At 45.9% G+C, this 144,179-nt stretch overlaps 1 protein-coding gene across 1 annotated transcript; it reads left to right on the forward strand.

Annotated features, from left to right (window-relative positions):
* Positions 1 to 18,819: 18,819 nt before the first annotated feature.
* LOC120846484 (matrix metalloproteinase-21-like) lies at positions 18,820 to 93,527 on the forward strand. The gene is made up of 5 exons (XM_040218242.2): positions 18,820 to 18,850; positions 19,043 to 19,206; positions 56,392 to 56,671; positions 83,059 to 83,366; positions 93,279 to 93,527. The coding sequence occupies exons 1-5, from the start codon at positions 18,820 to 18,822 to the stop codon at positions 93,525 to 93,527; spliced, it is 1,032 nt and encodes a 343-aa protein (XP_040074176.2).
* Positions 93,528 to 144,179: the final 50,652 nt, after the last annotated feature.

Below are 144,179 nucleotides of genomic sequence, written 5' to 3' on the forward strand. Positions count from 1 at the left end.
TATCGCTCAAGATATAAATAATTATGTCGTGTGTATGTTTAGACAGCCGGAAGTTAGTCATCCACTCTGGGTGCAGTACAACAGCTAGCCTGGGGTCGTTAACGGTACGATGCTCATTCAGATGGAGACGGGTGCGTGTGGGGATTGAACCTCTAGGATCCCTGGGTTCTGAAGCGCCAGCTCTCGCTTCGTGTCCTCCGAGCTGCGCTGCGTTGTCACACTCGGCCACCGATCCCCACTCAAGATGTATGCGGTCACATAAACATAGTAAGAAAATTTAGATAGGATCAGAATTACACGCACTGTACATATATACCTAGGGTTCGAATGAAATGCGAAGACTGGAGCGCATGGCCGTCCACACAGGCTGCGCCTCCTAGAGGCCTCTGGAAACTGATCAGACTGCAGGGTGGAGAGTAGGGCGCTGCGAGGGTGTGCGCCCTACGCCGATGTCTTTGTCTGAACCTCGCCCAGCAAAACCCAAGCTTCGACGCTGGACCAGTGCTGCGCTGGAAGTTCCGTCACTGTTCGCATTGAATTCGAACCCGATAGTAGATCAAGTCATTTACACGACGCAAGCATTCTGCAAGACACCAAATTAAAGAAGCAAATTACTGATTTCATAACACGCACGGTGCTTGCGCAATATCGATGCATAAAATGCGTTCTGCAGATCACTTTATACGATTTCTAGTTCTAGACATAACAATTTTCCTTAAACTCACACAACGATATACCGGGTGTTTCTGCGAAGACTTTCAAAAATCCTAAAAATTAAAGCGTCGAAAAAAAAAAACTTTCTTCGGGAACAAACTATCAGCCACGGCGGACGTCAGGAATTGTCAAAAAACATAATTAGCCAACTAATTAATTAAAACTTGTTAATTAATTTTTTAATTAGTGGAAATAGACATATCCCAAGCAGCACATTGTGAATGGGCCATCGCTGGCAAGTGTACTATGGCCAACCAGATTTTCGATGGCCCAAGCTTGGCCAAAGTGCTCGGCAATAGCAGTGTTTTCGTCCTCGTCTGGTGACTTGCCATTCACTTTATGCCAGTCGCTGGCCATTCACTTTAGGCCTGTGACTGGCCATTCACTTTAGGCCAGTGACTGGCCATTCACCTTTGTCCAGTGGCTGGCCATTCTCTTTAGGCCAGAGACTGGCCATTCACCTTTGGCCATGACTGGCCATTCATATTTGGCCAGTGACTGGCCATTCACTTTAGGCCAGTGACTTGCCATTCACCTTTGGCCAGTGACTTTCGGCGAGCCACTGGCCATTCAGTTTGGCCAGCCACTAACCATTGACTTCCGGCCAGTCCCTGGCCGAAAGTGGCTGTAGTTATACACTTATTACATAATTTATCACAGACTGCCAGAAGATTTGGGTGTTCCTCAGAAGACTGTCAAGAGTTTCGGGAGGTCAAGTTTGAGAACTCAACCCCAGAAACTTTTACATAGTAATGACACGCGAAGCTGCTGCAAGGCTGCTCAATATTTATTGGACTTTTTGAGTACTAAGTCTTACGACGCTGGTTGCGACCACCATTCCAGTCGTCGTGGGTTCAGGGATGGTATGTTGTCCCACCATTAAGATCCCCCGGTAGTGCAGCAGTAAAAAAATATAAAAAGAACTTTAGCTGAAGGGACAGTGAAACATAGAGTTTTAGTAGATCGTTCCGATGCCTCCGATAGCCCCGATAACGATACAATGCATGCGCAAGGGAGGCGGTGGCGGAGTATCGGGTATCGTTATCGGAGTCATGGGCGCGATCTACTAAAACTCTCTACTGTTCAGTTACAATATTTTTCACTTTACACAAGCTTACTGGCACGAATGGGAAAGAGAAGCCTTGAGTACACAGTAAAACTTTTTACACACTTAAGGGTGTAAATCAGTTTGTCCCTGGGCTAACACCCTTATGGCGTTCAGGCAAGCACCCTTCACAAAGGGTGCTTGCTGACACCCTTGGTGAAGGGTGCTTGGCATGAAATGGGCACCTGCTGGGGTGGCCCAGTGGATGCTGGGCCACCCCAGCCAATCTGGCGCCGGGAGGGTATCATGCGACGTTTTGGTTATGTGGAGTACAAGGTCACATGACGCTCTCTCGACGCTGGATTGGCTGGTAGCGTCCGCCGCGATCGGACGAAGGGTGAAATGAAGTATAGACCCCAGTGAACATTTCATTGCAATGTGTCCAATACACATACCAGAACTTGTAAATTGTACAAAAATCATATATGGTATTGCATATTCTTATATTATTATTACATGATTTACAGCTTATCATGTTTACTGAACACATTTACACTTTTTTTCACTTAGAGGGATCGCCACATCACCACATACGAGGCATGTGATAAAGAAATAATGAGTCACACTAAACACAACTCACTTCATGAAGTAATACAAAAGAGCTCCTTGCAAGCCACATTATAACCCCGTGGGCAATCGGGAAGTGCTACGGCACCCCCTTTCTCGAACTCTAAGTGAGCAAGCAGTGGCCACAAGCATCGCACTGCACGGCTGAACCATTGTGAACATCATGGTCTGCCACAAACGAAGCATGTAAAGCTTTCCTGTTTGGAGATCAAGTGACATGATTTGTTTGTCTCAGAGGATTGCAGGCAACCCAGGCTTCGCTTATCACTTGTCTCCTACGCGCATCTGGCTCAACTCACAAATCGCGCATTGTACCAAACGGTCCAAGAAGATGGAAAGGAAGGACTCCCCTCATTCTCGGACCCTCGTTCGTGCAACCGGAAACAGCCATTCTCCCCCTAGAAGATTCGCCCGTCGCTCAAAACTCGAACCAAAGTTGCTTTCCCCACCCTGTTCAGCCCTAAGCTGACAGTGTTGTGGAAGCTACGTGCTCCTTGGGCCAGCCCACGTGGGCCAGCCACACGCTCGTGACGCCACGGGTACTTCGAACGGCTCGGTTGTAACGCGCTGACGCTATTGACACCACCACAACGCTGCCAGCGCCACCAAGGGCAAAGCTGATAACCACGCCTGCCTTGCTACTCCACGAACGCGGGGAATCTTTTCTGCTTTTGTTTGCGCCGGATATCCCATGACGCATGGCGCTCTCCGTTCGCTTCTCTTGGATCGCTTGCTCGAGTGCACCGTTTGGAACGCAAAATATAGCCAGTCGTTCAAGATACAAACGTGCGATTATCATTTACGGTTATTATCCCTCATACTTCATTCACTTCCGAACGAAATTTGAATATTTCAATTTTTGTTTCCGTACCCCTTTAAGGAACACAACTGTGATGATTTAATGAATGATGATGAAATAATTTTGACTAAAGAGAGTGACCACAAGGGTATACTGAAAGAATCACTAACAATGATGAAACCTAGAAATCTATTAGTGCCTTCCCTGTGTTTTGCCATTGAGTGGAAGAAGTTTCTTGGCCTATGTTTTTGTTAGAAACAGGTGTGATGCGTCCGTCTGTTTTTTTTTTTTTTTTTAATCTTGATGTTCTGCATATTTTTTATTTCCTAGGTTGAAAGCTCAAGGCATTCCCTGTTGTTTGTTCAATCACATTTACACCAATGTTAGTAGGTTGCTTTTTTATGTTTACTGTCCTTGGGTATATCAGGGGTTGTGAACAGTAAAACGCTGTAAGGCCCAGGAAGGAATTCCCTTTGTAAAGTGGTGGCAAGCAGAAGAGAAATTGTAAAGACTGACTTCATGTCTTCTCCTGCGTTTTCTTTTTTGGGTCGCCTATTCATTTTTGTCCATTAATACTCAGCCGTGTTTGATACTTCTCTGCGTTTGTGTCATCCTTCAGAGAACCCGTCTTTAATAAATTATGTGTTTAGCCTATTTAGCTAGCTTGCACCCTCCTTTTTGTTTTTGTCCATTAATAAATGACTGTAGGATTCAACTGCAAGAACGGGGTTAATGCATACTAATAAATAGCAGCATACTTTTACTGACTAGTGCTGATGATTGTACTAGTTAGTAGCCAATTATTGAAAAGAAAGCATGAAGAATATGGGAACAGAGGATATGAACACAACACAGCGCTGTGTTGATCTCCTCCTTCTTGTCCGTGCCATTCACATTCCATGTTTTTAATAACACATTTATTAATAATTTTCTGCTTGGTATCATCTGTATAGGGGTTCACTGGAACGACCCATCTGCTATTGCATTCACTTGAGGGCATCTCCCCCCTCCTCATGGTGCAATCGTTCAGGAAGTGCAAGGCGGGTGTTACTCTCACTCTTGTGGTTCAGTTCCCCAGGTTCCCATAGGTTTCAAGCTGCTAGCCAAACTGAGTCAGGCCTTCCAGCCCTGCAGGAAATGTCAATTCCACTCTTTTAGACGTAGACACCCACATTTTGCGTGTACGTGAAAGAAGCTCCAACAGAGAGGAAACAAAATGATTGGCCTTTTTTAATGCATCTTTTTCTTTTGCTGAGAACATACATAAACGTTACACGATAGTGTACATTCAGTGGTGCGGCTTAATTTAGGAAGAGCACTTTTTTATATATAACTTTTATATAAAGAAAAAACTCAATATAATGGGTCGGGCATAAATGGTTGCTATGAACTGCCCTATACATTTTCACATTACCTGATATCACCAAAAGAGTAGAGTAGCGTAGGGCTGCAATGCACCAATTACGACTTTGTAACCAATTAATAGTTGGCATTTATTTGTTTATTACTATTGGCTATTATTCTTTGACAGAAAGAATAACCGGGCGAGTTGGTACGGTGGTAGTCTTTGAACTCCACCAAATATTCAGGTTTGTCATTAGTTAATTTTTTCCGCCTTTTTTCATGTTTTTGCCTTTTCTAGCTGCTCTGATTTTTGTAAGGGCTTTCGCCACTACTAAAAAACGTGACATCTAAACTCCTTTTATTTTTTTGCATCACACAATCGAAAACTTATAAAGTGTGCCGGTTCGGTAAACGCGAAGAGACACAATTTCCGAGGGTGAAACCTCTAAAAACAGCGGACAAGTAAAAGAAACAAACACAGGGCGTTGTTTGTCCGTTGTTTTTAGCGCTTTTACCCTCGGAAATATGACGAAGAGACCGCGCGTCTCTACGCACAGGCATTAGCTTATGCAAAAAATCATGCTGCATGCTCGCTCTTCTAACGTTTTTCTCGCTCCCGCTTTATGAAACAAATCGGTGGCGAGCGGCTGTTAGGACGAGACGTCAGAACTGGCATGCCCTGTGATTAACACTTTGGGACGGCGACTGAATGCTTGAACTGCCGTCGGACGGCACCTGAACGCTCCGCACAAGCGTCGTCGGACGAGCGCCGCACGACGGCGCAAAGAACATGCCCACGGTTCCGCCGCGCGGGAATCTTTCTCACACTGCGGAGCGAGCCACAGGTTTTGAAGAAGATACGCTCTTTTCAAATAACGAAATAACACAGGGCAGAAGCATAGTTAGAATCAAGCATAGCTTAGCAAGCGCACGGTGCACGACAATGTTTGAAACAGCAGCCCACTTCGCAGAAACAAAAGAAAGTTGCTAACCGGCGTTTGCACGAGTCGTGCATGGGCGGTTCTGAACTTACGGGCGGTGGCAAGACGCAGCGTCTCCCAGCTCTCAGTCATCGATTGTTATCCCTGAACACGGTATTCCTAAGGAAGATATTTAAAATATCCCCTAAAGCGGCTAAAACGTAAAAAAAGGAGATTTCCGAAGCCTCTGGAACTTCAGCAACCATTCAACCGAGCCCAACGGAAGCTGATTGCGATTGAGGAGTTTCAGCGACGGTGTCACCGCCCTGGCGGCCGGTCGCCGAAAGAGAACGAGGGGGATAGGTTCGCTGGGCGGTGGCTTTGTGTATAGGCGTTGGCCGCGAACGTAGGCTTATAAACTTCGGCAGCAAGAATATTACGCGGCTCTAGTGTTTCGGTACGAACAACAGAGGTGACACGATCTGCTACGACCAGCTACGACCACCCGCCGCAGCGATGCAGGCGTCGAAGGAGCGCAACCTGTGTACTACGCAGTCAGCCGGTCAGCCGCCGTCGCCCGACGCAGATCGTTCGGCATTCAGGGCTTTCCGCCCCGGGTTCTTCGCTTGTACTTGGAACCGAGTATTATTTCCTGTGCTCAGTAGCTGGATATGGACCTCATAGAGCAGTTCTTCAGACTCAACAGCGATTCAAAGTTGACGGCGGAAGGGCTTGCGGCAACGCTTTCGGTTGGTGCACGGCTGCGACGACTACACGGATACATTTTAAGATTGCTGCTAGCAAGGTGGGCCATAGCCGCTTTATGTTGACACGATTTTGAGTGTAAGTACTCCGTGCAAAGGTGAATCTATCGCGTTTCTAATCCACCTTTGTTTTTGTTGTTTTTAGCACGCACGACAGACTGCTAAGCAAATGCTTCTGTACCGATCACGTGAATGTCTTCGGCCTTACATTGCGGAACGCCCAATAAAAAGTCATATTCGTTCAGCAAGAAAACTCCCCTTTCGAGTGACCTTCTGATTGATAATTTCTCCCGTACTTGAGTGCTTTAATCAACACGATCGATTAAGTTTGCTTCCCTAGTTAGGACATGTTTGTGCTACATGCGGCACTAATGCTTGGCACGATGTTTGCCACTGGTGGTATTGTGAATTGGCTTACTTCCAAAGCTAACAGTGTGACAGGTGGGACCATTCAATTTGCTAAAAATGGGATGATATGGGAATTACGTTGCATAACTAGCGTTTTACGTTTAAGATTGATAAGAAACATGCTCATGTGATGATGCATGTCTACAGCATAAGCTTTGCAGATCCAGAAGGGGTGTGCTCGTGGCTACACCCTTAAGGTTTTTAATGGACCAAATTGGTGATTACACGGCAATAAATGTTGTGGTGAAAACCTGCCCATTGACTCGGTGAGTTTTGATTGTGACCATTGGTGTGCTGTTGGCAAATTAGATAATGGCACACCTTTTCCCTGACCATCTGGCTTCAAGGGGCATTGCATCTAGATGTGCTCAAATATCTTTATTTCAAAGTTCAGTGGACCCCTCTGCATCATTACAGGAAGGCAGTCTCAAGCCACAACAAACAGCAGTGAATATACAATGCATAATAACAGGCACCAGTGTCCAGGCGTATAGTCCACAGTAATCAGTTTGAGCCTAAAAATGTTTCTGTTTTGTTTAGATAGTTTTCATTTGGTGTATAATCCGCAGGGCCCGATTTCCGCACCCAGTACATAGTCCGCCAAGCTGGTGCGTTGTGTCTTCGTGCTTTTTTTCCTGGGTGGCATTTTTTTCAGAAGTTCTTCGGTGAACGCTATTGAGCCTGAAGAACTGCTTTTGAGGCCCATATCTAGCCACGGAGCACACACAAGCACAGAAAATAACACTCGGTGCCAAGTACAAACGAAGCACCTGGGCGGAAAGCTGTGAATGCCAAACGAGCTGCGTCGGGTGACGGCGACTGACAGCGTTGCGCCCCTTCGACGCCTGCATCGCTGCGGTGGGTGGTCGTAGCTAGTCGTAGCGAGATGATCTTCACTTCAAGCAAGAAATCTTGTTATACCATAGTCAAGATATGTGTGCAAGTGTTCGACGACGTGGGCTCTCTCACGTTGGTGCAGTTATCATCAAGAAAGGTGCATATCAACAATGTTGCGCGTTTGAGGCTGAAACTGTGACGCATACTTATCTAAACCTAAATTTATCGGTCTGCGGCTACAAACATTTTCGTTGACGTTGCTGAGAAGATGTAACCATTCAGGCCTCGCATTAAATGGTGTTGCGACTCTTCGGTTGTGTATGAAAACCTATTTCTGCCCTAATAAAAGACATTTTCAAAAGAACATGTGTCTTCTGCTGATACATATCTTCCAATTTACAATGCAGAGGCAAACAGAAAATCAACTGCATACATCTACAACTTAGCATAAGCACCTTTGGCATTCATTCTTGAGCACACTCAAATATCAGCTTAGTTTGGTCTTGTTTTAGAAGCTTTGCCCTGTTCTGTAAAAATAAAACAGTTAAAAAAGCTTTACCTTCGTTCTCCTTCTCGCATTTTATACAGACTTGTTTGTCAGCAGATATCACCGTGGCACATACAACTCGAATGACCGATGAGACTATTGCTATTACAATAAAGCTTCCCACAAGAGCCAAAACGAGGCTTGTAGGGGTGCAAAAGCACATAGAAATGAGATTGGCGCTTCCGGGGATTGATTACATTACGCGTAAAAACAGGACGACCGGCGACCAGCTGATCGCAAGATAACACCAAGGATACCGATGTTTCGATACACAGAACGCAGGATAAAGACCTCAATCGTCCCTTGTATGCTGCAGTTGTCATACTTTCTATCCAACCGCTTTTTAGCACAATTAACTAGAACAACCGAAAAGTTCGCGACACCTTTTAATGCGAGGCCTGAATGGTTACATCATCTAAGCAACGTCAACGAAAATGTTTGTAGCCGCAGACCGATAAGTTTAGTTTTAGATAAAGTACGCGTCATAGTTTCAACGCGCGAACATTGTTGATATGTACCTTTCTTTGGACCCGCGTACATTCGGTTCAACTTGATGACAGCTGCACCAGAAGTGAGAGCTCACGTCGAACACTTGCACACATATCTTGACTCTGGCAAGATTTCTTGCCTTCAACTGGCTTGAAGACTTCATCTGTAGCATCACGGTAGGTCTTGGTTGAAACGATGATCGTCTCGCACACGGCAACAAACAGAGAACTACACGCTTTGTTTTATTTATACGCTACCGGTCTACGGGCGTCGCAAATCTATCCCCCTCTTGTCCGCCATGTTGGATCGATCGGAGCGCCCCCTATATTCGCTGAAACTCCTCAATAGCGATGGTCTTCCGCAGTCTTCAAGAGTCTCTTTTCCTTTTTAATTATTGTTATTTTTTTTTTAGAACAATACTAAGCAAAATATATTATATTAGTAACAATAAGAATTTCACTAAAATAATAATGTAAAACATTACAAAACGTGAGTAAATCTTAGGTTTTATTTAAACTTTAGGTTGTTTCTTTTTAGTGTAAACCGAAACCGAAACTAACTTAAGCAACGTTTCCTTCGTCGTAATTGTTTGTGTGTGTGTGTGTGTGCATGCGCGTGCGTGTGTTTGTGCGCGCGCGTGTGGATGCGTCCGCGTGCATGCGCGTGTGCGTTTCTGGTTGTGCATCCGTGTGCGTCTGCGCGCGGGCGTGGGTTTGCGCGTGCGCATGCGTGTGTACGTGCGCGCGCGCTTGGATATGTGCGACTGCAAGCGCAAGCGTCTGTTTGTGCGTTCTATTCAGAGCTGGCAGTAATGTAATTACTGTAATGAAATTACTGTAATTTAATTACTTGTTCCAGTAATTAGTAATGCAATTCATTACTTTTTGTAGCAGGTAATTTAGTAATGTAATGAATTACTCCAGCGACGGTAATTGTAATTAAATTACCTAATTACTTTTTCGCACCATGCATATTTTTTGTCCACAATACACAAGAGCGCTTTTCTTTTTATTTTACATTTTATTTTTCCTCTACACCTTTCCAAAAAACGCTCTTCGGCCGCCGCTATGTTGCTGATGCTAATGCGGCTGGTGCGACTCTCCCGCCCGCTATCAGCTAGACATTTTCTGCCACTCTCTTGAACTGTGAAAACCCGCTCAGCGCGATTCTCTACCTATGTTTTGCGGTTTTTGCATTTGACGTTTTCTGGCCCCTCTTGAAAGTTTCCGCTTACTTTTTCTGATGCATGCTGCGTACCCTCTCTGTGTTACCTTCCACTGTGAGAAATAGGGCTGGTAAGTGCCTGCCATTTGAGCTGTTCTGCTCGACATTCTCGGGAAACGAAGGAGGGGAAGTAGGTCGAACTAAGGCCCCTGGTGGAACGGCCTCGACGCGATTTTGCAAAAAATGACAATTGCTCTCCCCCCACCCATAGATAATCCGCGTAGGGTCCTCAGTCATCTCCAAAAATAGTGGGCCGGGTTGGGGTGGGAAACGGATCAGTCGCGTGCGTTCCTCTGTCCATCGGTAAACATGCAACAGAGAGTTCTAGCTGTGTGCCATGAACTGTGTAAATAATGTAAATAAAGTTATCTGTAAAAGGAAGTTATCAATACCTCCTTTATATTTAAAAGTATACAAAAGTAATGCGAAAGTAATGTCATTACTTTTAAAAGTAATTTGTAATGGTAATTAATTACTTTCTGGCAGTGGTAATTTGTAATGTATTTTAATTACATTTCAGCAATTTTCAGCAAAGTAATTAGTAATGTAATTTAATTACAAAATAGGAGTAATTTGGCCAGCTCTGGTTCTATTGCACTGCGCCCGCAAGAAGAACAATTGGATGTCCAGGGACACTGTTAAAACACTAACTTATTTATTTATTATTATTATTAATAATTATTATATTAATTATATATTATTTATTGTATCACAGTGTATTTATTGATACTATGTGCATGGCATTTTTCATAATATTTTGTGCATTACTGTGCAGATGCTGCATGGTGAGCTTGACACTGTTTGTGTTTGGGGGATATTGTGATTATGACCAGTAGGGTGCTGTCCCACAAGCCTTTACTGGCTTTGACAGACCCGTGCCTCAACTTGAGAAATTATCCGCACAAATAAATATATTATTATTATTATTATTATTATTGTTTTTGAAACATAGCCCTGAGACTTTAGACACAGGGCCCTAAACTTTTCTATAGCTGGCTGTAGCTGTATCTATAAATTCTTGAGGCCGACCATGCAAAGCTACAGGGGGTGATAGCCTCCCATTGAATTTCCCATAGACGACCATAGGCCATTTTTTATGGGATGTCTCGGGCTGGTTTATTACGGGATTTGCCTCTTTATGTGTGTGAGTTTTTGTGCATGTCAACATATTCTCAAATGAATATTTTACTCGGGTTGACATGGTCATGGGGCAGGTTCGAGCAGCATGTCATGAATATTTGTCCAACATTTTCACAATATTTTAATTTCATGTTGCCAGATATAAACTCGAGACTAATTGATTTTCTTACTGTACACTTCCATCAATAAATATTTGTAAAAAATGCTAGTATAGAGCATTTCACCCTACTTTCCGATTTCTGAGCATGGAGTGATTGGTAGGAAAATTAAATATGAACTCATATATAAAATTTTGTTTGCAAACATAAAAATTGTATGCAAAAGAGGCACTTGATTATTAGCTATTTGCATGAATTACAACTGACATAAGAAACTAGACTGCTAACAACTGTTGCTTTTCAAGCAGAAATCTCACCTGTACATTATGTACAGAGCCATATATAAGCTTTCCAAAACCATTTCACATTATTTATTCAGCACCCTCTTCTACACCCTTCTCACATTCTTCACTAAATGTAGGGTGTAACACGAAACAGCACCTTTTTCGGTAAAATTATGAGGTTGTATTCCTAGTTTTTAGGGTGTTAAAAGGGTGTAGCCGAGGGTGTAAGTTGCTACAACACCCCTTTTACACCCTTAAAGGTGTAAAACTTTTACTGTGTAGTACGGCCGAGCATCACTGGCGTCAATCACCACGATAGCGTTATTAGCGTCACGGCGTTGCCCACCACCCTCCAACAACCACGTTGTTAGCAACAAAACCAGCGTTCTGCACATCTAGGTCGAGATGTTCATTTTCTTTTTCTTTTACGCGTGGTTCGATTTTGAACCTTTTCGTTGCGGTTTTAACCGAAGCTGGTAGCTTTCCTTGGCTCAGGAAATCAGTATCCTAGCACCTATATGAAACATTACTGAGACTAGCTTACGTTTAATCAATATATGAGAGACGTCTTGTTTAGGCTCTTCCAAAACACAAAGCCCGAAATATCCAATCTTATCCGATTCAAGCACAAGCTGATCGGGATGCGTGGCCAGCGTGGCGGTTTACTAAGCTGAGTGCATTGATACACCTATAGGTTTTTAAGGTAGAGAAGGGGGCTTATGATCGGTATACAGGTACACTGGCTGGGTAACGGAGGGTGCGTCTTCCAGGACGTCGAGATGCACCCGACTACAACAAAAAGTTGTAGTCGGGTGCATCGGGCGCATGTGCGCCCGATGCACCCGACTACAACTTTTTTTTTCTTCGAGTGCAGTTGGGAAGTAAATATGTGGAGCACTAACCGAAAAATCGCGGATGGGGTATTCGCGCTAAGAGGGCCGCGCAGCGACAGAGCGATATTGCTAGCGCGAAGATGACGTTGGCGCTGCTTTCTTATTTTATTTTCATAGAACAACGACGGGCACAATATTTTCTTACTTCTAGTAATGTTCCAAATGAACATATCGCACGACAGTGCTAGTTAAGAAGCCTTTCAAGTCTAACGAAAAAAAACTGAATAAAACGGTGATCGTTTGCTTGCGCTAACAGTGTTCGCGCGATGCACGCACTAATATCCTGCCAACCACTCGCTCATGATGCTTCTCTCGCTGCCCGTCGTTATGCCAAAGTTTCGTCAACGCGATGAAAGTTTAGATTATGGGTGTCCCTGCGGCGAAACTGAAAATCAGCACTTTTGGCCGAACACTTGTCGACCATGTTTATGTCCACAGCGGCCAAGCTGAGAATCAGCTCTTCTGGCCAAACACACGCCGGCCGTGTTTATGTTTCCGGCGGCCAAACTGAAAATCAGCACTTCTGGCCAAACACTTGCCAGCCGTGTTTATGTTCCCGGCGGCCGCGCTGAAAATCAGCACTGCTGGCCAAACACTTGCCGGCCGTGTTTATGTCTCCGGCGGCCAGGCTGAAAATCAGCACTTCTGGCCAGGCGCTTGCCGGCAGTGTTTATGTCTCCGGCGGACAAGCTAAAAACAACTAGTTTGTGGCCGGACTCTTGCCGGCCTTGTTTATGTCTCCGGTGGCCAAGCACTTAAAGTGGCCAAGCTGTCCAGACACTGGCCAACCGTCGGCCGATCGAAATTCACTTTCTGGTGCTGCTTGGGATGGTTCTAATTAGAAAGTTGCTGAGCGTTATCGAAAACCACTAAATCAGTCATTTTCAAAAAGACTTTCGGCGCGTGAGAAGAGTAGTATTGTACTAAAGTTACCACTCGTGGAGCAGGTACAAGGCTGGGGCTAGATAAGAGACGGAAAAATCGCGCGGGCGCCTTATCGCAACCGCTACCTTTGTTTCTGCTCAAAGAGCGGTAACTTTAGTGCACTACTACGCTTCTCGCGCACTCAAAGTCTTTCTGAAAACGACTGATTTATTGGTTTTCAATAACGCTCAGCAACTTTCTCATTGGAACCATATGTCTATTTCCCCTAATTAAAAAGTTAATTAACAAATTTTAATTAATTAGCTGGCTAATTAGTATGTTTTTGGCAATCCCTGACGTCTGCCGTGGCTGGTAGTTTGTTCCCAAAGACAGTTTCTTCTTTTTTTGACGCTTTAATTTTTAGGATTTTTGAAAGTCTTCGCAGAAACACCCGGTATATATATATATATATATATATATATATATATATATATATATATATATATATATATATATTTTTTTTTTTTTTTTTCTTTATGAACGCGTAGAATTTGGAAACCAAGAAGAGAAGTTTGTGGGCTTACGACGTGCATATGTCATTATGGTGAGAGCCAGCAAAAGCCTTTCCAGGCTTCATAAAACACGAAGAATTGGCGTGATTACGCGCCGATACCGGGAGAGATTATCGGGCCAGCGTCGAGTGCCAGTCTCGGCCCAGTTCTGGTTTTGCTACACGGCGCAGAACCCGGCCAGAGTCCGGCCGCCGATTCCAGTTTGACAGCGGCTCCCAATTTCGGCCCGATAACGGTTAGACCAAATTATCCGGCAACGGGCCGGCACCCGTTGCTGATTCCGGGCCGACAGTAGCTCCCATTTCCGTTCCAACAATGGTTGAAACAAATTATCCGACAACGGGCCGGCACCGGGTTCCAATTTCGGGCCGACAATGGCTCCTAGCTTCGGTCAGGTTTTGGGTATTGGTTCCGAGCCGAGAGTGGCTTCCAGCGATGGCCTGATGATGGCCCCGTAGTATTCGCCGGTACCGGATAGGCATCCCCCTATAAAAATGATTCTTGACTTTCTATTGAAACCGTGTAGACTTATTGTTGACTGTGATTACTCTCTTTTGACTTGGACTTCCTGTTGACATGGTCAACCGAAAGTCTGTTGACTTTATGTGGAAAATTTTCTGATGATTTTCTGCAATCCGAGTCAAAAGAAAAGCTGTTGACTTTCTATTAACTTCGCGTCGATTTTTTTCTTCTAACTCCCTGTTGACAGTGTCATCAGAAAGAGTACAGAAGTTCTGTTCACTTCGTGTTGAAAACGTTCAGTGAACTTTCTGTAGCAGTCTCAATTGAAGAGCTATATACTTTCTGTTGACTTTTTTTTTTTTTTATCGTACTATATATTTGATTACATGTCAAAAATTTTACACGAAGGTTGACTTTTTTAACGTACTATATATTTGAGTACATGTCAAAGGTTTACACGAAGTTCCTCCGTACTCCGTGACAAGGTGAGAACGGCAGGGAGAAGCTTCAATTGACCGCCCCCCATTGCGAGCCTCCTATCCTTGACAATACTTCGGCGTGTCGCGCACGTCGAGCACGCGCGCCCTGTCAAAGCACGGCAGAAGGCATGAAGCGCGTGCTGTAGGCCAGGCGTTCGAAATACACGACCTGCCGTTCTCACTCTGTTAGTGACTACAGTGACTTTATTGACCCTAATAAACTATCCAATCAGTAAATAAAATCAAAAGAACTATTTTAATGTGGAGAAACTAACTGCCTTGACTGCCTCATCCTTAGTGGTGCCATGCAGAGAAGCAACATACCTTATAGGCGCCGCCTTTTGTGAAGCTTGTTTTAGCGACTGTGCCGAATAATTATTGTTTGTAGCAATGCTTTTTCTTAAAGTCCACGAACTTCGGAACACTGTTTTTTTTTCTTTTGGCAAACTTCCGAGACGGAGATAGGATACTCGGTACCTTTAAATATCCTGCGATGGACACCGGCCGAATGATTACCTTTCAAATGCAGGGTATATAAGGCTGTGGAGCAGTCAGCAAGACCGTGATGCAGGAATTGCGAGTGCTTCATGGTGTTTGTGTACGCTACATTTTCTGGCGCACCGTCAAGATGGCGGCGGTCAGTGCATGGTTTATGCACAAACGAATAGCTCAGCAACGAGGCCAGGGCTCTATGCTGTTGAGAGAGTTTCTCGCCGAACTAGCAATCAGCTTGGCCCTGTATCTGAAGCGTCCAGCTGGAAGGCCGTCCGAAGAGAAGCTCCCGCCAGCCAAAAAGCAGACGTGCATGGCAATTCCTCGGGACGTAAGAACCGATGGGATCGAGCACTGGCCCATAGGGAAGGACCGGCGCAACCGCTGCAAGGCCTGTTGCATTAACAAGAATCGCAACTTTTTTGTACAGTTTCACAACTAACAAGACAGCTTCTTGTGTTGCTGCATTGTATTTGGCGAGTCATGCCTTATTTCTTTGTGATAATAAAGTTGTCGAATAACTTTATTTCTGTCGCTCACTGTACAAGCGACTGCCCACCGTTGCAGATATGCAACATCGTAGAACTCTTACGGCGTGTAATATTTCTACATCGTCACTTACTAGAATTTTTCCTGCGTGTCCTATGAGCCCCACAAGAAAAGCAAGTTGGATTCTGACTGCATGTTCTTACAGTGGAAAATCTTAGGTTAAGCGAAAAACATTATATTAACAAAATAAACAAGCACTCGTTCTTTCAACAAAAAATATCTGACTGAACTCACCTCTCCTGCTTGCCACCATGCCCTCTTCTGCGACCAAATTTGCTCTCCTTGTTACAATATCTTTATAGTATGCATTAAATATTTGGCCGACCTATATTTATGCTTCAGGCTAAAACTTTATATATGCATCTCAGCGATTTCGGCCGGGAACTTGACACAAGGTCACTCCGCCTTTTAAAACAGCTGTGTATTGTATAACGTGTTAGACCCTTATACGTTGCGTTTTTTTTTTTTTTTTCTTGAAATATTATGAAATTTTCACAAACTCACAAAAATTATGGAATCCTCACTAACGTACATTTTTCAGTGAATATAATTAAGTTACAGCACTTAAAAAAAAGACACGAATGCGACGTGCTGCAAATGGGAACTCACCTAGTAAGCTGTGCTTCACGCGGATGCCCGCAAAGAAAGCACCATCGCGCAAGGCATTCCTCGTATCCAAATGCGTCGCGTTAGAAAGGCCCCACGCGAACAGTTAGTGAGAAGGCACGAACCCCAACCTGAACCGGCAGATAAGATACCAGTTTGTTAAGCCGGGCTGCATCTTTTGTTGTACGACTGTTAAAAAGAAAGGGGGGAGGGGGATTTTTAATTAGGACACACGCATCAATGCAAACATCAATAAATGGATCATTTCCGTGTACTCCCAAATTATGGGAACTTATTTGCATGGTCTTGTTCATTGCCGGTCGTCACTTTACCGAATTCAACAGGCCTCAGAACGCGAACAGATTGGTGCCGTGGTAGCAGTGCACCCAGTGTTCTAAGACTTCGTGAAGCTATGTGTAACATGGCTTCACGAAGAGACGCGGAACAAAATTTTATTTCGCATAACTTTTTAAGACCTTGGCTGTTTTACATACACAAAGCATCGTTATCGACAGCACGGATCTCAACTTGTTGCTCCACATAAGCCTATAATCCCTCGGCGTGCTTCATTCATTGCCTCTTGCTCGTCATCTTATGACCTTCGCGACTGTTATTTTAATACTATATAAACAACCGGCGCTGTAAGTATAACAATAAGTATAGCCTTTTTATAGATTGAATAAGCGTAGAAATGTGTAAAAATGCCCGAGTGCACATTTTAAAAAAAAGCGGACAGTTGTCGTGCTTTGTGGAATCTATTCAGCGAATGACAAGGCCCAGATACCTTTCCGATCGAAAATATATTTATGTGGTGCGGCAGTGAGCCAACTCTTTATTTATTCTTTGTTCCGGTGCAGAACACCATTCTTGAGGACCTCGTCCGTTCATTTTGACTATGGACTTTCCGCCTGCAGCATGATCGAAGAGCTGAGAAGGGACGAAGGCGTTTGCTAAGGATTCTTGCATCATCCTATCATTCCTATGTAACGAGCATCAATCGTGGGTAGCTATTCACCTATTTTCCCACCAGCCACTGCCGGCTGACTCCTACAGTGCACCGCACTGCGTATTAGGTGGGCCTGCGGAATTATACTTTCCCAAGGAGAAAGCACAGAGAAAAATCAAGACTTACGAAGTCTACAGAACACTGTTCCTTCCCGTCACCAGTCGCTCGGCACTTTTTAGGTCGCTATTACTGGCTCTGCTGCATACGATACTGGGAAAGCTACCGCGCAGCCGTTGGTCATGACTGATATGCAACGCCATAGTCTCCGCGAGTTGCAGGACTTTCCGGGCGTCATTCGCGCGTGGTAACAAATGCAACGAGTATAGACCAACCCCACTCACTGACGTCACGCCACTGCGGTGGCGCTGCTGTCGGTACTGGGCATGCGCAGACGCTTCCCTCCTCCCGAACTTGGTTTCAGCGCACGCGCAGTGCCGGGCTTGTTTAGAAACACATGTGTTGGTGTATATCCTGACATGCGCTGTGTGAAGCCCGTAAGCCCCGGCAAATCGTAATGGTATCTCGACATCATTCGTGTGTACGTCGCAGAATGCGGATAGAAACCGGGAGAGAGGAGGAGGCTCAAGGGGGACGCCAGAGCGCCGAGTTCTGGTAGGAATAATTAGTGGGGAGACGGAAAGCCAAAGCTGCCTTTGTCTCTATTCGATGTTCGAATGCGTTTGAACGCGAACGCCAGACGCCGGCATTCGGCGTTCCAATGCGTTCGAAGAGTAACTAGAGGCAAAGGCAGCTCGCTTTGGGTCTATATACACACTAATCATTCCAACCAGAACCCGGGTGTTCTGATGTCTGAGTGCTCTTGTGTTCTCCTCTCAAGTTTTTACCAGTATGCCGTTGTGAAATGCCGGTCGGTGACATAACAACTGGTGTTGTCGACTTTAAATAGCTGTTCTATTGTTTCTCGCGGAGCCCTCGGGGTCCAGTCAGTGCAAACAACGAGATCGGCAAATGCCGAGGCAAAAGCGTCTTGGAGGCGACGGAGGTGTCACATGAAACGGAGCATAATGCTTCCAATGCTCACGTGACGGTGCTCGGTTGCCCCATCACAGACCTTATTTTTAGGCCGAAACCCGTCATTCGTTTGATCCGTAGTGATCTCAAGTTGCTCGAAAAAAAGAGGTGCACTTGGAACATTCTTTGGAGCGCCGACTGCGCGACGGTGCAGGTTTTATGGAAGCGCGAGGCGGCACACAGCGGCATAATCGACTGAGAGACACCCTTTTGTTGTCTCAGAATGTGACTTGTCATGCGCGTTGGTTGCCATTACATGTAAAAAAGGTATCACGACTTGATAGCGATCGACTCTCCGAGCGCCCTGAAGCGAATTCTAACGCACGGGCATTTGTTTGAGCGCAGAATCCGAAGGTCGGTCTCCTTTAGTCGGTCTTACAAATACCTACTGTCCCGTAGCTAAAAATGGAATCTGCTATGTGAGGTTCAGTGAGAGCTTAGAAAATGCCGGCTTCTTATATTTCTCGGATTCGGCCATCAAATCGGCTAATGACGCAGTTTCCCTGGGATAGTGCTTCCAGTGAGATTTCTTAAGCTGTCAATCAGGCCGTATGTGACATGTTAACGTCATGCTCAGATCTTCAGTTCTACGTGACCTAGCCATTCAGCGAGTTCTCTTTAAGAATGGTTTTGTTCGCACTTCGAGTGTGGGAAGGCACTGAAAAGGTCGACATTTCGAGCGGCGGGCCTTTAGCAGGCGCTCCCGGCCGTTCGCTTTGGCCGCGCATGAGCTGACGAGACGCCGATGCGTTCTCGAAGGATTGGTGGAGGTGGCATCCCTGCCGTTCTCACTCTAGACAAGCGGGGAAGTGTGTTGGAGCCGCTGCTCAGTGTCCTCTGCCCGCAGGTGGGCGTGGGATGCAGCAGCTCCTGCTGCTGCTCCTCGTGGCGGCCTCGACGCGAGCCGGAGCCGCGGAGTTCTTGGAGCAGCGGGCACGCCCGGACGCGCTGCGCGCCCGGGGCTCGCGCGCCGACAACCCGAACATCATCACTTCCCAGGAGAAGGCTGAGGTGCGTGCCACGCGTTAGGACTGCTCTGAAGGCGCCCTTCTACTCATCAGGAAAAAAAATAGTGCGTAGTCTGTCTAACCCTACTGAACCGTGTATACGAAAAACGTCGGCTTAAATCACCTGACGCCAATGTAGAGAGAGCCAAGACTCAATCTAAGACAGTCCCTGGCGGATTTAGGAAAGAAGGACGAGGGGAAAAGGACGGGCAGAGGGTTCTAACACCGCACTGACTTTATGCATTCGTCTGCCAAAAGCACGAGAGGAAAACAATATTGGCAGCTGTACTTCGATGTTTCGATAAAATCGAACGGTGGGTTTACATGACATTTTTTTAACTGACAAACTCCGATTAATCTCGTGACGCTACGTGTCGTCGCGGTGTGTAGTTGTGGTGTATAATGACGTCACGTCACGCGGCACTATTGAGTGGCATTGCGGCACCACATGACTTGAGGTCACGCTACGTGGTCGCGTGACGTCACGGCGCCAAGTCGAGATGTCACGAGGCATGTCACGTGAAGTCACGTAACCTTACGTTACGCGACGTGAACACGTGACGTCACGACTTGGAGCCGTGAATCACGTGACGTGTCGTGCACGCCACGGACGGACGCGAAATCCGAGTTCCGTTAGAATGCAATTTTGCATTCATACGTACCTGTATTTTCTCTGATAATACGAGGGTATGAGATTCTGATAAACAAGTTCCGTCCGTTGACTTTGGCGCAGATGATGCGGAAGCCGGACCACTATAGGTCCGTAGCTCTCAAGTTTTGAGCAGTGCTCCAGGCGAACAAACTGAAATATTTGTAGGTCGCGTTTCGAACATGCGTCATTACGCTCCCCCACAATACAGCGTTCAATACTCCGTTTCGTTATGATCGAGTTCCACTAAAGCGACAGACAGAAAAAAAAAGCGGCAACGTCGAGCTTCACGCACGTGCAGCATGCATGCTAAGGTACCTTTGACAGGCTTGCAGTCTCTCGGTCTTCGTGAAGTAAGCACGAGCGATTGCAAACCTGCCAAAGATACCTTCGCCTGCTTTCTGCCTGTGTTTGCTGCTTGACGGTGTCGGTTGTTTCTGTTTGTCGCTCTAGTGGGACTCGGTCATTATAAGTGCAAGCGTAGCAGAGGCTACAAAAGCGAGTTGCGAGCTTTCTGTGCCCCTGTCGAGCACGCGCGTTCGTGCAGTGCAGATCAGGACAACAGGCGTTCTTTGCTTGTAGCTTTGGCTTCGAAAGAAAAACATACTTTCTCACGCGTGCTAATATGTTATAAGAAAAAATACAAAGAATAAAGCTGAAAGGAATGTAGCTCTGGTTGGAATGATTAGTAGGTAGACCTACAGCCTAGCAGCTTTTGTCTTTCTCCACTGTGTACTTGTCCGACGCGTTCGAACGCCAAAGCCAATCGCCGGACGCAGGTGTTCTCCGTTCTAACGCGTTCGACGAGTGCAGTGGGGACAAAGGCAGCTTCAGGTCCACCCAGTAATCATTCCAACCGAAGCTCGCTGTTCTGACGTCCACTCGCGTCTTCTCTCTCTCGGTTTCTCGGCGTCTATGACAAAATGAGAACGGCAGGAAGGAGTTTTAGTTGCCCCAGCGCGAACTTCCTGCCTTCTCTTCGGCGTCGGGAGCATCGAGGGTGCACGCGCAGCCAAAGCACGGCCATAGCCTCCTGTATACTCGAAAAGCCTGGCAGTTCGACGACGGAGCCATACCGCTCATTCACACTGAAAGCGGATCCGCGTTTGCAAGGCGGTTGCGAACGCGGCTGTATAAAGATCCAATAAAATTGCACGCGCACTTGATGTCATCGAGTGCGCGTGCAATTGTACTGGATCTTTATACAACCGCGTTCGCAACCGCTTTGCGAACGCGGATCCGCTTTCAGCGTGAATGAGCGGATAGAGTGCCCGGTCGCAGATTTGGAGCGCGAGGATCTGGCACCACAGAGCATCAAAGAGCCATTTCTTGGGGAACCTGGACGTCAGCGCACAGCTTTTGCAGCGGCGAGGACCCGAAACGTACTTGTTCGCTCGGGAGAAGTCTGTTTCGGCGTCTCGCCGCAGCGGGGAGCCAGTCACGTGGCTGTCCTCTCATCCGTTGTTTGCCGCTCCACCTTTTCCATTTCGGCGGGCGCTTCTCGTGGCGATCTGCCAGGCTTTGTTAGTATATAGGATAAGAGGCTAACCCACGGCGGCCGGCAGCGAGCGCGTACTGGAATCGGGGTGTTAGAAAGAGTATCCTGGATCCCTAATTCTTTGAATTAGGGATTCAGGATTCCCAGACTCTATTATTTCATCAGCATGCGATAGTTTAATAAAAATCGTAAAGATTAGTTTCAATTTCATGTTGGAAGAACCAGTTAGAACATAAAAAAAGAAAGTTCCAATTATTTCTTATCTTCATCGTATTTCACACAGACTTAAAGGGACCATGAAATGATTTTAAAATCGAGTTTCATCCACCGCACGTCGTAAAAGGTGTGAAAAGAAACACAAAAACACAAAAATAGGGAGCCAAAAAAAATTATTTGCTATAGAACCTTTAAAAGAAAACTGGACTCTTTTGCGCCTTCCTTCCTTCGCCTGTTCACTACGATGCATCCGCGGAAATGGAGCACGTCAGCCAAATCCAGGTCGCCTATTGGGTAAGAGCCTACCTCACCAGCACCGCGATCGTAAACAATAAATAGCCGGCGAATGTTTCCTAAAAGTTTTGTTAAATAATATTCAGATCCACATTTTGTAGCATAATTAGAGATGTGTGGCGAAAATTGCCAAATTTGATAATGCTGAGAGCCAGGCGCCATCTATCGTGTGGTAAACGAAGCAACTACTGCGCGTGCGCAGTAGGGCAGGGCCGACAGTTACTTGGGTGGCGGCCAGCGACGAACGTTTATTTTCTTTGTTTTCCTTCGTCTCAAAACTCTGACTGACTGAACGTTTATTTTTCTACGTGTTCTTCCCGCGCGTGCCGACTTCAAGCAGCAAGAAAACAGTACTTAAAACAGACCACGACGAACAAGAACGCTGGATCCACCGACTCCGACGAAGCGTATAGGCCTAGCAGGCATTCCGACTCGGCGCTGCGTTGCTTCGTCACAAGACCGTCTGCCTACGATCGGCTGGCGTGCTAAATGGAATATGCCCGCGCGACCCTTGTGGACCCTTCCCGTATTATAGTTTGATCACTGACCTCAATTCTAGATTAAGAGGTGAGGTCAATCTCTTCCCCTTGTTTTCCGAGGCAGTGTTGACGAACACTCGTCGAAAAGGGACTCTCGTCGATTCTATCTTCTTGTTTTGTGTGATATAGAGCTGAAATAAACGCCGTATGGATTACCTTCGTAACACGGTATGTACACTTTGTTATTGGTATGCCATTTTTATTCTGACAGACTGCACGTCACTGTCGAGCTATAACAGTTCGTGGGAGGTATACGTACAACCCCGGTCCAACCTTTCTTTGCCGAGTGTCGCGTCAGTATCGAGTTGCAATCGTAAAAGAACGGTCCCGAAGCGCTTCCAAACAGCGCGAATACAAGACTTCCATCAAGCGCGCGCGTCCGCTCCGAGTGTAAACAGGTATTTACGTGGCTCTTGCTGACACTCGTAGTTCAAACGTATCTTTTTTAACGTCGGCTCGCTCCTGCATCTCCGAGGCCGCGAAAAACGCCATCTACGTCGCTTTGCAAACGACTGACACGGGCCGGCCCTTCTGCCAACAATGACGGGGTGGTTGACTTCTGGAGTCTTCACCGGAAGACTCGCTGCACTTCCCAACAGGCATACCGGCGTATGGGACTAGTCCCATGCTGTCGCTGTAGCGCAACATATCTCATTGAATTTCGCTCAGCTGCGATGCGGCGATGAGAGGCGCCGATTCAGGAAATACGTCGGTGACATCAGCGCAGTAAAACCTACCGGCGCACACCAACTCGTTGCCGCTAACACTCCCATTCTCCTACTGCCGAGAGAACTTCCGGTTCCGGAAACGGCCTACGTCACGGCTTCTTTTGCGGTCAGTTGGAGAGAATGAAAAAGTCGATATTTCAATAATTTTTTGTGTAGAAGTTAATAAACCGAGACGAAAACGGATGCCTGTTCGGCATTCAGTGAACATTGACGGTTTAATGTAAAAGTTATCTGGAAAAAGTAAAAAGGTCATTTCATGGTCCCTTTAAAAAAGTCGCGTCCAGATATGAGGTAAATGTTGTTTTCTCAGCCAAAAAACAAACCAAGCAGATTATGCTCCGCTGTACGTGTACGCAGGGACGGAAAAACAAAATCAGAGTATATCATGTATAAGGTAATGCACGGGGAAAATATGGTCTCGTGCGTAAAAGGCGTAGTTTGTTGCATATTATTGTCTTGTAGGCGTTCTTATGTCAGGCAGACTGGCTGGTGCTTAAACATCCGCCTCAGAGAGCACCTCAGCTCCTTCAAAGGCACCGCGTTTTCACGTCTATCGGTATTTGCCGACTCTGCGGGTGCGAACCACACTTAGAAGACACCATTATATTATATCGAAACCACGACCAAACATGTCGAGAGATGATTGAAACGTACAACATCACGAAGAACAACAGTTCGTGTGTGAGCCAACCTTCGGTGACTCTGACCCCCAGCGAGGTGAACTTTCTGAATTTAAGGTAACAAGAGCTCCTTAGGAAAGAAAGAAGAAAGCTAGTACTACAATCAGATGAAAAAAAGAAGGTGACATATTCCACGAGGCGTCCAGCAAGCGCGAAAACATATGACTGCATGTTTTTCATTTCATTGCCTTTCTTCCTTATGCTCTATTAACAAACCAGCTGATAGTCAGCGCTTGTCTTGTGTCTCTTCGTCTTTTCTCCTTCTCCCAGTCGCGCTGTTTTTCAACATGAGCTCTTACCAACTTGCCCAGTTATCTATCCTTAGCGAGTCTTCAAACCTTTCAGCCCGAGGTAACATCTTTTCCATTTCCTGTAGAAAGGAAACGAGCTGATGTGAGTTCTGAATTTTGGAGGGGTCCTTGAACTGTAGTTGCGATAAATGCTCGGCTAAAGAGGTCGAAATGTGCGCCTGCCAGGTTCCCCTTTCTGAAATTATGTGTAACCCTGAAGTGAATGAAGAAGAGGATGGGCGCAAAGCAGAGGCGTAGCGAGGGGGAGGGCTTTTGGGGCTTCAGCCCCCCCCCCCCCCCCCCCCACCCACTCTCCCGAAATCCAGCCGACCCTATAATGTACACATGCATTTCACCCCCCTCCCCCTCTCCGCACCCCAGGTCATAGACATCCCAGTCACACCTCCCCTAAAAAAGAAAAAAAAAATCCTGACTACGCTACTGGTGCAAAGGAGATGCTATGCGATGCTTCCATGAATGTTAACCCGAATTGGATTTCACTTATGAATTACCCGTTGCAAAATCCATCAGGTTCCTTGACCTGGTGCTTCAGTTCAAAGACGGCCACGTGTACCGGAGATATGAGCTGCGCTCGTGCCAAGGGTTTCTTCCATACCACTCGGGAAATTCGAAAATCATAAAAAGCAGTACTGCCAAAACTGCTCTTATTTCCACTCTACAGAAGTCATGGTAATATCAACTTGAACCAAGTTTGGAGAAACAGATTAGGCGTCTACGTGGTTCTGGTTATCCAGATGCTCTCCTGGCGGCCGTTTCGAAAACCATTGCCAGAAATTAAAACGCCAAGATGCAGAGAATGAGGCTTTATCGAAAGCTACAAACCGATGGAACGTTGCGGTTATGCCTTACATATATGTACTCACACACAACCAAATGGCAAATTCGGGTGGTCACTCGCCGGCGAGCCCACGCCGGCGGCACAGGCAAGCAAAACCGCGCTAGCGGCGCACCACGTGACCCTCTCCACCCCAACACAACGCGCTTGCAACTGGCGTTTTCGTTTGCCTGGGTCGCGCGTGAACTTTGTTAACTTCTTCCTCGATTATTTTATAATACAATAGGCACGCTCTAGGCATCAGCAACATATACTCGGACTCTGAAATGTGGGTAAACAAGTTTTAATATAGTTTGTTTGGATTCCCGAAGAACTGTTGTCATCTTACAATTATCCCTGAAGGCTCACCAGCGTCGCTGTTTATATTCCATTTTCTTGTTATTACCTTTTTTCCCGGAATCCTCAGCATTTTCATTTGGTCCAGCCCTTTGAAAAAGTAGTGCGCGTCCAAGTGTCGACCTGCAGCACTATCAATGCATTTTTTTTTACAGCGGTGTAATAACACGCTGTGTCCCATGCATAGCAAACTGATCTTGCGAAAGCTTGCTTTAAAATATTTTATCTTTATCTCCGTTGTTGTTGTTGTCTTTTCTCGGACCACAGAGGGGTGTCTGTATCAAAATGGCTTCGTTTTCTACTCGAACCCGCTATCGGCGAGCATTGTTTCGTTAGGTTCCCTTTCCCGATTCGGATATGACGACACCGGATCCAGTCTGGCAGACAAGCTGTCCGACCTCTTGAAGCTCGGGCCCGAACGGCGCTCAATCGCAAGCCTTTGACCACACGAACGCCCTTGCCGGAGATATGGCTAAATATTTTGCCGGGAAATGACTACCCGAATTCGCCATAAAAAAGATCGCCGGGAGGCATGTTATCGGGGTTGTGTGCTCGGCACCGAACAACGCGTACTTCATGTGCCGCAGAACAAATCGAGGAAAGAAACAATGCACAATTGCTCACAGGACGCAGTATACTCCGTGCCAAACGGGCGTTGTGTACTACATACCACTTTCCTGTGGCAAGTGCTTCACAGGGCAAACTAGGCGGTAGTCAACGATCGAGCTAGGGAGCACGCGGCTTCTGTTAAAGGGGCATCGGCCGGACATCTATCTGCACCCTGCCGGTCCTGTAATTGCACTCCTAATATTAACAACATTAGCATTATATGGCGACACAGGAACGCATACGCCCACGAATTAATTGAAGCCCTGGCCATTGAAAAAAGCGGTCGAATGTGCGTGAACGCACCGTCGATGACGAACCACGCGACAGACAATACTTGGGGTGTGGCTCAAGGCGTCAAATACTAACACCCTAATGGATGTGGCGCGCGAATATAGGGGATCGTTTTTTATCACTAGCTGTAAGGAAAAAATGAAAAAAAGAAAAAAGGAAAAAGGTCTACATTAGAGGAAGACGAAGTATTAAAGCAAGCAAGTTGGTAGTCAGCGGTGTGTATGTTTTTTCCTCTCTCGGTTTTTCTACGTTGTAACTGTTCAGCTGACCCTATTCAAGATGTTGAACCGTATAAACAAGACGTTTTGTATCTTAATATAAATTTTTGTCCACTGTAGTGTAAAAATTAAAGAATGAAATTTTTGTATGTTTGGTACCTGGAATTAAAAATGGATTGCATAAACAATAGAAAAAACTATATAGTTAATCATCTCACGGTGCAAATAGAGCATATTGCCAGAACAACGAGCAAAATATATTCTCAATTTAGCGGTTCGAACCGGATTGAACCGTTATTTTTCCTCCCTGGAACTGAACCGGAACTGAACCGAAAACCGTGAACCCGAACCATACCGATAAAAATTTCGGTTCGACACTCTGCCCAAGATGCCTTGCACGGAACTACGCCGCCAGGATCGCTTCGATTTTGCAAGTGGTCTATTGAATTGATGCCAAACTGGGTTTGTTTGTAGCGCCCCCCTCCGCCCCAAGGTTGCTCCGCCCCTGCGCGCCGCGGAACTGACGTCCCCACGTCCCATCACAAATGCATGATGTTTTCGTCACGTGATGCGCGCTCCGTACGATTAAAGGGGTGATGCAACTACTTTTTCTGCTTTGCTCAAAAATACATTATAGAACGAATCCCTGATGTTAATGACCTGTGAAACACGCGTTCGTTTTTCACCACACGCAATAGAAGTCACAGAACAAAAAATAAAGAAAAACAAGCAGTGTTCACCCCCTCAACTTGCAGCCAGAACAAGCGGCCACGTGATATGGATTATATGCCGCCAATGTTAATCATAGCCAGGCGCTGGGGTTGGCAAGCCACATGACACGCGCTGAGCTCCAGATACTGTTATTGTTCGGCTATTGTCACCGTTGCAGCATTGGACACGGGCTACTACCCGAATGCTTGTCGAGCTATCCATTATCACGAGCCAAAATCGAGTGCTCACGCAATGCTCAGGTCCAATCTATGAGCCGCATTAAAATATCGTCACTGGGGGATACTGCGATCCCCCAGCTACGTGATTAAGTTTTGCGAAGGAGAGGTTGAAGGAAAACGCTCGCCTTTGTCCTTGAAATGACAGCGCAACAAAGGAGTTCCTTGTTCAGTGCCGTTGCGTGCCAGTGTACCTGGCACGCAACGGCACTGACCAACGGCACTGACCGCAACGGCACTGAAAAAAACTATTGTTTTTTTTTTTTTTTCACTTTACACAAGTTTACTGGCACGAGTGGGACACTCGTGCCAGTAAACTTGTGTAAAGTGAAAAAAAAAAAAAAAAACATTCTAAGTGAATATTGTTTGCACGGCCACACTGCATGACAGCACCGTTTTCAGCCATGTAGGGTGGTGACCGACTCACCGCCCACCGCCCCACGGCGCCACAAGTATCATGAAAGCAAGGGGCCTTACAAGAAAGCAATAGGCCAAACCGTTGCATTTGGCCTAATGAAAGCATTAGACCAAACCTCCAAGCACTGACGTCGCGTGTGATGGCGGTACGAGGATGTACGTCATCACGCGCGGCGTCGGTGCTTGGGGGCATTGAAAAATAAGTTTACTGTCTTGAAACACGTAAGAAGACCAACATAATTGTAAGAGATCTGGGGAAATAAGCATGAGTGATAAGTTCATTGCATGCACACTGCCAAAGACGCTCATATTGGCCGAGGAACGCTTTCAGTATGATGATGCTCCATAGCGATCTTGGTGCGACTGGTTTTAACGTCCCTTTCGAAGCTTCGAAGTTTTACAAGGGTCCAAAATGGTGATCACCATGGCAACGACATATATTTATGGCATACAATCATACATTCGATTATTTGCAGATGAATGTGTTATGTATAGATCAATTAATGATTCAACGATATTAATATTTTACAGAGTGATCTAGAAAAAATGTCTGTATCGTGTAAAGATTGGAGAATGAAACTAAATGGAAAGGGATACTTCAATGAAATTTGAAATATACCCGTCGTGTTCAAAAATAGACTGAGTATGATCCACAATATCCGTAAAGACAAACGCACGTTTGCATTTTGAGCCTGGTGGCTGTATTTTTCGTTTAAACGGCCCACTCTGGCAAGCGCTCGGAGAGCAGCCAGTGGAGAGCGCGTCACATCCAACGCAATCGTGACGTAGTTCGTCTCGGGACGAGCAAAGCTGCGGCGAGGCCACGGGCGATGCTCACGTCGAGAGGATAGTTTGGTCGTTCCAGCCGCCTAAGCGGCTGCTTTTGTACGAATTTTGAGTGACGGGTTAATCTTCTATATTCTTGTAGAGGGACAATAGCGACTTCTGGGACACACAAAAGGGATCCTCGGGGAGAGGGAAGTTTCTCCTTCCACCTCTTCTCTCGTGGTGGCCGGAGGCGAGACAAACGTCGCCACTATCTGCCAAGGTTCCTAGACGGTCATTACAAACGGGACGTTAGCGACATCCACCAGGTGCTCTTTGCTAATAGTTTAATTCGTTTTAAAATTCCTTGTCGTGTCTTTGTTAACAGGATATTGGTGTGTCCGAGGAATCCCTTCAAAAAGTGCGTGCCTATTAAATTTACTAAAAAAAAACCACTACTTCCGTTCAGATGATAAGTAATGAAATAATTAAACCTAGCTCAAATGTGAAATACCTATAGTCTGTGACAGGTCAAGAACGAAGTGGAAGCTCCTCCCACCTCTTTCCACTTTAGTAGTGCGAACGCACGAGAGGAGATGACCTCCTCTCCACCGTTCGCTCAGCTCAAGTGGAAAAGGGTGGGAGGAACTTCCACTTCGTTCTTGACCTGTCACTGATTATAGGTGGTATGTTATTTAGCAATTTAACGTGGACAGGACACGCTGAAATGATAACCCTAAAGGCTATAATCCTGCTTAATTTTGTACGGAGAAATTTTCGGCAGGCCTCGAGGCAAATTAGAGAAACTTTATACTTTACGTATATTCGTCCATGTATGGAATAAGCCTCGGTTTTCTGGGATCCACACCAAAATTATTTAATAGACAAACTTGAAAATGTACAAAATCAATGAGCTAGATTTGATATTAAATTAGTACGAACTTTGGAGCGGGCGTCACTAATATAAAAGGCCCCTAGATTGGGCGCAACTCAGTGAGTTTAGAAAGTTGTTTAGGTTGAAATTTTTAGGTATTTAAAACAATAGACTATTAACTAACATATATACTTTTTTACATGAACCGTTTTATGTGTCAGAAAGAGCAGATCACCCTAAGATAATCAGACCGTACTCTTGCCGCACCGACACCGCTGCTTTTTCTTTCTTTTCGAAAACCATCGAAGAACGGAATGGATTGCCGAAGGATGTGCTTGCGGAAAATTTGGATTTTTAATTCTTCAATTGTGTTTTATATACAGTGTTTTATTTCATTTCATTTCATTTTATAATTTCTCCATAGAAAAGTGCTTTATGTGTGTGTGTGTGTGTGTGTGTGTGTACTATTTGTGTTCTAAAACAATGTTCGTATGTAACTCACCCCCTGCAATAATGCCTCACAACGATGCAAATGTTTCTATGAAAGAAAAAAAAAAATCCAACAGCGATGAGCCATTTACCTTGAGAGGTTTTGTCGTCTGTATGTTGGTATTTGTTTGGGTCCGGCTAGCAGCTGCGAAGGCAATAACGCTACTTTCCCAGATTCAGTGACTTTAGGGCCGCCAAGAACATGGCTATCACGTGGTACGAGATTGCACGTGATCCTCAACGCAACGACGGGCGGGTCTGGGCAACACCTCCTAGAAGAGAAGGCGGTAGCGCTCTTCTCGTGACGTCGCTAAGAAAGGCCATCGGGGGCGCGCGTCGAAGCGAAAGCAACGCGCGTGAATCGACCGACGTAACGCGCTTTTAGTCACATACGCGTGTCTTATTAGCTATAATGAAAGCTGCACATATCAACTGGGTTAGAAAACATTTCATTACACTGGGAAAATATTACGCCGCTAAATTATCGGTATGAAATGGCACGAGGTATGCGTAGAAGACGTCTATAGAAAAAGGTGATTGTTTTAAGTCTAAAATATTGAGCCACGCAATTATTGCTGTATAAATGTCTATTTTATACAGAATTGCTTCCACAAAATGGATAGACACGCAGTGTGATTGGCCACAGCAAAACGGATCACAGCAAAATTCAGGTAGATGTAGTCAACGCGGACACGGCTAGACAAGTGTCACTTACAATCATGTAAGCGATGTTAACACATGTAGTCATTGAATTCTTGGTTTATACCCCGGCCACATGACAAAATTAATGTAATTTCGATCGAATGACATTATGGGGTCGGCATATTAGCTCCCGACGTTCGTATAGTCACTCAGGATCGCGAGCTGATTGCGTCCCATATCATTTAAAGAAAATATAACAACTTTTCCGTGTGCTAGGGGTACTAAGCTTACTATTTAAAGTCAACTAATTTACTTCTCTATATGCGCTCGAGCTGCCTTAGAACAAAATGTAACTTATTATTTATGCAATAATAATATTACCTTAATACAGTTACGATTCTAGTATAAACGTGGTGAAGGCAATAAAGTAACATTAGTATAAATAAACAGATAAGCAGAAACAACGTTCTTTCAATAATCACACATAAACTTGTAATTCACCTTCCAGCGAAAACTTCAATGTTACCAGGCATATTTACAAATGTGGACGCAATTGCACACGGATAACGACGAAGATCGAGAATCCATTCTATTAAAAGATTAACGTAGCCGACTGAAGCACTCTACTTGTATCTTACATGACAAAGCTAGTAAATAAGTTGTTGCTTACCTCTCGATCGTATCCATACGTCCCGCAATATCCGTCACAAAAACCTTTGAACACGAACACCAAGATGTCTCACTCTTTGACGAGGGAAAGGTCTATCGACAACCGACCAGTGTCGTTGGCTAGTTGCTACGCATGTCACTCACACCGTAGCAGGACTTGTTCTGCGAATCCACGTAAATGCCGTAGCATTAAGAGAACACAAAAGAACCACACACGAGAGCACCGGCAGCAGTGTGGGACGAAAGGATTAAAGGGATTCTCCGGTCGAAACCGGAAGGTCTTAAGTTTTTGCGCTCGTTACGTAGCCTTCATATAGGCAAACATCATTTTTATTTTGATATATGATTTCCCCTTATTATTTATACCTTTCATGAGCGTATGTACGAAACTGCACCCCGAATTTCACCAGTGTCAATGGTTCACATGCGTGACCATGGTGCGTGACGTCACAAAACACAAAGGATTGTCGGATGGTCAGCATAACAAGGGTTGATCGATGGATGTCTTGTATTTTGTTTTGAATTATATAGTCTCCTAGGCTGTACCCTACTGAAATACGTTCCTTTAGTTGCAGTTCCTAAGCGTGTGCAAAAGAAGTCAAGCCTTTTAGCAGGATATTACTCAAAAACAGCCATGAGCTTCGAGCACACCTATGCCGTTTCGCGACCGATCGAACTAGGAGCGCTTGCAAAGCAAAGGATCAAGATGTCGCCTATTAAGCGGCACCTAGATACACGAAGCGGCATCGGGGCAGTGGGTACACATATGGGCGGATCCACTGGGTCGGTGATGAGGCTGCGGGTTGTTCCTTCGGAGGCGATGTCCGCCGGTCGAAGGCGAACGGCGAATCGTTCAAATGCATGCCGTCACTTGACTTGGACGAACTTAGTGAATCGTAGCCACGCTCCATTTTCACACGCGGGTCAAACGGAATCGGGCTGCACGCGTTCTAAATACAACTTTTGGCATCGTTTCAAGATTCCCTAGCTATTGGTTTCGGTTTCGCAAATGCGTGCGGTAATGCATTAGACGTATTTTTTAGCAATATGGACGAACATTCAATTGCGTCAGTCACCGAACCGCTAGTTCCGATAGATATTTGGCACGTCCTGTTTAGTGCCAATCTAAATATTTCTAAAGTTGCTGTGCGGCATAGTTCAGTTGACAGATTAGATTACTGCAAAGGTGATTAGCTTGGTCTTTATCAGTTTCTTCAGGCTGGCTGTTGGGAGGGCGTTTATAGCGCTGCCTCTGTTGACATAGCAGTTTCTGAATTAACCGATATTGTGACCGAAGGCATGACACGCTACATACTGAGGAGAGTTTGTCGCTCTCGTAAATATCCTGTATGGTTTTCCTTTGAACTTAAACGAGTCCTACGTAGGAAAGTGCATCTACATAGGTTGTCTAGGGGGTCTCAGGCCGACAATGCACGCGAAAAATACCGAGAATGCAGGGCGCTGGCCAAACGTCTTATAAATCGTGACAATACCCTTCATTTGTCCAGCAGAACGTGACTCGGCGCCTTGAGGAGTTCTGGCACTTTGCGCACAGTCGCACTAAGCATAAACATGGCGGACATAACATCACCTTGCCCTCGACGATACAGAACATATTTCTGATCCTGATGATGTTTGCAATCTCTTTGCCAATCATTTTTCGTCCGTCTATTTGTTGCCTAAGAACCAACACCTAAGTGACTCCCCTCCATCATTCTGCAATAATTTCGCACTACCTCTCATAACGCTTGACGACGTTTTTGTCGCCATTATGAAGCTTCCTCCCAAAACGTCTTATGGTCACGACGGTATCCCCTCGTTCATTGTAAAAGGCTGTGCAGATATTTGTTCTCCTTTGCTCGTTCACATATTTGCATTGTCTTTTAAACATTCTGTGTTTCCGAGCGCTTGGAGAAAAGACGTTTTGATTCCGTTACTGAAATCAGGAAACCCTACCTCTGTGACTAACTACATACCAATCTCTTTGTTACCGGCATTCTCTAAAGTTTTTGAAGAAGTTGTTCACATGCATCTGTTTAGCATCTTCAAACGAATCATAGTTGAGAATCAGCATGGCTTTATGAGCGGCCGTTCCGTTGCAACTAGCCTTGTCACTTTCCTGAGTGACGTGGCACCAAGCATTTCCTGTCTAGAACAAACTGATACTGTTTATTTCGATTGCAGTAAGGCCTTTGATCGTGTTAGTCATGGAATATTACTTCGTAAATTCTCTTTTCATAGTTTAAGTGTCTGTTATTTTTCGCGGTTTTCTAGCTATCTTCAAGATAGACTAAACTGCGTTTCCCACGGGGGAGCCAGTGTCGCATTCGTTTTCGGTTCCCTCCGGAGTGCCTCAAGGTTCAAACTTAGGTCCTTTGTTTCTTGATGTGTTTATTGATGACATTCATGAAGTGATACAGCACTCCACCCTGTCCCAGTTCGCTGACGATATGAAGCTACATCGCAAAACTCAATGCCTTCATGACTGCGTCTTGCTGCAGATCGACATCGATGCTTTATGTACATGGTGTGTAGATAATCAGCTTGACCTAAATCTTCGCAAAACGCAGGTCATTTCGTTCACACGCAGAACCCTTCCTGTTCCTTTTGATTACTGTGTAGACAACGCTCGTATTAAATGTGTGTCGGCTGAGCGGGATCTTGGCGATGTGCTAGATGAAAAGCTGAACTTCAACAGTCATGTTCGAATGATCCTGTCAGCCTCTTTTAAAGTGTTGAGCTTTGTTACTCGCCATAGTTCTGCGTTTCGCGAACCTTTAAGTTTTTTTTTTTTTTGTTTTTTTTTCTTTTTTGTATTGTACAGAAGCTTTATTTTGCCCAAATTAGACTTTGCTTAAGTTGTCTAGAACAACTTTAGTGCCATTGCTGCTGCAGCGATGTTAGAGCGTGTTCAAAAACGATTTGCATGTACGTTTCACGCAAGACAAGACCTATTCGAGACCTACTCATATGTGAATGTGCTCAATCGCTTAGGATTGGTGGAGTTAAAAACAAGGCGCGGCAGATGTGATCTCATATTTTTGTGCAAGTGTCTGCATGGGTATTATGACTGTCCTTTTATTGCGTCTTACATGAATCTAAATGTGCCTGTTAGACATTTTCGCAGCAGCCGCACGCTTATGCCGTTAATCCCATACATTGTTTCTCTCCTGTGGTTCACATACAGAACTACTTTAATCATCTAGATACGCGCCTTGACTTTTTAATGATGACATCACAACATTCAAGAAAAGCGTTGACAATCTTATTTAGTGCGCTGTTGTCGGGTCGTTTTCTGGATTTATTTGTTTTGTCGTTTTCACCTTTGCAATATGACTAGCTGCTCTACCGTCCTAGGCTTCTGGCCATTGGTATAGGCACTGAAAATAAATAAATAAATAATCAAACCGATTGTTCCGATTTGGGCGAGGAGTGGGTGGACGTAGTTAAATACCGTTGGCACATCATCACACCTCAGCTTACGAGCCTTCTGTCCGCTTAGAGCTCAGCTCGTAGCTCTCTTCTGTGAGGTGATTGCTGCATAAGCGGGATCTCGATCTTGACGGGAACACAGTCCTACGCACGGCGACGATCCATTTTGCTCGTCACTGCACTTCTCGCGGAAAAGTGGGGAACGTCATGTCTTGGCTCGTATATGCTGCCCGGTGGTATTGGCACCCAACCGCGCAACAAAAATCTCACCCATCCACGAATCAAGTAGAGCGCCATAACAAAATCAAAGCACGCTGCGGCGTTCACTCGCAGGCAAACGACGAGGCGGAAATGCTCGCTTTGTGTTGTGTGACGTCATAGCTTCAACGTTGCCAACGAAAGCAGCGTTTACGCTAGGATGCGATTGGAGCAGTATAAATTTAATTACTCATGCAGAGGGGCATATCAAATTCATATAATGCACCTACGATGTGCCTCGAGGCAATAGCAATGATATTGAATTGTTTTCTCCAATACAAAATTTGATCGGACAGTCTCTTTAATGTCGTCGACCAATCTCTTGCTCGTGTGCGCTCCCTGCGGCGATGACTGGATTGTTTTCGATTCCCTTCTCTTCTGAAATGTCTCAGCGTTACTTTTCAAAGAGTCTGCAGCTCACACAAAGCGTAAATTTCCCGGAATCGGAAACCCAAATATGGGGAGACAATGTTGCACCTGAGCCGGTTCATTCGAAAAGTGTGGGGAGCTGCGGGACTGCACGTAGTTCCGCGGTTACGGAAATAATCATAAATTTAAATTTGGTACTTTCAACCACGGTAACGTGTTGTATATTACGTTTATATTATATATATATAATAAATTATACGAGACTACGCATTTAAAACGTATATGAGTGCCGGAATAATGCGCACGAATAAACCATGTGACCTGAGTGAGCAGACGACGCGGCCGGGGTAAAAGAGAATCAGAGAGGGCGCCTTTCCTCGACGTGGCCTTCTTTCTCCGGCAATTGTGACGTCATGAATCGGACCGCTACGGCCTTAGCTTCTAGGAGGTGTTGGACTGGGGCGGGCGTGTAGCAGGCGCAAGTGCCGTCTGCACCGCACTTTTCACCACATTTCGGTGTCTACGACATTCGACGACTTCTGCACAACATGCGGCATAAGTCTGTGCACGTAGTGTCCGTGGTGTGGAGCAAACTCCCAGAGAAAATAATCACAAACGGCGAGGCGATCACGGCGGCTGTGACGCGGGAGACAGCGGTAACGGCGGGAACCACGGCGGGGCAGCCGGACGGCACCCAAGAAGCGCGCTGCGCAGGCGCCTTACACCAATCAGGTGGACACCGCTAAACGCCCAAAGGAAATCTTGTTGACGTCATCCATTACGCTTGCCCGGAGAAGTAAAAACAAGCGAAGGGGGGCAATGGTGATGACGTTTAGCTCAATGTTGCCTTCGCCCACGCCGTAGCCTTGAGTGCGGTGTTGGTTGCGCCTCAATTCGCCCGCTCGAGTCAGCCGATTTCGGTAACTTGGCGAGTTGCAAAGTTTGCCGGGCCGTTTAAGAAACATTTAGACAGAACTACGTCGTAATATTTGACGTGTTATCTTCATAGGTGATACTAAAGAGGACTGCGCATTGTTTTTTTTTTTTTTTTTTTTTTTTCAAAAACAAAAATAAAGCGGAGCTGCCCTTCAAGGCTTTGAAGGTATATAGCGGCCTCTGCGTGCGATCCATTTCAGGTTGAAACGGAAGGGAACCGGAGCGTTCGCCGGCATAAACATCCTTTGGTTCGGCGTTCCAAGCGGAGGGTTTCAGGGATCAGGTCTCGCGTGGCACACTGCCTCGATCCCTCTCCCCGACAAAACAGCTCACGACGAGCTAGCGAGACGGTCAAGGTCATGACTGCAATCTCTATAATAAAAAGGGTTGACTTTCGTCCGAGGGACAGCGGAAACGTGCGTGTGCGCGCGTGAGCCCACCTGCGTAAGAAAGAGAGAGGAATGTAAATTTAGCGTGCTTGAGTAGAACTTTTGCGCTGTACCCAATTTCTGAAATTCATAACGGTACTTTCATCTCGACCGAGAGACGTTTTTAGGGTTGACTTTTGTCGTTTCGATAACAAAATAATAATTTTAATAACTGCTATATTACAAAAAAAAAAATTCTCATCCTGTATAGGACATGACACTTATGCAAGAAAATTAGTTTTTCCCTTAAAAAAAAATGATAATTTTAGCGCACCATTTACGTCGCGAGTCTCATTTTGAGTTAGGAGGAATCCCTAAACATGCTTCAATTTGGAGACGTTAAACCCGAAACTGAAGCATGTTATAGAATCGTTCAAATCAGTATCCCAACGCAAACATAACACTCAAAAACTATATATATATATATATATATATATATATATATATATAGATATATAGATATATATATATATATATATATATATACTGTCGGAGTTAACAGGCACTTATTTTTTATTTTATTTTTTTCTGAACACAGTAGGGTGTTATTAGGTTGGCACCTAGCTGTTTCGGGTTTCGCACTCCCGAAACGAAAGAAGAAAACACGAGTGCCCGAAGAACGCTGACGCGGCGCTCGTGTCCTCCAGGATTGGACGCGAGTGCTAGCCGAACGTCTTTCTCGAGTCGGTCCGAGCTACTCCCGCGGGCCACATCAAGTACTCAAACGTAGAGCGACGCCAGCGAGACGCGTTCTGACCTTCGTAGAACGCGCTAAACGAGGCAGTTCATAGCCTCCTCTAAACTCACAAAGCCTGGCAGTTCGACGACGGAGCCATAGAGTGCCCGGTCGCAGATTTGGAGAGCAAGAATCTGGTAGCACAGAGCATTTCTCGGGCAATCTGGTCGTCATCTCACAGCTTTTGCAGCGGCGAGGACCCTGAACATGGTTTTCAAATCCGACGAGAAAAGAAGCGGTAACCCGAGGAACGCGAGGAGCACGAGCGGACATTTCATCGCTCGGGACAAGTGTATTTCGGCGTCTCGCCGCTGCGGGGCGCCCGTCACTTGGCTCTCCTCTCATCCGTTGTCTGCCGCTCTACCTTTCAATTTTGGCGGCTGCTTCTCGGGCCGATCTGCCAGGCTTTGTCAATAGGAGGCTATGGCCAGTTCCGGGCTTCCAGCGTTCCTGCTTTTAGCCAGCTGTCACAAATCAACAAAAATAGTTTGAAAGGATCGTTAGTTCTTAAGTGATATCAGTTGAGCCGGTTAATTATGAAACGTGAAACTTTTCGGGTCGCCTCGGTGAAGGGCGTGGTAGTTAGTAACAGAAAAATTTAAGAGTATTTGTAGCACAAAATAGTTTAAACAATACAGCCGTCAAAGTATACCCGTTGCATAATAACACACATTAAAAAAAAAGTATTTACGTCAGCACTTATGAAAAACCATACGTATGTAAGAGTCCCGCATGTTCTGCCCAGGATCTGCAATTTTCAATCAGTCAAAATAAGTGAAATCATGCTCAGGTGACACTAAACTAATGCACACTCCATTATTTCTGGGCTGCTGTCCTGAGTCAGGCAGGCACTTAAGATTATGTTATTTTTGTGTTTACACTGGATGAAAATATAAAGTTAATTTTGAATATGTCCTGCAAAAAAAAACTATTAATTAATAATTATAAACGCATTATCACTGGAGCTAAAATTACCACAAAATAAAAGGCTATAATGTGTCATACTCAAAACGTGAATGCCCGTTGACATTCAATATATCCCCCTCCACTAAAAAAAAACAAAAAAAAAAACGATTCAGTCATATATAAATAGAAAAACATGCCACGAAAAAACTGATCCTCGGGCACATCTGGTTTGCAGCGATGAGTTAGCTCGCTTCTCTTGGGATATAGATGGGACGTTGCCGAATAGAGCAATTAGATTTTTTGTCATCCACCCACGCCCGAATGCTCGCACTTGCCCGGCTCAAGCTTGGGCCAGGCTTGGCTAAAGCTCGAGCCAAACCGGCGCTTGTTTGAGACAGCTTGGCCCAAGCCAAAGCCAGGCAGCTGCCCTACTAGGGCTGCCACCCCTTTGAGCAGACATTGCACGAGGGTTCGAGCAAACGCACTCAGATAAATGTTATATTTTTAAATAGTATACTAGAATGCACAGTAGAAGTGCCGTCTCTATTGTGCATGTGGGCTTGAGCTTGAAAACTTCCTTCGCGTCCAGACTGCAGAATGACTTTGTTTGTTGGTCTCAAATATATGTTGGGACCTGGCAAGCTGGTTGGCGTTAGGCCCTGTCTCTCTGAAAAGAAGTTGCAACGGTACTGATCAGAATGGCAGTGATATATTTGCTTTAAAACGCTTAAGCTAAAATAGCTCTAAGAGTATAAGGATTAATTTTGTGCACATTCATTCGAACGTGATCACTATGATAAGCCTCTGTAAAGGTAAAATAATGTTTTAGTTTGACGTACATAGTACAGCACTGTTTAATTTCCACGGAAACTCAACTGGCCGTTTAAATGGAATTAAAATGACCCGACAAAAAGACTCTTGTGACAAACGCGATTTTCTTAGATACGAAGACTCATTTCAGTAGCCGCTTATGATTAGAGCACGTACTATGAACGTTGGTGAATGGTTATATTAGGTAGTCAAAATGATTGCAAGTTGTAGTACTCCAGTGAAATACTTTTATACTAGAAAGCTCTTAAGAATTAATTCACAAAACAAAGCAAAAAAACACTGTGTCGGTCATAATTGCCTTGATAGAAAATCCAGAAATGTTTATTAAGCGTATTCCCAAACTTCAATTACACTGCAAACGTTAGTTTAGTTCTAATTGAAATTTTATTTCCTACCATCGAAAACCTGAACGCCTCTATAAAAGCGTTCAGAATTTCAATAGGAAATCACCTAAATTGGTGATTTCTCATTGAAGCGACTACGGCGGAAACTGACAGTTTTTATGCTAATCATAGGTAGCATGGCTGACTCCTTCTCCTTTTCCTGTGCCTTAAAAACAACAGTGACACCGCCCCTCCCCCCCCCCCCCCCCCCCAAAAAAAAAATATATATATATATATTACTTTTTACCAGGCTATCCATTATGGGGTCAGAGGTACCCAATCAATATTTTGCTACATTGCCACGTATATTTTAATAAAGACAAAAAATGCAACTGCTCGTAACCAAAACCGAAACTGGACTGGGCAGGAAGAAGAAATATAGAGTAGGAGAACGTTACCGGAAGTCACGTGGCAGTGCACTTTTTTTTGTTTTTCAATCAACGTATTTGCAGTATTTTAGAAGCCACAAAAAAATGGGTATAATATTTTCTGTCTATTTTTAGTATTGAGTGTGTGCCTTCGATGACCCAGGACTCTGATTATCTTTGGTGGTTGTGTCTAAACCATAGAAAACTGGACGTGACCACGGAGAAGAGAGTGAGCGCGACTAAAACTGCTCGGTTCTCGACCGGTAGTTTTAGGGAGGAACGAAAACGAATTTCGAGCCGCAAATTGTGTTCTGGGTAGTTGGGTTCTCATGTGTCATGTGCAAATAAAAACCTTGGAGAGCGTAAATATCCTGTCAGTGTCCCTTTAAATGGCAACTCAGGTCAAAATGACTGATATCGATTTATGGAGACTAAATATGAGCACTGCCAAAATATTACATCAATGGGAAACCACGATCCACTCTAAAGCAGATTCAGTTTACGACTGCAATCCTTCTCTTCTGTTGGGGCCTGCTTGACATCGGTCGTAAGTCTTGCAAAACAAATGTTGTTACCTCACCCTGCAAGTGTGCTTTCTTTGTGCTTGAGGTGTTGTGTGCCTACCTCTGGCAGGATAGAAGACACATGCTAAAAAGCCCGTGCGTCTACTTTCCCGCACAAAACTCGGAGAACCAATCACCGCAACTTACGGAGGCAGCTCAACAAATGACGATGCCGAAACATGTGTTTAGAACAAAAAACGCAATCTGAGTTGTGACATTAAGCAATGCAAAACGCCACGCTTGCATTGCCTAATGTCATAACTCAGACTGCGTTTTTTGTTCTAAACACATGTTTCGGCATCGTCATTGGCTGAGCTGCCTCTGCAGGTTGCGGTGATTGGCTCTCCGAGTGTTGTGCGGGAAAGCAGACGCACGGGCTTTTTTTAGAGTGTAAGCTACAAAGTTAATTTCGTACACGCCATATGTGACCCTCTACGTCGACCCATGTAAAAAATGCCGGCCAATTCGTAGAACTGGCCTCGCAAAAACAACTCAGCGACGGTGACACCATGGTGTGTTTCGACGTGGTGTCCCTCTTTACGAGTGTCCTCGTTCCCCTCGCAGTTGCTGCAACCAGCGAAGCCCTCGAAAAAGACAGAAAATCGGGCACAAGAACCAACCTCAGTGTAGATGAGCTGTGCCATCTGTTAGAGTTCTGTCTCGGCAGCACATACTTCGCCTTCAAAAGAGAGCTCTTCAAGCAGGTCAGAGGCGCTGCAATGGGTACGGCTGTCGTGGTCACGTCGGCAAACCTCACGACAGAAACAATTGAACAGAGAGCGAAACTTTTCCAAAACAGACCCAAAGTGTTCATGCACTATGCGTATGATTTTTTCTGCATTCTCAAGAAATTATACGTCGCTAATTTTTTTTGCACACCTCTGTCAGCTCCATCGAGGAGGCCATTCAGTTTACCGTGGAATGCGAGACGGGTGATGACACCTCGCGTTCCTCGATGTGCTGGTAAACCGACGAGGGCAAGATTTGAAGTTTACAGTGTACAGAAAACCAACACACACCGGACTCTACCTTGATTTTGACTCCAGCCACCCAACGAGTCATAAGGTGTCAGTGGTTTCGACACTCCTGTGTAGGTCGACAATTATTTGCTCGTCGGAAAACCGACAAAAGGAAGAAGGAGACCATAATTGCAGACCTTAAGAAAGATGGCTACTCTAGCAGCTTCATTGAACGCATCGCCCGACGCCAAGTTCTCGCTAGACAAAACCAGAATCCACTAGAAGGAACGCAGCCCCATCGAGTCGCGCGCATCAGCGTCCTTTACGTAAAGTGGACTAGCGAAGCTCTGGCGCTGGTACTAGGAAACGAAAGAATTTTGGTGGCCCACAAGTCCGCGTCCGAACTGCTAAGGGTCATGCCAATGCCCAAAGATCGTCTACCAAAAGAAAAAGCACAGGGCGTGGTCGACACCGTTCCATGCGCAGAGTGACCCGCAACCGGTGGCAATCAGTTCATCGGACAAAGTTTCATCGACAGATCGTTTCATCGACAGCTCAAATTAGCTTTTTTTTTGTAATAAGCTACATGAGACTGTTGCCGTGAAGTGGTGTGTATGGGTCGGTCAGGTGGTTTAACACTTTTATAATGAGCCGCCACATACTGTCGCCGCGAAGCGGCTCTGACGCAGGCCGGGGGGGGGGGGGGGGGGGGGGGGGTTTACGCGCTGTAATGATACACGCCTAACAAAATGTCCATCCATACAGCTTGCGATTCGCGTAACGAGTGTCGATGAAACAATCGTGTCGACGAAACGTGTGTTCATGAAAAATTGTCCACGAAACGTAATTCTACGGAACGAGTTTCAACAAAGTGATACGGACCCGTCCCTGGGCGCCTTGCCCTCTGTGTACGCAAATGGCCCCTGTAACCTGATGAGGAAGCTGAAGAGATGACCGTCTCCACAAGTAAAAAGATTATTTATCAATTTTTAATTTTTTTTTTTTTTTTTTTTGAAGACAAAGATGTTAGGAGCTTTTTCTGTTGCTCCGCTTGCTTTTAGTCAGTCATCCTTGAAGAAGAAACGTCGGGTTTCCTTTCGAGATTTGGTTGTAGCTTCCCTTTTCGGACTTTAGTTCCTGAAGCGTCCTGTTTGGACATCACTCGACTGAACTGGCCATTCTTCGAACCACATTGTTTTCTGTCTTGGCGTTTTCTTTTTGCAATATTAAAAGCAATTCCCCCCATCCCCTTCCCCCCTCCCCCCTCTTAGAGGATGCTATGTGGCCGTTTCATATTATAAATTCTAGTACCCCTCGCACCAGTCAATTTTTTACAACAAATGTATCGAGATACCCAAGCCTGGCAAAGTATCGCGTTACAATCGGTACATCGTGAAAGTATTTCACTACAGAAATACAAATACATTTCTCAAGCTTATCTCGGTCCAGAGATGCAGATATTTGAAAGTATCTGTGAGATACTACGATACTCCTGATTCGCGCCAACCGAAGAAGTTGGACAACTCAGGGAACGCACCGAAACAAAATCAGCATCCGGTTCATGGTCGGCAAAGATAACAGAAAGAACCAAAACGAAATGGCGTTGGTTGCACACGAGGTGTCGGCTGGGGACGCGACCAAAGCACGCCGCCCAGGCAACAGCGCGACCCACATCGGAGCAGAAAGCGCTCGTCTACGAAGAAGTCTCGGTCAATTCAAAGTTCACCCGGAGGGATCTGTTGACAGGGTAGCCCGAAACCGGATCAGTTAACCCGCTGGCAGGTGGGCAGCTGCGTCGAGTGCGGCGTCTGCCGACCTGTCGTATCGCGTCACAGGAAGGTGATCGGTGCCGAGCGGCTTCGGGTGGCGGCGTCGTGCGACCGCGACCGCAGCGAAAGCTCAAACGCCCCGCAGGGCGTCGCGTAACGCGACTCCTACAAAAAGACGGGAGGAAAAAAAGAAGGCCACATGCTCTATATATGCCCTCTCTTTTTGATAGACATGTACGGCAGGTGTACTACGAACAGAATCAAATTACTTAGTTTCTATACTCCGCATTTTTACACGTAATAATCGGTGAAGCATTTTCGTCACGTTTCCAATGGACTCAAATGCCAGTAATCGCTGCAGTCGTCGACGTCTGCAGCTATCCAAGTTCTCAAAAACACGGCATTCGTGGCCTCGATAGAGCGTCCTTTGTTCTTAAATGTTCGGTAATGCTGAGTCGCAATGCGTTGTTCGCAGCGACGCGCCGTAATTTCTGGCATTTGCAGTTGAATATTGTGTAGGTTTGGGGAAAACAAAGTGCGGAACAATCGGAGGAGAGGATGGTTCTTGACAAGACAGATCATTATAAATGAGTTAGTGAACACTAATTATAAAACCAACAACCGATACCCCAACTTCACCACAATTATTCTATATCTATAAAACCGACCAAGTGGTAATTTAAGAATAATATTCACCAAGTTGTCATAAAAAGAATGCATAATCCGTTTAAAAACTTGGAGAACGCTTAAGCTTCGCCTTTAAGAGTGGAACGCGATAGTATTATCGGACCCCCCATTCGCATCGCCCTCTCCTTAGAAGTTTTCATAGACCGCGTTTCCCCCTCCGCTGAGCCAACACCACCTAGACAGACCGCGTCATCATAGTCAGATCGATCGAGGCGAGAGATTGGGCACGAGTGCTGCGTCAGTGTTCGGCTGCGGCTTGTGGCCAATCAGCGCGTCCAAGGTCGGGCTCGGGTCCAATAGCCGACCGAACGCGATCCGACTGTGATGACGTTTCATAGAAGAAGAGGAAACCTTGCGGAGGCCTTCTGTCTAGGTGGTGTTGGCTGAGCCCACCGCGACGAAGAAGCGGTGGGCTCGGCGGAGCCACCGCTTCTTCGTCGTTGTCTTGACTGTAGAATTCTGGGTATCGTAGTGGGTTGCGGAGAGCGTTGCGGGGCGGCGGAAACGATCTACGGAAACTCCCTATTCACCGTGCAAGCGCGCCTTGAGTGGCCCTATGATGTGGCTGTGTTTTGTGAAAACGCAGAAAGTGTCAGCAAAGTAATAGCCATAACCAAGGAATTTGTGCGGCCACCAACAGCTCGGTGAACTGGCTCAAGTGCTCTGGGTTTTGGCACGGAGAGTGGGCATCAGCGGCGGTTTTGTTTGAGACCATAAAGTGGTCAACCTCGCCAGTTCGGTACCTAGGTTTGCCTCTGGAATCTTATCGTAATAGTAACGAATACTGGCGCGAAGAAACTTCTACGTTAAGGAAAAAACAACCAAGTGAGGTGGACGTGAATTATCGGTGTTCGCTAGAGCAACAGTCTGCAATTTATTTTTTTTGGCAAAAATTTGGTACGCCATGCAGGTACTTCATTGTTCCCGGTTGCATGTACAAAAAATGCACCGCATTTTTGCAGTGTTTGTGTGGAACTCAGGGATGGGAGCGAACAAGCCGAAGCTGTCTGTTCCGCGCTGTTCGTTCTGGAGGTGTTCGTTTGTGCCATATATTTCTGCGGCAAATCGTAAACCGTTTTCTATTTCTAAGAGACACAACAGATGATTGCTTACGGGCCTTTTTTTTTTTTTTCAAGTGGTGTTGCCTTATGAGCTGCCTGAGTTTGTGGTTTCCTCAGTTGATGACGGGTGTTACACTGTCACCGGCTATCTTAAAGGAGTTGTAAGTTCGGTAAGGTTTTTGGGTACGCGATTTTCATTTGAATATCTCTCGACAGTTTCAAGAAAGTGATTGACAAAACATTTAAGAGAAATGCTGCTTGCGATGCCAATATACCGATCCCTGTATCGGGAGGGCCCAGGGCAAGATGTTCTTTCTCGAGTTAAGAGGATGGTCATCCCAGCGACTGGTGAAGACGTTTTTCTTCAAACTACACACAGGGACGCTCCCGTTTGAGTTCTCGCTGCTCACTGATGGCTCTCGAGAGAGAGCTTCACCGGAACCCCGCGCGTCCCTCATTAACGTCACAGCGCACGTGACTCGGAAGATGGTGAAGGAGTTGAGAGGTGCCGAAAACAGCAATCTTGGTACATTTTTAAAATAAAACTAGGGCATGCAGGCAAAAGTGTTTTTTTTTTTTTTTTTTGTTCTTTATTTCAGAAAAATCAAGACACCAGCTCCCAAATGAATTAACCAAAGCATTAAAATTGTTGCACAGCTCCTTTAAAGGGGTAGTGAAACGAAATTTTAGCGCCGATCTTGTTGCATAAATATGGGCTAGGGACAGGCACCACCTCGGAAATATAAATATTGCGCTGTAAAACACAGGAGAACTAATTTTAAACATAATTAAACGATTTCAAATTCTCATCTGGTGGATGGGGGGAAGTTCTCGTGACATCACTTGTGTCAAAATAGCAGCGCCGTTCTGCGGCAATACGGCGTGCCGGCAGAATTCGCCTAGGCCTGAACGCGTTCGCAAAGCCTTGGCGGAGAAAGCCAAAGCGTAGTTGGCCACAGTGAGCTCGTTCTCGTTGCGGCTCTTTGCACGACACGGCCCGTGCATGCTTCTGGCACGGCCGGTATTAGTTGCTGCGAGTCGCGAGCTGCAAGCCGACGTTAAAAAGGATATGTTTGAACTACGAGGGTGTCAGCAAGAGCCGCGCAAATGCCAAATACCTGTTCACACTGGGAGCGGACACGCGCGTTTGATCGAAGTGCTGGATTCGCTCTGTTAGACCGCGTTTCGGTAAGCGCTTCTGGACCGATCTTTTACGATTGCAACTCGATACTGACATGACACTCGGCAAAGAAAGGTTAGACCGACATCGCGTAGCTCCCACGAACTGCTATAGCTCGACACTGACGTAGCGTCGAGTCAGAATAAAAATGGCATACTAATAACAGAGTGTACATACCGAGTTGCCAAGGTAATCCGTATGGCGTTTATTTGAGCTCTATATCACACAAAACAAGGAGATAGAGTCAATGAGAGTCCCTTTTCGACGACAGCGTTCGTCACCGCTGTCTCGGAAAACAAGGAGATCGAGATGACAAGGGGAAAATATTGACCTCTGAAATTTAGTTCAGGGATCAAACTACTCATCCGGTAAGGGTCCACAAGGGTCGCGCGGGCATATTCCATTCAGCAGGCCAGCCGGTCATGGACTGACGGTCTTGGCCAAGGACCTCCGGAGCAACGGTGCGCCGAGTCGATGTTGCTGCTAGGCCTACTATATTCTGCCGAGCTCGCTCGGTCGGCAGAATCGTGGCTGTTGTAGCTCTTCTCGTGTGTTTGTGGATCCTGCGTTCTTGATCGTCGTGGTCTGTTTTAAGTACTCCTTCCTTTTTTCTTGCTGGTTGAAGTCGGGACGCACGAGAAGAGCACGAAGAAAAATAAATGTCCGTTGGTGGCCGATACCAAGTAACTGAGCGACGCTGTCGGCCTTGTTGATTTGATCGTAAAAAGTGCGTAAGACAGCTTCGGAGCTGTCGTAGGATTCTGTCGTAACCTGCGCAAAGGTTACGACAATTTCGTTTCGAGAGCACGGGTTTTCTCTCAAATTTGTCGTACGCACTTTTTTCGTCGTGAATTCGCTTTGAGAATCCGGCCTCAGAGCTGGTTTTGTCAGTGCTGCCGTGGTTGCCGACTTGCCGTGGTCCCGTGGTGCAGCGTGCGTGCAGCCCTTGCACATCTCAAACGGCCACGTTGTCACAGGTCGTAAATCGTCGACGCGCCACCAAGTGGCAACGCTCGTAACCACAACATTCACGCCGTAGCCTTTCCCGACCGGCACAAGTGACGTCACGAATGCGCCCAATATCCCAAGACGCATCGCGCTCTCCGATGGCCGATTTTTGAGCGCGCGCCCAATCGGGCCCATCAGGGTGAAAAATATAGCCATCCGTTCAAAATACAAACGCGCGATTATGATTTATGAATATCATTGATCATATTGAACCTATTTCTGACCATAATAGGTGTATTTCAAGTTTCGCTTCAGTATCCCTTTAAACTGGAACAAAGTATAGGGTGGTCTAAGTCACCAAACTCGATCCAAAATGAACCGTAAAAATCGACGCCTGCACGTAGCAACCTAAACTTTTCGTCAAAGGTGTATTCACAGGTCGGTTTTTTCTTGTAAAATTACAATGCGTAGTTCTCTTTCTGTAAAAAATAAGGCCACGACAGGGGTTCAGTAGCGGGGTGTGTTTGGCGTTCGTATTCACCGATGGCGTCGGGAGCAGCGTGCGAAGGTGCAGCCGCCCAGCGAAAAAAAAACAGACGACACGCAGACGAAATCTGTTGGCAGCAAAAGTGCCACCGCCATGCAGACACGTTTTTTTTACTTGAAGTTTTTCTTTTATTGTCCGCATTTATTTTTTAACCGAAGGTGCAATTCAAAAATATTATGCTAATTTTAATAAATCACGGTGGTCGCGAGCCGTCGCGATAAGGAGGTAGCGCCATCTATCATTACGAACGCCAAACATAACCCGCTACTGAACCCCTGTCGTCTGCGTCGCTGCCCGTCGTAGACCCTGGCAAGTTTCTTGGCCTTATTTTTTACAGAAAGAGAACTACGCTTTGTAATTTTACAAGAAAAATCCGACCTGTGAAATACACCCTTGACAAAAAGTTTAGATTGCTGCGTGCAGGCGTCGATTTTTACGGTCCATTTTAGAGCGAGCCTGGCGACTTGGACGACCCTATATAGCTCGATAAGCGTTCAAGATGCTCGAGCTCTCCCCTACGTCGCCGCACATAAAGACATTGTGGTGACCACCGTGAAAGTTAGCCAAGGCCCTAAAACTACAGCGTACTAGAATACTGGAAAATCTCAAGGAGTGAAAGTGTGCAGGCGAGCTGGTTTGGAAACATCATAGTCGGGGTTCCATGTTTTCGGACAAATCGTTGTAGTATCCCTTCCCTTTAAAGGGATACTACAACAAAATTTCGGCGCTTATTTCTTGGCCTATTCTTGTTCAATGGAGTATTATCACATCAGACACATCAATCTCATTTTGAAAAAGACACAGAAAGAAATTTTAAAACGAATTAACCGATTAGCATAGAGCACCTGGTGGATGTCACTAACGCCTCATTTTTAATGCCCATCTAAGAACGTTGACAGGTAGCTACGATAACTGTCTCGCCTCCCACAACGAGGGAAGAGCTGAAGGAGGAACTCTCCCCTCCCGGAGACTCTCTTTTGTGTATCCGAGGAATCGCTACTGTCCCTCTACAAGATTACAGAAGATTAACCCGTCGCTCCAAATTCGTGCAAAGGCAGCTTTGGGGTTACTTGCGGTGGCGCGACCGCTGATGTGCTTCGGCTGCTTTCAGCGGATTCTACGAGCCATCAGGGCCTATCCAAAACCGTGTGAATGTCACGTGACGTTGGAGAGAGGGCACAGCGACGCGCGGAAAGTGATTCTAGGCTACGTCCATAGAGCGGAATTGGCTGGGATAGCTTGCAGGCGTCCGCTGCGTCCGGACGTAAGGTCTCAAGACAAACTACGTCACGATTTCTGCGGATGTGACGTGCTCTCCGCTGGCTACTCTCCGAGCGTTTGCAAGAGTGGGCCGTTTATAACAAAACATACAGTCATGGGCGTACCAACCCGGGGGGCAAGGCATGTGTTTTGCCCCCCTCCGAAACGGCCGCCACTGGGCAGGGCAAACACTGGCCGGCGGCGCCCAAAATATACCAAGGGCACCGCCCCCCGACCCGCGCGGGCATATTTTTAACGTGCAGGCGATACATACCCTAGCAACGGCGCTCGTGGAGATAGGTGCTGCCGCCGTCAACATAGGCAGCGGATACAGTGCGAGTTTCCGAAGCGGTAGCATAACTTAGTGGTAAGATGTCTGCCTCATACGTATCAGACCCGGGTTCTATCCATGGTGTGGGCTTACTTCTTTTATTTTTTTCCCCGAACATTTTTTTTTTTTGTCGAGGCATTTGGCGATAGTTACAACATTTATTTTTTTACGATTAACACTGAAAAAAACAAACGAATGTTGTTGACGAAACATCGCTGAACATATGGGACTCTATATACAGAAGTGCATGGGGGACAGCGGGGCTTGGGTTGCCGACTGGACGCCGCAAAGGTACGGGGAGGGGGAGGAAGGAAGCTAAGTGGGTTAATAGTTTTGTAATTAGCAGCCGCACACTGTCGCCGGCGAAGCGGCGTGAACGCACGCGCGTGCGTGGGTTATCGCGCTTCGAGTGATACACGCGCCCGTCCGAATCCGAAATTTAAGTTCCCGCGCGTTGCCGAGCAGCCAATCCGGCGAGAGCGTCGTTGCTAGGGGGTCTATCGCCTGCGCCGTAAAAGGAGCCAGTGACCAAAGCGCCCGGTGCGCATACACCCCTCCCCCCCCCTCCCCCCCCCCCCACCCCCCTGTTTTTCAACACCTACACACACACACGCCGTAAAAGTTAGTGATGGACTGAATCTGCCGAACTTCAGATTCGGCAAAGTTCCGTACATGCCGAAATTTTGAAAGAAAGTTCGGCAAAGATTCGGCAAAAATTTGGCAAATGTCTGCGTACGCGCACGGACGCGACGGGGCCATGGATCGCAAATGGCACCGCGCCGTAGCGCGGTTTCCATCGCACAGTTTAGTACAACCAGCGGTTACGGCGAGGTGTGGGGCAGGCGACACGGTAACTGTGCGTTTGTGAGCTTTTGCGAGTGTGGTTCTCTTGAATATTTTCTGCCTGAAGAACAGAAGATCGACCAGAAATTTACGCTGTCCACTGTGCAAGTGACAAAGGATGCGGTGCATTCTGGATAACGTGATTTTCATTTGACCTTTCCATTGATGCAACGAGGTAGTTGAAACATTGACTGACAACTGCACAATTACGCTCAGTGCGCGCAGCTTACTGCCGTCAAACGGGGCAGAGTCATGAGAGCTTGCTAGAATGTATGGGATGCAGCTGGCATCCTCGTCATAATGTGATACATGTTTTCTCCCTTCTTTTCTTTCCTCTTTACGTACTTTCTGTAGTGTGTATATTCTGCACATTTATTTGTCTCTTTTGTTTTTCATATGTAATGGCGGGCTGGCAGCAGACATGTACAAGCTACTCAAAAAAGTAATTACCTCAAGTTACTGAGTATTAGCCTCAAAAGTAATTTGAGTAGAGTAGAAATTACTGAAATGGAAAGTAATTCAATAAATTACTGATTACCGTAAGACAGGTACAAATTACTTTTGAAGTTGCTTTTATTTTTTTCTATGCTAACAAGGAAGTACTTACATAGGTTTTGATGCGTTAGCGAAATTCTGCTAGCCGAATATAAGGCGGCTTGTGTTTTTACAGAAACGCTTTAATAGCTGGTTCTGCTTCTGCATGCCTAATTGTTGTGTACTTCTTTTTGGTCAAGGATGTACTGCGGATGCATCATTTCACCTTTGAGGTTTAGCACTGCCTGAGCTTGATTTTGCAGACGGTGATTGATTGCTTACAGTGTTGCATAAAGTACGTCTAAAAACTACGTGGAAGTACAAAGTAAATGATACGTTATGCACTTCAAGTAAAGTAGTAAGTACACCGGGTGCAATGTACTTGAAGTGAAGTACTATAAATACAATGTACTTCCAAAGTAAAGTAGAAGTACTTTTTAACACACTTCTTCAGAATGCCCTTGCATTTCCTATACAGCGTTTTTATTATTATTTTTTTAACAGGCCGGTATGCATAGCTTCAGGCGAAATCGGAGGTGCATCAGTGTTTTACGGAAAGAGCGGTAAAATCAGAGGTGCATCAGTTTTTTTTTTGCTTTTTTTTTTTGAAATGGCGGCAATTAGTACGCCATAGAAAAGTTGCTTTATTTTCGCTGACGAACCATTTAACACAATCAACGTATAAGGCACTTATTTGTATCGGTCTTATAGCCGACATTTCTTCACTCAGAGAAATGACCAGATGACGTCTCGAAAGACAGCACAAGCTATACAGGAGCACCAGATGAACTTCAGAGCGGGTGCTGCACTTTGTTACCTCCTTTGAGTGAGGATGTGGTGTGTATACCTCCTGTAGCGGAAAAGAATTCCTACATTGGGGAGAATTGGGGCAAGCCCTTTCTTCAAATGCGTCAAGTCTCCTTGAGCTTCGGGACACAAAGAAACGCCAGTCTTCGACAGTTACTCGGCCTCTCTTGCGTCGTGTCTGTTCGCTCCCTGCGCCTCATAGCAGTATTGTTGCTGTGGGGGGCTCGTTAAAAGTTTTTGGGGATTTTAGACTATCCATATTGCTTTCCTTCCTCTCCCCCCCCCCTTTTTTTATTCTACGCCACATGCTTCCCCCTTTGCAAATATCAGCTGATCTTCTAACTTCTTATCTCTGTCGATAGGCAAAACAACCACTAAAATTCGAAAGTAATTTGTAATTTGAGTAGAAGTACTCGGAAAAGTAGTTAAAGTAAACGACTAATTACCAAAATAGAAACGTAATTGAAAGTTACTAGACTACCCAGAAAAGTAGTTAAACTATAGTAACTTGAGTAAAGTAGTTGAACTACGTACAAGTCTGACTGGCAGGCACTCTGCGTAAGGGTTTTCACCTATCTACCTTGTTTTGAACACCACCACATGGGCCCCTTCCAGTATGTGCAAATAAAATTATTATTATTATTATTACTATTATTATTATTATAAAAATTCTGTTTTCGACTCACAAGTAGTTTGTGCCAAAACAGAATAATATTGCTTTTTAGTTCGCGTTATTTCGCGAACTAAAAAGCATGTATCTGCATGTATCTGCATAAAACTAAACACAAAACTATCATGCTCGACGTTGCACATCCGACATTCCTCACTCTCCCCACCTTCCGAAACGTCCGTGTGTGTCCTAACACCAGAAACCGGAATTTTAAACGTTAAAAACGACACGTTGCGAATATGGAACGCACACTTTCATGCAAAGCTGACGTCAAGTGACTCAAATCGAAAAACATGCATATTTACAATATTGTTCTCTCTTCTGGTGGAGGCTCAGTAACCGTTGCATTCGTTTTCGCGCACGAAACAGTGACTCCTAGAAAAAGTAAGAATGCAGTGATTGCCTTTATTTTAACAATGTAAACACACTTGCAGCCGTGCGCTGATGAAGCCTCAAAATCAAAACTCTCATAGCGTGATTCGTGACTGCGCCGGCTACTACCCAACCTCGTTGTCACGCCACTTTCTGCAAGCAAACACTAAAATTGCCAGTAAGCATACAAAAGCGACATCGATACAATTATCTTGTAGAATATCACCTTCTTTAGTTATAACTGTGTCAATAGGCACTACATGTTCTATTTATGTTAAGAAAAAAAAAAAAGGATTGCGAACAGCTTTATTCCGCAGAGACCGGCAGCGCTCTGGCTGCGCATATGACGGTGCTCTTTTTATAAAGCGCCCGGTGACGTCATTACTACGCGTGCTGCTGATAGCAACGGCGGCGGCCTCTAGCACCTTTTTTCGTCAGAAAAAATAAATATCAGTGTTAAGTCTGGTAGCAGTGTATTTTTGCCGAATCGTTGCCAAATCTTTTAAAAAAGTTCGGCAAAAGTTGCGTCGAATTTTCGATTCCGCAAAAGTTCGGCCCATCACTAGTAAAAATATGCGACCCGGTGGGGGGGGGGGGGGGGGGGGGGGAGGTCTTGTTTGCCCCCCCCCCCCCCCCCCCCCTACTCAAAGACAAGTTGGTACGCCACTGCATACAGCCATCAGGCTCAAAATAGAAACGTGCGATTGTCATTTACAGATATGGTGGCTGATATTCAACCTATTTCTGAAAGCGACGGGTATATTTCAAATTTCGTTGAAGTATCCCTTTATAACAAAACATACAGCCATGAGGCTCAAAATTGAAACGTGCGATTGTCATTTACAGATATTGTGGATGATATTCAACCTACTACTGAACGCGACGGGTACATTTCAAATTTCGTTGAAGTATCCCTTTAAGTTGTCAGCGACTAGAGGGCAAATCTAAAGTCGTGCAGTTGGCAGCGACTTCTAGTCGAACGCTCTTTCTTGCTATTGTTTTGTAGTAGCCAACAGAGAAAAAGGGATCGCAGAGAGGGGTCACCGCTGGTAAATCCGGCTGCACACCGAAATGTTCACACCCTTTAAAGGTGAGCTCCGGCCTCCGTTTGAACGCTTTCAACCAAACATATTTTTCTGAAAGAGCACGAGAAACGGATCTAAAGCTGCGAATAAAAGTTCCCCGAAAAATGGTAAATAACTTTTGATCGGAGAAGAACCGAAACCGAAACTAAGCTGCAACTTTACTGGTCCGTCATCTTGTTGAGGTGTTATATTAACATGGCACGTGGGCAGCTTCAGCCTCTTTCGCCCAGCGTCAGAAGCAGTCAGATATGGCCGTACCGATCGTCCGTGGGAAATAATTGACCACGATTCATCACGCTCATCGAGCATACAACAAAAATATTGCACCCAAGACTTCTATCCAGTATTTCTATAGCTTATCGGCTGTCAAGTAAAAAAAAGTTTGAATAAAATGATAAAAAATGACCTTTTTGCGAAAATCGACTTCAAATATCTCGAAATTTGTGGTTTTTAAAACGTTTGGAGCTATATATAGTCTTTTTTTTTGTCGTCAAGAGTACCAACAGAAACCTTCTACCACCAGATAGCTTACGATATATGCACTGATACTTGTTTCATGTCATTATCTCGATTGTTTATTTACTGGAGCAATTCAGATTTGAGGTAAAATTGGTCCACGTAGCAAGTTTGCTATTTGATACTAAAATAACTTTCAAACATAAAATTCATCATTTTATTGATAAAAATGATACATAAGATCCTGAGAATACATCATTTCTGACTGGGTATCTTTCAGTTGTGGTGTATATAAGGCGGTGGAGCAGCCAACAAGGGCCGTTACTCCGGTCTCGTGCATGCTTCATTGCGCCTGTATGTATGGATCCTATGCATGTGACTTTACGTGGTGCATGCTGTCTAGAAACTGGGGTGCTACCAAGACCGCCAACGCCCTATTTTAGGGTGTTCGCCAGCAAACTGAAGCTGTCAGCTGATTTGAACTGGGAAAACCCCGAATCAGCGTTTCAGAAAGATTGAGCGGAAATTAAGGAGTGCCGAAAGAAAAGGCAGCTTTTGGCGATTATCTAGCGGCAGCATGTGCTTCCAACTTGGAAGCAGGGATGGACAAAATACTTCCACAAATGTACTTAAAGGGAAGATGGGGGACTTCTACATTTGAGAAAAAACACTTGAATTGCGTTCATTTGGCCTTTAGATTAACAGATATCAAAATTGTATTTCAATGCGACGCGCCGGAGAGCCATACGAGCAATTTCAAAATAGGGCTGAAGCCCCGCCTCCCTAGCCTTGGGCAGCCAAAAGAGCCGTCGATGACGTCACGGACAGCGACCGTCTTTCGCGTTTTTCTCGCGTTTAAGAATACTTACGCAGCAAATGGTTTGGGTATTCGGGTTCACGGGGTAAAAATACACTATAATTCACTTCTAACTCATTTTTTCCAAGAAGCTCCGTAGCTTCCCTTTAAATACAAATACAAAATACTTCGACGAAAATGTATTTGATTCCGAATTCAATTAAACTGAGAAATGTATTTAAATGCAAGATACAAATACAACGAGCGTATTTGATCATCTTCAAATACATTTTTTTTCTCAAAGACTGACATCTTAGACTTTAATTTAACTTAGGTAAAAAATGTCATGCCCACATAAAAAGGGAAGTTTATATACACTAAGAAACAAGTGCTTAGAAATAATGGGGCAGCTCTAAAAATAACATATTTTGTTAGTATAACTTCATAGGCAGATAAAACATGAGCAAAAAACAATGTATTCGGTGTAAGATTAATTTAAAAGGCTGGATTGGTGCATCAAAACCTTTTCAAGCAAGATGTCGTCAATTCGACGCGTTAGAAAATAAATTAAATCACCCAGCCAAAAAGGCAATAGTTCCCCGTTCTAATGTTGTTGTTTTTTTGTGTTTTTTTTCCTTTAATGTTTATTCTGCGCAAAACGCAGAAAGTTTCATGCTCTTTGCATATGATTAAGTTCGCCAAGAGTGCCTATAACTATCACATTTGATTGCGAAGAACAGTGCCCAAAATTGCACTCTAAAAAATGCCTGTGCGTCTACTTGCATGCAAAACACACAAAGAGCCAACCTCTGCGATCTACGAAATCAGTTTAGTGAACGATGAGGCGGAATATCCGTTTAGAGCTAAAAATGAGGTCTGCGCAGTGGCATTGCGCAACGTGAAGCGTCATGCTTGCATTGCGTAATGCCACAGCGCAGACTTACTTTGAGGTCTAAACAGATGTTCCGCCTCATCATTCGCTGAGCTGATTTCGTAGATCACAGAGATTGGCTCTTTGGGTGTTTTGTGGGTAAGTAGACGCGCAGGCATTTCTTAGAGTGTGTATTTAGGGCTGTATTTGAAATGCATTTATTTGAGTTGCTCAATTTTAAGTATTTAAATACAGTTGACGAATACATTCCCCAATATGTAATTAAAAACGAAATACAAACTATTTGAAGTACTGCCCATCCCTGCTCCCCAGCATGTAGTCATAAAGTATTTTAGTGAGCTTTGGTATTGCGTATACGAAGGAACGGAAGCAATGGGCGTGAGCCTTGCGTGTTGTGCACTGAGCGTGCGCGGAGCCCAAACTGCGCTCTTGGATCGGCGACGACGCGCATGCGCAGCGTGAAACACGCAACACTAGGGAATTGCAGTAGACCGTTTTTCTCCTCCGCTACGTTATCCCCGAAGAAAACGCCGCAGCTGCGCATGCGCGCCGCCAGCCTTCTCTGCATAGTTCAAGGTCTTGTGGCGGATTACGGAGCGCTATCCGGGTGCTTAGCGGGCTGCGGGAACGGTCTACTACAATTCCCCAATAACGCACAGCGCTTGTCCCTATACGCAACGCTATAGCGTTTTCGGCATGTCTTGGAAGCTAGACGCAGGTCATTGTCTCGGGGTGAGAGGGAGGAACATTGTGTGTCGCTGTCCCGCGTGAGCAGGAAGTCCTCAAGCGGTACGGCTACCTCCAATGCGGTTCTCGGAGGCGGCGCAACCGTCACCGGGGCGGCGGCCGAGACCACGACGAGTCCTGGGCGGGCCCGCGGTCCTGCAGCGCCCACGAGCTGCGCAAGGCGGTCCGCCTGTACCAGCGCAACTACAGCATGCCGGAGACCGGGCTGCTCGACCCGGCCACGCTACGGGTGATGAGCGAGTCCCGCTGCGGGAACCCGGACATCGAGGCCGGAGCGCTGCCCCAGCGCTCGGCTCGGCGGCGCAAGCGTGCGTATCTCAGCGCGATTCCCGGCGCTGCACCGCGCGTGGCCGCAGAGCGCGCACGGACGGCTTCTCCTGTTCCTGAAATTGGCCGAGTTTCTGACTTCTTTTAGCTCGGAACAAACACTCGTGATGCCAGACGACGCCATACAGTCGTGTCTCGTTATTACGTACACCGTTAATAGGGAGTTTTCGTAGACCGCTTTCCCCCTCCGCTAAGCCCTCCGCAACGAAGAAGCCGCTACTGCGCCTGCGCGCCGATAACCTTGACTGCAGAGTTCCGGGTATCGTAGCGGGTTGCGGAGAGCCATTGCGGGACGGCGAAAACGATCTACGAGAACTTCCTATTATGAATACTACCCCACTATATAGACCACATTTCTGGGTACGAACAGGGTAAAAAGCAGGCACTTTTGTCATGGTAATATGGACAACCCACATCATGAACGCTTCTTGGGGGGAACTGCGGTGTCTGCATTAACGAGAGATCACTGTAGCAGCCTTTTCATAAAACTTCGCCTCCCGATGGGACAAGAATAGTGCGCGTGGGCGATCAATTAGTTGTCTACCTCGAACGAAATTCCCTGGAGGCGTGCTGAAGCGGTGCTTTTCTCTTGACTTCCGGGGGCCTTTCCTGCTAAAATTAATGAGGGTGAATAATTTCAGATAGGCTTCCAACTCTATATAGAAAATGCCAACTTAAGGAAGGCAGGGCATAGAGACCTCTGCTTATCACTCCGTCACTGGGATTCGCTGATAAGAACGCCGAAGAAATCGCTAAGCAAGAAGCGTGAGCCTGATAAGCCCTGTGTTACTTCAACTGTCCGTGGAGCTCGCATCAGTGAGTGACTAAGAAACGCTCGGTTATTCTGTTCATGCGTTTTGAACTGAGGACTTGGAATGAGTCTATGCTCTCACTGGCTGCGATAAGAACATGCCCGCGACTCGCCACGCCCTCTTCAGGCGGTCAGGGAGATCATTCATTGAGCGGTACCCTTAGCAAAAAGTGGCCGTACTTGAAACGAACTTGAAATATATTGAATACGAATATTCGCTTTGTATTCATTCTGCATTATTTTGTCCCCATTCGAAATACGTGGGAAAGGTAATCAAAATATATCATAAATATTAATCAGAAAAAAAATTTTATATACCAAAAATATAATTCTCTGCCCCTCAAGATGCCATTTGTGTACTAAAAAGTGCACAAATGGCATCTTGAGGGGTAAAGAATTATACTTTTGGTATGTCTAAAAATATTTCTCATTAATATTTATGATATATTTTTAGTACCTTTCGCACATGTTTCGAATGGGGACAAAATAATACAGAATGAATGCAAAATGAATATTCGCATAGATACACAGCTACAGCAGCTACACATTTTGGGGGGGATTTTGTTAGTAATTGTGTCCTTGCGGTATTTGAAGGCACTACTAATACATCCCACAAATAACCATTAGAAACGAACACAAACGCAACCACCATGACGCACTGAACACCTGAAGGACAGCCCTGTTGACTGCTCTAGAGCCTTATATAGCCTACACATTGAAGGTGATCATTTGGCCGGTGACCAGCCCTGCACTTAATAAGGTTCCAGGTATTCGATATTCTCCTCGGGAGTCTGTCAAAGGGGAAACAGTGTTTTGATGTTCGTGAACGATATCTCTTACTACAAGCATTAATACAACTAATAATAATTCGGCGCAGTCGTTAAAACAATATCCATAAAAACGGCTCATAGAAAAAGTTTAATTGCTTCTCTGCGTAGCACCACCCAGGATAAAGAGAGTGAAGCTAGTTTCTTCCCTTTGATATAGTTATTTTGCTTTTCTTTACTAGTTGACTATTTAATATGGTCATTAGCGTCACTATATTAAAGTCACTGCTCACATCACGTACAATGGTGAGCCTACGCATTCAGTGAACTAACATTGTGCTAACACAATTACACGCGAAATATATCTGCTCACAGCACTTGCTGAAGCTTTCCAGTATAAGCAAGTGTTGTGGTTGTAGTTCCCGAACCCCGTTTGTGATTGGTGTGCAAGAAACTCATCAGGTCTGTTCTTGATAGAAAAAAGGAAACATTAACATAAACTGCGCTGATTTATCTGTGCGATGCTGCACAACTCAGTTGACAAACTAATCAAATGTTGTTTTTAGGCGCTTCAGTGTACTCCAAATCTGCTTGAAGTGAACTTCTGATAGGCGAGCTTTTCAATACTTTGGTAGTTTAAGTCAGACTACCAAAGTATTGCACTCAAAAGATACTTAGAGCATAACACAACAGTATTTACGATTTCCAGGTATTTTAAAAGAATTCTGCACATATTTTTCATCGCTGCATTTTTATTAGGGTAAGAGTGTATTTTGCATGAAATAAATACATATTTTAAAAAATTTATGTGAAACGTATTTTTGGCCTACTAATTTAGTATTTACATATTTCAGAACGCATGAAGGGAACATCAAATGTAGTTTAAATAAAGGCATTTTAAATGATTTTCAGAAATATATTTTAGTACAAAGCAGAAAAAAAAAGAAGTGTACATTTTCGGTCTATTTATTGCGTACTTACAATTATGAACTGTACTTCAAATACACTCAAATTAGAATGTGGTATATTTCGAACGTCTTAGTTTTCGCTAAGGGTACTCTCCTTAGCGCACCGTGACGTGGGAGGATGCCGCGACCCTGTCCATGTGCCTGAGCTTCTTTACGTACGGCACATCGCAATCATTCACCCTCCGCGTACGTAGCAAGGAAAGCCTATTTCTGCAGAGCACACTAAGTAGAATAAGAAAAAAATACAAGTAAAACTTGGGTGGTTTACGTGCCAACCCGAGTTAAAGGGGTCCGGAAACGAAATTTTAGGGCTAATTTTATTGCTTAGGTATATGCCACGTCGCATCAGCACCTGAGATACACCAATCTTTCGTTTGTAAATGCAAGGGAAGTAGTTTTAAAAGTCCAGACTTGGGAAGTAATCCGTTACAAGTAACGGTTTACTTGTAATCCGTTACGTTTTCAAGTAATTTTGTAATTGCCACGTTACTTTTTTTTCGGAAGTAATTTGTGATGTAATTTCATTACAAAATATTGGTAACGGATTACTTTAATTACTCGTTACTTCTTAAAAATATGAGCATAATGCAGTGACTGGAGTAATATGAACAGAACATTCAGCAGCATAAAGAGAGCAAACAAAATAGAAAACACCAGGAAGGGGAGAACAGCCAAACAGGAAACAGTTGTTATTTCTCTTTGTGCTGCCGTTTTTTCTTCGAGATTCAATAAATTTCTGAAATCTTCGGTATTGGAATATTTCTGAATCAAAGCACTCTGTTTTGGCCCTAGAAGATTGGACTACTTTCTAAGAACAAAACAAAGCTAGAGAAGCTACGGTTCTGTAGAATGCAAAGAACGTACAAAGCGATAGACAAGTCTTTTTTTCTTCGTAGACTCTTTTCTGAGGCATCCAGAACGGGTTAAGGTTGTGTTCTATCAACAACAGAAGGTGACCGTCACCGTACTCGACGCGTCAACGAATTAAGATTTTGGGAAAAAAGTTCTCAATTATATTTTGCAGATTTGCAGGGGAGGTTTTCCAGTGTCCGTCAAAAGGCTGGAAAGCTCTGCATCCGGTAAACTTGCGTTGAGCTTTCCTTCGATGAGTTTTTTACTGAGATTTGTTTGGCGGTGAGCTTTCCTCATAACGGTTATGGACGTCACAATACTATTTAAAATTATGTGAGGGACGTTTAAATAGCCACCATTAAGATCGGAGCCCAAATGCTTGTCAAGAATAGACCAAATATAGCAAAACGTAAACCCAACTGCAGATAGTCCCGGTACCTATATGCCCAACCCTACTTTCCTGCCCCCTTTTCTTTCCGGTGTCAGTAAACAATTGGATAGAAAGAGTCGTATCCGTTTTATTTTTATTTTTTATAAAGGCATATTCATTCAATCAAAAATCAGCAACGCTTCGATAAGGAGAGTCGCACAATTTTGTTGTGTTTGTGGAGCCGCAGGTGCATCCTACATTTTGCGGTGTTCGCTCAACTGGTCGTGTGCTCTCGTGTCGCGCGCTCAACTGGTCATGCGCTCTCTTGAAGTGCGCTCTAGTATCAGGCGCGCTACTGTCGCAGCGCCCTCGTGTCGTGCGCTCTAACGTCGGCGCTGTAGTGTCGCGCGCTTTAAAGGCGCTCTCCCGGACACAATTGATAGTTTTAAACAACTTGTTGAAAGTTTTGACTGGTCTAGCGTCTATTTGGATGAGTGTGGAGATGAAGCCTATAGAAAATTTGTATGACTATTTAAGAATTTGTATCATTGTGCGTTACAATGAAGACGAAACGTTAATTTTGAAAGCTATGGCTGAATGACGACCTTTACAAGTGAATACAGAGAAGAAAATAATACGTTCAACAATTTTGTCAAATCCCGTGGCAAAACTTCGTTATCCAATTTCAACAAATGAGAAATAAGCTAAGTTCTCACATTAAAAAGGCCAAATCCGAATACTTTCTACGTAAATTTGAAGGCAACTTTAATAACCCGAAGAAAATGTGGGATATGGTAAATAACTTGACAAACATAGGCGGTGGCACGTATAGTATATAGGATATAATAGTGAACGGGAAAAATATGAGCGGCATAGAACTCGCAAATATTATGAATGATTATTTTATAAACGTTGGTGCAACACGACCACGGGAAGATGGCAGTGACATTGATGTTATGACTAACTTGCAAAATGTGCCAAATTCCATAGTGCTGCAGCCTACGTCCCCAGCTGACGCAAATAACTTAATTGCGACTATTACGACAAATGTAGCAGCTGGAGTTGACGACATAAAACCGTTACCAGCTAAAACGATTTCAACCATAATCAGCATAAAACTTTACCAATAATATGCTACAAACGGGTATTCCCAGATGAACTCCGAACTGCGAAGGCTACCTCGATATATAAAGGGGGAAATTAAAATTATTTAATAAAGCTACCGGCCAATATCGGTTTTGCCAATATTTTTAAAAATATGGGAAGGCGTGATAAACATGAGATCGCAAAAGATTTTTTACTAAATACAACGTAATCACTGAGTCCCAATATGGCTTCCAGAAAGATAAATCAACAGAGTTAGCTCTAACCGATATAAAGGACACACATTTAACAAACATAGAAAACATACTCTACACGCTTGGACTATTCCTTGATCTTTGTAGGGCATTTGATTGAATACAGCATAATATTTTACTTCTAGAACTATGTTCGTACGGTGTGCGTGGAGTTGCAGCTAACCTAATTAAATCATATTTATTGAGCAGGCAACAATTATTCTGTATCAACAAAATCAGCTCCAAAAAATTAGAAGCAAAACATGGTGTGCCTCAAGGTTCCATATTAGGCTCACTCTTATTTCTCATATATATAAATAATATAACAAATATATCCAAATTCTCCACGTGTACTACTGGACACTGACGACATGAACTTTTTTTTTCAGTGAAAGCGTAAAAACAGTTCTAGAAGCACAGGCAAATGATTATCTAGTGCAACTTTCAAAATGGCTCAAACTGAGGAATCAACTTCAACTTAATGTGGACAAAACAAAGTATATTATATTTAGCCCCATCGATTAGCACGATACTACAACATTAATTTAATTATATCCCCATAGCTCAGGATCAAGAGCAAAAGTTTCTTGGCGTCTGGTTTAATGAACAATTCACCTGGAACATCTATTTTACTAAACTAAGAAGTGATTTATCGAAATCAATCGGTTTAATGCACAGAATATCAAATTTAGTTCCCAGCTGGCGCAAGCAAAAACCTATATACCTCGTTGTTTTACTCAAAACTTTGTTACGGAATTCTGGTACGGAGAACAACCACTAAGACACATTATAATAGATTAATTAAACGCGAAAAAAGGGTACTACGAAAACCAATCAAGGAAACACTCGTGTTTTTCACAGTGGTCCCCTATTTAAAAAAACACAACATACTTCAAACAAACCAGATTTGTTTCTTCAAACGTATGCAAACAATCTACAAACACATTTTTCCACGGAATAAAAGCCCTACCCATCCCTATGAATTGAAAGATGCTAAAAGAAAAACGCCCAAAGGACGAATTATGGAAAACAAAAATGAGATTATCAGGTCCATGCGCTGCTAAACACTTTGAGTGACCGCGCCGACTTTTTATTATATTCCATAAATACATGAAAGAAATAAAACACGTGCTTAAAGAAAACAAAATATGTTTTGGGTAAAGAAGAAAAGGATAAAACAAACTTTAGTTTGATTTACAGTGAGCAATTGAATAATGCTTTGGTGCCAGTATTAAGATAATTTTATTTTAGTACTTTATTGTAATTTTTTCTTTCTTTTTTTTTTTTTGTGCCAATGCCTTTTTGTATTGACATGGTTTTCTGCGTGCCAACAGTAAGAGAAATGTTTTGGTGCCTCAATTATGGGCTATATTACATTCCTTGTGTATTAGCAGTATTTTTTTTTGTTCCAACAATGAGTGGAACGTTTTTTTTCCTCAATTATGAGGGTTTCTTTTTTTAAATGCCTTGTCATCATTTTGTTGTTACAAATAATTGTGCAATTTGATTAGTTATGTACTGTGTTGCATCCCTAAATATGAAACACAGCTGCAATGACCTTTTGTTATGTATGTCTTATGATTTCGAATTATTTTTCGCCGAGATGTATTCATGTAAAACGTGCGTGTAAGTGTCAGAGGTTGCCTTTGCTCCTTTGTTATTTTTTTTTTCTCTTCTTTACTTTATATACATTGTGTGTGCTGCTGTAAACTGCGGGGGGGTGGAGACCTCTGTCAGGCAGAAGTGCCTTTTGTCTGCGCCTCCCTACCGGGCTTGGCCCATGAAAATTCGAATAAACTTCAAACTTCAAACATGATCGATATGCCTCCTAGGTGAAAAGCATATTTCAAATTTTTGCGTGCTAAGTACTAGCCCTAGGCTTGTTTTTTTTTTTTTTTTTTTCTTTTTTTTTTAAAGTGGTGTTGAATTATTTGTTCACTCCAATCTAAACCATGACTCGTGGAAATAAAATCACGGACAACACAAAAGTTTCAAAATTCGTGCGATTTTCGCAAGTTTCTTTGCGCAGGTTTTGTCGCCTTTGTAGCCCGATACACATGGTGCGAGTTCACTAGCGATCTCGCAGTTTCGACGTCGCTCGTGCGCCAGAAAACCGTGGTGAAAGCTATATTGTGCTCAAAGCCATAGCTGGGAAATCGCACGTAAAGGCGCACCATCTGAATCAGGCATAAGAAAATTCCCAGCCTGTCCGTATCTGTCTGCCGGAAAAAGTCTGTACGAAATATCTTCCTTTAACCATTATGTTTAATCCCTGAGGCTGTGAAGAGAACATGAAGACAAAGTAGAAGAGACAAAAGAAAATGGGCTTCCTGCTGCCCCTATGTTGTCTTAAGTTTCCTTCCCAGTCTCAGGGTTTCCATGAATGATACAGACCATCTCGCCTGTGCTTTGACCATGGATGGATTAATTTGATTTAAATCATATTTATTTGATATTTTCAGATTTATTTCATTTCAATCAAATTTGTTTTATTTATATCAGATTGATCTGATCTAAATTCCTGTAGCTAGAAAGTAGTTATTCTTCACCGCTATTGATATTTCAACATGGCAGATCGATTTATCAATTACTCCGATTACTGATAGCAATGCTGAAGGAAGAATTGCTATAAATGTAAAGTACAGTTCAATAAACAGCTTTTTATTGCTGTAATCCCCGCCATTCTAAAACAAGAGCAGCTTGATTTTTAGTTAGCTAAAAAAACTTTATTTGATTTTTCTCTCGAGTTCTGACTTGTTTGGAATATGATCATTACTTGTTTCCGTTTCTTGCACTAGCGTTCTGATTTTGTTGCAATACTAGGGCGTTACGTAACTGACACGCCAAGTGGAAGATGGAAATCAAGCTTAACGCTCCGATTCGCTCAGAAGAGCACTTTTTGTTCATCGTGTTCAGCGTGATATAAATCTTCCTTGCTTTTTTTTTTTTTTTCTTTTTTCTTTTTTTAGTCCACAACAAATATATATCCAGAAACCATTAGATGATAGACAAACTGTACATAGAGAAATTATTTCGGGAATATTTTTTTACGGAAAGGTGTGATTTAAATTAACATAGTAAAACTGCAACAAGGCGTGGAGTTGGGCTAATCGGGACCATTACTGTAGTGGCAAAACAGCGCAAAAGATGGAAGACAAGTTATAGAGACACAGCGCTGACTTACAACTGAAAATTTGACTTCTGCGAAACACAGCAAGTAGTAAACATGATACTTAAAAGGACAGACACAAAAAGAAACAACCCGATAACATACAACCCCCCCCCCCCCCCTCCCCCGCCATGTCGAAACACGCCTACACAAACTTTCCGGACTGCCTAATAAATTCCACCTCGTCACCCGCCAGGGCTACCGACGAACAACTTACAAACATGCCCGCGTCATAGCTGGCAGTAAAACAAAAGCCTCGTAAATTTCTCTGGCAGTTTTCCAGTTTCTGGCAGGTTTCCAGTTTCAGCCATGCGATTTGTGATTTAGAGAAAGGAGAAGGTATGTTTTTGTAACAGTGAAAGCTATCGACCATAGAGGTTGTATTAAATAGAGAAAAGGGACAGTTGAAACTCTCTATTACATCCTTTACCACTCCACCTCGCGCGGCCGCGGCCTAGATTGAAAGAATAGGATGGGATGACTACGAGCTTCGTAGCGACTGCCCCCGGGAGTTTACTGATTTTGAGGTATCGGCGTTTATCGAAGCAACACTTGTGTGCGACTTTTGTCGTGGGACAAATTAATATTGCCAATGGCAATAACACGAACGTCAAATTCAACTGAAAAAATTTTAATCTATACAAGCGCGTTTTATTTTTTATCTGGCATACGTTTACATCCGGTTATTATTTGCATATTTATTTTCAATAGGAAACACTGTGAAATTAAACTCCAAATTTTGGAGAATTGGGAATCAAACAAATATAAAATCCGATATACTCCGAATCTTCGGCAAAAAATTAAAGGGGCAGTGAAACGATTTTCAGACTTTGGCCAATTAACTGCGGAAATTAATCTGCGTCACCTATGGAAAAAAACCGAAAGCCGCATTTTCTTGCGACCGCTAGTTCTTATTAAAAAAAAAAATTAAACAAATCGAAGGTCGAAGTGCCTCTCAACTCTCCACGCCGACTTTCGAGTGACGTCTCTGAGAGTTCACGTGGTTTCCCCTTGGGCCCTCTCTTCAGAGACCCCAGCCGCTTCCTCCGCGAGTGTCGACTTTCAAAGGATTAGCCTCGTCGAAGGTCGCGGCGAGCGATGGACACAAAGGACGGCTCGCCACGGGGCTGACGGCGAGTTTAGCAGCGGAGGGGGACAGGGTTTGTTGACTTCCGCGTATCCCCCAGAGACGCCGTCATTTTAGTTCCCGTAGCCGCCACTGGCGGCTGCGGATCGGCAAATAATTCGTTTTTTGCCTTGCGATTAAGCAGCAGAATAGCCGTTTTTCTGGGAAAGGTGACGCGTTTTTGGTCACTTGGGCTTGTATAAACAATATAAAAAATGCAAACTGGCCATTCTTTCAACATTAAAACCGTTGCCCCCTTAACTCCGAAAAACACCCTCCGAATTTGACGAAAAATAAACTTCGAAAACCAGAGGTCGGCATTTTAGGTCGCCCTCACTCACCCTCACCCCCACAGTCACACTCACCTAAGCCCCTCACTCACCCTCACCCTCACAACTACACTCACCTTCAGCCCCTCACTCACCCTCATCCTCACAGTCACACTCACCTTCAGCCCTTCACTCACCCTCACTGCACCTCACGGCCCTCACGCCCCTCACTCACTCATGGCCCTCACGCCCTCACCGCCCTCACGGCCCTCACGCACTCATGGCCCTCACGCACTCATACCCCTCACACCCCTCACGCACTCATGGCCCTCACGCCACTCACCGCCCTCACGCCCCTCACTCACTCATGGCCCTCACGCCCCTCACGCACTCACCGCTCTCGCGGCCCTCACGCACTCATAGCCCTCACGTCCCTCACCGCTCTCGCGGCCCTCACGCACTCATAGCCCTCACGTCCCTCACGCACTCACCACCCTCACGGCCCTCACGCACTCATACCCCTCACGCCCCTCACGCACTCATGGCCCTCACGCCACTCAGGCCCACTTCAGATCGGGCAATTTTGCCCAGAAACTTGACACCGCAACACCAGTAACACGGGCCACCCGCATTCACACGCAGCAACCAATTGCTGCAATTTGTCGTCATCATCACGAATTTTTTTTCTTGCACTATTTAGACACACAATTACGCGCTATAAACGTGGTTTTATGCATTTAAATCTCGTTGAGAATACTAATGCATCTTTCTAAAACACTTTATTTCCAAAAACGATAAATTTCAAACCAGAACCAAGTCCTTTGTTGTCATCATCACCGGCACGAGGTATCACGTGAAAATATCGCGTCCTTGATTGGATGCAGCCGTGTCAAACGTCTTTGAATTGCTCGGAGTTGCTCGCTTGTTTCGAGCCGGACCCGATCTCAGCAATTCGTGTCGATCTAGGGCACGGTGATCTAGGGAAGCTGGGGAACAACTCACCAGAAACACCAAAATTGCTCAGAAAGTTGCTCCGTGTGAAGGGGGCATCACGCACTCACCGGCCTCACGCCCCTCACGCACTCATGGCCCCCACGCCACTCACACACTCACTGCCCTCACGGCCCTCACACCCCTCACGCCCCTCGCGCACTCATGACCCTCACACCCTCACGCACCCACCGCCTTTACGGCCCTCATACCCCTCACGCACTCATGGCCCTCACGCCACTCACCTCCCTCACGCCACTCACCGCCCTCACGCCCCTCACGCACTCATGGCCCTCACACCCCTCACGCCCCTCACGCACTCACCGCCCTCACGGCCCTCACGCACTCACGGTCCTCACAGCCCTCACAGCCCTGACAGCCCTCACGGCCCTCACTCACCCTCACACTCATGAATTTTCCTGATTCAGAAACTAACTCACCCTCACCTCACCTGTGAAGATGAGGGTGAGTGAGGGTGAGTGAGGGCCCTCATGAGTGAGGTTTGCCGAGGTATGCCGAAAACACGGAGCCCTAATTATATCCTATGCCGGTCAGCTTTTATGTTGCACTTGCATTTTGGCTCCTTGCTATTTTCAAAGATTTCCAGCGTGCGGCTAATGCCTTGAACTCAGAACAAGCATCTTCCCACACGTGCAAGAGCAGAGATAATAAATCAATACTTATTTATTGCAAATCGCACTATGATTTCTTGGCCTTGCCTTTATTTTGATCGTCTACTACATGAACAGGGAGTCACTGATCCAATGTTACTGCGTAGTTATTGCCATCTCTCGTGGTTTTCCAGATGTCCTTCGCTCGTTCGGCACGTAGATCTCCCATGCAGAAAAGCGCCGACGCCATGCTTTCTTTAGCAGTGTCCAACAGTGCACATAAATACACGCGTGAAGCTCTTTTATCACTATGATTAATGCCATGATTAAAAAAAAAAAAAAGACTAACTGGAAAATATTTCCATTTACGTGAGTGAGAAATGTTCCAAGCTTTTTTACTACGTCATAGATATTAGGAATGTTTTACCGGAAATCAATTTTCGACTGGTTGCTGTCTGCGTCAATTTACAATAGCACACTAGCGCTAAGTGAACCTCTAGCGTACATTACAATAACTATACAGTCATAAAAGGGGTACTCCGGCGATTTTTTTTAGCTACCCTAACTAATTATACTTTTCATAATCGCCGGTTTTTACACTTTCCGTTATGCTATTTAGTATCACGAAATTCAGAAGGGTTATTGAGGAATCAGGAAGTGAAAATGATGCCAAAACCAACATTTATTTAAGCTCGATTTACCTTCCCGCTCCTGAGCTTGTTGTTAAGGTTCTAATGTGCCAAATATAATATTAATTCTCTTGTGGTAACTACCTAACTGTTTTTTTCGTTTCTTTTAATCTTCCTCATTTATTTCTATGCCTCCTAGTGTGTTCCGCACTTTGTGGGACATTAGACAGTAGTCAATTGCTGAGTGAAAATTGTTTCATTCCCACGTCATCTTTTTATCGTATTTTTATCGTATTGTTCCGCGCTTTTCAGTGCCGTGACGTCAGAAGTCAGGCATGCAGGTCGAGCGAGCAGTCTAAAAATGGACTACGCCGAGCATTTGCTTTGTGCTGCTGCGCGGGTACTGAAGCGAGATTCCAATGCATTCATTTGACACCATGAAAGCCCTTGGAATCAGTTGGGAACAAAGTCTACATTCCAAAGGGTGGACCTTTGCCTTCCGATGGCGTCAGTTTTTCATTGTTGCCAGTAAAGAATTTCAGTTTGAAAACAGGGTGAGCCCGGTGAGGACAAAAATTATAAATTTAATAAATTTGCGGAAAAAATATTATTTTAGCCTAATATTTGGGTTACAACTTCAGTGATGCTTGTTGGTGTGTTTAGCCAATTTTCAGTCAAATCGGGTACCATGAAGAAAACGCCGCAGTACCCCTTTACGTTGCGGCACCCTCTGTCTTTCTCCCCTGCGTTTTAATGTGCATCCAAAAACTTGTTGCCGCATTCCTATCGTAGTCTATTTATCTCCATCATCCAATGTACTCCAGCACTCCTGATTTTGACTTGTATTAAAGCTGATGTCTCCACTTTCCTCTTCATTACGTTCTTCCATTTTGACGCTACTTCTGCTGAAATGTTTCTCCTTTTGTCTTCCCACCTGCACTCTCTAGCCATAGCGTCGGGCTATGACTGATTTGACCTTCTTATACCACCAGCTTTTTGGTTTGTGCTTTCGTTTTCGCTTTTCTCCTTGTTTAATTCGATTTCTCTCTAATTCCTTCCTAGAAATGCCTTCTAGATCCTAGTAAGTCCATTCCCTTTCTGGTTGCTCAGATACTATATTTTCAGTCCTTTTGAATACTTCCAGTAGCTGAATTTAGCCGCCTCGGTGGCTCCTAGGCAAGGCACCGTCCTACGGATCCTCAGATGGCGTGTTCAGCTCCCGACCGAGGTGCCCGCAATCTGGAGGAGGCTTATGCGGAGAAGGTGCCGTCTAACCGGGCTTTCGGTTGCACGTCAAAAGATGCCCGGGTGGTCTAAAATAAACCTCAGTCTTCTACTTGGGTGTGCCAGATTCCCTTCGCTTGTTTGGCACGTAAAACGTCCAAACTTGACTGGAGCTGAGTTTTATTTAGGCTCGATTTACCCTCCCGTTCTTGAGCTTGTTGTTAAGGTTCTAATGTGCCAAATATAATATTAATGCTCTTGTGGTAACTTTCTAACTGTTTTTTTTTATCTTCCTCATTTATTTCTATGCCTCCTAGTGTGTTGTGCACTTTGTGGGACATCAGACAGTAATCAATTGTTGAGTGAAAATTGTTCCATTGCCACGTTATCTTTTTATCGTTATTTCTGCATTAACTAAAACTGTATCCAGGTCATCGCAGATCTCTTCAGGCAGTGAGTCTTTATGTCTCCTATGATAATTATTTCCTGATTAAAGCCAATTTCTCTGATGTTCTTCGATATACTTGCTATGTTTTGTGTACCTTCATTCCTCGAGTCCTTTCATTTCTCCAGATACACAGACCCCAGAACAGTGTTAAAACCCCTGCCTTTCAACCATAAGTGTTCACTGATGCAGCTTTCCTTGCGCTTTCTCCCAGTTTTGTCTCTTGGCCGACATCCCTCGCCTTTTCATTTTCCTCCCCTCCTGTTAGAACTCATCCAAATGTAGATTGGTATGCATGGCAGTTCATCCTCATATCTAAGGTGCGTTTGTGCTAACTCATACGCTATAAAATTTTACGCCTCTAGTTGCTCTCCAAACTCCTCATACTTTAGCATGTTTAGACCTCCCTGCATGTTTATAAAGCCTATATTGGGTTGTTTCCGTTTCCTTTTCCTAATTTTTGCGAGGCTTCCTCTTGCCCTCCCTGGCCTCCCCTACCGACCCACCTACGTATCGGTCCTTATCTAACCGAGGGCTTTTCGGGCTCCCCAAAAAACCTGTGCCCTGCTTCCAGTGGCGTAGCCAGAAATTTTTGCGGGGAGAGGGGGGAGAGGGTGTCAAAATGCACGTGTATATTATAGGGTCGGCTGTATTTCAGGGCGGGGGGGGGGGGGGGGGGGGGGGGGGGGAAGGAGAGCCGAAGCCCCCTAACCCCCCCCCCCCCCCTGGCTACGCCACGGCCTGCCTTCCATTCTTGTGTCTATCCGCCACCCCCTGCTTGTCGCATATTATTGAATCCCCGGTTGAATGCAGGCGATGCCCCCCCCCCCCCCCCCCCCCCCTCTGGTACATGTCTTTGTTAACCTTCATTACGTCGAAGCTCAGTCAACGCGCATGCCACCTGAACATCCTATTCGCCTCCAAGATACTCCCCACCATCGCCACAGACTTCCTCTCGACCTCCGGGATGGTGCACCTCAGAATGTGCACCTTCTCGGAGGCCGTCCTGAGCATGCTTAACCCTGCCTCTATTTGTTCTCCCAGATTGTGTACCCTCCCCTTGGGGATGCTGTTCAGCCCAGCATGCACGAAAATCAAATTGTGCCGCTGCATGTTCCCCCACACCATGTCCTTCGCACTCACCATTACCTCATTCATGCGCATTCCTGGGTGGGCCACGGCCTTCACCCGACCGTCCTCTCTCACCCTGTTGGTTACACACACCCCGCGCACCTGGAGACGTTTGAACTACCGTCTACTATTACCCTCCATGCCTTACCAGGTTGCTCGCTCACTACTTTGTCCCCGACCGATTTTTTTTTTCTGCTTTACCATTTTTCGGTTCGTGTTCGTGATTTCCCTTGGACGGTGTCACAGCGTCCCGCACCCCCGATCGGGGAACGGGCAATGAGAGGCTCTGTGTCGCTGTCGCATGCTCCTGGTGATTCCTCTCCCCGCGTCCCACCTTCTAAAAAAAGCCTGTGCGTCTGCTTTCCCGCACAACACTCGGAGAGCCAATCACCGCAACTTACGGAGGCAGCTTAGCGAATGACGATGCCGAAACATATGTTTAGACCAAAAAACGCAGTCTAAGTTGTGAGATTAAGCAATGCAAGCGTGACGTTTTGCATTGCTTAATGTCACAACTCAGACTGCGTTTTTTGGTCTAAACATATGTTTCGGCATCGTCATTCGCTGAGCTGCCTCCGTAAGTTACGGTGATTGGCTCTCCGAGTGTTGTGCGGGAAAGTAGACGCACGGGAGTTTTGTAGAGTGTTAGCTCTGTCCTCTTCAATTCACAGTTTTCTGACTGTACCGCCCCTCTCGTTGCCACGACTACTTTCAGCTCCCCCTCCAGTTCCTCCAGTCTCGCCCTCCAAACCACCACCTCTTTCACCCCTGATTCTAGTGTCTCTGGCTTCTCCCGTTCCCATTTGCCTCACTCATCCCGACCCCTTACCCTGTCTGCCGCGCCTCTGGCCTTTTCATCTCTTTCGTTATGCGCGCTTCACATGCAGCGGTTCAGCGGCCGAAATCGCTGTCGCTAGCAGCACCGCGGCACAAATCTCAAGGTTTCATTTTACATACGTTGTCCGCGTTGTCCGTGAGCGTTTTCTGTCGCTGCGACGCCCAACGTTGCTTGCAGCAAGCGGACGTGCGCAATGCATTTTAGCGGTCTCCAATAACAATTTGAATGCCTTATATTTTCACTTTCTTTTAATTTTTGTTTTAATAATACGAAACAATTCAAAACGCAAAACAAAGTCGGTTTTACTTGTTTATTTTTAAGAGTTCGTTGTCGCGGAGGGTGAAACCTTGGTTGGAAAGGCTACAACAAATATAGCGGCCTCCGAAATGGAGATATGCATGAAGACATGTGTTCATGAGGAGGAAGGCAAAACACGACGTCGGCGAAACACGACAACAAAAGAAACTCTCAAACACTAAAAAATGGAAGACGAAAGGGGAACTTCACTTTGCAAGCACACAGTTCCAACGCCAGCAGTGTCCGAACAGTTGGAGCAGGGGCTGCAATCGGCCCCAAACTAGGTAATGCCCGAATATTTCAGACATTCCTTGCAAAATATTCTGAGGAAGGGGAGAATAATTTCTTCCCCAATTCCCCGAACAGTTCCAACGCAACCTCTGAAGTAAAAAAAAAGAAAAAAAGCTGGACCCTATAATGGAAATGAAAAAAAGGAACAGTTCGCTTGCGTACTTTCTCTGCATGTCATCTGCTTGAAAAACGTGAAAACGCCATCCTATGCACAATCTTTCGCACTATGCTTCTTCTCTGGTCACGTGGTTCTCCTCTGCGCTGTGAATGGCCAGCGGAGATGCAGTCGCTCTTCCACCTCGAAAAATTTCCAACCTTCTGGAACCGCGCCGCGCTGCCCCAGCTGCTGACCAGAGCGCCGCGGCGGCAAGAATCGCACCGCTCTAGGAGCTAAAACGGAAGCTTGGGCGAGTTGGTCATCCACCTTGAGGTTACAGCGCAGCAGACGAGGACAAACGAGAGATACACAAAGAGACAAGCGCAAACGCTTGTGTTTGTCTCTTTGTGTGCCTCTCGTTTTGTCCTTGTCTAGTGCGCCGTAACCTCGAGCTCTAGGAGCAAGATCGCTGCCTGTGAAACGTGCATTACAGTCTTCCTGAATTCCTTGAGGTGAGCTTCCAGTGACACTCGCTTCTCCATCTCGTCTTCTACTTTGCCTTTCATACAATTTACCCTGCTCTCCTGCTCTCCCATTCTGCCTCCAGCGCCTCCCGAACTTGGAAAATCGGCACACACCGCTGGCTCTAAAAGGGCTCTCCCTCCGCTTCCGACAAACTTTCGAACCTTGTCCCAGCCAAGTAGCACCACCGTTCACGCTTGTCGCACCGCACCAGCGCTTCCTCGTCCGCTCCACCCTGCCTCTTCTTTCGTTACAATCCACTAGGGCAGTGGTTCTTAACCATTGATGTATCGCGGACCTCTCGTGGATCGGCCGAGATGATGGAGGACCCCGTTCGAGGTGAGAGGGGAGGAAAGGTATAGGTTAAATATAATAATGATCTAATAAATGGATATAACTAAGGGCTAGTGTGAAGTAGACCTCTCTTATTGACATATACACGAGAAAAAGCACCCGAAAATTGGAACGTTTCTTCCGAAGGAGAAAAGACAACTTTTATTTCCTGGCTCGACTGATGAGGTTGGGCTTCGCGGACCCATAGATTGCCTTCGGGGACCCCAAAGGGTCCGCGGACCCCATTTGAGAACCACTGCTCTAGGGTCTTCAGGGACCACTGACCGCCCCACAACAACTACAACCCGGCCTTTAGGCTTTACGGGCGTATAGCTACGTATATCTACTCTATATTTAGGGTTCCGCGTTTTCGGTTTTTATGTTCTCGAAATTCGGCATACTTTCTTCGGTGCTTATTTTAAAATTCGATTTTCAGTTTTTTTCGGTGGTTATTTTAAAATTCGATTTTCGTTCTTTTTTTTTTTCGGTGTATATTTATTTCCAAAAAAGTTTACCGGTTGCTTTTTTTTTTTTTGGTGAATATGAAAGAAACACTATCAGACACCGGATCATATGATCCTTGTAGCTGTGATATTTGTGATCACTCAAAGATTAGCGACAGATATACATATATGTGGTCTTCGCTACAACTTCCGTCAGGACACACCTGAAAATTGCGGAATTCGCGGACATAATCTTCAGCGCGCTTCTTTTTCCTTCCCATTCTGACGACGTGATCGTCTGGGTGATGACAGTGCAAAAACCAGCGGAATGGCAAAAAAAAAAAAAAAAAAGCTCTATCGTATTTATGTTTTTAATTACAGGGAAGTTCTAGAGAGGGTGTTAAGAAAGCTATTAGTGGCTTTCCTCGGTGTCCTCTGAAGTGCATGAAGTGAAAAACCTCATATTGCCCACATTCGAACTTTTTTTTTTTTAGGACCGGGAACTTGACACATCAAGCCCGATCACAGAAAAGAAACAGATGTCCCGTGAAGGCCAACCCAAGACCTCTTTTGTTGCATGTTGGACCTTGGAAGAGGGCAATCACGAAAACGTCACACAGTGTCTAACCTTGCAAAGCCCTCTCTCTCTCTCTCCACCCCCCCTCGCCCACCCTCCTCGACGCTGCCCTAAAAAACTGACCTTTTTTGGTTAAAACCGGATGTTAGAAAACAGATTAGACATACTTTTATTGGTTTTTATTGGTTTAAACTGAAAACACCGAACCGGCAAACTGACCTTTTTCGGTTAAAACCGAATTTCTAAAAATGAATTCGGCGTATTTTTATCGGTTTTTATCGGTTTAAACCGAAAACTCTGAACCCTATAGACTATATTCAAGATGACCAAGGAAAGGAGGCCATCAGCCACAATATCTAGTGTTCCAAGCCTGTGGGCTAACCAGAAATCAGCAGGCCTAATGGTTTCGCCGCGCCACCGCTCTGCGGGCACCACACAGGAAAGAAACGATTACCTTGTTTTCCTTACGCTGATCTCTGAAGACAAAGGCACCTACATTAAGAGGGCGCGGTACCTCTATTTATTCGTCCGTTTCAGCCACCAGATGGCGCGCGGCTCGAAACGTGGTTGAACGCGCAACTTCTAGATGGCGCCAGTATCGAGGTGTGAAAAGGCCCGCGTTATCCGCTGCGTGAAATAGATCCCGAAATGTGCCGTGTTCTCCCGGCGGAGGAAGTTTCTCCTTCCCACGCGCGCGCTTGGTATGTACGCGCGTCGCGCGGTGGCCGAGTCCGGCCTCTGCGCTGTGTGATGCAGTGGGTGGCGCTCGTTTCTGTTCGGAGGTAGGAATAAAAATGCCGGTCCCTTTTTTTACGACGCTCGTTTCTATTGCTTGTTTTTCTTTTTTTTATCTCAAGTGACCTACAGTACCGCCTGTTCGAAATCTTCCTTTGCGGTGAGCGATTTAGAGTCAGGTTAGCATTTTATTTGGGTCAGCACTACACGTTCAATGGAGACCTCGGGCGGCGATGTAAATATGCATTGCTCCCCAAAGTGTGTCCAAGGTGCGCAATGACAATTGGAAAGAGTATTGAAGGCGCGCGACCGTCGGTTATTAAAATACGTGCGTTAGATTCACTTATTCAGTCTAATCATTTTTGCCAACGTCTTTTATCCGTTTCGACAAATGACATGGTCGTGTCTATTGATAACCTTAGCTAGATTGGACGTACGAAGTGTCCGGGCTTTAAATAAATTTGCTTCGTTTATGTGAATGAATAACTGTTTTCTCTTTTCCGTGCTCGATGCTATGCAAAAATCGCTGACATGTTATGGTAGCTCAGTGTGGTGGCGTTTTGCACGCTGACTCGCTATTGCATTCGCTGTGCACAATATGTGTTCAGATGGAATGTGCTAAATCGTATTTCCGATCGATATGATAGATTTACTTTGCTACAGTGTTAATTATATTTTCCCGATTTAAACTGGTTCGTCCCTGATCTGAGCCTAAGTTCAAATTCGAAGGGCAGACAGACTTAGCGTCGTAACAGCCGTAATGCCGCCCACAAAGAAATTAGTAGCATGAAAGAAAAACAAAAGGATACGAGGTGGCTCAGTGTTATAGAAGTAATCAGTGTGCAAAGGATGCCATCGTACGTGTTTTTTCTTTTTTTTTTTTTAACTCTCCGCATTGCTGGTAAACGCTCAAGGTACCAGCAAAGACAGCGAGCTGGCGTGAAATTTCCATCGAGCGGAAAACGAGTGTCATTTTTATTTTATCATGCGCTTTCATTTTGATATGGCTCAAAATGGGCGCGAAATAGTAACAGGTAAGGCAACAAAATTTAGATGTTAGGTCTGGAGAACCGCCACACTCAGCCGTGTTGGGGGCATCTCTCGCGAGTCAATACGGCAAAGGTATTGCGCGTCGAACTGTACGTGAGAGTTATCCATTTCAGCGAAACCTTGATTTCGCAGAACTATTGTGGCTCGAGTCGTGGCTTCCAGTACTTGGAAGCCACGAGCGAGAAATAAATGACAGTTGATTTTGAAGGACAATCGCGACGTGGAAACCCATAAAAGAGAGTTCCAATAAGACGAGAGCTTCGCCTTCTCTTCAAGTGCGTGGGTTACGCTCTCAATCCTGCACCTGTGGTAACACTGCAGGCTCCTAAAATCGCTTTGAAAACGTTCCTGATCGCAACAACTTTTTTTTTTTTTTTTTTTTGTCGAGGCGCTATTTCATTTTTTTTTTTTTTTCTTTTTGTCTACCTTGATACCCCATGAACGCAAAAACTACCATAAACTAAAAAAAAAAAAAATATAGTGGGCATACAACGACAACGCACCCACTGGGACCCGAGTCAAGGCAAGAACAACTGACTACTAAAAGGGGAAAAAAATCATGTTCGCATACACAGACAGAACGCCTCCATCGAAAGAAATGAATCATGCGCTTGTTCTGCCAGTCTCGTTGTGCGTCTGTCAAAAGCCACAAAGGAGGAAGACAATCAGCGCCTACACCACTCCCCTCCCCTCCCTCCCCCCCCCCCCCCCCCCCCCGCCCCACCACCACCCCTAAAAAGAAAAAAAGAAAGGTTTCTTGGGCGCGCGCGCGGTCGCCCAAGCGATGACCTTGGAAGGGTATGCGATTGTAGCCCGGTTGTCCCCCGGTTGTGCCCCTGTCTCAAATGCCACGGTCCGTTTCTCCCAAGTGCCCGTCTTATCTTCCCGAGTATCAACTCCGCAGTGATTCTGAATCATTCCGATGCTTTCCAACGTTGCAAAACTGTTAGACGAATATTTGCACAGAAGTATACACTGTTCGCAGAACTATCTAAGGCGCTAAAATTCAAAAAGCGCCGTGTTGGATTCGGGAACTCGTGTAGGTTTAGCTCATTGTTGGAACATTCTTATTCGCTCGATGAACTCCACAAAACGTGTAAATATTGGAATGAACTTTCCAGAGGACGATAGTTGTTGTCGGGGTTCCAGGCGACCGGACAGGTCGCAATTATTGGATGATTAAAAATTTTATTTCATAATCACAATCGTATCATCAAGGGCACGCCATTTCCTCATCACTTCTACGAAAAGAGTTGCTGTATTCGTAGCACACACAGACGGAAACGGTTGAGACTGTGCCCAAATAATATCTTCTTTTGGCAGGTACTGCGCAGCGATTACACACAATGCCTCTAACATAAACATGCTGCTCCACATGTCTATTCACAAGATGCAATACATCGTTCTACCAACTTTGTCGAAATGGGCATGAAAGCGCGTAACCGTCACTTTTTTGAAGTTCTACTTAGAGGTGAAGTGTTTACCGTAAAAAGTCGTTAATTATTTATTTTTTTCCGTTCCACTACAAAGCTCGATTCACTTAAATTTTTGTTTTTATATCGTCTCTACAGCGCTTTTACGTCGGTACTTTCGTGTTAGAGGACATCACATAATGTGCGAAAAAAAAAAACAACAAAAAAAAAACGGTAGGATCGATGCTGCATAGCCTTTTTTTTTTTTTGTGGACATCAAGAAAAAAAAAAAAAAGATAGTAGTTGTCTTCACTTCGCACTGCATGTTTTAGCACGGAAGTTCCTATTTGGTTATGATGTCTTTACTTTCTTAAAAATTGTATACAGCAATTTAAATTACCGAATTACAAAAACATCGAAATTGTAGAATTGCTTTTCGTTGGGACGCCATGACGACAGCGACACTCGTGTTCCCTCGTGGTTTTCGTCAGCATTTCTACGATGAATTGCCAGGATCGCGAGATGCAACAGCGTGACACTCCGTCTTCTGTGACTTCATTTGTTGCACTTCGGGACCACTTTTGATGTATGGCCAGCATAAGACGCTAAACACACCAGTCGGAGACGCGCTGCAGCGGCCATAGTACAGCTCCTAAAAGTAGCTGTCACGTGCTTTGCTCCGCGACTGTGATTCCCTCACAGCAGCTCTGACTGAGGGTTGCCAAATTACGGTCAAACGGAGTATAGACAAAACGGACCGGAAACGAGCTGCCAGCATACGATAGTCAAACTCCAACAAAAAGGATTAGTTTCTTCCCAAGCTGGACGACATTTACCGGGCATCTTTAGAGCTGCGAAGCTCAAAATCACGCGTACTCATAATATTTTTTTTTCTCGCGTGTTTGTGATTTTTATGATGTCCTGCAAGCAAGAAAAAAATATATATGGTGAAGTCACTCCGAGGGGGTACCGATAACTGCGAGCCACGAACATGAAGGATTCGCTAACATCCGTCAGGAGTGTGAACGGTAAATCGTCACGCAAACATATTCTCACAAGCTGCAAATATTTATTTGACTTAGCAAGTAGAATACTAGTATACTAACGACATGTGATTATTGTACACAAGATACCATTTCTCGGTTCTTCAAAACCATTTCCCTAGTCTGAACGGTCGCGCTACGGGCCGCGGCTAGCCGTGCCCTCGATAGACTACGGAGCTGCGTTGTGTCGTCTGCTACTGTACCGCCAACAGGAGAGCGATAGCTCTGTGTGCTCCACAGATGCGTGTTGCGGTATAACTCTGTACGTCTGTCCTAGAGGAAGACAAAAAGATAGGCTCTGTGACCCCCTCCTAAGCTAACAAAAACAAACAGAAGTATACTCGTTTGGACTGAAGGGTTTACAAAATAGTGACCAGGCATTGGAAAAGCATATGTCACAGAACTTGGTTTATGAAATGGCATCATTGTTTCGAGCAAGAAATCACCTGCTCACCACTGGGACGATGAAATCGTCACTATTTATTGCGTCAGGTATATTTGCGCTCATGAAGAAAAATCTGAACACGTCCTTCTCCCAAAGTCCTGTGTCGAATAATAAACACTTTTTTAAACATCTATGCACAAATAACTCATTTTTTTCTACACTTGTATATACACGTTAATTAAACAACGTCAAACCGCATTTTTGATTAGATCTTGATGTCTACACCAACTACATTCATATTTTTTAGGGCTTTATTGAACGATAACTTCAACTATAGTTAATGGAACACGATGGCTCGATCTCAACAAAAACCTCAACGTGCGAAGCTTCCACAGACGGTCGCTTGCGAGTATTCTCAATGTGAGACTTCAGAAGCTTTCGCTTGCCATAGGGAGCTTGCTTTCGACTACAGCACTGCACGGGCCCGGAAAGCGCGGAGCGCGCTGCTGTGGGGAGAGATTGACTTACAAGATGACGTGTTACGTGGTCACGTAAGATGGCGTCATTTCGTGCAGCGTGGTCACGTAAGATCACGTCATTTCGTGTAACGAGATCATGTAAGATGACGTGTTTGTGTCACGTGATCACGTAAGATGACGTCAGTTCGTATGAACTGACGTCACCTTACGACAACGCCAACAACATTAGTGCCGTCCGGAACCATTGACCTTAGAAACGCGCCTCTTCGCTTGAAGAGCTGATATGCGTTGATTGTTATTTGTTTCTTTTGCCTACTACAGACCATTCAAAAACTCGCCTTCTGGGTGCCACCAACTTCGTCTACTGGGCTGTAAAGCGCGTTCGAGCGTGCGCAATACCTCTCTAGGCCGAAAGATTGTACACTGAGTATGCGTTCACAGCTCAATGACTTAGGCATTTTTCTTCAGGATAAATGCTCCCACGAGAAGAGCGTAATGGATATGTGAATAGAATTGGAAATTTAAAATGTTCTTGTCCAATCGCATTTTTCTTTGGTTATCAACGCTTTTTAGCGTCATCACAAGACGCTCAACCCATAATACACTGGTGATTAAAAAATAAGCACCGAAAAACATGCACCGATTTTCGCTTAAAAATAAATACCGGAAAAAACATACCGTAATCATTACCCATGTCACCTTTTTGGGTGATATGTGAATTTCCAGAAGAACAGCGAGTTATCACCCTCCCTTAGGAATACCCTGACTACAGAGCAGGCGACCCGTTTTTCCCCGCGTTAGATTGCGGTGACCACGAACCGTACGGAGGTCGCAGGACGTCCGTGAAAAATAAAAAGGAGGAAAACAACGATCTACTCTGTGCACGCTTCATCCCCGATTTCCACGACCCCAAGGCCGAAGGACGTTTGTGTGAAGGATAACGATAAAATAAAACTTTGCGTAAAAAAAAGCCCGCTTTTAAAAGAAAAAAAAAGTAGAAACAAGCACAACGCGTTGACGGACCGCGAGGTTGTGGAACACCTCGCGATCCGCTTGCCACAGGACGGTTGTCTTCGACCCATAGCTCCAAGGTGAATTTGCCACTTGCGAAAACACGGAGACCTACCCAGCGAGAACCAGGAAGGCAAGACACGCACACTGACGCCTCGGCGTGCAGAATGAAACAGGATACGGGCGCGGAATACGGCCGCGGAAGAACACCTCGCACAGTGCCGATCCGGCCGATCTCCGAACGGACGATTTCGCATTTCGTGGACAGCGAGCGCCACCGCACGGGAGAGAGAGGTACCTTAAAAACGACGAAAACAAGCACCGACACCTTGGTTCTTTATATTTGCTGTAGTTAAGGAACAAATCGACTTACATGAATAATTTGAATATTATTCGATTCCGTAATAAATTTAGAAGACACTAAGCGCAATACCTCTTATGTTTGAATTTATTTAATTTTGTAAATTCGCTCCGAACGCAAGAGTGCCGAATTAGCCAATTTTGACCATTTTCATGATTTTTTAAAGAATATAATTAAATTTATGATGAAACATTTGTTGCGCTTAGTGTCTCGATAATGACTCAATGTCTTTAAAGCCGAAATTTTCAAGAAGATCCGCGCAGCCTTTATTATGTGAAAATTTTTTTTAGTTTGGTGAAAAACCTCATGTATTCTCTATGGGGCTCTCAGGTGCGCCCCCTCTTAACACCAAAAACAGGCAGGACGTAATCCAAGGAGAAGAAAAAATAACTGCACCTCGGGGGAGGGGCTACAAAGTCGCGAAATATTCTTCAGGGCCGAAGGGCTAACACTCCGCAGAGCACCCTTGCTCCGCCCTGAAAAACACTGAAGAACTGTGGCCAAAATCTCGAACCAATTTTTAACACATCAATTTAAAACGGACATAAAAATCTATCCCGAGACACCAGGATACAGGCGGCTAAAAACGAGGGCAGTTACGAACAAAAGTGGCCAAATTAGCCCACCAAAATGTTTAACCAAACAATTAAGGCTCCAATACATGCTGTGAAGGTGGTTAGACACCGAAGCTGTGGTATCACCTGCAACGATTGCCCGCTGCACTATAGACCCTCTTTATGGCAAACGCCACCAGATGGTACTGCAGGCCTTGATGTGCTACAGAACTTCCGGTTTATAAAAAGAATTAACAAAAAACACCTTAACAGCGCTGCTTGAAATGTAGATGAAACGTTAAACTACCAACTTTTCAGGTGAACGCCAAAAAAACGAAGTGCGAGATCTGTTAAAATTTTTTGAGTATTCTTGTAAACCAACTAGCCTCCTCCAATACGTTAAATTGTACAGCCGAGGGCCCTCGTTAAATCTTCAACTTTGACGTACGTGTAGCATTTATGCTTTCTAGCACTGGTGACATAAGCAAGCTCAACAGGCTTGCAAAGACTGTGCGACCGGAAGTCGCTTGGAAAGCAAGCGGCAATCCATGTTTGAAACAGCAAAAGGGTCTATACCAATTGATTGACGAAAGAAAAGTAAATGCAGTGTACCAAAACTTTTTTTATATAAGAAATACTTCATACTCTGCCGTTGCCGCGGCAGCTTATGTAACCCCAATCTTTACCGAGAAACGCAAGCGGGGAGCGCAACATGCTTTGCATCGTTAGCGAGGCTAGTGACGTCACTCCACACTTCGTACTCTGCCGTTTCCGCGGCAGCTTATGCAACCGCAATCTTTACCGAGAAACGCATGCGGGCAGCGCTACGTGCTTTTCATCGTTCGCGCGTGCCTTATAACCTATCACGTGGTTTTGACACTTCTTTTGTGTTTTTTTATTGAAACAGGTTTCAAAACCACATAATAAATGATAAGGCGCGCGCGTGGGTTTTCTGTCGACGGACACGAAAAAAAAACCACCTACGAGTCATATACAGCTTCACTGTAAAAGCCCTGACACGCGACCCCACACACTCAACTTCCTGACGCTAAGCTAAATACCCTAACCTAACTTAACCTAACATTGCTATCGTTTTTCGATACAGTAAACAACTACAACATGCACACTATAAATCAGAAGAAAATAAGAAATATACTTAACTTCGCAGCAGCTCCGGAAAACACGTCCGCATCATCCGCATAGCTAACGTTCTCCCCCGTTCTTTCTTTTTCTTCACGCAGACGAACGGCGAAAAGCGCGTGGCCGCGGCAAGCGTCAAGCAAAGCCTCGGAGGGTCAACCCTCCGAGTGCGGGAAGCCCCCGTTCTGAGCCCACGGATCTGCCGGCGGGCAGAGGAGCTACGACTGCCGTGGCTCGCTCGTCGCACGCCACGCAGACGCGACGCCGCCGCTGGTTGCGGGACTACGTCCACAGGATCGAAACTGGCCAGGCGGACAGGAGGGCTTGTCTGGTGCACAGTCTCGTGCAGTCCCGGAGACGGAACAAGCGGTCCGTCGCACCAGGCTTCCGAATCCACATATTCGCAAAGGTAAAAAACGCGCAACACTCAAGAAAAACAAAAAAACATGTCTTTAAAGGTTAACGATAGTGCTTCCGATGTTCAAGTTTTCACCTTCGGAGATTCGACACGCTCGCATTGCAAACAGCATGCTGTGCCTCACTTGCTGCTTACCCACTAGAGAAAATGTCCTGATGCAATGGGTTCAGTAAACTTAGGCTCGGAACAGCAGTGGCGGCATGGCCTTGAGAGCCACCTCCCTAGAGATGGCGCCCATGATTACGTCAATGAAAGCCACCCTTAGGGAGGAGACACCCAGCGGGTCGGGACGGGCAGCCTAGTCGGCAGACTGCCCTCATATGTCACACGGATGCACCACAAGCAGTACAGCCTCTTCCTTGACATATTTACAAAACTACGGGGGGCGCCATGTCCAGCTTGTTTCCCCAGAGTTCTGTGTTTACCAACACAAGGCACGCGCACTGGATTCTTTACTTCGTCTCGCTTGATTGCGCGCGGGACATAGATTGGGTATGACCATAGCTTCTCTACTGACAAAGCCTGGCAGATCGCCACAAGAGGCGGCCGCCGAAATTGAAAAGATAGAGCGCCAGACAACGGAGGACGGGAGAGCCACGTGACGGGGCCCCGCTGCGGCGAGACGCCGAAACACACTTCTCCTAAGCCATGGAATGTCCGCCCGTGCTCCTCGCATTCCTCGCGCTACTGCCTCTTTTCTCGTCAGGCTTGAAAACCATGTTTCGGGTCCTCGCCGCTGCAAAAGCTGTGCGCTGACGTCCAGGTTCCCCGAGAAATGCTCTGTGCCACCAAATCCTCGCGCTCCAAATCTGCGACCGGGCACTCTATGGCTCCGTCGTCCAACTTCCAGTCTCTGTGAGTATAGAGGAGGCTAGGGTACAACTCGTCTCCAGTTACTCCCTTTCCCTTCCCCCGCTCAGTCGAGAATTATGAAGTAAAAAAAAATTCCCGAGTGCTGCGTGCGTGTTCGAATTCACTCACTAAACACGAGCCGAAAACTGACGCAACGCTCGGCTACGTGCGCCTAGCGCTGCGTCAAAACACAAGCAAATCATCTATGTTGTTGTTGTCCCATCGTAGTAGTTCTCAGTTTAGCCACTAGGGGTGCGACGGTTGGATCTCCTTCCCAATGGGCCAGCACGCTGTTTCCAAACAAGCCTCCGCAAGGTGTGGGCAACGCGCAGTTCCCACACGAGGTGTGACCACTGCGCGTGCGCAGGAACCAGAGTCGTGTGTAGTGGAGTGTTTGCGCCCAGCGAACAGCAGCGCCACTGCAGTGGCGTGAAGTCAGTTCCGCCTCTTGGTGTATACCCATTTGGAGAATCAAGGGCCGGACATATCTACGACAAAACTTCCCAAGGATTGCACGAGGAGTTGTAAAGTAGGATGAATCGTAACTTCGGAGATTTCCCGTGGCACCGCGAATATTGACCTCCAAGATACCCAGCGCGCAAAGTACTACGAGTATAATCCCCTTTCACGCGGGTGTCCAGTCAGCAATCTCAGAGGTTATGATTCTGGGTGCTTTGCGCACCGGGAATCTTTGAGATCATAATTGGGACATATTTCCGATCTGTCGTGAGACCCGTCGGAGGTCTTGACACCTCAGACTCGTCCTCGTCCGGAATCTGAGGTGTCAGGCACGTCTAACACCTCAGACTCGGAGTGCTTAGGAGCAGATGCCTTTCAGAGCTAAATATTGCACAAAATTACCTGGTGTTGCTTCCTAACAGTACTCGGCAAACCTATGGAACCGTGTCACCCACGCACGGATGTGCAGACCTGGATCGCTAGGTTGGACATTTGAGAAAAGGTACATGGAAGTGACGTAATGCAAAGGAGGAGCGTATCCTAGCAACACTCACGTGGCGGCTCTGCCCACTTTGACGCCGCTACGTCATCGCAAACTTCACACCCGTCACCCGTTTCAGCGACGTCCGGAGCCAACCACCGACGGGCCGAAGTAGCTACGCATTCCCTGAGGCGTCCCTACGCGCGGGATACGGGGTAGGATTTACTACGACGCGGGGAGCAGTTCCTGCGTTTAGCGAAGGAACGGCAACCAATCCTTTGCGTCGCTGGCCGTCGCATCTGTTCTAGTACAGGTAAAAGTATTGAAAAACAATCAAAACCTTTTGGGCGTTGTTTAAACAAATCGCTTTTTTGTACCCTTTTGCAATACATTTAAGAATTAATTGGAGAGAAAGTTGTTCCAATATTATGCGGGATGTGCGCTACGCGCCTTCTTCAAACCAAAATGTCGAACCACGAGGAGCCGGGTGTGCCGGGGGCAGCGGAGGGGTCGGCGGAACCAACGGGGAGCGCGCGAGTGACGGCTGCTTTAGTCAGAAACAATTTTTTTATCTTTCGAGAACTTGCTATTGCTGTGCTCAAATAAGAATGTTTGGCGCAACATCTGTGATAATTCTTTCAAAGTGGTCCAGTGTTTATATGGTGGTATGCTAGTCAGAGAATATATATATATATATTTTTTTCCTTTCGAAATTTAACTATTGTGCTCAAATAAGACCACAGTGTTCAACAAGATATCTGTGATATATACTTAAGATTGCCCAATTGCTTACATGGTTCCAGTCGATGCTCAGTTTTACTTCCAAGAATGAAATATTACATTCCATGTTATCACACTTTTATTCATGAAGTCACAGGTTTTTCTTTAAAAATAAAGCAATTTTCAAAACAAACTACATGTGCACTGTCTTGAGATAACACAATCACCTAACTTTGATGAAGTACCATAAAAGAGATAATAAAATGGAGCAGAAGGCAAGACGCTTTGAAGCATTTGTAAAATGAAACAATGTCCGTGACAACAATATCCCTGGTTCAATCAGCAACTAAGAAAGCAATCTCTGCAAAAGCAAGCATTTCTTTCTAGAGGTAGTCTAAATTACTTCTGAGTTCTTTGCAGGGGCAATCCAGATGACCTGTTCGTCTGGCAACTAAACCTCCGAACCTTTTCTGTCACTGTCGACCCATAATAAGCTCATAAAAATAAAAAAGGCTGTATCGATTTCACCGCGATGCACTCGACACGTCTCCGGAGGCAGCACGCTGGCCGTGGGACGAACTTCACAAGGTGTAGGAGCTGAAGAGAGTATGTAGCTTGTGGACGGCCATGACTGTGGAGCAGGAAGCGAAGTGTGCACTTTACGGCTTCCACGGGGAGGGCTTCACTGAGGACAAGGATGTGACGGGGTCCTTGGTGGTCAGGACGTCAGTCGTGGTGGCGAGAGGTTCCCTGTCGCTGGCGGCGTCCGTGCTGGGCACCACCGCAGCGAGGGCGCTGAGGGGCTTCCCGACGGTGTCCCTGGTGGTCGGGACTACCGTCGTGGCGGCGGACCCCTTGTGTGTGGCGCTCCGCACGGGCACGTCTGCGGCGGGTTCCGAACCGGGCGACAAGGTGCTGCCTCAGAGCCTTCCCCCTGTCCGAGAGGCCGACCGGAAGGCCGACCGGAGGGCCGGCAGGAGCCAGCCTCTCGGGAGCCGACGCTGACGTCTCCGAGCTCGGCTCAGAACCGTCCGAGCTCGGCTCAGACTCCAACTCTGACTCTTCAGGGTCGGAGTCTGACTCCGGTTCTGGCTCGCTCGATGCAAGGCAGATGTTGTGGAGCACTGCACATGCCGAGATAATGGCGGTGGCTGTTGAAGGGTGGTAATACAGAGCCCGGTGCCTTTGCAGACACCGGAATCTGTTTTTCAACAGCCCGATGCAGCGCTCCACAACAGACCTGATCGAGGAATGCGCCTTATTAAACCGGCCGCAAGCGGTGGAGGTCGCGTGGTTCCCGGGGACAGGGGTGATGAGCCAAGGCTCCAAGGGGTAGCCGCTGTCACCTGCATATGTAGAGGATGGAACATATTACATTCTTCACTTTTTAAAATAAAAGGCAAGAAAACAGCTGTGTGCAACTATGTCAATTATAATGTAACTTAAGTGTGACTTAAAAGTGTTTTAATATTTCTGCACTACAATATCAGTTTACATTATGATTAATTAGCACCAGCTTGCCTGCAAACTCCCTGTTATTTCATGTAACTATGTGTTTTCCTGGTGGGTTGTATGGGATGTGTGCACGATTCCTTAGGGGTGCTGTGTTGTATGCAAGTGCATTATTAGGCCCTTGCATCCGACAGATAAAAGCTCTGTTGCTTTTGGGAGTGTGGCCGTGACCTTAGGCACGGGCGGAGCAGAACACGCTGGCCTTGTCTTTGGCAAGCAAGGGGATAAGGCGCCAGTTCGACGAACCTCTTTCCTAATCCTCGGTGGAGTTGGAGATGGGGAAAAGAGAGGGGGTGGTTAGAATGGAAAGGAGTCAGGTCCTGTTGGGACACGGAGGGTCTAATAGGAGGAGCTATATAGGCAGACCGAAGAAGAAGGGTCAGGGAAAAGAATCCAGTCTGTGGGACAGAGAACACCCGAGGACAGATTTGGCGAGCCCCAAGTGGCCAAGGAGGAATTGATCCCATTCCGTACAAACTGACTCAAAGCGACCAGGCGAGCTCCCAGGGATCGGCGAAAGAGCTCCAACTTCATACAAAAACCAACCAGCAAGAGGGTACAGGCAGACAGTAACCGTGAGTGGGCCGAACTGGACAGCGACTCGCACTGCGGTTGCATGCCTTGCGCAGTCTATCACTGTCGTGAGATTGGTGTAGTGTGGCTTTCGTAGCCTGCAGAGTGTGAGAGTTATGTGGACATAAACAGAGGTTAATGGCCAAACTTTGGGTGTTGTCTCACTTCAAGGAGTTCCAGCAACTGTGTCTGTGTGCCTCACAACAAGCACAGTATGTGTGGTACTGTGGCTTTCAAGCAGTGGGAGCCACCGTGTGCGTAAGGAATGAATTTAGTATGCTCACCAAGCAGGAACCGGCCGTCGCGTGGCACCTGCCCTTGCTCGAGTTGGTTTCGGAGCCAGGAAAATTGCCACACGAAGGAGTCGTGCACCGACCCGGGATGCAGTGGGTCGATGCACATTATCCGGCAGTCGGCGTCACACACCTGAAAGTGAGAGAGATATTGACATGTAATTACCTGAATCCACAAGTAGTAGATTGTACTTATGGTTCACAAAGCAGTCGCAATTTCAGAACCTTTTAAGTTATTTTGTCTGACATGCATGTCAACACACCTTCCTGGATGCAAGGTACAACTAACTACCTTGAAACAAAAATAATGTGTTTTTTTTTTACGGAAGCTTGCACGTTTTAACAGACAAGTATTATTTTTGGGAGAAGAGTCTCACGGCTCACATGCTACGTAGAGCACACGCTCGCGCAGTCGTGAGACCCCACAGCCCGCAGTCATAAAACGGCATACTTAAACCGTATCGGCAATACGTTTTTTTTTTTTCTACAGATTTGGGGCGCGTTTTGACAACGTAACATGAGTGTACTTACCACCATCACGTTGAGGGCGTAGAAGTACTTGCGGCACCAGTACGCCGCCTTCGTGACGGTGGGGTCGTTCTTGGACGGGCCGACGATGGAGACCATGGTCCCGTCCACGCAACCGATGACGCCGGGTATCCTGCCGAGCAGCCTGAAGCCATTCTCCGCGTCGAACCTCTCCCTCGGCGTCTCGGGGAAGTGGATCCAGCCACGCTGGACCCCGAGACGACGCACGATAGCGACGGACACGGCGCGGACCGCAACGCTGACTGTCTTTTGGACCCGCGCTACGTGTTCGTCGCTCGCCACCGTGCCTTGGAAGCTCCCCGTGCCGTAGAAGCGCAGTGCACACAACACTTGAAGCTCCACAGTCATGACGTGGTACGCACTCTCCTCACCTCCGGTTCCTCGCGAAGTTCGTCGCACAACCACCGCACCACGATCTTGGGCAGGCGGTATTGCTTCCGAAAGATCTCCTCCGGGAGCTCGAATGCATCGCGTGTTCCCGATACAGCCTTTCTGGCGAAAAAAAAAGCTCTATTAAAGAAAAAGTCGAAGTGACGAGACGGCGACACCTCGCCGCCGGAAACGTGCTGCCAATGACACCTAGTTCCGAGCAAGTACTATCGGGGAAAAATGAAATGCGAACAGAGGAGCGCGTGGCTCGCGGTACAGGCTGCGCCGCCTGGAAGTGAACCTAGGGGCGAGGGTGCGTGGCCTACTTCGATGTGTTCACGCCCCTCCCACTGCGCTCCCCAAGCTTCAGCAGTGCGCCTCTCGGTGCGCTGAAAGCTGTCACCGCTATCTTTGCCTGCTCGGCGAGTGCGGCGAGCTTCTTTGCACCGCACGCGCTGAGCCAGCAAAGATAGAGCTGATAGCTTTCAGCGCACTAAGAGGAGCACTGCTGAAGCTTGGGGAGCGCAGAGGGAGGGGCGTGAACACGTCGGAGTAGGCCACGCACCCTCGCCCCTAGGTTCACTTCCAGGCGGCGCAGCCTGTACCGCGAGCCACGCGCTCCTCTGTTCGCATTTCATTTTTCCCCGATAGTACCTTTTGAAACGTACTCGGTACAAAACGAAACGTCATTTTGTTGTCACGTCCGGTAGCCGACTCCGCCCAGTTTTGCCGACTCCGCCCACATTTTTCTAGGGAAATTACGTCACTTTTGTTTCCAACCAATCAGACGTGATGACGTCACTTCCGTGTACTAAAAAAAGGTACATGTACAATGTCGAACCTAGCTATCCAGCTCTGCAATTGTGCAAGAGATCGAACGATAGGGGGCGCTTGGTCCAGCTTGTTTTCACCGGAGTTGTGTATTTACCAACACAAGGCATCTCAAAAGCAGCGCAAGGTGCGTCGATGCACGAGGCATGTGCAACGTGAAGTCCTTGGGAAGATCATGGCGCCACAGCACAGCACTGAGCTAGATTTCAGACGCCATGTTCTTCCCAGAAGTGGCGCGCGGCATGTGTCTCGAGCATTTTCGCAACAATGAATGGCGCCACTTTTCCCCAGGATAAAGGGGCTTTAGGCCAACGTTACTGAAGCAAGCTCAGTTTCACAGCTTTGCCTGCGACGTGGGCTCAGTGGCGGTCACGAGAACTAGCAGCGCTGCAGTCGAGTCTTAATTTCGGATTGTCTAGCCCGCGAAGCTTCAATAGCAATACTTGAGATTGGGCGAGTTGGCAATTCATACTAACACTTCACAGCGCAAGGAAACAGGCGCACACAAATATACATTTCAAACACTCAAAGAAAGAACACTCACAAAGCGCTGACTCTGATCTCTGTGGTGTATTACAGTTCATCTTCATCATCTTTTGTTGCTATTATACACATGGAAGTAAAAAAAACAAGAAAGAAAAGAAAAAAGAAAAGGAAGCTCTTAACGCGGTGGTAGTAGACGACCCGCGAGACAGGAAACCAAGATCCGACTGCAGCGCCGCTAGTTCTCGTGACCACCACCTGGGCCACTCGCCTCTGCAGGCGAAAATAGGGAGCTGCGAAACTGAGCTTGCTCCAGTAACGTTGCTTTAGGCATGTCCAGTGAAACTTACTCTTTCTCGATTGAGCGTGGGACAAAGATTGGGCAGGACTCGTGGACAATTTTCCCCGTGCTTAGTCGAGAAAGATGAGGTGAAAAAAGTTGTCAGCATGTTTATACAGCCTAGAACTTAGTCTGCCTCAACGGGCGACTTGTGTCCCAGCTGTAGATGAAAAATTTAGCCGGTGCAGTACAACCGCTAGCCTGGGGTCTTTAACGTGCAGCACGCAGTAGTGGTACACGACCGCGCGCCGGTACGATGGTCATCCAGATCGAAACGGGCAGGGGTGATTGAACCCAGGATCCCTGGGCTCTGCAGCGCGAGCTTTCGCTCCACGTGCTTCGAGCTGGTGTGCGCTAGCCCACTCTGCCACCGATCGCCCTAAAGTCCGCGGATTGATTTTATAGCCTTTGCCCACGTGATACACAAGTTTCCTATAGGTCCGTAGGCACGCGCCTGAGTTTTGCTAGTATTGGTTGCTATTTCAGCCAGGGACATGGAGAACTTCGTATCCCAGAAACGGTGGCGTCACAGCTTTTAAAAGCACTTGCCTGCGGATCAGCCTGTCGTATGAATACAGCTTCAAAGTTGCTCCGCCACCGAAAGCTTCAGGTCTCCCCCCCCCCCCCCCCCCCCTCCCTCTCCCTTCAGTTTTTTTTTTTTTTCGCCGCTTTTTTTTTGGCGGCGAAGTGTTTTGATGGTGCCTACCTGTGGTTCCCTCTTGTGACGTCATTACCTCCCGAACAACAATTTTGATGGTGTTTGTAATGCCCGAGTCCCACTAGAGCGACAAACAGAACCACCCGACAGCGCCAAGCCTCAAACACGTGCAACGTGCACGCGAGGGTGCCTTCGGCAGGCTTGCAATCACCTGTGCTTACTTCACGAGCACCGAGACTGCAAGCCTGCCAAAGGTACTGTCGCGTGCATGCAGCACGTGTTTAAGGCCTGTCGCTGTCGGTTGTTTCTGTTTGTCGCTCCGTCGGGACTCGGGCATAATGAGCAAGGTGTAAGCTTGAAATCATTGCGCTCTCAAAGCAACACTGCCAACACCATAAAATTAAAGCTCTTACATTTCTTTTATTTACGTCGATGACAAATCCTTCGCTGAAGTGGGTCCATATCACAAGAGCGAATGACATTTTAGCGAACGGCGACATTTGAGCGAATGGTCGTTTTAGCGAATAACTGGGGCGCGCGTTAACCCATCCGTCGCGCTGCGCTTTAAGCCGCTTCGCGGCGACAGTCTGCGGCAACTCATTACAAAAATATGAACTCACTTGGCCCACCCGAAAACGCCGCTTCGCGGCGTCCGACTCTTCGCTAAAAGGCCCGTTCACACATGCAGCGGAGCGCTACAAGCATAGCGCTAACCTCGCGTTAAGCGCGTGCTGACGGTAGCGTTCACCAGCTTTGGATCGCACCGTCGAAACTGTTGCTCATGGCATACGATAAGTAGCTGATGGCACGTGAGGAGCGCTACATCAGCGCTTCGCTGCATGTGAGAACCGGCCTAAAGTGTCATTCGATGAAACGTGGGCGTTCGCTAAAACGTCATTCGATCAAGTGAGTGCCTCCCCGCTGAAGTCATTATCAGCATTCGGCCCATCCTGGCGGGCCTTCCGCAGCGACGCTTTCGATCGCACACGTCGCCAAGGGAGTATTCACTGGCGGCCATAGCTGTGTGCACGACTGCAGAGCGCGTGCTGACGGCGACCTTCCCAAAAGTGGGTTTTGTCTTTGTTATACAGCCGAGAACTTGGTCTGCCTCACAGGGGCGACGAGTCTCCCAGCTGTAGATGAGCAATTTAGCCAGTGCAGTACAACCGCTAGCCTGGGGTCTTTAACGTGCACCACGCAGTAGTGATACACGACCGCACTCCGGCACGATGCTCATCCAGATCGGAACGGGCAGGGGTGGGGATTGAGCCCACCCTGGGTTCTGCAGCGCGAGCTTTTGCTCCACGTGCTCCGAGCTGGTGTGCGTTAGCCCACTCGGCCGCCGATCCCCCACGCGACCTTCCACAGCTCTTTTGCAGCGTACATTCCACCCCATCAAGATTACTGGTCATAGCAGAAAATTAATATGAACTTGTCCTGAGCCCGCGCTCTGAGAAGCTCGCTCAAATATGGCACCCAGTGAATACCCCCTTTAAAGAAAGGCAGAGCATGTTGTGGTTTTTCGCTTCGTGATTTGTTCTTCCTGCCCGACAGATGGCACAATCTGATTAGCTGAGGAGCAATAATAAAATGCTCGGCCCTCGCCACGCCCTGCCTGTCAGTTACCAGAGTTTCGTCAAGTTTTGTGTGGAATTTCGAAAGCCCGCCGTCAAAGTATCTGCGGCTCTGAGTGTATCCGGGGCTTTATGGGGTTCCGGCCTCACGACCTCGGAACACATGGTATTATCCCACTTCTGGTGACAGGACGGTTTGTATCACGCAGGAAGTGGTAACGTGGAGGCTAATTGGCTCGGCGTTCAGCAATCAACTGACGGCGGCAACGCAGCGCGCCGCCATTGCCCTCGCCTTCCGTATGTGGGGAGAGGTGATCCCCGTCATGTTCGAGGAAGATCTGCGCTCAGCCGTCGACGACGTGGACATTCTCGTCGCCTTTGGTCGAGGTTGGTGCAGTCTGGCGGATATCTGCGTGACAGACGCGTTCTCAGCTGTCTGCCGTGCGGCAGACGGTTGAGCGCAGAGTCGACGTTTTTTGCGGACTCCTTGCGGATGGGTAACGAGACCCAGAAAATATTCTGGTTCAGATTTGCTATCTCGGAGCAGCTGTTGCTTTTCAGTGTGGTTATAAACTGGAAGATGAAATTCCCGCGCGGATTTGTAATTATAAACTCCTTGGGCAGGGACAAAACTCACATAAGCAGGGGAACGGGTGAGAAAGAAAACTTAAGTCTCGAATCCAGGCTGTGAAGCTGGTTAGACAGCGAAGCTGTGGTATCACCTGCAACGAATGCCCACTACACATTCAAATTAAGGGGGGAGTTATCAAGAGTGGTTGGATGCATGTATAAAATAGCAAACTTTATATCCAATTGCCTTACCAAAGACCTATATTGCTCATTGTTTAACTCTAGGCTCTGTTATCGAATTATGGTATGGGGAATAACCACGCCTACAAGGTATGATAATCTAATTATACTTTTAAAAAAGGTTACGCGAATTATGGGAGAACTTTCTCGGCAATATTCGCGAATTTCATAGCAGTCTTTGTTTTACTAAGCATAACATGCTCAAAGCAAATCAAATCTACTATTTCAAACCTATGCAGAAAATACATTAAAAAAAACTTTACCGAGTGGATGAATCTGTCTCACAACTTTATTGAGAAATAGTAAACGTAAAACTCCTAAAGTGCGTACAAACTTTGGAAAACAGAAATTTGATTATCAGATTCCTGCATTACTCAACACCATGGAAGATTACACTAATTTTACACAGTCATTTTATAAATACAAGAAAGAGATTAAACAAATACGTATAGACAAAGACATCAGTTACGCTTTGTAGAAATGTAATTATAATTATGGTTTTTATGGTTACCATGGGTCCTCCAAAGGACATGTCAATACCAAAACTGCTGAGTATTATTTGTTAATCGTGATGTATGAAACGTAATTTTCGTTTAATGTGTAGCATGAAATGTATTTTGCTTACACAGGTATGCATATTGAAGCATAAACTAATGCTACAAAGCTGTGCCACCTTTTGCACTTCTGTAAACGGCGGGGGGTAGAGGCCCAGTCAGGCAGAAATGCCTTTTGCCACTGCCTCCCTACCGGGCTTGGCTCGTGAAAACCCCAATAAACTTCAAACTATAGACCCTTTTTATGGCAAACACAAACAGGTGGTGCTCCACTCTTTGACGTCCCGGAGAACTTCCGGTTTTAAAGAAGAATGAACAAAGGCCACCTTAACACGTACCGCTTCTTGTAATATGCATGAAACGTTTAACCGCCGATTCTCCAGGTGAACGCTAAAAGAACGAAGGAATGCCAGATCTGTTAAAGTGTTTCAAAAATTCTTGTAAACCAACTCGCCTCCTCCAAGATGTAATATTATACAGCCGAAGGCCATCGTTAAATCTCCAACTTTGTTGTCCGTGCAGCATTTATGCTTTATAGCACTGGTGACATAAGCAAGCTCAACAGGCTTGCAAAGACGGTGCGACCGGAAGTCGCTTGGGACGGAAGTGGCATTTCATGATGTAAACAACAAAAGGGTCTACGCCAAATGATTGACGAAAGAAAAATAAATGCACTGCACCAAAACCTTCTTATATGGGAAATATTTCGTACGCTGCCGCTACCACAGCAGCTTATGCAACCCCCAAATTTACCGATAAACGTATCCGGGAGCGCTACGTGCTTCGCATTGTTAGCGGGGCTAGTGACGTCACTCCCCACTCCGTACTCTGCCGCTGCTGCGGCAGCTTCTCCAACCGCAATGTTTACCGAGAAACGCATGCGGGGAGCGCTACGTGCTTATCATCGTTCGCGTGCGCCTTATAATCTATCACGTGGTTTTGACACTTCTTTTGTGGTTTTGTTATTGAAACATGTGTCAAAACCACATGATAAATGATAAGACGTGCACGAACGGTGATAAGGCCGACGCGTGCGTTTTCTTTCAACGGACACGAAAAAATCCCACCTACGAGTCATATACAGCTTCGCTGTAAAAAATGCGAAGGGAAGGGGACATGATTGGTCACGGACTTCTGGATTTGTAGGGTTCACTTGGGAAGCTATTTTTCGTGGGGGAAAGTGAATGTTTCAGAACTGTCTTCAATGTGAAGATTACAAAATCTCCACTAAAATGAGCTACCCAAACGAGATCGACGGAAATGTTATTAAAAACGTCAACGAGTAAAAGTATATGGGGCTAACATTCACTGTGATCTTAACAGGAGTGTTCACACAGAATACCTAACTAGAAAAGTCATAACAAAACTGTGGTGTCTGCGAAGACGGCTAAAGTATGCATCACGCGACACTAAACTCCTGGCATATACAACACTAATTAGGCCTCTGCTTGAATATGCTTCTACTGTCGGATTTCCTTTTACAAAATCAACATTCATAAATTATATAGACAAACGGGTAAAAAAAAACAGCCCAGGGAAACGGACGCAGTAGAAGACAGAAGACAAACACGGCGCTGACTATACAACTCAGCTTTAATGGATCTGACAACGCGTATAAATACAAAATTTGCCCGAACCAAAACCAAAGAAGGGAATTAACAACACTTAAAGAGGCACTGACACAACAAAATCATTTTTTTTTTTTTTTTATTATCCGAAACGATTGAAAACGATTTCGGGATATTACCCTCAAAGTTTGAAACTTGGGAATTCAGTATTTGTGAAGTAAAAAAGCAATTCCCAAATGCCGAATTCGAAGTTCCCGCGCGATCCGCGCCGGTGCGTTTACGTCAAATATTGCGGAGTCCTGAGAGTCGAATTTGTTTCACGACTCCGTGCTGTTGCCATCGCGACCCAAAGCGAGGAGGAAAGGAGTGAGCGCCGGCGAACCGAAAAAAAGAAAAAAAAAAAAAACAGTTTTGAGCGGTATCACATGTTTTCCGAAGGAGGATACAAATCCCGGAGGCGGCAACACAACGGACTCCGATTTTCGGTATTTCAAAAAGAAGGGCCGTAGTGCGTTCGCAATTGCGTTAAAAAACATGGTTTACGATTGCCGTTATTAAATGTTATAGAAATGTCGCCTACAAAGCTTCTGAATTTCATGATTTTTGACGTCACGAATCAAAAGAAGCGAGGAGGCGAGGAGGGGCAGAGGAAAACGCCAAAAAGAAAAAGGCGCGCGCGCGCGTAGGAAAATTTTTTTTCGCGATGCGTTTTTTTTTTTTTTTTTTGTATCTGTGATTACAACTTGCATTGTTTTAGACATTGACAAAAAATACGACCCTTGGGGTGTCAGTGCCCCTTTAAGAACGACACGTGTTCCTAGAGTCATCTGCGCGCACTGCTGTTTTCCGATCTACAAAGAAACATGCTCTGTTTTACTGAAGGCCAGTGAGGGCGCACTAACACATTCTGACTTCGCTTGTCCGATAGCGCGCGCTTCTATAATCTCACGTCGCGTGAGCTTGTCCTTTTGTGCACTGATGACCGTGCATCTTTCAAAGGCTTTAGTACATCCGCAGCTATGGCAGTGCACACCAAGATGCCTTGGCACAACCGGTGGCAGATTGTACCGGTGCTCTCTTAACCGAACATTAAGACATCGTCCTGTCGACCCTATGTATCTGCAGCCGCACGAAAAGGGGATAGAATACACCACTTCCACAACGCATCATACAAACTGGTTTTGGTGTTTCTTAGTGCATAATCATTTTCCTCTTACATCAGAATTCACTTTTTTACACATCCTAGAATGTTTGTTGAGAGCTGAGAAGAACATTTGCCGTTCGCTTCATTACCAATAGGTTTAGCTTCTCTGAGTTACCTACAGAACTTAGTCACAGCCTAGGGATCCAGTCACTCGAAAAAGAGCAAGGCTCTCCAGAGTAAAATTATTATTCCAAGTTGCTAATAATATGACTAACATAGATAAGTCTAAGTAGTCTACTGCTAATGGTAAGAGAGAGACCCCCTCAAACCATGGGAAACTATTTCAAGAATTTCATTCCAAATATAATTGCTTTACATTTTCCTTTTTTGCTCATACATCGAAGAGTGGAATAAGCTGCCAGAACATCCTATCTACGTGAGCTCGCTATCGCAATTCCTGAGTGATGCTGAAGCGCTCCTGACATAGAAAAACAAGCGAAGGACCAGGGATGCCAAATTCAGGACATAGAAAAATATCTAACTGTATCGAAGCGCCACCACACACGCTTTCCCGCATTGATGTAAAGGCCTGGAAGGCGATCCCACCGCCATATGTTGGTTCAGAATCACACTAACCAAGGGTAAGGTTGCACCTTAACTGAGCGTTTCTCAATGCGGTCTACAACTTTCGAATTCCCACCACGGCCCTTAAACGAATAATTAAAAAGTTTGCTAACCAGTCTGAATTTGTAAAGTAACTAGGCGCACGAAAAAAAAAAAAAAAAATCGCGGACTTTCCTAAGACGCTCGCCAACAACATAGACGCAGTTGTTTTCACTCCAACAGAACGCTTTATTTTTTTGTCTTGACTTCAAACGTGAAAACATTTAATGATTCGTAAAACAGAACGGTAGATATGTTATTACAAGGGTGGCCTAAGCGCGGCTCGCGAGCCTCATGTGGCTCTTCTGAGCCCCGGCAACTACGGCTTGCAGCCCCCTGGTAACCCCGCCCCCCTTCCCACCAAAAAAAACATTTTTTTTAATAAAAAGGTAAGGCCTATAAAAAAAAGGCAGCTCGCGTTTTGTCAGCTTATTTTGCGCCGTCGTACGCACTTCTTACCAATGCGGAGCGCAAATTCGTCTGCTTCTTGCACAGCGGTAGCGATGATGTCAGAACGCCGAGCTCTTACTGGCTGGTTGAAAACAAATAGTGGGTAGACCTCAAGGCATCTGGCATTGAGGTCTGCCCACTCTCCTTTCAATCAAAGCCAATCAGAGCTCGGCGTCGTTCTGACGTCATCGAAACCCCCGCGCAACGAGCAGACCGACTTGCTCTCCGAATAAGAAAATACACCGAGACATCGCTTTTCACTTAAAATGGTCCTTTTTTTTTTTTACTCTTTAATGTTCATGTCGACACCCCTCTGTTATTACCTTAGACAATATTTGCGATACAAGCAACACAAGGTGTTTGTTAAGTGCAAATATATTACGTTTTCTTTATATTTTTTACTTTATTAATTTCGGTTGTTAGCCGTATTGCCGCTGCAAACGAGAAACGGACGCATGTCAGGCTACGTAATGAAAACCCTATTGTATAAGTCGGCAGCGCGAGTATCGCTGCGCTCGTCTCCCCCTATTGCTTAGGGGACCCCTAACGTTGGGGACCCCTAAGGGGTGACCCCTCACGTCAGATCACGTGGCCGCTTGTTCTCGGTGAGAGTTGAGGGGATCAACGCTGCTCGTGCTTCTTGAATCTTTTGTGTTTTCTGCGACTATCATTGCATGCGGAGAAAAACTAACTAGGTTATAAACGTCGGGGTTACAGTCTAAGCAATATTCGTGCAAAGTACAAAAATAATTGCACCTCCCCTTTAACGGAAATGTATACAACTGGCATGGCGTTACTGAACAGTCATGACAATACTTATCACAAATTGCCGCCCAACGTGGGACGCTGACGTATGGGGATTGGATTCCATAAAAGGTCTTTATTTAGAGGACGGGTCAGAAGGCCCAATGACCAAAAAGCTCATCTTACGGCACACGACCAGGAAAGCAACCGGTGACAGTGCGATTTGGGAACGCCTGCTCCATAAACTATATCGGGTGGGGATAACCGTTTCGTTTAAAATTACACTCAGAGACATTTCTTTTATTCATATAACGCTGCATCGTTTCGTTCGCGTTCGTGCACCGCGATTTGCTCATTTACGTCATTTGTTTCCACCAAGTTTACGAGCTGGAGTCGTGCCCTAGTGAAGTAAACAGATAAACGTCGACTCCGCGCCAGCGAAATAAACGTCGATTTATAGAGCGCAAATTACGCGAGACGTGCATGCCGAAAAACCCCATTGCAACCCGCAAGTTGTTTGAATGCTTACTGCAGACTGTTACCGCACCGGTCACCCTTCGGTGGGGCTCCCTCTTTATGACCCGGTCCTCGACCCAGGGGAGCACCTGAGCTGCCAGAACAATTTCGACGGCTTCGGAGGCCAGTTGTCGCACGTGATCCGCATGGCCGAGACGGCTGAGATTCACGTGGACGACGACGAGCAGCTGACCGTGGCCTCGGAGCAGGGCACCAACCTGGTCAAGGTGGCGGTGCACGAGGTGGGCCACGCACTGGGCCTCCACCACACGCCACGCAACTCCTCCATCATGTACGCCATCTACTCACGGGCCATCCCCAACAGCAACTTCGAGCTGTGTCGCGAGGACCGCACGATGGCGCAGGAGATCTACGGTACGCTCGCTGAACCCCTTAACCAGTCCAACTTAAGGTCTTTTGACACTCCTTTTCCAAGTAACAACCCTTGTAACAACAACCAATGCAAATGACAAAGCACAATCCGCTGGAACAAAATGGCGTCATTCAGTTGAGACCTCTGCTGTTCGCCGCCAATCGCTTCCTAAATCCTGCACCGTCACGCAGTCGGCACTTCAAAGAATCACGCTACTTGTAAAAAGCTCTGATCTATGGACTTTAGTCCAACCTAAAGTCCCTAGATGAGAGCTTCCTACAAGTAGCGACAATTCTTTGAAGCGCCGACTGCGTGACGGTGCAGGATTTAGGAAGCGAATGGCGGCACACAGCAAAGGTTTCTGCTGAATGCCGCCATTTTGTTCCAGCGGAATGTGCTTTGTCATTTGTATTGGTTGTCGTTACTTGGAAAAGGAGCATCAAGGGACTTTAGTCTAACCCCCCCCCCCCCCCCCCCCCACTCACACACACTCCTCTCCCACGAAATTGTTACCCACCCTTTTATTGCCAGTACTGAAACAGTAATGTTTTCGTTGTTTGGTGGGAACAACAGACTGCGAGAGAGATAGACGAAGCATATTTTGTGGCGACTCACGCAGCGGACTCGTGTGTGTGAGCGCTCCTCCTGTTGTCCATGTAGGTGACCAGGTAGATTTCGATTTCATATTTCATTTTAAAGTGTGGAAGGTTCTTGTGACTGTGTGTAGGCGTGGCTGATGCAAGACATTATCAGTTTGCTTTCTTTTGTTGTTGTTGTTGTTCTCTTCCTTTCCCCCTTTCCGTGTTTATTTCTGTTTTTTCACAGCAATAAACTTTCAGTTATAAGTCAGCGCCCTGTCTGTATGTTTTTTCGTCCTGGTCCTACGTCTTATAGCGCGTTCCCACCAAACAAATATGGACCACCCACTAGCCCAACTACTTGCCTTTCTGGATGTTTTAGTGTGTCGCTTACGTAAGAAAAGGAGGCTGTGTGAACCAGCCTTAACCCTTTCATGGGCGACTTTCTTGTAGGCCCCGTGGTGAACTTTTTCTTTTTTCTCTCTCTCTTTCTCTCTCTTGGTACGAAAGTAATATAATAAGAGCTCTGTGCCAAGCTCAGGTTTTTTCTGTACAGCACAAAAATATATCAGGCTGGAGAGTAATCTTTCCATGGCGCAGCAGCTGCTCAAAAATAGTCAAATAATTAATTTTATTGTTGAAGAGAGAAACTGCAGGAGATCAAGATCACTTTTCTGCAACTCCATGTACTCTCTTCTTTCCCAAAGCCATCTAGAAACGAAAATATACGTTTCTTTCAAGAACTGAAACGTCGAAAGTTGTGTGGGAAAGAGTTGCTCCTGCGCCACGGCGACCATACTTCCCACTTTCACAAATACCGAGAAAACTGCTCGCAGCACATGTGCTTTTCAGATATTCAGTTTCATTCGATTGCTCAGAGCGCTTGGTATTTAAGTTCGAAGGTTACATAGTTTGTAAAGCTCTGATCAGCAGCGGCTACCAGAAGCCAGCCTCACAAGTACAAAGGCCTGCGAACGCTGTGCGCGGGAATGTTTAGGAAAAGTACAGCTTTGATGTTGACCCACCAAATGGCACCAGTATATTTTTTTAATAACTTCTGCTAGATGGTGGAACAGTACAATCAATTCGTCCTCCCTTGAGCCCAATGTAAACCAAGCGTGGGTGGGAAGTATATATCCCACCGCACATGAAAGGGTTAAAGCCGAGGTCATACTGCTTATAATGCATCATACCAAAGGCAGTGTGCATACAGATTCGAACGCGTGTCACCGCGAGATCCGTTCTTCGAATGCCGAATGGCAATCAGTTTGAGGAGGAGACTTGGCACGCGGCCTTCGAAACACGGGTTCGAAGGCCGCGTGTTTCTCGTGTTTGCAGACTGTATTTTGCATGATGTGTGAGCAGTGTGACCCCGGCTTAAGAGTTCATATATTAAGATGTAAATCATGCGTAATTTAAAGCAACTGCACCTCACAGGAAGGCCCTTTTCGGAAACCGTATTGATATTTATAAAAACAATGGTTAAACTTAAGATGTGAGGCGACATGGGAAGAAATTGTGTGCTTAAGGACCTTACAAATAATAATGATTAGGGAGATGGGACGATAGTTCTCTGCGAGGTGACGATCTCCACTTTTAAAAATCGAAAAGACCTTCCTTACCTTCCAATCGTCCGGGGTGTCACCAGTCGACAAAGATTGATAAAAAAAAAAGTAGGTTACAAATTTCCCTAGTTGTGCGTTTCGTATTTTTGAGAGTATTAGAAGTAATTGTATCTGCGCCAGGTGATGCAGAAACATTCAAGTTATCTATAATACTCTCAATTCCCTATGTTGGTATAGAAATAGCACTCATGAATTTGTAGTTTTTATCACTTACAGTACGAACAGTTGAAATATCCTCCTCCGTGAACACAGTTATAAAATATTTGTTCATAATAACTGGACGCTCAATATAAAAAATGGTTTCACTATGAGTAAGAGTGCACTGAAAGGCTAGAAGACTTATATGTACGAGACTAAAAGCGCAAGCTCACTGTCAGGACAGCATTTCCAAAGGTCGGAGTGGGGAACTACAACAGGTTTGAAGTGGTGAGAGAGATTCGGAAGGAGCTTCCAAATCTCTCTCACCACTTCAAACCTGTTGTAGTTCCCCAGAGCCCTATCCACTGAGGTATTATGTACTACCTTCGTTTATTTAGACCCCTAGGTACTTGTACTAACCGTTGTATTTATCCACTCTCTCAATCGTTAGTTACTGTGTTGCGAGCACTTTACCCTCCTCCGTACCCCCAGGTTTTAAGAAAACACGACGAAGAAAACGAACTGCACGCCATTTTAGAGCATAACGCAGGCATTAGTGTCCCGACAGAAGTAGTTTCCACTAATCCGTGTCGCATTGATATTGCAGGAATTTGCAAGGTGCGGTTTGACACGGCCTTCGACTGGGTTCGGCAGCGTCCGGACGGGCACTTTATTTATAACACCTACTTTTTCCGCGGGCCCCGCTACTGGATGTACGAAAATCGCTACAACAGGACACGGTACGGCGACCCCCTGCTCATCGTTCCCGAGTGGAAGGGCATTCCAACGAATGTGGACGCTTTCGCACACGTTTGGACGCACCTGCACGATGCCACCTATTTTTTTAAAGGTAATCTCGCATGTTCTCTAGTGCGTGCCAAGTGTCGTCCACGCAAGTGCGCTTTGCGTTTCGGCGCGTGGTTGGTGCCGTTCTCCGGGCCAAACTTATTCTGTTCTGATGTGTATCTCTCGAAACTCCCGAACAAGGCGCCGTCATCGCTACAGTCTCGCCTCGCACCTTTACACTGTGTGACAGCAGTTACGTGTGCTAGAAAAAAGTTGTCAATCAAGCGTTTCCTGCGGAGCCACAGTAGTAAATGTGGTACTGACTATTCCAGGACGTTTAAAAAGACTATGCAACCATCGAACCAGTGTCACACGATAGAGATGTAGTCACCCGGAAAGCTCAAAATACAAAAACAACTTCTAGAAATGTAATGTTGTTTTCGGAAAAACCTGGGAACAGGACGGTCAGCCGCACGCCGCAACGCAAAACGCACGTCGCCTGAGTGGATCGTACATTACTGTTGTAGCTTCAGGTATCTGCAGAGGATACATTCCTTTGACAGAAATCCGTTTTAATTTTTTAAAGATAAAAATAAACCCAGGTATGTTCCCCTATAGCTATTATGATAATCTACGTGGGCATAGAGGAACAAAGCCTCATAGTTAGACGTTGTGAAACGATATAAGAAATGTCGAAATTGCGCCTGGCTGGCAAGTCCACACGCAGCGCATTTTCCTCTTTCAATGCCACTCCCCAACCTCCCACTTGAACGACGCTACTTTCTAGAAAACAGGGTGCACGTGCAAATGATTTGTTCTTGTAGAAGATTTTTGAGCATGAAAATAGTAGAAGCCATAGAAAGGCGAAAAAAGTGCAATGTATATTAGGGATAAAGTCAGGAGACAGAATATGCATTATGTTTTTTGTACTAAGTATTCATTTTGAGATTTTTCTCGTCCTCAAATTTTGGCGGGCGCGCCTGCCAAATTCAGCGGTCGTACGTAACACTGTTTTTGTAACCCTGAAGGTGCGTTCACACTTGCAAGTCGCAACTGTCGCGCGACCTTTTGTCGACAAAGCGACAGTCGTAATCGCAAAAGTGACCGGTTCAGCGCGGTTCAGACTCGGAATACGGAATTGGGGAGCCGGAACCCGTACTGACGTAGTCACTTCCGGCCCCCGTTACGGATCCAAGTCGTTTGGTTTGAACGGCGCGCTTCCCTGCTCCGCCATCTCCTTGCCACCCACGTGAACGCCGATGGCAAGGCGGGCGGAGGAGGGAAGCGCGCCGCGCTGATTGGCCGCGGAGAAAGTACGGAAACTTAAAGGGGCAGTGCAACGATTTTCAGACTTTGGCCAGTTAAGTGCGGAAGTTAATCTGCGTCACCTATGGAACGAAAAACCGAAAGCCGCATTTCTTTGCGAGCGCTAGTTCTTATTTAAAAAAATGAAACAAATCGAAGGTCGAAGTGGCTCTCAACTCTCCACGCCGACTTTCGAGTGACGTCTCTGGGGGTTCACGTGGTTTCCCCTTGGGCCCTCTCTTCAGAGACCCCAGCCGCTTCCTCCGCGATTGTCGACTTTCAAAGGATTAGCCTCGTCGAAGGTCGCGGCGAGCGATGGACACAAAGGACGGCTCGCCACGGGGCTGACGGCGAGTGTAGCAGCGGAGGGGGACAGGGTTTGTTAACTTCCGCGCATCCCCCAGAGACGCCGTCATTTTAGTTCCCGTAGCCGCCACCGGCGGCTGCAGATCGGCAAATAATTCGTTTTTTGCCTTGCGATTACGCAGCAGAATAGCCGTTTTTTTGGGAAAGGTGACGCGTTTTTGGTCACTTGGGCTTGTATGAACAATATAAAAAATGCAAACTGGCAACTCTTTCAACATTAAAACCGTTGCACTGCCCCTTTAAGTCACGACACGGAAAGGAGAAAGTTGAACATTTTTCAACTCTTGACTACGGGTGCCGGAAACCGTAATTACGTCACCGCCCGTACGGGTTCAGGCACCCGTATGTGTATTAAGGCGCATTCACACAGCGGAAAGACGCGCGTCGTGGGGTGAATTTTTTGCTTATTTTTGTATTGAAAAAAGTCGCGCGCCAAGGGGGACGACGCAGGGAGACGACGCCTCGGAACCCAATTTTTCCCTCGACGCGCGCGTTTCAGCCAATCAGAGCGTCCGGACGTGACGTGTCGCCCTTTTCTGGTTAGGACATGTTTTCGCTGTTTTTATTTTCTGACCCACAATGAAGGCGTAAAGGCAGAGGGGTCGGGGGATTCGTGCACTCACCAAACTTGGCTGGAAGCATTTCAGCCTGGAAAGAAGCAAGCCGATCGGAACATCTGACTGTGAGCAGTGTTTTATGTGCGTGTACGACGCCGTGAAACTGCTCTTCATCATTTGCGCGAAAGCTGCCACCGGAGTTCGCGGTGTGTTCCGACCTCTGACTGTGCGGAGCGATCACTCCCAATGTGCTGTGTAGTCTTTGTATGCACCCACCACTACGGAATACAACAGTTCTCCATCGAAAACACTCTCGCACAAGCTGTGTGCAGTGTTAAAGGTACGGACGCGAAGGCTCTAGGACGCGCCGGCGTAGCACCGTGCTTTGTTCGCACAAAAACGCGGCAAAAGAGCACCTTCTGAAGCTGCCCGTTCGAGTCCGTGCCTTTCGCCAATGCTGCATATAACCGAAGTGTAAACGTATATGTAATCATCGCCGTTGTCCATTCGGTGAAGACGGTTGTCTCCCACCGCATATACAATCGCGAAGGCAAGGTAACAACAATCGTGCGAAGCAGACGAATAAAAAAATTCCGTGTTTTCTCGACAAACGCGTGATTCCCCGAGAAGACGCCGCCGTCGGGTGGCCCTGTGTGATTGCTTCGTATTTTACGACGCCGGCGTTGACGTCGACAGCAACGCGCGTCTTTTGCTCAGTGTGAATGCGCCTTTACGGGCCAGTTTGAACCGCGTTTTCGGGGCAGTCGCTTCCAGACCGAATTTTCAGACCGGTTGTAAAGTCGCCCGGCGGCTGAACCAATCAACGGCGCCTCGGAGGTGACGTGTGTGTCTCGAATTTGTTTACTCCGGCACTTCTGCGAGCGATGGAACCAACATGTCCGTCCGACGCCTTGACTCGCGGTAGCGGCAATGGATACAAAGCCATGGAGCTCTCTGGGATGGCTCTGATCAATGCTATTAAATAGTACCGATTTCTTTATAAGAAGCAGAACCCCTATTTAAAAGAGCGCATAGAGCAAAAAAACTCGGCCTAGTAGCAAATTCGTGAGGTTTGGTTTGACAGGTCTACGTATTGTACCACGGAAGCTCGAGTGAGTGGACGCCAGTGTAGCGATTGTGCTTCCATTGGATACGGTTCAGAAGGCTCCAGGCCAATACCACGAGGTTTTCTCTTATGGCGAAAACGAGGCACGTGTAGCTGTGGAACAACAGAAATGGGAAAGCAGCGAAACGCAAACCCGAGCTCTAGCGGGAAGAACGGAATCGACGGCTGCTTCCGAGAAGCGACTCACCGGTAGCGCCTCGCGGATCGCCGGCAGTGTGACTGTCGGTGGTCGCTCGTCGCTGGTCGGTCACCCGACTGCTGCGAGTCACAAGCGTCGCGAGCCGGCGCCGCTGGCGGGGGTATATAAATATACTGCCACCGCTTTTATCTCGCGTGGTTTTTTCTTCATCTTGGCTCCTATTTACCCTCCCTGGCCGTAACTTTACCTGCCGCTCCTACAGTATAAAGGGGCGGTCAATTGGACTCCAGTTGACAGTCCCTGCACTGAGTTTCTGCGTGCAAAATTAGGTTTTTGTGCTTCACTCTAAAAAAAGCCCGTGCGTCTACTTTCCCGCACAACACTCGGAGAGCCAATCACCACTACTTACGGAGGCAGCTGAGCGAATGACGAGGCCGAAACGTATGTTTAGACCAAGAAACGCAGTCGGAGTTGTGACATTAAGCAATGCAAAACGTCACGCTTGCATTGCTTAATCTCACAACTCAGACTGCGTTTTTTGGTCTGAACATATGTTTCGGCATCGTCATTTGCTGAGCTGCCTCCGTAAGTTGCGCTGATTGGCTCTTCGAGTGTTGTGCGGGAAAGTAGACGCACGGGCTTTTTTTAGACCGCGGCGCGACAAAATTTAGGGGTGAAAACGCAAACTATGCAACGGTTCTAACGAATGGAGACATGTACAAGTGACTTCAGGTAGCTCCATACTTTGGCCAACCCGAAAACCCGTACAGTTATTTTACTTTTTCTTTTTTGGTTGGGGGGGGGGGGGGGGGGGTTGGAAAAACTTTTGTAAATGTTATAGACGACCATTTCTCGTAGGTAGTATGTAAATTTGATGTCGCAAATACCGCAAAAACCTTCACTCTAGTGAAATGCAGTTCCAGGGTTCACCCCATAGATGGCGCCAGCGTCTTCTATCGTCGTAAGAGATTTGAAGAGGTTTGGAAGCGCAGGGGGAGTCGCAAAACGGGCCTTGCGAAAGCCTCTCGTGACTGCTTACGTCCGACCGCGCTGCCGCGCATCTCGTCGTAGACAGACACGAAAGGCTTAAAAACCGGTTGTAGGGCAGACGGATAGCCAAACGCAAGTGTGTCAACCAGACTTAACACATTCTGTGTTAAGATATTGTTAGCCCCCTGAGCACATGGGGCGTCGCAGCGTCGGAAGGGTTTTAGGTGAGAACTACGTGATTGTGCCCGATCATCCACTATAGCTCTGCTCCGTCTGGAAATCCTTTCTTGTCCTATATGGGCCTCTCATATTAACCAGGCAGCGCCGCGTTTCCTTGCACGCCAGCACCACCTACTGCTTTTTTTTCTTCTTTTTTGTCACATTTGGAGTGGTAACAAACTTGCCGCCCCGTGTTTACACCCATATTATCATAGTTGACTGCATCAAGCTGCTCTGTCGTTCATTGCATGCTAAAACCATCTCGACTTTTTTTTTTTCAGTCTTGTAGTGACTTAAGACTGAAAAAAAAAGTCGAGATGGTTTTAGCATGCAATGAACGACAGAGCAGCTTGATGCAGTCCACTATGATAATATGGGTGTAAACACGGGGCGGCAAGTTTGTTACCACTCCATATGTGACAAAGAAAAGAAAAAGCAGGAGGTGGCGCTGGCGTGCAAGGGAACGCGGCGCTGCCTGGTTAATATGAGAGGCCCATAGACAAGAAAGGATTTCCAGACGGAGCAGAGCTATAGTGGATGATCGGGCAGAATCACATAGTTCTCACCTAAAACCCTTCCGACGCTGCGACGCCCCATGTGCTCAGGGGGCCAACAATATATTAACACAGAATGTGTTAAGTCTGGTTGACACACTTGCGTTTGGAATGTAGTGGTTGGAAAATTGCTGCAACGCGGCACGATTCTCATACTCAGCTTGTGGTGCCGAAGCGTGCTTTTCGCAGGAGTACAATTATTCGAAAAAATACGATAGTTCTTACATGATGCAATTGTGAACACCATTCCATCTTTTCTTTAATAAGTGTGTCGAGCTCTCCAAGCTGCTGCACAAGCTTTTATGGTCATTACAGAAAGGGACGCTAAACTCCCCAAAAGAAAGAAAAAAAAGCTTAGCATGTCACAAAATGCACTTTCTCACGCACACAAAAACAATAGCGCCTGTCGCGAACGCACGCTTCTCCGCGCGCTGCAAAAGGACTCGCAGAGGAAAGTGGGATGGCGTAAATATTCCATTAATTATTTTTTCTAATCCTTTTTATCACGCATGTAATACCTGCAAGTTCAAAAAAAATTGGAGGAGTACGGTGTCTTTTTAAAGGGAAGCTGAGGACGCTCTTGAAGAGAAAACGAGTTAGAGGTGAATTCTGGCGTATACTTTTATCCCGTGAATCTGAATATCACGTTCATTTTGCCCGAAGATGTAACTAAACGCGACAAAACTTGAAAAACAACCGACCAGTCATTGAGTCATACCCGGATATGTCGGCCGCGAAGCGCGTGTCGCTAGTGTGGGCAGCGCGTGCAATAGACCCTTTCTAAAATTCAGCCTGGCTGCTATGATCACTATCATCACCTGAAAAATGGCGTATATGTGTCGTGCGGCCTTCTGTTTTCTGATAAAAGAAGAAGTTGAAGGTGCTCTTAAGCTGATTATTCGAGGCCTCAACATTCGAGACGTTAGCATGATGCAAAGCAGGAATTGAGTGCAAGAGCTACGTAAGCGTTCATTTCTAACTCAGGCTCAGTGAATCATGTATAGTAGCACACAATCTGCTTCAAAGCCCCTTGATGTATAGACCAACTCAACTCTCTGACGTCACGCCGCTGCGGTGGCGCTGCTGTCGGCATTGGGCATGCGCAGCTGATTCCCCTAGGCCGAATCTGGTTTCTGCGCGCGCGCAGTGCCCTCGCCTGGTGGGCAGACGCGGGCTTGTTTGTAAACAATGTGTTGGTCGATAGAACTTTATCAAGGCGTCTGTGTGGGTTGGCGCTTCGTTCTGACTGGTTGCATTTTTTTGTAGCGTGAACTACACTCGCCGAGGTTGAGCAGTTTCGCGTGGCTCCCAAAGAGCCGTGCTGCGCAAGCGCGAGGAGCAGTGACGTCCCACGGAGCACAGGTGGCGCGCCAGAGCCGCCGCCGCCTCGCCGGTCTGCGCATTCCAGAGGAGTGACGTCATAGCCGCGGCAGACGCACTGGCGCCACCGCGTGCCCAGCTGTGCGCCTCCGTTGCGCAGTAGCCAAGTCTGACGCTGCACCGGAGCCGCTTGACGGCGCCTCTCATTTTGCGCGCATAAGCTCACGTGACGTATATCCTGGCATAGCCGAGCTAAGTCAGCGCATTTTTTTTTTGTTTAGCAAGCAAGCAAGCAAAACTTTATTTTCTGTAAGGGCCTACGTCCTGGTCCGGACGGCCCGTCCGGCCCACGTCTCGCGGATGGATTCCGCGAGGGGAGCGGAGTGATTAATTAGTCCTTCTAGTGCGGTGGGTATGTCCGTGCCCGTGGGTGGAGCCAGCCATTCCTCCCAAGAATTGATATGTGAGAGGGTTGGGGGAAGGGTGGGTGGGTTACAAGACCAGTAGGTGTGAGGGATGGAAGGGTATTCTCCGCATTTTGGGCAGGTGGGGGAGCCGGGTCGTTTGTAGATGTGGTGGAAGATGTGGTGCGATGGAAGAGAGTTGGTCTGGGCTTGCCTGACGAGGGAGGATTGTTGCCTAGACATGGTCTTTGGTGGGTGAGGGTAAATGGTCCGCTCTTCACGTTGCTCTTTTAATCTCGACTTCCGCAGGGCTCGGTGAGCGTTTCTTGTTGTGCCTACCGAGTAGATAGCCGGCCATGACGTGACGGGACCCGGGGAGTTTTCGCGGGTGAGACGATGGGCTGTCTCATTTCCCTCCACGCCTTGGTGGCCAGGCGTCCATACGAGGCGGAATTTTTTGTCCGGGTAGCGGACATGTATTTCACGGACTAGGTTATCTGTCATAAAGTGTAATGTGTTATCGGTGTAGTTTCGTAGGGCGCGCTGTGAGTCCGTGAAGATTAGCGTGGGATTAGTGTTAGGTTGTTGGGCTGCGTGTTCCATGGCTTTGGCGATGGCGTATTCTTCCAAATCGTCGATCGTTGGGGGTTCTGTGAAGGTTTCGAAGTAATATGTTTTAGTGCGTGTGTTGACGAAAGCTATTTTGCCATGCGTGACCTGGTGACTGGCATCAGCAAAATACGTATCATGCTCCGTTTCATGTAGGTAGCGTATTCGCTTTTCGTGGGCTTTGGCGCGGAGTTTTCGTCTCTCGGGGTTGTTGTCGGGGTTCATGTTTTTCGGTAGTGGTTCCACTGTAACATTTGGGTTGGCGCTTTTCCATGGAGGGTGAGGTATGGGGATTGGGGGAAGTGAGTCTGTGTTGATATCTAATGTCTGTAAAATTGTTCGCCCTTGGTTTGAGGTAGAAAGTCGTAATATTTGCCCGTCTTTGTGCATTTGTATGCGTTCTGTAATGGTGTTGAAAGTTCCCGTGTTGAGAAGGCGTTCGCTGGACGCGTGGCGCGGCACTCCCAAGGCGAGTCGGTACAGTTTACGGAGACTGGCTTCGAGCTTTTTGATTTGGGTACATGTTGTCGTGAGGTATGGTAGTGTGTATATGAGACGAGGTATGACGAAGGCGTCGATGATATGGAGTAGATTATGCTCTTTGAGTCCGGTTCTGTGATTTGTGGTCCGCTGTATCAGGTGTGCGATCTGGTTGATTTGGGTGTGAAGGCGGTGGAGTGATCCTTCCGGTTTACCGTTGAATTGGAATACTACTCCTAAAATTTTGATTTGATCAACTTGTTGAATTTCCTTGTCCTGTAGCTTGATTTTGATAAGTTTTCGGTCGGGGTCGGGTCCTCTCTTGGAAGATGTGACCAGTAGTTGAGTTTTGGAGGGAGATAAGGTGAGTCCTATTGTGGAGGTGTAGACTTCGACCGCATCACAGCCCCGTTGAAGAGTTTCTTCGATTTGTCCGGGGTTTCCTTGTGTTGTCCATAACGTAATATCGTCCGCATAAATTGAGTGATGGAGATTGGGAATTTCGTTTAGGTATCTTGGTAGATCTGCCATTGCGAGGTTGAAAAGTGTGGGTGATATAATTGATCCTTGCGGTGTTCCCCTGTTGAGATAGAAGGTGGGAGTTGTTTCGTTGGGCATGTTTATAGAGGCCGTCCGGTTTGTGAGGAAATCCTGCACATAGTTGTATATGCGTTGTCCACACCCACTGTTGGCGAGCTTGGACAGGATGGTTTCGTGTTTCAGGCCATCGACACTGAAAGAGATGATCGAGTAAGAACTGTATACAGTGAAGAGCACATTCTCGTTTGCCGTTGACTTGCGGAAGTGACGGTGCCCGAGAAAATACTGCAAACTACAGGTTTATTGCCGCCATTAGTACGGCATAAGTTAAACTGCCATTTGAGGCACCAGATGGCACTGAATTGCGGAAAGGGTATATGCCAGCTTGCCAGGTATGTATATTCCCCCGCACTGACACCAGTCGTAACGTTCCTTTTTGACGTTAAAAAAGAAAAAAAAAAAAGAGCAAGAGTATGCGTGCATAGCTTTCATAGGCTCTGAAAATGCACGAGAGTGGAGATTCCGAAAAATTTTGGTTATGACGTCACGCTCCGAGAAAAAGCGGCTTCGGCGGTACTTTGTAAATGTAAAATGATTTTCTGGAGCCTTAGTGCACCAAATTGAAAAATAATCTCTATATTCGTGATCCTGGAGGCCAAATGAAGTCGATTTAGGGTTTTTCCTCAAATAAAGAAGCGCTTAAGTTTCCCTTTATGATAAACTATGTGGCATTGCTATATGATGGTTCACTGTGTTAGTAATTTAACGAAGATTCTGATCACTGCGGCGAGGATATTTTGTGACGTAATAGACCCCTTTTGAAGTACTGCCCTCCGCTGGCAGCTGTGGAGTCCACACGGAATGGCGGACTAAAACCGCTACTTCACGGCACAAATTAGAAGTAAAAAATGCACCAAAAAAAAAAAAAAAAAGGTGATAAGCGCAGTGGCATTGCACTCTCAGCGCTGTTTGATTGGTTCGTCGGCTCTTAGCGTTGACCACGCTCCGACGTTCCCTATCTTACGGAATTACTTGCACGTTCGAAGATGTTATACTCCGTTTCACGATAATTGGGCGAATTGTGGAGGCTACAGCCCCCGCGACCCAATAAGAGCGTCGGAGCGAGGCATGTGACATCACGTCACGGGAGCGTGTGTGTCACGGCGCCACGGAACCGGCTGTCGTCTGCTGCGAAACCAACCAACTTCGGATGAACGTTCACCGCCGTAACATTGCCGTCCGCTAGAGTAGCAAGTTTTTATACACTCAATTTACCCGCTAATTTGTGACGGGTGCTAATGCCAGGGTCAGGCACGTAGCCAGGATTTTGTTTCAGGGGGGGGGGGGGGGGGGGGGCGTGGGACCCCCCCCCCCCCCCCCCTCCCCCCTTGGCTACGTGCCTAGCAAGGGGGTTAATGCTTTGAGCGGAAGCGGTTGATTACACTGCTGCGATCGCCAACGGCAACGCTCGCTGGTAGAAGAAAAAAATCAGGAGCGGATACGGATGTGTTGTTACTTTTTTTGGTTTAGAATTTCAAACTCGTAAATTTGGCAGTATTTATTCCTTATTTTTATATGTTCTCTACAGAGACGGAATCGAGCAAATCTGATTGCCGTTAAAAATAAAATTATAACTATTTTTTTGTCGCGGACGGCGTTGCTACTGTAACGTTAACGAGGCATCGGTGGCCTCGACCATGGAGGCTATGATCAAGTGACTTGCTCCGACGTTCTTATTGTGTCGCGGGGACCGCAGCCTCCGCAGTTGGCCAAGTTATCGTGAAACAGAGTGTAGTTGTTCCACCATTGTACAGTGGTTCCGACCTTCTAATAATCGGCTTGAGACTTTCGAAAGGGGTCTCTAACTCTATCGCAATCGAGAGTAATGCGCCGATGGTTCTTCGGGCTCACGCACACGAACCATTCCGCAGGGAAGCAGTACTATCGGTACGACAACGTCAACGACCGGACGATGTCGGGCTACCCTCGGAACATCTCCGACGACTTCCGAGCCATTCCTGGAACCGAATCTCCAAACATCCCCAGTCACATCGACTCCGCCTTCTTCGACAAGAGAGATGGAAACCTTTATTTCTTCAAAGGAGGCTTGGTACGCTGCTCTCACCATACGCAATCTTTGACCTCATTCCATTGTCCCTCGGTTCGCGGGAAACGAAACGTTGCAGAACAGTGCAGACTAATCATAAGTTACGAGGTGTGATCAAAAAGTTCCGAGAATGATTTTGTAGCGTAAAAAGAGAGGGCAGCAGAGTGATACGTGCGTAGCAGTCCAGGGACCTTTGTATCTCGCTACACCAAAGGGCGTCGCTCTGTGAACATTTCAAGCTGTGCCACACGACTTTTTGGGACCACGTGCACGGGCACAATGGCGATTTCACCATAGACTGCAAACCAGAGCGAGAACGAACATCAATTCTGAGTTAAACTCCGCAGATCTAAAACAGAGACCTCCGAAATGATTTAGAAGGCTTATGCCAAAACGCAGTGTGGTGCGCGAGGTGTTCTGAGTTGCACTCGCGCCTCAAGAATGGCAGAATATTATAACGGTTGATCCTTCAATGAAAAGTACAAAGATTACCGGACTCACTTTTCTGTCGTGCATTTAAACACACAAAGTAGTAGAAAAAAAAAACAAAAAAAAACAGGACAAGTTTGAGCTTTTCTTTCTTTTTTTTTCCAACCAGTATCAGTTAATTTTGACGTAATGTTATTTACAGAAACGTGGCTCACTGCGAACGAGGCTCCGCCCTATTTTGAAAGATACAAATTTGAAAGTTTATGCAGAACTACAAAAAGGGTGATGGAGTAGCCATGTATTTTAAGGAAAACTTAAACTACGAAGTACTGGAAGATTTTAAATTAATGAATAATAATATTGAGTGTCTGGTTGCCAAACTAGAGTCTGCGTATACTGCAACTGTGTATAGGCTACCTTCTGGCAATCTTACTGACTTTTTAGAAATTTCTGATAACTTGCTACAATTTTTGGGTGAATTTTCTCTACCATTTGTGATACTTGGAGACATCAATCTTAATACAATTGCTAATGATGGACACGCCAGAGAGTTTCGGGATATTTCAAATCAATATGCCTGTAACAACGAATTAACGCTGCCTACCGGGGTGAGTCAAAAGAGTGCAACTTCAGTTGACATCTGTGTTACAAATGTGCCTGCAAATAAGCTCGTATCTGGTGCGTTCATAGAGGACATCATTGGCCGTCTTCCTATTTTTAGCCTGTGCCCTTTCATGCGTGAAAAAAAAAACACAAAGCAAACTGCAGCTTTATTATAGAAATATAAACGATGAAATGCTGAATACTTTTTCTTGCCTTTTAGAAGAAACAAATTAGAAAGAAGTGTTCACAGAGGAAAATTCTTGTACAGCATTTAATATCTTTCATCAGAAGTATAAAGCTGCTTATGACGCATCCTTTCCTTTAAAACAATCAAAACAGAAAGTAATAAAATAAGAAACCCCTGGGTAACCATGTGTTTAGTAAAAAAATAATAATAATAATAAAATATATCTTGCATTCTTGCGTTCGCGTGATCCAAACGTAGTAAGAGAATTAAAAAAAAAAAAATTAGGAATGAAGTAAACTCGGATTTGAAGGCGGCCAAACGCCAGTACCGTATTATCAAAATAAATTTATGCCTGTTCGCAATGACCAAAGAAAAGTATGGGAAGTTTTTAATAGTAATAATAATAATTCCTTTATTTTTCCAACAAAAAGTTGAAAGGTTACTAAGGAAAAAAGGAAAAATAGTGTAGCAAACCTGAAAGAACAAAAAAAAACGCAGTGAAAGAAATCCTAATCAACGGAAACGAGACGTCGAGCGTTGAAATGGTAAACGAAATGAACAAGCGTTTTATCAATATCGGCTGAAGTATGGTATCAGAAGGCAATACAAACGCCTACGTGATGACAACCACGCAGATAACAAATTCAATAATGTTCTTCCCGACAACAATGTATAAAAAAGAAACACTCATTGATAAAATAAAGAAAGACGTAGCAGCGGGTGACGACGAGTTGAAGGCTCAACCACTCAAGCATGCAGCTAGAATTATTAGCCCTATAGTATCACACCTCGCGAATAGCATGTTAGAGGGCGGTATTTTCCCAACTGATTTGAAGCTGACTAAAGTTACTCCTATTTACAAGGGCGGTAGTAAAAACAGTATCGAAAATTATAGGCCCATTTCTGTACTGACAATATTCTTTAAAATATTTGAAGGCATAATAAAAAATCGCTTAGAAAGTTTTTTTCCACAAAGCATAGTGTAATATGCACCGCCCATTATGGGTTCCAAAAGGAAATATCTACAAAGCAAGCTTTTCTGGACATCGAAGAGAAATTGGTTGCAAATATTGAAGACAGGTTGATTACACTCGGGCTGTTTTTAGATTTGAAGAAAGCATTTGACACCGTTCAGTATTTTACTCAGAAAACTAGAACATTACGGTATCCGCGGAGTAGCACTCGCATCACTAAATAGCTATTTAACAAATCGGCAGCAATACGTAAAAATTGATAATCTAGAATCAAATAAGAAAAAAACGCGTCATGATGTCCCGCAGGGTATTATATTAGGCCCTTTACTTTTATGATATTGCAAGCATTTCTGCTTCCCCGGAGTTAATAATGTATGCAGATGACACTAATATATATATATTTTTTTTTAGTGAAGCAATTTTAGAGTATTTGGAGGAAAGGGGTAACGCCTATCTTGTAAAGCTTTCAAAATGGCTGAGTTCCAATGGGTTAGAATTTAACACAAGCAAAACAAAATATGTGATTTTTAAACCAGCAACAAAACGTCTCACAAACTCCCTTAAGGTTGCGTTTGAATAGTATTATTGTGCACAAAATGAGTTAATTTAGTTCCAAGGCAGCCGTTCGTCCCTCACTGCATGCCGTTGCTCTCGTGTGTGGTTCTTCCCGTCGTTTTTCTGTCGCCACCGCAGTCTCGGGTAGTTTTTTTTTTTTTTTTTTTTTTTTTTTTTTGTATTCGCTTGATACTACGGCATTTACGTGGATTCGAGGAACAAGTCCCGCTACGGTTTGAGTGACATGTGGGGCAACTAGTCAACGATGACACTGGTCGATTATCGATAGACCTCTCTTTCGACAGAGAGAGACTTCTTGGAGTTCGTGTTCAAATGTTTTCGTGCCGGATATTGTGGGACGTATGGATACGATCGACAGGTGATAAACAACTTATTTACGGGCTTGCTTGGTCATGTAGGACGCGAATAAAGTGCTGCAGTCATTTTTTTTTTAATTTTGTGATAAAATAGAATCTGGTTCTTCGTCGTTATTCGCGTGCAGTTGCGTCGACATTTGTAAATATGCCTGGTAATCTAGTTTTCACTGGAAGGTGAATCACAAGTTTGTGTAATTATTGAAAGTACGTTCTTTGTGCTTATGTGTTTATTTATACTAATCTTATTTTATTGTCTTTACCGCGTTTATGCTATCTTCACTGCATTAAAGGGGCACTGAAGTCGATTCTGAGATCGTCCTTTTGTGGTGACAACTCAAACTAGACGCTCTGTGTATCCCAACAAACCCGAAACCACAATCGTGCGCAGCTTATTTTCTCGTTAAAAGCGTGTTCAAAGATCGCGACACGCCCTTTTTGAGAAGAATATTCTTCCCAGTGAAGTGGTCGACGAAGGGCGCTTGTCGGCGATTTGAAAGCGATGGCTTCGCCCGCGGAGAAAAAGAGGTCTTATCCTAATGTGTACCTATCAGACTCTGTTCGAAACAAGTTATAATAAAGTCATTCGGAGTCTGCGCCTATAATAGGGATTTTATTGGTCCACACAGTGTACATATGTAGTCCGCGAGAAAAAAGAGTCCACGTGTTTTGTAGCGTGAGCTACAGTGGCCGTGGTTGAGCAGTTTCGCGTGGCTCGCATAATGAGCCGTGCTCCGTGGTGCGCAAGCGCGAGGAACAGTGACGTAGCATGGCGCACAGCTGGCTTGCCGGAGACACCGCCGCCGCGCGCGCCTCGCTGGTCTGCGCATGTGCGAGGAGCAGTGACGTCACACGGCGCACAGCTGGCGCGCCGGGGTCGCCGCCGCCACCGCGCGCGCCTCGCCGGTCTGCGCTTTCCAGATGAGTGACGTCATAGCCGCGGCAGACGCACTGGCGCCGCCGCGTGCCCAGCTGTGCGCCTCCGTTGCGCAGTAGCCAAGTCTGACGCTGCACCGGAGCCGCTTGATAGCGCCTCGCATTTTGTGCACATAAGCTCAGGCTACGTATATCCATGGCATAGCCGAGCTAAGCCACCGCAATCTTTTTCTCTTGCCCTGAGATGAATAGGCGGTTTTGTAATATAGGACTTGGTATATGTGTGTGTGTGTGTGTGGGGGGGGGGGGGGGGGGGGAACTAACACATTTTAAATAATATAAGATCAAAAACGACCTTCTTCAAAAATGACTTTAGTGCCCCTTTAATAGAACAAGTAATGTCTGGGTGTGTGACTTATCCAAGAGCTAAAATGTCTGGGTGTGTGATTTAGCCCAAGAGCTAAAATGGAATACACACGTAAGTAAACTAAACTCAGAATTATGACGAGTTCTTGGCTGTATTTATAGAGTGGCAAGCCTTGTGCCAAGGTGGTTAGTTGAAACATTGTATTACTCCTTTTTTTTTCAAAATATGTTAGGCAGTTATTATCTGGGGCACAACTACACTATCCGATTACTATAAATTACTAATCCTACAAAAAAAAAAAGGTTCTACGCATATTCGAAAACTATGGGGGGAGAATGAGAGAACTTCTGACGGAACCACTTTTTATTAAATATAAGATATTAAAGGCAAATCAAGTATGTATACTACTTTGAATTATTTCAATTAATTTATCAAAAAAGGTTATATGCCACCCCAGTCACAACAGAATAATCGTACCCGCTCCGTCATGTTAAAAGAAGGGAACCCTATACAAGAACAAATCACGGAAGGCAGAGTATACACCATCAAACAATTAGTCTATTAAATAACATGCCCTCTATGAACTATGCAAAATCGTTCCCTTTATTTAAAGAAGAATGTAGAGCACTGCTGGTAGGCAGCGATATAAAATGTGTCTAAGCTTCCTAATCACAACAAAGCGTTGTATTATACATTGTTTTTTCAAAGTTTATTTTCGCTTTATTTGATGTGCATGACTCGCCTTGTTATATTTTGCTGGATACATGCTGTTCAGTTTCCGTCAACTGAGGGATAGTGAGGTTTGTTATTTGTGTGGTCCTTAGATGACTTGTTTTTTTTTTTCTTTTTATGTTGATCATAATCTGTGTTCTCATATTTTGTTTTGTCTTTTGTTTGCAATCAGTAAGCATTTTTATCCTTATAAACATGTTTTTTATTGTTGCTTTTATTGTTGTATTTGTGTTATGTATGTGTGTCTCAATTCTTAAAAAGTTTTATCATGTATTAATTTGTTAGATGAATTGCATTTCCATGTTATTTTTTATGTGTGGACTGTAAGGGACCGGTGCCACGTCAGGCTTTTTTAGCCTTTTGCACTGGCCCCTTTTTCGGGCTCTGCCCGAAGGAAAACAAAGAAAGAAAGAAAGAATGTCACTGAAGTCAAGGAGAGATCGCATAAGGTCACCCTACCGCTGTTCCTCTTCCTGCGATGGTCTATCGTTCCTGGAGCGCGAGTGCCACTTAAAACACTTCGCAAAATTCACAGCTTTTTGACAAAATCCTGCTGAATCATTTCAAATGACTGTATTTTATATTCGCCGAGTTTGATGCAGAACAGATGTTCGCTCCCGCTTTGGTTTGCAGTTTACGGCGAAGTCACCCATGTGCCCGTGCTACACAAAAATTGCGCTACACAAAAACTCGAATGTTCACAGAGCGACGCCCTTTGGTATAACGAGACACGAAGGTTCCTTCCTTCGACTGTTGCGCTTGCATCGCTGTGCTGCCCTCTCTCTTGGCGCTACAAAATCAGTCTGGGAACTTTGTGATCACACCTCGTATAAGATTTGCACCGTTATCGGTATCAAGGCTTGTCGCAATAATGACATCAGAAGTCGCCAGTCTACACTTCACCGTAAGTCAGAGCGCATCCTACGAGCCGATGGGGCCAACCACAAAGACTCCAAATCACCAAGTCACGGCGCTCGCCGTCTTTTAGTGAGTATGTTATCACCGACTGAACCAATCAGTTGTGCAAGTGTGCGCTTAGTCTGCGCGTTTCAGCTTGGCTGTCTCTATAGCATCGGGCTGCGATCCGGCTTATGGTGAAACTGAGTATATAACTGGCTTTCAATTGATAATATTTTTTCGCACGATGACTACGCTTCATATGCTTGCACGTAACGCCATCGCACCATGCTGGTGGTAATTTCTACTGGTTCTTGCATCAAAAAACAAATATGATGGTACACAATGTGTGTTGCAGAAGGCTATGCGCTCAGCAGCAAGGCCACTACGATGGCAGCAGATGTGACGTCGATGTTAGCCATGCATGAAGCTGCTGCAATAGTTATTTAAACAAAACATGCAGGAAGTCCAAGTTGGCAGGAAGAATGTCAGGTGCCGCTCAAGCTACCGGAAGTTTGAGTGGCACCTGAAGTTCCGGCCACCACTCTGAGGTTATTGTTCAAGGTTAATGGTTCACGGTTGACGGTCATGTCTTACAGTATAACTGCCAGGTCGGGCACTTCCGTTACTATACTTAGTTTCATCCTAAGTCAGAGCGCAGCTGACATTACGAGCCGACGCGTCTAGTTGAGCAGCGCTAAACGTACAGTCGGCCGTAAAAAAGATTGACACAAGGGAGCGATGGTCTGGCCGGCGATAAGGCGACACGGGGCGCTTGGATAGCGTAAGCACGCTGGGGTCGTGATTGCCGGATTCGTCCACTCTTGGATGCACGGGGGACGTCGACACGCCGGAGCCGTGCCCAAAGCGCGCTTTCTAAACAACACAGCGTGACTGCGCACATGGGTTTTGTTTTCGATCGCAAGGTGAGAACAGCGCTATCCTTTTTTTCATCACATCACACTGTGATCAAGTTCAGACTTTTTTTTGCAGCTTTCTATACTTTCTCTTATTGATTGTGTCACGATTTGAAAGATTCGCGTCTAATACTCCCGTCTTCCACGCACAAATTTGAAACAGCAAATAAAATAAATATCACTGCGAAGACTTTCTTTATTACAGCGAAAAAAAGCGTCGTCTCACGCGTGACTCGTCACCCTCGAAAGCAGGCCGCACGTAAAAAAAAAAAAGAAAGAAGAAATTGCTACAAACGGTAACTATATCTCTCTCGGAAGCACCACCGCGATTCAAAAGTGGGAACGTTCCGGCCACTCTCGTCACCTGTGTTATAGCGAAGTATAGCGCCGCGTGTGGCGGTTTCACCGCACCGGCCACGAATCCCTTGTGTCAATCTTTTTTAAGGCCGACTGTACCACATCACAATATCCGTCGTCTTTCTGTGACATTTCAAAAAGTCTGACAACAGTGAAAAAAAAAAAGCCAGATCTGTCTGGCTGGGTACACTAGGCACCGGACGCCATCTTGAAGGATGCTCCCGGTTTGTTTACGTCGCCCCAGTATGAGTTTCGCGGTGTGGTGTGGAGGTCATGGGTGAAATACAACTGTCTTTCGTTTATCGCGAGGTAAGAAATAATTTCTTAAGAATCATATACTGAGTTGTACCATTCATTTATTGAAAGTGAGAGTGGATTAGTTTCTTGGACGTTCTTTATATGTTTCGGTGATGCACTCGCACCCACCTTATTCGCGGTTAAAAGTTCGCTAGGGGCGCTTCTGTTTTCCTCACTATGGGTAGTGCATGCATGGGATGCCCACGTGGTTATGTTTCAATTTTCATAGTGCATAGAAGTTTGGCATTGCACGTGCTTGTACAAGCAGAGGACGTTGAAGTATCCTCCCTTTAGGTTGTGAAAGAGTTCCACGGGCGATACCCAAACTTCTCGCCGCGAATAGAGACAGCTACGCGAGTTGGAAGGCTTGCGTTTGTATCATCCTCGTATTCTAGAGTCGGTTCCTAATCAGTCGCGAGCTTATGTAACACGTAGTGCACAGTTGTCGGCAGTCCGGTGACTACGGGCTCAGCGATTGCTATACTCCGTTCACCCTTAAGCTGAGACTGCAGCCTCAACTACAAGCACGAACTTGTAGCCACAGCTACAAGCACGAATTCAAGACTATCCAAAATAACTTCAGGCAAATTGAAAAGGTGTCACTTAACAAGATCAAGGCAGCGGCCAAGCAACTTCGTGAAAGTCTTGAATTGAACAGTTTGGCGAAGAAGGTTCAGGCTTCCACGAAGCTTAGACTGGAAGTGTTTTTCACTGCCGAAACTCATAAAGCTAATAATCTCTTTGGGGTGATAGCGTCGGAAAGGGACTCATGGCAACGTGAAGTCGGGGGGTTCTTGGGCAAGCAGCCTGCGGGTCTTGATTTAAACGATCTGTTTTTTATTCGTAATTCGGAGGCGGCCATCCAGTGCTTGTCTGCAGATGTTTTTAACTCGGGCGGGTTCTCCATCGATATAGAGCAGGGGCCTCAAACACGCGGCCCGCGGGCCGCGTGCGGCCCGCGACTCGATGGGACGCGACCCGCAGGCATCAGGCTACGAGTCCCGGTTCCCATGTCTCGAGCGCTAGAAATGGCATGCGCCATAGGGATCTCATCTCGTCGATTCAATTTCGCTCTAAAAGTAGCTCTGGTCTTTTCACTTTTTCGCATAGATTATACTTATCTGCCTTCATTTCCCCTTTGTTTCGCTTTATTTTTAGCTTCCTAGCTTTTTGTAATGTACACCAATACCACCACTAGGCTGCAAGCGTGAACTCTTTGTTAAAGAATGCATCTCGTCTGCGCGAACTTTCGTTCAGCAGGAGCAACTGCCAAAGATAGAGCTACGAGCTCGGGATTCTCGCCTTCAAAAAATATCGTCATTAATAGACAAGTATTTTTTCAAAGTGTTGGGCTTAAATCGTCAGAAACGCAAGAACTGTCATATTAACTGATTGCTTTTTAAAGACATGTTGAGCTTGCTTAATTCTCGAGTGAAGTGAGCAACGAGAACGACAGCGTACTTGCTCTCTTGTTATATTAAAAATGCCAGCACGTTGGCGGGGCGGTGTAATATTGATTATTTATTTATTTTATTTATTTACAATACCCTCAGGGTCATAAGGCGGTAGAGAGGGGAGTGGGTGTTAAGTACAATGGTTGAAAGTGCTTCTCGGAATCTGATGGGATCCTGAATGGTGACGATGTCTTTGGGAAGGTCATTCCAGTCCACAATTGCATCAGGAAGAGGGGCGTGCTGATGTGCTGTGGAAAAATACTTCGGTGTTTTTACACAGCACACTTGCTACCACATCAGGTAGGGACACAAAGTAGTTATAAAAACAAATCAAATCTAAAGCTGTCACTAGCAGAACTGAGTTTATAAACATCATAGAGCACGAGGTCTCTTCTCTTTTAAACATTTTGAACTCTTCCCTTCCCCCCCCCCCCCTCTCCCGTTTAACATTGGCCCTCGGCCTTTCCAGTGTGGACTATCTGGCCCCCACACTCAAATGAGTTTGAGACCACTGATATAGAAGACTTGTTTTATTCCATATGGCGTGACGAATTGTTTCCTGCAGTTAGGGAGTGCATAGAGCGTAACGGCGAGATCGCGCTTAGGAACTCTAGCGGGCTTAGTGTGGACTCATTTATATAACTGCTCACATGTTACCTGGATTCTACCTTTGTGTCTTTTGAAAGTGACTTGTATGTTCAAAAGCATGGGATCTGTATTGGGTCACGAGTCGCCCCCGTACTGTGCGACGATTTTTTGGCGCGATTCGGCCGGGAAGTGCTCAGCAGTCTAAAAGAAAAGGGGGATGTTAAGATACTAAGATACGTGGATGACTTCCTGGTGCTGGTACCACAGCCCACTGCGTTGGATGACAACCTCATTCAAAGAGTGCTGGAAATTTTCTGTTTGAATTCGCGTGGACTAACGTTTACTCACGAAACAATGGCGTCAGGAAAGCTGCAATTCCTAGATTTAAGTTTAGATTTTCAAGAAGAGCACGTGTGCTGGGAGTACAGACCACGCTCAAAGAAAACGGTCTTGCCCTTTAATTCAGCACACACTAAGCTGGTTAAGAGGGATCGTTCCCTCCCTTTTGAAGGCATATTTTGCCAAGTCGTGCCAGCACGCCGTGAAAACTAGTTTTTGCAACCAGGTGGAACGCCTAAAATCGTCGGGTTATCCTGATCGTTTTCTTGAAGAAGTGGCTAAAACACTTGTTTCCAAAATGAAAAAAAAAAAAAGAAAAGAGGAAGCACAGGAGCTCAGGAGGAGAGTGAGACCCGCTGTTATACCCTATATCCGCAAGGTCTCACACAACCTAAAAAAAAGTGGCGGCACACTTTGATTTGCCGGTTGTGTTTTCGGCTTCGGAAAAGCTGTCCAGCCTGTGCCAAAGAATTAACAACAAACAAGGCGGAGATGACGTTTGCAAGAAGAAGCACTCTAGGAAATTCGTGGAATGCGCATCTTCGGTCGTATACGAAATTCCAATGACATGCGGGAAAGGGTACGTGGCCAAACGGGTAGATGCGTTAATGAAAGCGCAAGAGAGCACGCGCCATCAGTAAAGGATTCCCCCTCGGGCAATTTAGCTATTCATTGCGACAGATGCCCTTGCGCCCCGGAACTGGAAAAAAAAAAATTCTGGGAAAGCTGAGAAGCAAAAGCTCGAGAGAGATGTTCGAGTCATTTAACTTAGAATGCAGGGTGATGACAAATGCATAAGTGCCCCATCAGTGCATCTAACAGGCATGGAATTTGAATTTTTACTTGAGAAGCCCGATTGGGGGTGTATAAATAGTGTGTTGTTTCAATAAACATTCAGTTGAAAGTAGCGCTTTGTGTTGTCTTACCATCTCTGTCCCTGTCTTGCGCCGCATTTTGTCAAAATAAGTCATGTACCAACTGGCCCATCTGTCACTATTGAAGGAGTAAATCACGCGGTCGTTTTCGCAAGCGCCGTGCAGGGACGTGTAGAATTGGCGGCGTTTTTCTTCCTTTTTTTTTTTTTTTGGGTGGGGGGGGGGGGGGGGGGTTGAAGCCTCATAGGTAGGGTTCCGCGTTTTCGGTTTCTATTATTTCAAAATTCGGCGTACTTTTTTCGGTGTTTATTTTAAAATTCAATTTTCGGTTTTTTTCGGTGTATATTATGCCCAAAAAAGTTTATCGGCTTCTTTCGGTGAATTAAAATAAACACTAACGGACACCGGATCAGACGATCTTTGTAGCTTTGATATTTGTGATCACTCAAAGAATAACTGCACAGATAAATTGAAAAAAAAAAATCGATCCTTTATTTGGCAAATGTGTGCAACTGTAAAAGAAACAACAAAAAAAGACGGAAGTACAAACAAGTCAGATATGAACCGTATGCCCAAAACACATGGAACTTTACCTTCTGTACATCGGGATTACGTGATCTTATTATAGTACACACACATGTACTTTCCCAGGTTTTCTTCGTTGATCCGCACTTTTTCTTTTTTGTTAATATGACCGTGAGCTTCGAGAACGCCCTCTTAACGCTAACACTGGACACTGGCGGGCTGAGGAGATGAAGCGCTGGCTGAGCGAAAATCGGTCAATCAACCAGTTGTGACCGCCAAAAGAGACACGGTGCGACGTTTTGAAGTACGTGCATGCAGAGCTTGCATCCAGTCTTCCTTACAACGAGTTTGAAAACAGGCTCGTACATGGCGAAGTCATGGGGCATTTCGGACTTGAAGTTCCGATCGATGATGCGCACATTAAGCCATAACGTCATGATGGCATCCGTGTATCCCATGCATTCGGACACGTTTCGGTCGGCACCGTCGTTCCACTTTTTCGCCACGGCTCTGCGGTACGACTGGAAGGTCAAAGTGACCTTTTCCGGTTAAAACTGAATTTTAGAAAATTCGACGTACTTTTATCGGTTTTTATTGGTTTAAGTCGAAAATGGCGAACCTACAAACTGACCTTTTTCGGTTAAAACCGAATTTCTGAAAATGTATTCGGCGTACTTTTATCGGTTTTTATCGGTTTAAACCGAAAACTCCGAACCCTACCCATAGGCCTTTTCCCTGGCTACGCCACTAACTTGAGTCGGTCTTTTCTTTCTCTTTTTTTTTTCTTCTTTTGCATTGTTGGCTTGGTTGTTCAGGTCTCGCGCTGCTTGATCCGAGCAGTCCCGGCTAGCTTTATGAAGTGACTCGAGTCCCCGCATGGCGCCGCAGTGGCGGTGAGCCATGTTCGTAGCAGGGTGTCGGAACAAAACAAAGACAAAACCGAAAAACAAGAAATAACGATATTTTTAGGCAGATCGAAAACGTAATCGAAACATTATTTAATATTTTGTTTCGGAGTGAACCCGAAAATATTTTCTTAGCAGTTTTCGGCTCAAGAAGAAGTTCATGTTTTTCAGCATCTCCTGGTCCCCAGAGGAACCAGAATATGCCCTCGAAGTGTTCCTCGAGAAAAAAAAAAAAAAAGAAGCTGAGGCTGGCGCGGACTCTCTCTTGCCAAGTAGCCACGCCTTCGAAAAACCACGAATGTACTGCGATTTTCGGAAGAACAAAAGGAACGCCAATCGGAACGGTGCACTTCAGCGCAAAGCCCTTGGTATATCATCCACACAGGCCAGTGCAGAGCGGGCATTCTCATCGGTCAGGTTTATTTGGTCGGAACAGAGGTCTCGCATTTCGCCGACTACACTTGAGGATAGACGGTCCTCAGTGCCTCCGGCCGTCCTTCCTCGCGGTGCCTTTGACCCCGATTCGTTCATTTTCTATGATTGCAATGAGAGCACACTTGCTATAACTTTCTAATAACCAAACAAGCGTTTCGTTTTCTTTAGTTTTGGTTTAAATTTTTTGTTTTGCACGCGAACATGTTTTTTTTTTTTTGTTCCGAAACAAAATTTAAACTTTTTTTTTTTTTTTTTTTTACTATTGAAACGATACGGTAATTAAAACAACAACAAAAAAAAAAAAAAAAAAAAAAAAAAGTTCGTTCCGACCCCCATGTTGGTAATGGCCGTTGAGGGCTCGGCGGATGTTAGTCTGCCAGCCGATTCTGGGGCGGAAGCTCGTCACGTGGCATCAGTCCGGTTTCAAGTGGCCAGAGGTAAAAAAGAGAAACGTCTACAGAAGCCCGAGAACCGCGAGAGAAAAAGAGTGCGATTTTCGGTATGGACTTGAGCGCTCCACCGCACGTGAATGGTGTCCTATATTATCCGAAACTTCGTACAAATAATTAGATTGGAATAGTTCGTAAAAAAAGACACATGTCAAAGGGAGAAACTGCAGCGGAGCATCAGCCTAGCATTTTCGGCTGAGTTCGGCAAGACAACTTTCCGTCTTCTTCTAAAAGAAGCAAACGTTTGGAAATTAAGATGGATCAATAAGTGCCATGACCATGAAAGCGTGCTGTGCGCCTTCGAGACACCTCGGTATGCTCACACAACGCCTCAATAAGCGAAAAAAAAAAAAAAAAAAAACGGCTGACAATGACATGTGGGTCGTCGTCATTTGTTAGTGAAATATCTGCGCTCGTGAACATGCACCGTTCCGCCAAAACGTAGTTTGTCGCATAATAAAAAAAAAAAAAATTAAGAATACGCAGCAGCTTAACGCCACCGGCCCTATAAATGAAATAAAGAAAAATCTCCGTTCACCCTGAGCTAACAATACTGTGAATCTTACGGGCTCGCCGGACCAATCAGCCGCGTTCCTTTCATCACCTGACCACGCTCCCTGCGCGTGTGTATGAGCGGAAGCGTAACCACGTGGCCCGTCACAGAATAGCCCCAAGGCCGATCTCCGAATCCGAGTCAAGCGATACCAACAGCCCTTTTCGATGCTAATTTCCTGCCAGTGTGGCTAATCCCTATTGTTTAGGTTTGGAGTGTTATAAGCCGCTTAGACGCTTAGCATGCAGGAAAAAGAAGTGAAAAGAAAATTGTGTGTGTGTGTGTGTGGGGGGGGGGGGGGGGGGGGGGGGGGGCCAAAGGAAGGAAAGGACAAAAATATTCTACAAGGAGAATTGATTTTTGTTGTCTGACTGCCAAACTCGCTAGCAGGTGTCAGACGGCACGCGAAGCAGGTAGTTTTGCGAAAGCAGTGCTCATTTCCGCTTGCTTGAATGGCGCAAGCACATCTGTGCAGACTGGTTATGTAAAGGCCAAATTTGATTATAAACAATTCTCACTGTGCTGTTATTAAAGGGGCACTGAAGCCATTCTTGAAAAAGGTCGTTTTTGATCTTATGTTGTTTAAAATGTGTTAGTTCCCCCCACATATACCAAGTCCTATATTACAAAACCGCCTATCCCCCCCCCCCCTCCCCCATCTCAGGCCAATAAAAAAACATTTGGACCCTTTTTTTCTCGCGGTCTAGATTGTGTGGACTAATGAAAGCCCTACAATACATGCAGATTACGTATGATTTTATTATAACTTGTTTCGAAGAGAGTCTGATAGGTACGCATTCGGATAAGACTCCTCTTTTTCTCCGCGGGCGAAGCCAATCGCTTGGAACTCGCCGACAAGCGCCCTTCGTGGACCACTTCACTCGGAAGAAAATTCTTCCCAAAAAGTGGGTGTCGCGATCTTTGAACACGCTTTTAACGAGGAATTAAGCTACGTACGATTGTGATTTCGGGTTTGTTGGGATGCTTACAGAGTCTAGATTGAGTTGTCACCACAAAAGGATGATCTGAGAATCGACTTTGGTGCCCGTTTAAGTTCTCTCACAGAGTCTAACATGTGCACACACAAAAGTAAAGTTCTTGCCTTAAAATATGTTGCACGAAATTAATTGTAATGTATTGTTCAATAAGTTTTATTCACGTACGAGTGATTTTCCCTCACTTTGTCGAACGTTTTCCAAGGATTGATCGTTTTAGCAAGTATAGTTGCTAAAACGACCAATCCTCGGAAAACATTTTTTTACACTTATTAGCTAAAAAATATTGTGATCAAGTCACTAATATGTATCATTCATGCGACTAATGGATACCGGTCGAGTGCTTTATTGCGACTGATAGAAGAGCCTCTGGTTCTTTTGGTGTCCCGATCCCAGAATGCCCCAACGCCGCGCCTACTCCACGAGGCACTGGCCTCTCCCGGCACACTGGAACACTGCCGAACATCGTACCTTTTCAACTTGGACAGAGGTTTTGTAGCGCTGAGGTGGCCTCCGAAGACCAGTACTGGTGCGTGTTCCAAATGGAGGTTGGCTGCATGGTCCAGCAGTTGTCGCATCCTGTGCAACGGGAGACTCGAGCGACTTACATAGACAATCCGCGTGGGTTGTATGTTGACCAGGCAGTCTGGATACGACGGTTACCTGGAAACCGCGGCTGGGTCCCGGGCGAACTACTGAGGAGATAAGGACCCCGATCCTGGGTCATAAGTACGCATCAAGGGAAAGTCCGCCGTCACGACAGTCACATAGAAAATCGAAGGACGTCGCAGCAGGGTCATCCACAGGTGAACTCGTCCTCGCCTGTGTGGGACATGGACATCCCAGCTGATCCCCCCGTTGCACAGGATGCGGCAACTGCTGGACCAGCCAATTATCCACTTGGAACAAGCCTTAGTGCTCGTCTTCGAAGGCTGACTCAGCGAAAGGGGGCCTGTCCACGTGGGGGGAGTTTTGGTGTTCGGCAGAGTTTCAGTGTGCCGCGAGAGGCCTCGTGGAGCGGGAGCGGTGTTGGGGCATTCTGGAATTGGACCATCAAAAGATGTAGAGGCTCTTCTCTCAGTCGCAATAAAGCACTCGACCAGTATCTATCACTAGCATGACTGGAATTGATCTTCCGAACTCAAAATTCGAATCAGCGGAATTCATCAAGTATCTGAAAACATCACAGTCACTTTTAATTGTAGTTAGCAGTCTGAACGCTTCTGTTTAAATCTGCCATACAAGCACGCGAGGCCGTAATTTTACCTAACTTCCACATCTATACGAGTAAATCCTCAACACAAATATAGCAGTATTTAAAACCGATAGTCGCACACTTTTCCTGAATAACAATAGTAACTCTGCCTGTAGTGCATCATACTTGCAAATCGCCGCGTCATACGGGCCTCGCCACGTCGAACGGGTAGTCGCCACCCCGAATGTGGCTTATGTTTAGTCTGAACTTCACGGCAGAACAAGACGGAGGAGGACAGACCGTGACGCCCCAAGCGGTTAACCTAACAACTACACGGATGGGGACAACAAATACAATGACGCAGCGTTCGGCCGACATAACCGAACGCGGCGTCAGCGTTCGGCTGGAGTTCGTGTTCTCCGGCGAAGGGGAGGAGGGGCTCTTTTGTTTCCACTCGGCCTGCATGAACAATGCAGCATGCACGATCCCAGCTCATCACAAAAGCCGAAGTGGGTCAAGCTCGCATTCTCTGAGGATAGATCCGGCACTTAACGTCGCTTCGTCGATTGTTAGTATTTTTTTTTATTAAACTGCGCCCCGCGCTCTATTGTAGAAGATGACATGCCATGCCCATAAGGCCTGTCGGCATGTGCACAGGCCTTGTGTTGAGTAAACACCAAGCGTGGGGAAAACAAACGGGTCAGAGCGCCCCCTATAGTTCGATCTCCTGCCCAATAGTTCCTTCACTAATTAAGGCAAGCAAACCTCTCCATCTGACATTGGACAACAAAGCGCGAACGTATTATGATTAGTTTTGCAACACTGAAACGTGCGCAGACTGGCATGAGAGACGCGGTATCCTTCAAGATGGCGTCAGAGGTAGGTGAGATATCTTTCCGTGCAACAGATGGCGCTCTTTTTTCTAAAGGGTCTGTGCCAGTTTTGAAGAAAAAGATAAGAGTACGGCTTTACTAGTCCAAAAAGACGAGACTGAACGTATATATCATTCGCAGGTGTACGCGTACGACGTGTCCCGCGGCCACGAAGGCTGCTGCCTGCCCGGCTACCCGCGCTCCATTGTTGCAGAGTTCCCGGCCGCGCCGGACCAAGGCAACCTGCCACACCACGTGGACGCCGTCTACTACTCGTACACCGATCGATCTATGTATTTCTTCAAGGGAACGCGATACTGGCAAAACGTCGCCTTCAACCCGCTGGACCGCAGGAGGACCAATCGAATCGCTGGTCCCAGGGAGATCTCCAGCAAGTGGTTGGACATCTGCGATGTCCAGCTGTGACGTGGGCGCCACGTTCGCCGCCAATCAATCTCGAGTGCCAAAAACTAGAGCGATCCCACGCTGCGCCGGGTCAAGTGCCATGAGAGAACAAGAGGGCGACCCGTGGCCTGTGGTAAAAGACGTCGGAGGACAATGAACCCTCAATGTTTAGAGGATGATGTTTTAGGAACGTTCCATCGTACACACACTACAGTAACGGTCACGTGTACTCCGACCTTTCAATGCCCACGAATCTTGGAGTGCTTTCCTTTGCAATGTCCCGTAGCAATGATATCACGTATGCTTACGAGTGCAGAGGTATGCCAGAGTTACGAAATTGAGTTCCAGCTGGCGTCACTGCTGAATCAACGACGATAGAGGCAACTTCATAAAAAAATACTCACTTTTAATGCAGCAAAACGCAGGCGACAACGATAGAATGCTTGCTTTAGCTGACATGTGCTCGGAACTCTGTCAATGAATAGAGATATACGAGCAGTTACATTTACGCGTGAGCGTAAAAAATCTCTATCCAGACACATTGTCTCAAAGGCTTCAAACCTTCAATTATTCCATTAATATTAGAGTGATACAATCATAATACTGATATGTCTTTTTTTTTTACTTTCTACGTTAAGGAAGAATGATATTGTAGTTCTGTTAATTAAGACTGAACTAACTAGTCAAGCATAGTTGACGTTATCGTGATCGTGATCGAGATCCCTACTGAACAGTGTTACCAATAAGATACATTTAAGTCACGGTAAGCACACAACTTGGAGGTGATAAAACCTTTTCGTTGGCATTCCAAATGAACTGCTTCAGAAGATATAGGGAAGCACGAAGACGCGATCTTAAAAATATTTATGCCCGACTGTACTGTGCCATAAAACAATTCTTGCTACCTTAAAGACACACACACACACACACACACACACACACACGCACGCACGCACACACACACGCACGCACGCACGCACACGCACAAGCGGACACACACACACACACACACACACGCGCGCGCGCGTGAACTAATTAACGAACAAATTAAGGGGGAACCTGGATGCTGCGCTCTAAGAATTCAGGTGTCGGCTTCACTGGCCAAATTTCAACTCAGCATTTCTGAAATATATCAGAGCGAACGTCTTTTTTTTTTTTAAGGGTTAGTTGCTATTCAGACAATTTAAATTTTTCTAAAAGTTGTTTCTTTTTGTTTTTCGTTTTTGAGTTCCAAAGCCGTACACTTTTTTTTCCTTTTACAGAATTGTTAGAACATTTTTTTTAGAAAATAAACACCGCGAAACCTAGCGCCAACATCGGAAACTGACACTTCTGCCGAGCATCTGAAAAACAGAACGTGAAGTTTCTCCTTCCTTCCCACTACACGCGTGGCGGCGCCACCAGTACATCGGATCAATTCGAGTAGGTTCAATGATCGCTTTATCGATTTGTGGGGCAAGACATCACCTGCTTGCATTAGAAGTCAGTAAAAACTGCCCGGGATGCCTCTCTAATGTGGTAAAACTATAAAATTCTTCGAAAGGTCACAACGGTGTCTGTTTAAATATGCGGGGGTTTGTTCTATATATTGTGCTTCAAAACTGAACCAGGTGAACGTGACTACTGAGATAAAACTTCGTCAAGAAGTTCATTTCGCTTTTTAGGAAGCATATTATATGTCGTTTCATCTAAAAGGGATGCTGACCCAAACATTTCAGTATCTATCACTGGCGTACGATCTTTCCACGAGCCAGCAGCCGCCAGTGTGCGCGACCACACGCAAGGAAATTGACGTCATCATATCCCGTGAATGGATGAATGGGCGTGAATGGGGATATAATGAAGTCAATTTCGTTCCGTGTGCTCGCGCACACCGGAGCCTGCTGGCTCGTCGAAAGATCGTGCCCCAGTTATTATAAATACTGAAATGTTTGGGTCAGCATCCCTTTAAGTCCAGACGCAGCAGACGCTACGAGCTGATGAGACCAATCAGACAGCTTTAAGAGCGCACTATCACGGTGTTCGTCATGTTTCTGTACGTGCTCTATCATCGCTGAACCAATCAGAAACAGATAAGGCCTGGCGACTTGCGCTTATGATGTTGATTGAGTCTGGACGTAGCGCCGCTACGTTCAGATTGAAGCTGGTAGGCGTTTTTCCTTTCAGTAGTTGCCTGACCGGCGGCTCGAGGGAGCTGGCGCACTCACCACCATAAGGTTGCTTCAATTTGGTTGGCTTCGGTTTCAACGTGCACAAAATTGAGTTGCTCTTTCATGCCGTTTTCGCTTAATTTTGTGATACATATTCCTTTCTTGCGGCACATAGCGAACGAACAAAACAATGGTACTGAGCCACTTGGAGAACCATGCAGAGCGTTTCGAGCCTAAATTGGGAAAATTTTTACCAACACCAGATACGTCTGATTACGTCGCTCGTTGATTTTGGCTGCGGGTTCGGCGGCGAAACAACTGCGCTAATGCAAAGGGAGAATGACCATCGTACACGGTCGCACCCGCGGACACTAGTTTCCAGAAAAATGTATAGGTGGTATTCACTGAGCCTGCAGGTTCGATTTTGCCAGGGAGCGCCACCGTCGATCCGCCATCTTCGAGGTCTCGGTTTGGCTGGCTTGGGTACGCTACGCGGTCGTCCGCTGCTAGTGTGTGCTAATTTCATATCGTTGAAGCTTCGTTGAACAGAAGAGAGAAGAAAAGTTGGTCTCGGGGGCGGGCCGTTTTCTTTGTTGCCGCCGAGTACCGTGTGTAAAGGCTGAACCGCATGTAAGCCATTTGGCGAGCGACGGGACGAGCGACAGCGACGGGACGTACGAGACGAGCGACAGCGACGAGACAAGCGACGACGACCCGCTTCGCTGTCCCTCGGTCACTCGCGCGACGTGGCAAACCGCATGAAAGCGACGGGAGCAAGCGACCAAGGCGATAAGCGACCCCTTCTAGAAATCCAAAAACCGAGCGACGCGACGACCGACCGCGAGAACTCTCCGTCGCTCGTCGCCGACTCCCGTCGCTGTCGCCATCGCTCGCTAAATCGCTTACATGCGGTTCACCCTTCTCTGTCACTCGTCGCGTAGCTCGGTTTTGGGATTTCTAGAAAACTTAGCGCTCATCGCCTTGGTCGTGTGCTCTCGTCGCTTTCATGCGGTTTGCCTCGTCGCTGCAGTGACCCAGCGGCAGCGAAGCGGGTCGCCGTCGCTTGTCTTCCCGCTCGCCAAATCGCTAACATGCGGTTTTTAAATCGCTTGGGCTAATGAAAAATGCGCCGCATTTTTCATAAGCTGCGCACTCTGTGAGCCGCACGGTATGTTTCTGCACAGGAACGAACACCGAAGGCACGACGTATGTACGACACAGCGGCGATGGAGCAACACGGTTACACGGCCGTAGTACAGAAAATCCGCTAGAGAAAAACAATAAAGAAACTAGCAAAACAAAACAAAGAGTAATCACACCGTGCTACAAAAGCACCAAAGTAGAAAAATTAGTTCTTGCAAGAGCTACCGCCGTCGGCACGGCGGGCAACACGGAGCGCTTCATGGAGCCGAGGGAGCAACGCGGCCGCGGTAAACGAGTCCGATAGCGACAAAAACGAACTAAAACACACAAAAAATACTCCCACGGCGCTTCAAAAGCACCAAAGTATAAGAATAACCCCTAGTTTCGATCAAAAAGACCCTTTAAAGTTGTAAAATACTGCTAAACCACGCTCAAAAGGTCCGGCCAGATGGCATTCGCGATAGCAAGAGACCTCGAAGATGGCGACCGTGGTGGGCGATGCCAGCGAACCTAGCGAGTGACGTCAAGTGAATGTCACCTATAAAGAGTAGGACATGCTCCGCCTCCAGCCCGCGCTCACTACCTGCCGCCGTGCTTGGGCTGCGCGTGCACCGAGTGGTACGGAGGGCAGATAGCTCGTGCCCAAGTCAGAGATTCCATTGCTCATCTTATATTACAACAGACTATAATCAAATACTTTATTAGGGGGAATACATTCCACTCCTCTCAAATACAATAGCCTCGGCGCGGACAGGTTTTCTGGCTTGGCGAGAGCCATCTATCGCCGGGGAGGTCTCGGCTATCGGGCGGTAAATGATGATATTGATGATGGTTGTTCTACATACCAAATTCATTGTTGTGGAAATGCGCGAGACACGTGCCGCGCGCCGCTTCGAAGAATAACATGGCGTTTAAAGTCTAGCTCAGTGGTACAGTGTACTATAGTCGGTTGCAAGCTAAGAAAAAACCGGAAATGCCTCTCAGAGGAAAATGTAATCCTACGCCGAGAAACGCCAGCCAATCGTTTTCATGACGTCACGATTCCGTAGACCAATCGCGATCCTTTTGAAAAAAAAAAAAAAAAAGCTCAACATGGCTGCTGGCCTTAGCAACGCGACGCTAGTTTCTCGTGACAATTATTCTGCTTTTTTGCACCGTGTTTTACGTGCCCGAGATTACGCCACGAAATCTTAATGGTATCGGCTTGCGTTTGCAGCAGTTTTTGCGCGACAACGTGAGAATCCAGCGACGCTATCGCCAACGAAAATTTCGAAGCGGGCGCAAGGCTTAGCACTGCTGAGAGCTGGAAGACGGTATGTTAGACAGTATCTTGGACAGAAAATGAATTGGGAAGACGGTACATTGTACATGACTTTCTTTCTTTACTAAACAGCTATTTCGTTGACAAAAACGTATTCTAACTTATTTAAATGTCCTGAATGAATTAAATAAATATTGTAGTAGTTTAAGACACGTTTCCTGGAGGAAGAAAAAGCAACGTTGCTATAGTCAGTTACAGGTTAAGAAGGTAGCGGCAAATGCCCCTCAAAGGGAATCAGATATCCCTCCGCCACCTTTGCATCCAATAGCGTCCCACCGTTTCCGTGACGTCGCGGACAACGCGCGAGGAGGGTCTTGCCTTTCTGTACATATTTGCTTTATCTTTCGACTTTGACTTAGCATTGTGGAAGCCACGAGAGGGAGATTAGAGTTCTCCCCCACCGACGGAAACAAATACGACTTTCGGGGATTAGCTTCCCCCCCGATGGATACAAAGGCTGCTTTCAGGGGCTCGGTTCCCTCTCCGAGGAATACAAAGGTCGCTTTCTTAAAAAGTGGGATCGGAGACAAGTGGGAATCCATTGAAGCGGAACAAGGAGCGTTTCCAGTGAACTCTTCTTTCGACTGCGGAGAGATTTGAAACGGGCGCATCACACTTGTGGGAGGAGCTTCTCCTACCTTCTTGACTTGTAACCGACTATAGCGAACTACTTTCTCGACGGTGGAGGCACTTCAGATGGACGCAATGCGCTTGTGGGTGGATCTAAAAGATTGTTCTTAGCTTGCAACCGACTATAGAATACTTGGGTAGTGTTGGGACCGAAAGGGCTCGCCTGAAGCGCGTGGTATTGATCGCGACAGGTGTCGCGTCCGGCGCCTTATCCGGAAGGTGTGCGCATGCGCGGCTGCACGCGCGAAAATATGAATCCTTGGTGCCGCTTTGGTGGAGTGCACATAGGATTTCCGATACAGCTACGACCTGCCAGCGGTCGTACCGCGGCATCAATTACGCTGCGGCACGATCGTTAGCAACATGATGCTTCAATGTATTAGACGGTACAAGCTACATTACCCTTCCTTTACATAAAAACAATTGCGACTTTAAAGAAGCGGTTTCGGTTTGTCGGATGGTGAGCATTTTAAATGAAATGCACATTTCCTTGGTCGCAAATGCCGAACATTAGATATTTGAAAGGGATATCTAAAACTCGGAAGCAGTTTTTTTTTTTCCTATCTTATTTTATAACGGAACGAAACGGCACATACTAAAGTTCGAGATTGTTTTAGTATGTTTTTAATACCCCAGGTTAACTTCTCTGCCTTCTCTTCTGCCCGTCTCCTTTTTCTTGACCTTAATCAGCTCGCTTCACTTGTCATTCATTCTTGTGTCCATTTATGCGACGAACCACCCAAGCGACGGTCGCAAAGGGGTGAGAATCTTCTATTTCTTCGTGGCTGCCACGACCATCCGAGAATCACCCGACGTTCACTTGTAAGAAATGGCTTATAAGCCGTGACAATTTTTATCACACGTTTTGACATTTAACTTAAGTCCAAAAACTGAGACAATGTGGGCTGAACAAGTAATGCTTTATAAGATTCAAAGAAAACAAGAAACTATTTCACATCATTTTGAGCAGAAAACATGAGCACACGTAGATCAGGCAAGGAAAAGTTGTAATAGTTTACAGCACGGCATTGAAATAATGGCTACAATGTGCAGCGCATACATGGTTACAATATGCAGCGCATTATCCTCTTGAGGGTAAACCATCTGAAACCTACACGCTCACAACAAAACATTTAACCGACAGCTGCTTTCTGACAACCAGGTAAGTCTCGCCTGAGCTGGGTATTCGAAGGGAAACACCCATGGTTCCACAGGGGGCGTATCTGGTTCACGCAGACATTCAGGGTGTTTTTGTTTTATTCTTTACAGAACTTTACATATCTTACAAAAAAAGGATGTGACAGATATGTGGATGCCGTCTTTCGTTATATTTGTAGGGCTCGGTGGACAATGAATGGGTGAATAACCGTTGCAATGTTTAATAATGAACCAAGATCTGTTAGTTAACTTGTTTATTAACGGCTTAATTGGCCATGGTGCGATTGCAGTTTTAAAATGAGTCATTATTAAAGGCAAACACAATTTCGACAATTCGCGAAAAGGCAACGAGGTTCGCAAAATTAATCGTAAAAGTTTGCCTTTCTTCACTTGATTCAGAAACTGCGTTATGAAAATAATACGTAGAATAGTAACTTAGTCGTCTTGATGTGTCGCGCCGGCGAGTCCACCGAAGAAACGCTGTCGAGTTAGTGACGAGGGGACAGAAACAACTGCGTCATTCTTCTACGCATCAATATCAGCACAACCTCATTCGCGCTTTCAGCGCGCAGTTTTTTCAATTAAGTGAAGAAAGGCAAAATTTTAGCGATGAATATCTCAGGACAGAACGAGCGGGTTGGTAGAGATAATTAAGCTTGAGGAAGAAACGAAAATGGACGGACAAACACAGCAAAAACGAACGCCTTGTTACTTTCGCTCAAAGCTCGTTGTTTGTTCGCGAACTTTTTAAACTAGGTTGGCCTTTAATGATGGCTCCCTTTAAAGCTGCAATTGCAACATGGCCCATCAAACATTTCATTAACTCTCTGCCTACCGCAAAAATTAAAAAAAAAAGATTTGAAAATACCGATTTTTTTTACGTGCCCTATACTCTGTTTCACGTTGTGTTGTACCGCAGGAAAGGCTACGAGCGCGAGCTCCTTGCTCTAGGGCACATCTCGGCGGCACGAGCTCCTGTGCACCAAGGGCAGCTGCCAACGCTATGAGCTCGCGCTCCTAGCTTTCGCTACATGCACCGCTCAAAGAGAAAAAAGAAAACAAGAAAAAAAAGGCGGGCTGCGCGAGCCGGATAACTCGACTGCAGCGCCGCCACGAACTGTCAATACACGCGCACTCACGAGCTCCCGTTGCCGAGCCGTTCCGGTCCCAACACTACCCAAGTATTCTAGTACACTGTATCAGTGGTGCGCTTTGCTGCGCTGTGCCGCCATGATCTTCCCAAGGGTTAGACGTCGCACGTACCTAGTGCATCGGAGCACCTTGCGCTACTTTTGAAACATGATGGGGCTTTAGGTGGAATAGGAGACGACACCGCCGCGGCCGCCGCGAACATCCACGTGCATTTGCGCGTGAACTGACGCGGACCTCCACTCCGTCAGGGCTGGATTCGGCGCTGTAGGCGTTCTGTCTAATGCAAATGAGCAGAGTGGAATGTTTTCCCCCTAGTAAAGTATTTGCTATAATGCATGAGCGTAGCCTCCTCTATACTCACAAAGCCTGGCAGTTCGACGACGGAGCCATAGAGTGCCCGGTCGCAGATTTAGAGCGCGAGCATCTGGTAGCACAGAGCATCAAAGAGCCACCTGGACGTCAGTGCACAGCTTTTGCAGCGGCGAAAACCCCAAAACACACTTGTTCGCTCGGGAGAAGTGTGTTTCGGCGTCTCGCCGCAGCGGGGCGCCTGTCACGTGGCTCTCCTCTCAATCGGTGTCTGCCGCTCCAACTTTTCCATTTCGGCGGCCGCTTCTCGTGGCGATCTGCCAGGCTTTGTCAGTATATAGGAGGCTATGGCATGAGTGATTAGTGAAGAAGCAGGTCCACAACATGATTAACAATGTGCTGAATCATGAACAACAGATGAACTGACGAGTTTACTGCTCGATGTTTGGTTTTCGTACACAAACTTTCTGTGTACTTCGCAGACTGGAAAAGACTCCTATAATGACGTAGATAATATTTAAAAAAAAAAAGTGATATTGTCTCAGCCAGTTTTATTTAAAGAAACTAAGTTATCGAGGAATATTTTGATAGACCAACCTAGGCCGTCTACATATTTTTTTTAATCTAAAATATTCAGTAACAGCATTTCACTATGGCCATGTGAAATGAAAATTTGCTTACGACGTTCTCAATGCATGAGATAAGTGACATTCCCGTCAAATGAAGCCTGACATTCACCTTCCACAAAATTGGCCAAATGAACTTAAAGGGAGCTAAAGAAGTGATTTATGGCAATTTTGGCTGAAGTGGAACACCAAGCGGCACCCCATAGACCTGCGTAGAAAGCTCTTTACTGGTTCGAACTCATACGCTCTGTAGATCCCTATTCGTGGTCGACAACGCTGCACTCGGGTTCATGCAGACGGATTCCTTTCGGCGTCACATACTCCAGGCACTCTCAAACTGTGATAGTCCCAACCTTTGTGTTGAAATGAATTAATTTAATTGAACTGGTTATTTTACAAAAGTATATAAGGAATCGAAAGACTGTACATGGGATCAAGCACGGTACACATTTTCTTGGAATTCATATATAAACAGATTAAGGGAAGGTTTATATCACAAAAACAATTAAGAGCGTCAAACATATGTAAATGTAATATTCCGAACAAAAAAAAAAAAAAAAAGAAGCATAATCTAGCATTAGAAAAACATTCCAATTAAACACTTGTTTTCTATCTTGCCCACGAGTTCCCCCATATACTCGGCTGTATAACACGAGAGTGCACGAGACTAGAGCACCAACGGGAGAGCGCGCGACAGGAGAGCTCCACGACAGCAGAGCGCCGCGACATGAGTGCGCGTGTCATTTGAGGGTGCGTCACGAGAGCGCATGTGCGCGCCTTGGGAATGACCGATATTGGGGTCTTCATACACATGTTTTCACGGAGCTGACATTTTGACATTAAATGGAGTCCCATTTCGAACGCTTGGTGTTATTTAACTGGCTGAGTACGCAAATTAAGCTGGGCGAAGTGTCACAAGCGTGTTGGACGCAGCGGTCTGCAGTCACGCCATTTAAGATCATTTATTGTGTTCAGGTTATCTATCCTAACACAATACATAACCACGCAGTTGTCATCGCTGCCGCTGTGACCTCTAGCACTACCTTCGGGCGGAGAATGAGCGTTCGCCGATTATAGCTTATTTTTGCGGTAAAAAAAAAAAAAAAAGGTGTGTTTTTTTGTTGTTTTTTTGTGACACTGTGTGTAACAACTAGGCCTTTCCAAAAAAGGGCTCCAGGCCGGTTCTATTTCCAGGGTTCGTGCGTATGGCGCGTGATTGCTCGCTTTCCGAAGCGACAAGCATACGTCACGTTACAGACGTCTTCGACGTTCTTTGGAGATTTTCTTCACGTTCATGTGCTGCCTGGAATGCGCGTGCTAGGCCGAGATCACACGCTGGGCTGAGAACTTGCGAATCTTGGAATGGAAGGGGATTCTATACCTGAACGTTCTGACACGGGGATTAGTGACTGCAGCTGTTGTTCAGCGCTCTCTCGTGACGCGCGCTCTCATGACACGCGTCTCGTGTCGCGGCGCTCTGCCGTCGGCGCTCTCGTGTCGTGCGCTCTCGTAGCGCCCTCCCCATTTGATCAAAAGCAACCGTTCTCGATTTCTTATAAATACAAAACACAATGCTTTCAGGAAACACACATGGCTATTTTAGACACCTTCCCTGATATCCGACGTGCGCACTCATATATACAAGGTGTTTTTTTTTTTGTTTTTTTTATTCTTGCAAATGTGTTAAAAAAAAGAGCCGTGAAAGCTACCCTTATGCGATTTGTGCGAGTGAGTTATACGCCCAGGGGGACATTATGTTTATGGCTAATCTTTGCGATAAGTCGGCTAATTAATTAAATTTCACTAATTAACTTTTTAATTAGTGAAAATAGACATATGGCTCCAATCAGAAACTTGCTGAGCCTCGTTCAAAACCTCTTAATCAGTCCTTTCCAGAAAGACTTTCAGCGCTTGAGAAGCGTAGTAGTGCACTAAAGTTACCACTCGTAAAGCAGGTACAAGGCTAGCGGTTGCGGTAAGGCGCCCGCGTAATTTTTCCATCTCTTATCTAGCCCCAGCCTTGTACCAGCTCCACGAGTGGTAACTTCAGCGCACTACCGCGCTTCACACGCGCTCAAAGTCTTTCTAAAAATTACTGATTTAGCGGTTTTGAACGACGCTCAGCAAGTTTCTAATTGGAACCATATGTCTATTTTGACTCATTAAAAAGTTAATTAGAAAATTTTAATTAATTAGCCGACTTATCGCAAAGATTAGCCACCCACATAGTGTCCCCCTGGGCGTATAACTCCCTCGGGCAAATCGCATAAGTGTAGCTTTCACGACTTTTTTAAAACAAATCTGCAAGAGGGCGTTTTCAAATAAGATTGAACAACCGTGTCCGGTTAGCATTTTTAATTTTGATGAAAAAAAATATATTTTGCTGACTTTATGCCCAGAAGAATAAAACCATTCCTTTTTTGTAATTTGTTTTTGCGAAAAAAAAATGTGTAAGCACCCTCTCAGTCACGTGCGCGTTTTGCGTATCGAGCGATGTTGACATTTCTGGCGGCTTCCCCAAAAAAGCCTGTTCTGGCTACAGGTCTAGAAATATTCACTGACAAATTAAGCATAGGAAGGATTGCCAAAAAGTGTTAATCACCGAGTATTAGGTTAGTTATTTTGAGAACAAAAAAATCGCAAACACGGCACATTGCGGAATAACGTTCTAGATTAAAGAATATTATTTTTCCGTATCTATAAAAGCTAAGGTCTTCAAACTGTGCCAGTGTGTTGCCCTGTATATAGTTCATCTTTGCGTGAAATATTGTTGTCCTGCTTAGCGGGATAAATTTAGAAGAATTGCTCATACAGGGGCATTTAACTAAAACTTTATTATTTTGAAAATCATTTAAAAAAAAGGCCATCTTTAATATCCTTTAAACTCTCTCAAATTAACGTTTATAATATGTACACAAAGTCCGAAAAAATATAATGCAATATTTTTGTGGCGTTGAAGTAATAAAGCGAGAAGCATGGCCGAACTGACGCTACCGCGGTTACCATAAATGGGGCGTGCACATACCCGTTCTTTACAATTTTATTATTATTAAGAAGAGTAAAAATGCTACGGGGTGGTCAGGAAAATACGAATTGACAGCACAGGGGTGGACGGTATTTTGAAGACAAAATTCCTAACACATTTACGTACAACCGACCCAAAAATGCCCATGGGCCGGAGCGATCGAGGTGCGCCACCCTGTCACGGTGCCTGTTTCAACAGCCGGCGTATATATCGTCTCCGTCTACGCGACGTAAAGGAAGCAACCGGAACGACTTTGCAAACAGATCAGCCTACAACCTTGGCGGTAACGTGACATAGGAAGTAGGGTGCGGCAGAACCTGAACCTGCGCGCCTGCATGGAGGGCCTCACAACATGCAGAAAAAAAAAAAAAAAAAAAGCTTAAAAGAGAATTTGATTGCCTGAGTTTGTTTGTATTGGGCGTTTTTAGATAGGATCGAACGACCATGTCCGGTCGACATTTTTTTTATTTTTACCAAAAGGTATATTTTACTTCCCAGGCAGCACACAGTATTGCGCCAATATTGGCGTCGGATCGAATAAATCGGGCCCATATCATTCTGATACTGCCGATATTTGGCGCTGGATCGTAAAGATCGGGCCAGTATTACTGTGATGTGGCCGATGTCGGCGGAACATCAGTTGGGTCGGCCAACGCCACGGTGATATACAGTATCCAGCGCCTTTTTCCGGTAATGTGTCGGCTCTGAACCGGCTATATCGGCCGGTATTAGGTATTCTTGACCGTATCTAAAACGATACTGAATCGGTCAATCGCGCCGGCCAATCGCGGCGGCTGCCGCTAGCTGTTGCCACAGGCCGCGCCGAGGGCGCGCCGGGCAATCAGCGTCTGGAACTGTGTTTTTCCGTGCAAACAAACGAAAAAAAAAAACTCTTTTTGTAGTAACTTATAGTGGAGATTAGTACAAAACGGGGGGCGCGTCATGTTTTCTAAAATCTTTAGTTTACAAGGTTTGCCGCACAATATTGTTTTTATACAACCATGTCTCAACGGTAATTTCAGGTAGCGCGTCCCGACCTATAGCGCATTTTAACTTCGGCAGTAATTCGCGGCGCGTCCGGGATATATCATATAACATATAAAACAGCTAAACAAAGAATACAAAAAAAAAAAAAAAACGCTGAGGTTTTGCAGTGGGGCCACGACAACCCCGATTACTTCGACCCTTAGTGTGTGGTCGCATGGCTATGCACAACCACAAACGCAGCACTATATTGCAGCTGTAGCGAGTTTTTCTGTAAAAAAAATTAATAAAAGCGCATGACCAAACGCCAGAATTTGATATTCCAGTCATAAACCAGAGAGCGGCGCATTAAAGCGTCTATTACAACGTAAAATTACAGTGGTGGTTGGCAGCGTATAATCTACGTAGAGCAATCTCATTTTTAATGCGTATGAATGTATGAAACCAGCCTAAAGCGGTCCCGAACTCGTGCGAATAACCACGCAATGTGGCTTTTCGGTTCTCGACAATCTAAAAAGTTAAAGGGGCGGTGCAACGATTTTATGATTAAAACAATTTGCATCTCGTCATTTTTACGTTGTTTATCGTGTCCCAGAGGATAGAGAAAACACTTCCTTCTTTAAAAATGTCGCGATTCCGCTGCATAATCGCAAAGCAAAAGTCGAGCTTTTCCCCCCACCTGCAGCCCCAAGTGGCAGCCGAAGGAACTACGGCGGAAAGATTACGTGACCTCGCTCGGCTCTAAGCTGCAGCATAGCGCCCGCTAATGTACGCAGAGAGAGGGAGGGGAAG

The sequence above is a fragment of the Ixodes scapularis genome, unplaced genomic scaffold (assembly GCF_016920785.2).
Source record: "Ixodes scapularis isolate PalLabHiFi unplaced genomic scaffold, ASM1692078v2 PGA_scaffold9__187_contigs__length_104089568, whole genome shotgun sequence".
Lineage (NCBI taxonomy): Eukaryota > Metazoa > Arthropoda > Arachnida > Ixodida > Ixodidae > Ixodes > Ixodes scapularis.

Coding starts and splice junctions, on each gene's coding strand:
- LOC120846484 (XM_040218242.2), top strand. CDS start 18,820: ATGGTTTTGTTCGCACTTCGAGTGTGGGAAG. Junction 56,672..83,058: donor CTCGGCTCGGCGGCGCAAGC/GTGCGTATCTCA, acceptor TTCTTCACGCAG/ACGAACGGCGAAAAGCGCGT. Junction 83,367..93,278: donor GAATCCACATATTCGCAAAG/GTAAAAAACGCG, acceptor TGTATCACGCAG/GAAGTGGTAACGTGGAGGCT.